General features: G+C 41.7%; 1 protein-coding gene across 1 annotated transcript; it reads right to left on the bottom strand.

Moving 5' to 3' along the window:
* Positions 1–7,469: 7,469 nt before the first annotated feature.
* On the bottom strand, positions 7,470–96,718 carry CLOCK (clock circadian regulator). Its single transcript, XM_065405772.1, has 24 exons — positions 95,730–96,718; positions 85,999–86,099; positions 76,322–76,380; positions 55,100–55,210; positions 47,210–47,300; positions 41,067–41,126; positions 39,556–39,704; positions 36,345–36,436; positions 31,719–31,808; positions 24,801–24,921; positions 21,561–21,674; positions 19,679–19,797; positions 19,050–19,132; positions 18,728–18,834; positions 18,070–18,217; positions 17,750–17,825; positions 16,640–16,781; positions 16,087–16,187; positions 13,750–13,839; positions 12,265–12,423; positions 11,464–11,670; positions 9,749–9,954; positions 9,046–9,304; positions 7,470–7,649 (listed from the first exon to the last, which is right to left on the bottom strand). Exons 5-24 carry the CDS (start codon positions 47,254–47,256, stop codon positions 7,470–7,472), a joined length of 2,550 nt encoding a protein of 849 aa, XP_065261844.1. The 5' UTR covers positions 47,257–47,300; positions 55,100–55,210; positions 76,322–76,380; positions 85,999–86,099; positions 95,730–96,718.
* Positions 96,719–102,308: the final 5,590 nt, after the last annotated feature.

The raw sequence follows: 102,308 nt of genomic DNA, 5'->3' as shown, positions 1-102,308 counted from the left end.
CTGCAGACCTTTTTCACGAGTTGCCCCACTGACTTCACATGAATAAAGGTGCAAGACTGGACCTTTGTGGCTTGGGCCGTTCACCCTACGCAGGTTAATATAGGGTCTCATCCTAACCAAAATCTCAGTTCATGTTCTGGGAGATTAAATAATGAAATTAAATCTGTTCAGTGCTGTCATTCACACTCTTGGCATCTGTGGTCCCCAAGTCTCACAAGCTAAAGACACTATTTGGCCTTGTCTACACAAAGGGCAGGTCTACACTATGGGGTTAAGTCGACCTAAATTACACAACTCCAGCTATGTAAATAACGTAGCTGGAGTCGACGTAGCTTAGGTCAACTTATTGTGGGGTCTACACCGCGCTGGGTCGACAGGAGAAACTCTCCCATCGACTTACCTTAGGCTTCTCGTTCCAGTGGAGTACCGGAGTTAACGGGAGAGCGATCTGTGGTCGATTTAGTGGGTCTTCATTAGACCCGCTAAATCAACCCCCGGTTGATCGATCGCCACAACGTCGATCCATGGTAAGTGAAGACATACCCTAATACCAGAATAGTTCCATCAGTGGTGAATTACAGCTATGAAGTTTGCTAGTGTAGGCAGCGTTTGCAACACCAGCAGCATTCTTGGGGAAGGAAAAACAGCTTTTCATTCACTCACGTGTCACCTATCTGTACTTAGCATGTACCATAATTTTTTTTAGTTTCCTCTAGTTGACTAGGATGATGATTTCCCCCCAAATTAACTAAATTGATCCAATTAATTTCAAGAGCCAAGCAGTAGTGACAGTAATGGAAAGGACAGTGCATCCCTAGCTCTGTACAGCACACTAGTAAGAGTGAAAAATTATTCATTGATGTTGTTTCAACTACTACTCCATGTCAACAATAGGAAATTTACAAAAATTAAACACTTCTATTTTCCACTAGCCCTTTGAGGCAGAAAAAAGTGCTTTGTTAACTAGACTTTCAATTTTTAATCTTTACAAATATTAAACAGTTATGGTCTTGTCTAAATAAGGTGCTGGTTCCCAAACTTGCACAACAGTGAAATGTAATTGAACAACACTGCTTCAGTTATATCAGCAGTTTGAATTATAGCTCTTCTGGTTGATAAGTATATGGAAAAATACATTGATATTTCCTAAGTTCTGTTTTAAGAAAACTGACTGTCTTTTTATAAAAAGACACCATCATCTGGTGCAGATTTGTTTTTTCAGCTAAAGAATTTGTATGGCTAATTCTACATTAACTTTGCACTCATTGCCAGCAATGGGATTGCACTAGTACAATCTCACTCCCAACATGAAAAGATCAACGTTCTGACAATGAAGTGATGTCATAGTTTGCCCAGAAATTAAAAACAAAAACAAACCTTTTAGCACATTTGCCACATTCCCATTATCTTGAGTTACAGGGCACACTTTTAGTTCCAATTCCACATTCCAGGGTAACTCCACCAAAGCCAACCAGAAGTCAATGGAGTTATTTCAGTGTGAGAGCAGGATCTGGCCCAGTCTGTTTAATTAAACCACCACATTGGGTTATATGCTGCCCCAGTGCTGCATACAGAACTCCTATTTATGTCACCATGCAAATGTAAGGAAGGCATGAAATCTTTACACTTCATTATTAAAACATTTTAGTTGCAAAGAGTACATGTTCAAACAAGACTGGCTTGATCAGTTTCAAGATAGTAATGAAGACACATAAATTAGGTCAAATTCTGCCTTCTGTTACACCTACGCATCATGAAGAATACACAGATATATCCAAGGGCATAATCTGAACAGGTAATACTACTCTTTGAGAGCATTAGATTATTTTAACTAAAACAGAGACTGCCATCTGTCTTATATCCCTTACACAAGGGCTGAAAACATCACCAGATATAAGAAACACTGACATCTCTGTAATCTTCAGGACAGGCCATCATTTTATGAAGCGATACAGAAAGTAGGCAAGAAAAAGTGCAATATACATTTTAAATATAGCCCTACCCTCATTTGCCATATCACTGTTCTTTGTCGGGGTATGGAAGAAAGGAAGTGCCTTTGGTATATTTGTTCAAATGTTAAGAGATCTTTAACTATGGAACCCTGTAGGATATAAAAGTGAAATTAGAAAAGTTACCAGAACCTTAGAAGCTACAAGAAGTAGAATTTCAAACGAGTTACATTTATTCAATTTAAAAAATTGACAGTTAGTAATGGTCACATGAACACCAGGAAACTGTATCTACATTTCCTGACGTCAGTATGAGTGGCACTAGTTTTCTACATATACAATTCTAATGCCAGTTAGAAAGTACAAAACCAAACCAAAACCCAAGACACTGTGAATTCAACACTGCTTAAAAACTCAAAATTCAATCCAATTGATATATTTTAAAATAAATAGTTTTACCTTATTTAAAAAAAACAACTGCTTTCAAAGCAGTTACTTCTTTAAGATCATTCCCCAAAGTCTTTCATAAATAGTCACCCATTTTGATTGTCTGTTAGTGCAGCACCTCTCAGTCTTGGCTGGGATCTCCATATCAGGCAATACAGTATTTTGTTCATACACAGTGTTTTGTTTTTCCTTTTTATTTATAGGTACAATTTAGCATACCATGCTGGCCAAACCCATGCAGATGACAAAGCATGAAGCAAACAGAGCCTGTAAATTACTTGTTTATTAAAGAAAAAAAACAAGGAATGTAGTGTTAAAATCAGGATATCAAAAAAAAAAAAAAAAAAGGTCTAATGGACAACCAGATTTAATTTAAAAATCTCTCAAAGTTTATCTCATTTACTATGAGCCATTCAACATTCAACTTCAAATATACTGCATACAAAATTCTTTATCCCAATTAGTTTCAAATAGTTTTTAACTTTTTCCACCGGGGATGAGTAAAAAAAGAAGATTCAGTACTATGCTGGTCTTTTTCTCCCTTTTAGCCAAAAATAATAATTTCCCCAGCCCTTCTCAATGAGTATCTTGTTTCAAGAATGATTTCAAAGGGAGACACGAATCTAACATGCATGTGCTGACATTGCATGATGCCATGGCATTTAAAATGTACTCATAACTACATCTGGTTTTATCTCTAAGAATACTAGTTATTCTAGAATTGGGGACTGCAACAGTCTACTAAAGGCCACATCTGTAAACCCTCTACACATATTTTAATGCAAATTATAATCCCAAGGGCCGTTTAGAATTACTGAACAGGCTAATAAGCCTCCTGATCATTTCTTTCTCACAGGCAATTGTGCAACTTTAAAAGAAATCTCAAAAGAAGCTAGTATTTATGTAGATTTAGCCTTTCCCATGGCCGTATTAAAACAAAATCAACCAATTTTAGATGCCTTTTTAATCTCACACTTAGAGCCTCAAAGGATCACCACATTTAGAAACATTTTCCAGAAATGCCTCTTTGACAGTTTTCTACATTTGGATTCCGTTGGGCCACTTTTGAACCGTTCCATTGCCTAAAATAATTAACTGTTTTCCGAATAGTTCTTTTCAGTAAAGTGCTTATCATTATTCCAAAACCTTTTTTTAAACTGCGCTACTCGAGTCTTGCGAGGGTTTCTCCTTTTCCCATGAAAAATTGCCAGCATGGGCACTGAGGAGAACTGAGGACCCTATTCAGCACGGTATGTCAGCATTCACTTAAATTGGACTAACTTACATGCTTCAAATTAGGCACACTGCTGAACTGGGGCCTATCTGTTGTAAGGATATTGGAACATTAACTTTGATGTTGGTTGGCAGCAGGCATAATGCCTACAAAGATGGTGATACACTGGAGCCGTAGCACCAGGAGGTAAACGTTTAGATAAAATGGAAGGCATATGGAGAGTTCTTACTATAATCTTTTCATATTTATATACAAATATAACATATATTAAATATAATATAAAAATAGCTATATTTCTTTTCCCTCTGAAATTCTGAGGCTTTTCTTTGAGTTCTCACCCAACCCAGGCAAACTTACTAATTTTCTCATCAAAACTCTATTAAGAAAATACAGCATGATATTTTACTTAACTGTATGTCACCAAGGCATTTATCCATAATACAACATTTTCTCCTTCTTAGCCAACTTCCTCACTCCTGTCAGAGTCATTCCGTAACATTAAACATCATAGCATTTGCTGCTGTGATATCTATTGGGATGTCACAAACAACAGTTTTGCCACACCAGCGAATAAGCTGGGCAGAAGCAGCAGGCTGATTAGAAGAGAGAAAGACTGGGGCCCAATTTTCTTCCCACAGAAGTCAATGGAGTTTTGCAATTGACTTTAATAGGAGCAGAAGTGAGCACCTTGTTTGAACACAAATCCTTTAATAGTCAGTGAAAGAGAAGCAGAGCATCCACGCCAATTAGAGTCAGTGAAATACTGTGCGCTTTTTCTGTTTTTTTTTTTTTTTTTTTAAACATTTGCCGGAATTGTGGCAGAAGCTTTTCAAATGTATGTAATAATTTTCCAGTCTCTTAGAATTCCCCCTCTTCTCTTTATCAGCTAGCAGGTAAAGTGTAGCTTCATTTTTGGATGACTTTCCCCTCTGGGCTTATGGAAGGCTTCTTGATCAAAGGACAGATTTTTCCCTCTTAGTCCTCTTCCAATAGCTATGTTTATATAAAAACCTCTCACACCTAAGTTAGGCTGCCTTTTTATTGTCTGACCTACAACAGCATACCACGGTATTTTTTTGGTTGATAGAAGGGGTTTGAATGAAGTTTATATATAAAACTCTCTCAGCTGTCTGCTGGTTATGCTCTGCATTTACTGTAGCTGCAACTGCTACAGCTTATCGGCTGGTTTTACCACCACACTATATTTCTAAGAGTAATATTAAAGCTCTCCCAATTTTCTTCTTTAGTGCTATTTTATTATTGTAATTAGGTTAAAACCTTTACCTAACAAGTCTATTTCCCACTAAAAGTCTTTATGGAATGGACCTCTGGTCAATGCAGCTTAAATTTTGGATACAGGTGGAATGGTATGGCAGGATTAGCAAGGCAATTTGGGGGGGGGGGGGGAGTCAATGGAGTTTTGCTTTTCTAAAACTTAAAAAAAAAAAAATGTTTCTGACAATTATATTGGTTCAGGGAATGACAAACGCCTTTAAAGAGCACAGAAATGGAAAGTTTCCTGGATATGTTTAATATTTGTATCTGTTCCTACTCCTTGTTGCAAGAGACTTCCTGGAGCAGAAACCAATCCAGTTCTCTTTGGTTCTTTACTTCTTACGCCCTCCTCCCTTTTCCACTGTGATTCTCGCAGGATCCACTGTTGACCTGTTGCTTTATGGTTTGGAGGTGAGGGGCTAAATCTGATGAGGAGATGAGAGTGGAGAGGCCAAAGCTCATTTTAGGAAGAAGCCTCAAAAGGTAACTGCATCTAGTGTTCACTAACTTAGCACTACCTTTCAGTCAGCTCTGGTCACCCAATAATACAATCAAACTGTTCCTAATATTTAATATTCCACCACAATTTGGTTACATTCATACAGCTCCTCCCTAATACTCTGACTTAATTCAGCTTCTTGACTAAAAACTTTCCCTCCTCAGTGTTAATTTTAATTAATTTTCTTTTTTAACTACCAAGTCTATCTTGGTATTAGCTCATTTTGCTCTGCAGATGTGATTTGTACGAAGTAGTACCATAGAAATCTACTGAACATTTAAAAATAGGAAATCATTTCTGTTGGAACTTTTTATTGTCTTTATAAAGTGAGGTTGCCTTTTGAAGTCTTAGTTTAGTGGTATCCCTTTTAAGTCAATACTCAGAGTGTTAAACATGCAGTCCTAATCCCCTCTTTATTTTTCCATTAAATTCCAATCAATAAAGTAAAATTGGATTTGATCTGATTAAAAAAAAGTGTCAGATTAATTCTCCCCCCCCCCCCCCCCCCCAATGACTAATCTCTGTTTTGGAGCCACTAAAGAGCGCTACTCCTTACTCTCTGAACACTTTACAGGTAAATCATTAGATACCTGTTTCCATTTTAGTGTTTGAGGGGGGAGGCACTCCTTTAAAAAATGCTCATGATCTCAACTCAGACGATTGTTAAAATACTTGTATATATGAACACAAACAAGATATAGCTCTGAAGTAGAAACACATTTTGTTGAGATTGTACTAAGACTTCAAAATTGTAAAATCGTAACAGATTCAAGACAACATAATTCAAGATGTTCAATGTTATCACCTGAATTAAAATCAAGGCACTATGGGTTTCTTGTTTTTTTGTTTTAAAATGACCCTGAATCAGTTCTGACTAAAGAAAGATCTAATTTTTAAAGGAGAATAAAAAGATTCCAACATATTTTAAAAAGTTACAATTCTCACCACAGAGAAGGTGGTTAAAAAGTGCCTAAAATGTTATTAAGTGTAAATATATTGTTGTGCAAATTACTCCTATAACTGACACATTCTTGAAAATTACTTTCATGTAGTTTTTTTAAAACCTTTTACATAAATATTTCCAACTATGGTCTATATCAAAAGATAGCTTTGGGGAGTAAAATTCCAAACCATCCACAATAAAGCAGTGCAAATTCCTATTTTTCAATCAAAAAACAATGAATAATTGTGAAATGATGGATGATATTTCTGAAATCTGAATGTCTTGAATCCTGATGCGTGACCATCAGTTCAAACAGTTTCATCAATAATTTAACCCCAAAAAATCCACTAACCAGCACACTATACCTCACTGAACAAACTGTGACATCGCAGACAAAGCACAAACAAGAGACTTGTGCCCACATTAAGGGTGAAAATTATGATGCATCAAGTTGTAAACAAAAGGGTAGAACAGAGGAAAATATTAGTCGGAGCATGGTGTGAGAATTTAGGGAAACATTCAAACCTACAAACAACAAGATTACATTTTCATGCATCATATAAAATATTTTTGCTCTCTCTCCTTTTATCCAGACATATACACATTATTTTACATCTGTACAATACAGAATCTGATTCCACACAACATTTTGAAAATATTTACTTGTCCTATAATCATCTGAAAAAAAAAATTAAATGTCTTTTGGACTGTATTTGTAGCATTATTGTGAGCAACTGTGTGTCCATGGTCACATTTGACAAACTTACAGGACTGCTAAAGATACCAACATTTTTAGTACCCTTTTCGGTTCATTGAGGGTTTGAGACTTGATCTGGACAAGTTATTACGTGGTAGCACATCCTTTAGAACACAGAAATTGGGACAACTAAAAGACTGTCAAAGTTGGCCATGTCCCTGTTATCTTTTTGCTGTTTGTATCTAAGGTACCTCCACAACATTTTGTAGTAGTTTCTTCTGCAAACAGATTCCCAGAAGTTAGAAGTAGACCTCAATACTGTACTTTATAAAGCCTTTGGACTTCTACCTCTACTATCATCAGTGCAACTGCTTATGGAGCAGCTCCTCCGTGCTGTTTGCTTCTAGAAGAAGTGAATCCCCATGCTACTGTGGCTGAACTTTGGAAGGATCAATCATGTTGTCAGTTCTATGTCGTGAGAGTTGCTGCTGCTGCTGAGATTGATGCTGCTGGTGGTGTGATTGAGTAAAAGTGCTTTGTTGTAGTGGGAAAGCAGCAGAGAGAATAAGCTGAGTTGATTGATTTCCATGAAGTAGCCTGGATGTCTAAGAAGAAATAAATAAAAGAGGATTATTGCCCACACTATGAAAATGCAGGTCTGGTTACATTTTAAAACTCTCACATGAGGTTAAACATCAATAGGACCATGACTACTTTCACTTACGATTGCACAAAGTGAAGATTCATTCAGAACAAAATAGCTAACTACAGAGTATTAATATTTTCAGCATCTGACTAACTGTAAAGCAACTTATTGGATCTCTGTTTGTGATGTCAATGGCTAGGAGAACTATGGCAATAGTTAGAGGCAGAGACACACAGCAATTGTAATTAAAGGCTTTATAAGAGCACAGACCCCTAATGATCTGAGTATAGTTAAGGTTGAGCAGCCAACTTGAACTTTGACATTTCAAGAATCTAATTTGCAATTTTAACATTCTTTTAACAGAATGCCCACACATATTTACAAAAACTAGTTAGGGATGCTGTAAGGGATTATCTTCCTTTAAAAGAAGGCAAAATTTCAGGTCCAAATAGGTTGACTGTGTCTCTACTTCAATGGTTCCCAAAGTTTTTGTTGTAGCAGATTGCCCCTCTAATGGACTGGCAACTGGCATGCCCCCTTCCCTAGGCCTTCCTGTGAGACACATTCCAGTACACTAGTTCTGCAAGGTCACTGCTGCCTCTCCTTTTACTAGTCCATTCTACCTCCTCTTTCCCCCTCTTCAGTCTTTTTTTAATTTCTCTTATTTTTAGTACGTATTTTCTGTTTTGCTCTTTTGTTATTTTCAATCTGTTCCTCCTTCTCTGCACCCTCTCTTTTCTTTCTGATCCAATCTCTCCTCTCCCCCATGGTGGCTTCTTCTCTCCTTACTCATGAGAAGGCTATTGCTGCTCAGGCATCCACTGGTATCTCCCTGAGGTCCAGGCAGCATGTGCTCCTGCAGCTACACAGAAGCAGAGAAAAGACACTTAGGCTGGCATGCTGCCTCCTTAGTCAGCTCACACCTTGTTGCATTGTGGGCCACCATGGCAACTGGAGGGAAAATGAGAGGTTTACAAAGTGATGCCTGCCCCTTTACTTAGAATCAGGCATGCATGTTTATGGTGAGATGAGGTGGACCCAGTGTGACAATTATTCCTGTCCCCATTGTTTCTCTCCATGTCCCACTCCTAGTGTACTCTAATGCCCATAGGCTGGGAAACAGATTTATTTAAGTGCAGTTCTTATTTGTGAACTTGACAATAAAGATTGCAAGAGACTTTAAATAAGGTCTATGAAAGAACCTCCTCCCATGCACATCGCTTGTCTGAGATTAACAAGGTTGCTTATTTAAATAACATTCTCAGTCATCCAACTTGCAGTATATACTGAACCTGTTTACGTCACTATCTGAAAGTTTGTACAATCTGACAGATTTCTAGACAGCGCTGCATTACCTGTAAGAACTGCTGCGGGTGCTGCGTCAGCTGAGCTTGAGCCGCTTGCTGAACTGTACTGAGCTGCTGTTGCTGCTCTTGCTGACTCTGTTGCTGCTGCTGCGTTATTGATAATGTCTGTGGCTGCTGCTGTTGTGCAGCAAAAGTGGGGTAGGCAGTCACCACCTGCCCCATAAACATAGTGCTTGGTACCATTACCGCTCCACATGCTACAGGGGCAGTGACTAATTTTGTGACAAGCTGCTGACCTTGAGAAAATCTGTTAAAGGAAAAAAAGACATCAGAGCGTCCTATCAGCTTAGTTTGGAAAAAAAATTCTGCTTCACATACACTGGATGAACTTTCCTATATCAATCTGATTAGGTAAGTGCCAGTTTATCACTGACAGGGTCATTCAAGACAAACCAATTTTTCCTTTGCTTAATACAAACTACACAAATTCAAGTGCAATGGGCTACATGTTGCCCTCAAAGGCCCACCCCTCCACCAGTGCCTCAACACCATGAGTTTTAATGGAATTACAGGAGTATCTCTTTGCAAGTTTGGTCCTCAGACTACAGCACGTGCACATGCCTACACTAAGTAAAACTGCATGAAATTTTTGGTTTAACTTTTGTCTCCTTTTCCATAAGATCTGGTGACTACTAAAGCACAGAAAGCTCTAGCAAAATCATCTGAATGAATATTGCTCCTTTATATTTACCTGATCTGTCTGTCCTGGGTGAAAGTAGTTACTGCAGCACTCTGGTTGTTGTTTTGTGGTAAACTAGATGGAATCTGGACCACATTTCCTGTCGTTGGCTGGGAAATCACCATAGTGTTATATAAGGGGGCTGAAAGTGTATTCTGTAACTGACTGGTAAGAGAAGTCTGTTGATTGTGCCCACTAAGTATATTTTGCTGAGTATGCTAAGAAAGAAAAATATGTAATAAATTAATTGAATACAGCTGTAAAAATGTAAAAATAAACACCCCTTTCAAACACAGAGAAGGCACAGCTTGCTTTGCGGGCATAAATAACAATGCTGTACACCAATAGTTAATTATTGCTAATACTAAATGTTCTTATATATGATTTATACTCTCAAAACACTGTACAAAATAATTAATCCAGTCCTACAACATCTTTGTGAGTTATGTAAATATATATTATCCCAGTTTTTACAGATGAGCAAACAAAGGTTAAATTATTTGTCCCAGACCATGCAGTGAGTAAGTGTTAGTGCCAGGATTAGGATCCAGGAGTTTCTCACTCCTAGTCCCATGCTCCTCTTCCAAAACTCTTATAACATTAGGAGAACTGCACAAGAAGGTGGAATGATGGGCCAGACAGAACTGCAGGTGTAAGCATGCTCAGTCCCTGGAAGTGTTGGGGTGAGGGGAAGACAGAGAGCACGTCACTTTGCACTAGTCCAATCAGCTTTAGTGAGCTCTATGAAGGCATTTTATTGGGACTGAAGGCAACATAGGTCACCATGACAAAAGGCTTTCGAGGGTGGTAGGAATAAAGAACTAGGGATGTTCTCCCCCCCCTTCCCCCAGGATACTTGGAAGAAACTGGAACAAAGGGCAGTGACTGCAAGGGATGTGAGTGATTGCTGGACCCAGGCAAAAGGAGATTAGTCTGTAAAAGGGAGCATTCTGGAACTGGTGAGGATCTTATCTGTATTCAGTTTGATTAGACACAGATTTGCGCATTTTATTTTATTTTGCTTGGTGACTTACTTTGTTCTGTCTGTTACTACTTGGAACCACTTCAATCCTACTTTCTGTATTTAATAAAATCACTTTTTACTTATTAATTAACTCAGTATGTATTAATACCTGGGGGAGCGAACAACTGTGTATATCTCTCTATCAGTGTTATAGAGGGCGAACAATTTATGAGATTACCCCGTATAAGCTTTATACAGGGTAAAACGGATTTATTTGGGTTTAGACTCCATTGGCAGTGGGGCAAGTAATTCAGACCCTGGGTCTGTGTTGGAATAGACGGGAGTGTCTGGCTCAGCAAGACAGGGTGCTGGGGTCCCGAGCTGGCAGGGAAAGCAGGGGTAGAAGTAGTCTTGGCACATGGGGTGGCAGCTCCCAAGGGGGTTTCTGTGATCCAACCCGTCACAGCTGGGTCCTTCCAAAAGAACTACTTGTTATTCACTGCTCATCATTTACACTTGATAATTCTTCTACCAAGAGAAGACTATAAAATCTAAGCCTTTTCCTGACAGAGAAAACAAAATCTATTTCAACCCTAAGCATTTAGGGCATGAACCTGTGTTTCTTGCACATTCAAATTTACATTGACTTCAATGGAAATTCTCTATATAGAATCACTGCAGGATCAGGCAGGCCCATAATGGGTTTCAATTTTGGTTCCGTGTGATTATACTACCTAGCATAGGTACTTATGACAAACTTTACCTGTGTTGCTGTACTCTGCAAAGGCTGTTGCTGTATCATGTGCTGAGTACTAATATGCCCAGTGTTCATTCCGCCTTGAATTTGATTAGCCTGAACAACTTGACCTTGCATGTTTATTGGTGTAAGCTGCTGAATGTTAGAAGAGTTTCCAGAAGTAAGCTGCACAGAACCAAAGTTTAATCCAGGAGTTGATTGCTGCAAAAACATCTTTAAGAAAATCCACAAATTAGTTTTTTTAAAACAAACTATTGATTGTTTAAAGTATTACTAAAAATTCTTAATACAATACCTTTGAAAAACAATTAAAGACAGAAATATTGTTTAATTGTAGGTGTCAGAGGCTTTATGGATGTACTATAAGCAATGGATAGTGCACAATTACAATCTCTTTCGTTCTGGAATAACGCCATTCAATATTTAACAGAGATACAGTAGTGTTACTCTGGTGTGAAGAGAATTAGATCCCTACATATTTAGTTTAAGGTTTGCATTTAAACAGAAGCACAAAGACAACTTGTACAAAATTTTGAAAAAGACAACATTAATTAGAAACTGCGTTTCTCTTTCCAGTATCTCCAGCAGTTTAGTGAAATGAAGTCAATGATGGGAAAATAATCTTATAACTGACAGATCCAAATACTATACATAATTTCTTCCCTGGAAATTGACTGTCTGTAGCAACAATCTATAAGGCAGGGCTTTACCAATATCATCCATTTTGACTAGATTGGTGCAGTTCAGCACACAGAAAGTCATTTAAGTCCCTACTAAGGGGTCAGTGTTAATCCAACTGTAACTCACCTGAAGCCCTTGACCATGAACCATTTGAAGCTGTTCTTGAATCTTACGCAACTCTTCTTGCTGCCGATGAATATTTGCCTCTATCATTCGTGTTCTTTGCTCCAACTGGTCCTTTAGGTGCTGCATGGCTCCCAATTGGGCTGAGAACTGGAACATAGGCTGCAGAGCCATGTATAGGTTAAAAGAGTTTGAATCAGAAACAGACAAACTTGACCTACAAAAGGTAAATCATCCCTTCATAGTAGCAATGGGAACCAAGCCCTATCTAGTAACATGCTACAGCATGTTGTCTCTCACAATCTCTAGGCCAGTGGTGCCCAAACTTTTCCTCTCGCACCCCCGTTACCAGTAATGGAACCTGTCTGTGCCCCCTCCATTACTGCACAATTGGCTCACCAGAGGAGGTTGGCCTGAAGGTGGAGCTGGGGGCATAACTGAGGATAGGGGAGGAGCTGGAGCTTGAGGGGAGCTAGCCTGGGGGGCGGAGATGGAATGAGGGCAGAGCAGAGCTGGGGGCAGAGCGGAACTGCGTCTGGGGCTAGAGCTGGGGGCAGAGTGGAGCTGTGGCTGAGGTTGAAGCTGGGCTGGGGGCAAGGCAGGAGGCGGAGTGGAGTTGCAGCTGGGGCCGGAGCTGGGCTGGGGATGAAGCAGGGGGCAGAGCGGAGCTGTGGCGGGGGCAGAGCAGGGAGCAGAGTGGAGCTGTGGCTGGGACTGAAGCTGGTCTGGGGGCAGAACAGGGCTGGGTGGTGCTCCATCCCCACCCCCCGTGCAGGGCCCTACCACACGCCCCCCCAAAACATTTCTCCGCCCCCGCCCCCCAGGAGGGGCACATCCGACAGTTTGGGGAGCACTGCTCTAGGCACAATTACTTAGTTGTGAAAAGTTCTGAGATTGACACATACATTTAATGTTTAGAGAACTCTCAACAAAATAACGCAAACAAACAAAAGACACACACAAACACACAACTGCCCTGCACCCAGGTCAACCTCTAAGCAAAAAGCCTGAGCAATTAGATGGGTTTACAATGTGGCCTGAAGACACAAAAACTCAGCTGTATATCTCTAGGGACTGTCAGCATAAGCTGACTTCAACTGTCAGGACAGGGCATGGAGGATACAGTATCTTAGATAACCAGGACAAAAGCCATATAGGCTACTACAGATCCCCATTGCCATGCCAGTACATTGTGCATCTCCCCTCCTTCCTGCCAGAGCATGAATTCAATATTAATCTGATTTTATACTTACGTCTGGATTTTTAAAACGGATTTTAACTTTTAACAGTGACAATTTATGTCATGTGGACATTTAAGAAGAAGTTTACCTTAATTAGGCACAAGAGAGAATGCAAGTAAAGATGACTTTGCATAAAATAAACTTCCATCACACAGTTCAGTTAATGAAAAAGTCCTTAACCCCATTTAGGAATAGGGCATTATTTGCTGAAAGAGCCAGTCAATAAATATACAAAACTAATCCATACCTGGGACATGCCTGGCTGGATCTGCAAAGTTGCAGGTTGAGACATCATTGGCTGTGCTAATGGTTGTCCAACAGACTGGGCGTTTAAGGACTAAGATTTAAAAGCATACCATAATTATCCAACAGAACTTGTCTCACACTAGATATAACTAAATTATTTAAGAAAAACTGTCAATTCCAAGATGGCTCAACAGTACATTTTGTTAAAACACACTTTTATATAACACAAGGCCAACAGAAATGTGTCTACATTTATTTTAATATTTCAAGGGGATAATAGTCTTTAAGCAAGTAAATGCTCCCTGCGATGTTTGAAACCAAAATATTGCAGCACTGTGAACATGCAGCTACAAGTGATTACATGGGGTGTAACTTTGTTCAAGTTATGATATATGTCAGAAATAAATAAAGAATACAAATAGTGAAAGGGAAATGGGAATTTCAGAAGTGTAATAATTTGAAAGGTGGTGTTAGTAAGTAAAGATACTTGTTTTCAAACATTTTTAAGTTGACAGCATCTTTTTATTCCTCTACTAATCATCTCAAACCAACAATAAACCCACCTCAAATCACAGTCAATGAATAGCTCATAGCAGAGGGCATATATGGGATTTTCTAATATTATCAGGGTTTCAAGAACTATATGAAACTTTTCCATAACTTTGTTATTGGATGGGTTATACCTAGTTTATGAAAAATTGTATGAGAAAGAAAGCACAGATTTATGCATCTTGTAACAGGGTGGCTTGGCCCTTTAAGGGCTAGAGGTCTGGAGACAGTCAACCCTAGTTAATAAGGAAGCACACCTGAGCAAGGACCAGCTCATTCACCTATAAAAATGGAGCAGAAAACTGCAGAGCGAGAATTCTCAGGGAGACCAGAATGCACTAGAGAGGCTGCTGGGAACAAGTAGGCTCCATCAGAGAAACCTGGAACTTGGGGATTGAGACTACAGGTCAGAAAGGTCTGGAAGTGACCTGATAATGGGGTAAACCAGTGAACTTGAGGAAGGACTTGATAATTTTATTTTGAATGTTTATTAATTTAATAAACCAGACCCTGAGGAGGTGTATGAATAGACAAAAGTGTTTGAGACTTACTCAAGAAGCCCCTTGAACGGGGACACTGAGGCAGGGGTCCAATTTCAGGCTTGCCCGAAGGCCCTGATGGGGGTTATGGGAGGCGACCACCCAATGAACACATGTAGGGGCCTATATGTAGGGCCCTAACAAATTCACAGCCATGAAAAATGCATCATGGACCATGAAATCTCATTTCCCCCAAGAAATCTGGCTACTGTAGGGAAGGCGGGCTCCTACTGTGCGCTGGGCTCCAGATGCTAGTCCTGGCTGGGCTGGGACTTCCTCTTCCCCTGCAGGGGCCACCCCCAGGGCTGGGTCAGACCCACCTCTGGGAACCTCCCCTGGCTGCAGAAAGCTCCACAGCTGCTGGCTGGGAGTCCAGCTCTGAAGGCAGTGCTGAAGTAAGGGTGGCACACTCCTGGAGGTGGGTTTGACCTGGCCTCAGGAAGAGGAAGTCCCATCCCTCCTCAGCCCCACTAGGACTAGCAGCTGGAGCCCGGTGCATGGTAGGAGACCCTGGCGGTGGTGCCCCCAGTCCTGCCCCTCCCCAGCTCCAGGCACAGTGCTCAGGGGCTAAAGGGGCCTTGAGCTGGCTGTGTGTGTGTGGGAGGAACAGCGCCCCCCTGACCATGGGGCCCTGGGCGATAGCCCACCGATAAGGCTGGTTCTGCACCCTCCAAAAGCGACAGCCCCCTCCATACCCTGCGACCCTCAATTCTGTGCTGCTGCTGACGGCAGCGCTGGCTTTAGAGCTGGGCTCCCAGTCAGCAGCTGCTGCTCTCTAGCCGCCCAGCTCTGAAGGCAGCGCCCCTGCCAGCAGCAGCAGCACAGAAGTAAGGATGACAATCCCGTGATCCCCTCCCCATGACCCCCCCTTTGGGTCAGGACCCCCACAGTTACAACACTGTGAAATTTCAGATGTAAACATCTGAATCCGTGAAACTGACTACTTTAAAAATCCTATGACCATGAAATTGACCAAAATGGACCATGAATTTGGTAGGACCCTAACTATATGCATGTGAGTAGTCACATTTAGTTTAACATGTAAAATTAAACACCTGCATAAGCGTTTGTGTAAGTAACCTTGATCATGCAATCTTAGCAATCAAGTAGCCAGACTGAAAATGTTTTCACTTCCAGTTCAAACTCTATGCTTTAAGGAAAAAAATGTAAAGTTTACTGTAGATTTAAACATTTTAATTTACAAGTGAAATAAATGGATTTTACACAGAGGCTCTCCTTTGAAGAGTTACCTGACTACTAAGTGATGACCTCCTTGGTGCAGTCTTTTCATGACCAGATAAGTTTTGTCTTGGAGGAGTGCTAGTGTCCATTGTCATCTTTGTTGGCGTTGCTAATGATGATCAATGTAAAAGTGAAAACACATTTTGTTAATAATATTAATGATAAGCCTGATCCTGTAACTCCATACACAAAGAAGTCAAAGGGAGTTTTGCCTGAGTGAAAGCTTCAGGCAAATTTTTCAAAAGTACATTTCTATCAATTGTATAGGCCTGATAGTATGAAATAAGATTTTATTTTAATATCAGATGTTTCAATGGGTTTCTACTGGGCAACATTTAAATGTAGAACTCTCTGGATAAACCTGGTGCCCTCAGGCTGCTGCACTACTGGTAGTTAAGCCATCGAGAGGGACATTTTTAAATTCAGTGTTTCATTCAGATATATTATTAATAAAATATTTTAAAAGTTTTAAAATGCATTATTTCAATAAAAACATAGCAAAAAAGGACAGATACAGTCTCCCCTTATAAGGCAATTACATTTTCAATGGTTAGCACTTACATGATGGATCTGAGACTGCAGTATGTGAAGATTTCCTCGAACTCCTGGAGGAAGCAGAAGGTGTACCGCTGTGATCAAATCTTTCCAATGCTTCTTTGAGGCTGACCGTGTTTATATGATTATCAGATCCGGAGTCCTGATTCTGAAGGGGTACAAATAAAAATCATTTTATTTGATGGTTCAGCACATAGACAATAAATATTTCAGTTGACAAACACAGCTTAGCAAATTAAACAAACATCTGAGCCAATCAACCCCCTGACAGATAAATCTGCAGAAAAAGTTTTGTCCTTTTATACTCTACAAGTTTAAGTTTATGGAGTTTCCAATTATCGGGTTCGTACCATGTAAAGAAAGGCGAGACAAAGCCATGAAAACCCAGAGTCCAAAGATATGCAGGCAAATTCTGAAACTCTGAGTTCTGCGCCAGTCCTGTGCTGCTGCACAGACTTCCTTCCCTCTCCAGCAACGTAACTCACTTCCTACTGCTGTTAACTCTATTTCTCTCGGAGGAGCGAGAAGCCATGCAGGCATAGTTAGTTGTGCCATAAGCAGCAGATTTCCACTGGGAAATTTGCCAGACTACCAAGGGAGCACATCATGAGTGCCTGCCCCTGACTTACCTTTCTGAGGCCCAATATCCTGAACACCTTCAGAGTCTCATCGGGAGGGTATTCATCCAGAAAGACTTCTGGATGCTCCTGAGAAGTGGGTGGAGGCCATGTGATGGAGCTATACTGTCCCCTTCTGCTGATTTCCCTCCCTCTCCCTACCTTATCTGTTTCTTGTTTTTTCAGCTGGAAGGGACTACATCAATCTTTGTATCTGTATTTAACACTTTGGGGCCCCAATCCTAACTGGGGCCTCTGTATGCTATGTAATACATTAATAAACCTAAAAATAATAAAGAAGAACTCCAAGGTTGTACGTTGTGAAGCAGTCACCTTTCCTACATCTTCTTAGTCATGAGATAATATTTCATAGTTAAAAAGCATCGCATTAGCTGTAGCAGCAGAGGATAAAAACTTTCCTACCTTTGATTAAAAAAATCAAATATACAGCAGTACAAAGGGACACCATATAATAAAAAAAAAAAGTTAGGAAGCTCACTTTATTTGCTGCTATCTCTGGAAGAGACTCTTCAATACCAAGTTCTCGCCTTCTTTCTGCTCGAACTTCTGCATAACTATAAAAGAACAAACCACATTTATTATATCTCGTCTAAATGTTTTTTACAATAATGTCTTAAAATGTGACCTCCTCAGACATGCTGTTTTGCTCATGGAATAAAGGGTATAAACACTCACGAGGCTTCACAATGTCTTTGCAAACTACTATTAGTTAAATCTTTCCAATGTTTTAAAAACATCAGCAATACAGTTGCCAATTAAGAGAGCTTCTCTAAAATTAATAAAAAAAACAACTGTTACCTTACTACAGTGTGTGTACAGACAATAAACTCTGGCCTGGAATTCCACTGATGATAAGTAATATAGTAATGTGTTTGTAGCCAAATCCACTGCTGCCCCTTTGTCAGGAACCTGTAATAACATGACTTCCCTTTCCCGTATTGCATTACTAGAAGATAAAAAAGAATAAGACTTCTTTGCTTTCACATGTTATGTGAATTCTGTGACACAGTAGTAATTCAATTATTTATATTATTCACTAAATCTAAACTAAGAGATCTTCACCTGAATCTGATTGACACTAGGATAATGACTAAAAACAAGATAAGAAAAAGAGGAACTTCTATTTCAAGTACCACACACAATGGAAAAGAAGGCTTTTCAATAAGTTATATTACAAATTTTTTCAGCTACAGCAGCCATGATTTTGTAATTTCTTTATATTAGAAGGCTGTGGTATGAGACCACGTCTCAGGCGCCTGTATATAAATGAACCATAAACATTTTGTAGCAGGAAACTCTGGTCTTGCCACAGAAAGTATCACTTGAGTGATGCAGGATTTCAGTAAGTATCCTGCCCTCTCCACACAATTCAGTATAATTAAGAAGACTTTCACATAACGTACAGATGTTTAATTGAGGATGGTTTTTGTAGCACCGAGTTTTGACATTTACTTACAGTGTTCGTGACATTTTGCCAGATTTTCTAGGTCATCTACATGATAGTAATCGTAGCCCGATGTCCCCAGAACTTCGAATGGTAAATAGCCTATTATTGGAGGTGCCCTAGTTAATATAGAAGTTAATGTTACTTTATTTTTACATATAAAAACAATAAAATCAGTCTCATTCTAGTTCATGTTTACAACATGTTCTCCAAAATAATAAAAAAACCCCACACAAATCCCAACTCAGTTTATGAATAGTCAGTGCTGATTAGCGTATTCTAAAGATTACAGCCAGAATGCTACTATGTACTACTTTATTATAAGGAATGGCACCTGTGATCCAAGAATAGGAACTTCCATTCTAAGCTATGTCTAGATGTGAACTCTTCATTGGGTTCTTCAACAGTGCACATTTCCTAAAAAAACAAACAAACAAACAAGTCTCTCAAATCTGCTCTATTCTAATTTAGAAGCTCTTATGAAATTCAGACTTACTCAAAGTAAGCAGATAAATCCACAAGAACGTAGCTTTAAAAGTTATTTTGTAGGCACTTTCATTGTTTTTATGTATTTAAAGCAGACTGAGCCAAAATCTGATCTCAACTGCACTAGCTCTAAACTGGCATAACTCAACTGACTACAATGAGTAATGCTGGTGTGAGATCAAAATCAAACCCAATATTAATGACACTGGAATATGCACTGAAATCAATGGCTTTTGAGGTTATTTCAAACTGTAATGAACTGCAAAAAACTTCTCTGATATTGTCAACAATGTGGAGGACACTCCTAGGTGAAAGCAGTTTAGACCAGATGTCTGCATTGTTTTGGATCAAAAGTTTGTAGCAGTACTTAAAGTGGTATAGTCACATTGAAAGTTTCATGACCTGAGCACACTTAAGTGTTTACCAAGTGTCGTAAACACTTGTTTTCACTTGTGCAGAGGAAAATCCCAAACGTACCTTGATAAACTGAGGTGTAGCTAACCTAACTGTAGCTACAAAGCAAACTCTGTCTTCATATGAAGGCCGCTGGGGCCGCTGGATAGTTCCTTCATAACCGTTGTGCGCTGAGTTGGGGACTGAAGGAAATGGGGTGGGGGGAAGATGGAGAGGGAGAAGAGTTAAGCTATGACTATACTAGAGAGCGTACAGCAGCACAGCTACACCGATGCAGCTGCGCCATTGTAAGCTCTCAAGCGTTGCTGCTCTAGGCCAATGGGAGAGAGCTCTCCCATAGACTTAATTAATCCACCCCCAATGAGCAGCAGTAACTATGTTGACAGGAGAAACTCTCCCAAAGACATAGTGCTGTCCACACCGGCACTTAGGTCACTGGTGGCTTATTCACACCCCTGAGTGACATAAGTAATACCAATGTAAGTGGTAGTGTAGACATAGCCTTAGTTACAAAATGTGCACGACGGCACAAAGTTGGCAAAACCCCCAACATTAACTTATTGTAAGATACTATAAATTTACTATGAATTATGAGCAAAGCTACATTTAAAAATACATACATGTGGCATATAATTTAATAGTACTAGTCATATCCATGTTATCAAAACCAGCAAGGGACTTCTCTAACAACTAAAATTAGAGTCCAGCTACTTAAATACAGTCATGGACAACAGATGGTTTTAGGAAACCAATAAAAGCTATAGCATTGCTTCTTAATACCTATTTTAATTAGATTATTTTAGACTAATTGTTAACAAATGGTTTTAAATTTCTGAATTTTTCATCAGGTTTTGTCATTTTTAGCCCCAATGAAGTCATGAGAGAAAAGTATTACAGTAACCTTTTTCTCTTGAATCCTTAGGTAAGGCTTTCTTTTCTAAACTTTGCTCAGCTCAAGATAACATCACCCAGTTTATTGATGGAACAACGCAGGGGCCCACTAATCCTCCTACATGATCAAGTATAGACAGCCAGTAGAGAACAAATAAGTCACTCCTATAGAACGTCATTGCTTGAAATCTTTTTCCTACATAATACCAATCCGATATAACCTGGGTTACACAATATATCCTAATGGAATATTTTATGTTAATTTTCATGTCAAAACTGGTAAGTTCTACAGCATTTAGGACTTTTCTATCTCCTGTACTGTCTTCCAAATGCAGAATATTTATAACACTCTATTTGCTTACAAAACGTATAACAATTTAGGCAGCCTCATCCACACATTTATCCTTTGAGAGCTCAATTTATCTCATACTCTGCAGGAAAAAACATGCAGTTAAGAGATAAATTCCCCTGCCCTTCTGATACCATATTAAAAAAAACAACAGCTGCTGTGGTTTTGTTCTGAGTGTTCTATGAAGGATAATTGTTGTTTAAAGCACAGGACTGAGTGTAAGGTGGAGACGTAGGTTCTAATTCTGAACCCACTGGAAGCCAATGACAGCTGCAGGTATTCAGTAACTCTAAAAAATCACGTTAATTAGTAATGTACCTAGATATGGATTTAGGCACTTAAAAACACTGGCCTAATTTTTTCTTTACCTCACGTCTCCTCTTGTGTAAAATGTTTATTAAAGTGTTTTACAAACATTAACACTCTTTAATGGAAGGAGTTATAGAGCTGCAAGGTACTATTTTTATTTTACTTTCACCTGCTCAGACATTACTGTCTACAATATAATACCAAATATAAAGAAGTATTATTTTTTCAGTAATGCTAAGTATAAACAACACAACCTGTATCATAGTCTAGTATCTTTCAAAATAAATACCAAAATATTTTAAATATTATCACTAAGTTTTCACAAACCTTTCCTAATGTATAAATCTTCGGAAAGTGCCTTTAATTTTGGCCACATTACAGTGAAGCACTTCTTACCATTATTCAAAGACTTGAAATTTCCTATAAACTTTACATATTCATATGTAGGTGGTTCTTTCGGGTCTATTGTTCCTCGCAGCATATGGCAACAGAATTCTAGTTGATTTTTTGCTGAAACAATATAATGAAAAGGCAGCTTACATGATGAAACATGCACCAATATAGATTCATATAAAAGCAATAATAATTAGCATACATATTTCATAAAAGACAAGATAGGTGAAGTAATATCTTTTATTGGACCAACCTCTGTTGTAGAAGGTACAAGCTTTTGAGATACACAGAGCGCTTCTTCAGGTCTGGGGAAGGAAATCAGAGTCTCTGAACTAAATACAAGTTGGGATAGATTGTTAAGCATAAGGGGTAAGCACGTTGAAAGAAGTCACTTGAAAAAGAATTGTGCAATTGAGGGTTAAATTATGATGCATGAGGGGTGTGATGTGGGAGTATTACAAATTGTTGTAATAAGCCATAAAACCAGTGTCCCGGCTGAGTCCAGGATTTTAATGTCTAGCAGGCTTATGAATTTTAGTTCCCAGGCTCACTTTTGAACTGTGCCGGTTTTCTTTGAGGACAAGTATTAAGAGATCAGATACTGAGTGACTGCTTTGTGAAAAGGGTCTGCCCATAGGTGACAGGGTGTTTTTATCTTTTATCATTTTTCTGTGTGAGTTCATTTGAGAGCACGATTGTCTGTTTCACTCAGATAGCTGTTATTGGGGCTTTGATGCATTGAATGAATACAACACACGTGATAGGCATGTGTAAGACCCATGCACCTCCTCAAGGAATTCTTTCACAATTAAGACACCGCCACCCACAACTACTACAATCCCACTGACAGTCATAAGAAAAAAGAATCATCTGACTGGACACCCTCCCCCCGCCTCCCCCCCCATGGATGAAACCAACACTGGATCATTACATCAATTGCTTCATGAAAAGATACAATGAAATCCTCCACAAACATTATATCACCACAGTCTTCCTACCACCAAAAGGACAGATATGCTGCCCCTAAAATCCAACTACCAGATAGTGATCAAACCAGCAAAGGGGGAGTTGCTGTAGTCCTTAAACATGATGACTACGTCAATGAGGCCAACTTCCCATTTAACAACAAACACTTTGTCCAAACCGTGGGAACAGTCATGGGTACTAGCATGGCTCCCCAATATACCAACCTTTTCATGGGCCCATTTGAGGAAGAATATCTGGAAAAATGCACCACAAAACCAACAATATACCTGAGATACAGATATATTGATATTTTCATACTCTGGACAGAAGATCCAACTCCCTCATAGATTTTCACCACAACTTCAACCAGAACCACCCATTGATCAAACTATCTCTAAAACGCTTACACACCAGCATCAACTTCCTGGACAGCATGATCAGATTCAACAATGGAATCCTACAAACAGCTATCCACAAGAAACCCAGGGATCACCATATTTATCTCCAAAGATCTAGAAACAACCCCAGACTCACCAAAAAATCTGTTATCTACTGCCAGCCACTCAGATACCACAGAACTTGCTCTGAAGAGAAAGTCCAGAATACTCACCTAAATACACATAAAACTGCCTTTACTAAACAAGAACACTCCATCAGAGAAGTAGATTGCATCATGGAAAGGGCCATCCAAATCCCCCAGAGAACCTGCTTCAATACAGCAAAAAAAACAAACAAAAACACACCCCACTGACCGCACACCCCTAGCTCTCACCTACCACCCCCCACGGGAACCCATAAGGGGTACCATCAAACAATTACACCTATAGTTGATGGGGACCATATCTATCCTGAAATAAATTTTTCCTGAACTCCTCTTCTGATCTTCAAACAATCCCTCATTCTCACCAAGCTAATCATCTGAAGCAAGCTCCCTACAAACCAGAACTCACCAACTCAAACTGGCATCAGACTGCCAGAACAACAGATGCAAAACCTGCAGACATATCATCACTTCTACAATGATCAACACCCCGCACAATATACCTTTCAAAATTCATGGGTCCTAAACATGCTTATCACAATATGTGGTGTACCTCATCCAGTGCATCAAATGCCTCAATAATAACTTTGTGGGTGAAACCAGATATCACTATGGTCTTAAATGAACTCACACAGAAAAATGATAAAAGATAAAAATACCATATCACCTGTGGGCAGAAACTTTTCACAAAGCAATCGCTCCCTATCTGATCTTTCAATACTCATCCTCAAAGGAAACCTGCATAGCACCTTCAAAACTGAGCCTGGGAACTTACATTCATAAATCTGCTAGACACTAAAAACTATAGATGCAATAGGGACACTAGTTTTAGGGCTCATTACAATAATTTGTAACACACCCCACCGCATACTATCCCTAATCACCTTCTTCAAACCCCCTATGCATAACAATATAATCCTCAGTTGCAGATTTCCTTTCAAGTGGCTTCCTACAACATGCCTTATCCCTTTTCCCTTATGCTTAGCAATCTGTCCTCAACTTGTATTTAGCTCAGACACTCGGATTTCCTTTCCTAGACCAGAAGAAGAGGTTGGTATAGCTCAAAGTTTGAACTTTCCACTGACAGAAGTTGGTCCAATAAAAGATAATACTTCACCTACTTTGTCTCTCTCATATCCTGGGACCAACATGGCAACAACACTACCGCAAACAACATATTTAATAAAGAATTTAATATACATGCTGCAATGGAGAAAAATGGCTTATGACATTTTATTTTTTCCCCAACATGGAATTACCCAACATAGTGGAGAGGAAACTATGGGATTTGTGTTTGGAAAGGCTCAGCAGCACTCGCTCTCCATACTTCAGCTTTACAGAGAAGCCACAGAAGAGCGGAACTCCTACTAGGGAAGTTTCTATGGACAGCTGCCTAATGGGAAGTGCCTGGAAGTATGATTCCAATGGTATATGACATAATAGGTCTTTATTCTCTCCAGCTGCTATGATCATGTGACAATAAATTATAAACAGAAACACTTTCCCTGTGTTTTGGAAATGTTTATGACATGCAATGTTATTCTGGTCACTGGAAATTTTAAAATAAAATATTGATTTACTTCAGAGAATAAAATGAATCATCTTTTTCCTTTAAGACCTATAAGTTTCACCCTGAAATCCCATATACATTTACTTCCACTGAAACTGAGTTGCCCATATAAAGACTCTATGATAAGATTCCCACATCTACCAGATTTTTTAGCAATACAACTTACATTTTAAATATTCTTGGGTCAATGAATCACTTTCCAGCAGATGAGTAGACAGTATTTTATAAACCTCTGAATGTTCCCCCTCTGGGATAAAATTAAATATACTCTGATCCACAAGATCAGACTGAAAAAGAAAAAAAGATTTCAGAAACATTTTAATAATGCAAGACATGACATCTTTGCAAAGCCCATTGTTTTAATGTAAAGCAATTAAAGAGGTCAGGGATGAGAAAACAAACATACAAAAACATTATAGATTCAGCAAAACCATCTGCTGAGGAACAAAATACCATTTTGCAAAAAGTGATCATCTCTTGATTGCACAGATTTTTGACACTGTTTGAGAGGTTACTTACCTTGTGCAGTAACTGGAGAACTTTGAAATGTGTCCCCCTGTGGGTGCTCCACATCAGGTGTGCCTGCACCCTGAACCTTTGATCAAGGTTTTTTTGGTAGCATTGCCCATTCAGCCCACGCATGTGCCCCACAGATCCTCATGTCCGTACCAAGGCTATATGGGGCTGTGCGGGTGAACCACCCTCAATTCCTTCAACACTACCAAGTCCCACGGAAGCAGAGGGGAAGGAGGGTGGGCAGTGGCGCACGCATAGAGACACACACCTTGAAGAACTGCAGTCACTGAACAAAGTGAGTAACCTCCCCTCCTTCAAGCAGTGTTCCTATGCTTCAGGAGATTCCCAAGCAATATCCCCCCTAAGGAGGCAGGAGATTTGGAGCAGAGTCCAATACAGAAGAGAACTGCATTGCCTACAGCAGCATCTGATCTAGCTGCAGACACCAAGGCATGATGATTACAAACCATGAACAGAGTACCAAGTTGCCACTGCAACCAGTACATCCTTAAGTAAGGCTACAGAAGTACTTGGTGCTCCTGTGGAACGTGCTATCGCTCTCAAAGGGGTTGAACATGAGTTCAGTTGTAACAGATTTTAATATATACAGAGATCTACTTTGATAACCTCTATTTTGAAATGACCAAACCCTTGTTTCTGTCTGCAGTGGATACAAACAGTCTAGGAGATCTTCTAAATGGTTTGGTCCTCTCTCTAGATAAAAGAGTAATGCCCTCCTGACATCTAGTGTATGGAATATAGCTTCTTGACTAGTCCAATGTTGTTTTGGAGAAAAAAATGGGAGATGAATGATTTGATTAATATGAAATTTTGAGGACACCTTAGGTAAAAATATTGGATGGGCCCATAGCGACACTTTGTCTCTCGTGAGACCATAAATGGGGGTCTGCCATTAAAGCCCCCAATTCTCAAACCCTTCAGGCAGAAGTGATGGTTACCAGGAAGGCTGTCTTCATAGATAAATCTAATAAACAACACAGAGCTCATGGCAGAAAAGGATGTTTCATAAGGCAATTAAGGACTAGGTTAAGGTCTCAGCTAGGAGTAGGATCTCTGATTTGTGGAGAAAGAGTCAACAAATCTCTTAGGTATTTTGCTATGGTTGGGTCAGTGAAGAACGAAAAAACCCTATGGGTGTGCGAAAAGCTAAGTGTACTCTAATGGAATTCATAGAAAGACCTGATGTTTTCAATTCCAACAGGTAATCCAATACCCTGGGAAGAGATCAAGTTGACAAAATCTGACAACTGCTGTTACACCAAAGAGAATATCTTTTCCATTTCTGAAGGTAAGTATTTCTTGTGGAGTCTCTTCTACTACTTAACATTATGTGTTGTATCGCTGATGAACAGGATACCACTATTCTCGAGAACCACCAAGGAGCCATGTTTGGAGCCTCAGAATCTGCAGGGTGGGGTGAAGTGTTTGACTGGCATCCTCAGTCAGTAGACAAGGAATGAATGGAAGTCACCACAGAGAGCATAAGACGAGTCTGATTAGATAGGAATACCAAATTTTATCTTGGCCACTTTGGTGCAATCAGTACAACTCTGGCCCGATCCTGTTTGATCTTGTTGAGAACTTTAACTATAATGGCGTCAGTGAATGTGCACAAAGAAGCCCTTTCATTCATGAGATGAGAAAAGCATCTCCTAGCAATTGGGGATTGAGACCCCCTCTGAAGCAATACCTGATGTATTTTGTGTTGGCTGCAGTGGCAAACAGATCAGCCTCGGGGAATTCCGAAGCTAAGACTATTGTGTGGAGATCTCAAGAGTCCAGTTCCCATTTGTAATTTAGAAAGAAATGTCTGTTGAGGTCATCTGCCATGATGTTCTGTATACCTGGGAGGCAAGAAGCTGAGAAAAACTATCTGATTGGCTATACACCAATTCCAGAGTTTTATCACCTTGGCACAGAGAAATGGGAACATGCTCCCTGATGGTTGATATAATACATGCATGTCACATTGTCTGTCATTATCTTTACTGACTTGGATCTGATTAGAGGCAAAAAGTGTAGACAAACATTTCTGACTGCTCTCAATTCCAAATTATTGATGTGAAGAAGCTGCTCTTGTAGTGACCATTTGCCTTGCACCTTATTAGTCCCAGATGTGCCCCCCAACCTAAAAGTGAAGCGTCAATGTTATCACTATGGTAGGGGGATTCTGAAAGAATGGGACACCTGCACTGATGAGTGACTGCAGAACCCATTACTGTCAGTCCCCCAATCTTCCTAGGCTGTGCTTGCTTGATTTGTAAACTTCTTCAAACTGTTCAAAGCCACTCCTGTAGACCTCAGAGATATTATCTGACATGTTGCACTACAAAAACGCAATCTGACATATGTCCCTGCATCTGAAGACAATATTTTCCTGTTAATTGAGGTCTGTCCTGATCCCTGAGATGAGAGTCATTAGTGCGAGAAATCTGCTGGAAAGGAGGTAGGCGCTGCCAGTCGCTGCATACAGGGACGCTCCTATGAAGTCTAGGCACTGTATTGGAGTCAAAAATGGGCTTTTCAAGGTTGATTTGAAGTCTCAGGCTGTGAAAAAGAGAACACATCTTTACTACTGCCAAGACTTCCTAAAATGATCTGCACCGATCATTCAGATATGGGAAAATGATTATAACCAGATGACGTAGATGGGCAGCAACTACCACCAGAATCTTTGAGAATACCCTCGAGGCAGAAATAGGCTGAAAGGGAGCACCCTGTATTGATTGTGCTCGCTGTTGATTAGAAAACAAAAAACTTTCTTGTGTGAAGGGTGAATAGCAACATGAAAATATGCACCTTGTAGGTCGAGAGTTGCAAGCCAATCCCCTATATATAACAAGGGAATTATTGCTGTGAAGGTCATCATCCTGAATATCTGCTGTTTTACATATCTGTTGAGAGACATGAGATGTAAAACTGGCCTCCAGGCACCATTCTTTTTGGAGATCAGGAAGTACTTTGATTAGAATCCCCTTCCCCTGTGCTAGTACAGGACCTGGTTCTATCGCTCCTAAACACAAAAGAGGTAACACCTTGCACCAGCAACTGATTGCAAGAAGGGTTCCTGAAGAAGGATGGGGAGGAGGAATGGGTACAAGGGATGGATTTGAAATGGATAGTTTAACCAGATGTTATGGCTTCCAAAACCCATACAGTCCCCAAAAGGGGAGAGATGACATCTGAGAGAAGGGAAGGGTAGGAGGTTGCAGGTATAAACCTCTGACACTCCCGACCGCACCATCAAAACTGTTGCTTGGAGGACGTACATGGCTGAGAAGACGTGGCTGTAGCTGAAAGGTTTCTTCTTAGAATATCTTGGTCTCTCAGCCGGGGGCTCAGATGGCCTACGATAAGTTGAACACAGGACTGGGTATGCTCTTTGTGCCATCTGAGACCAATTACATCTCCTTTTATTACAGAAATATAAATCCCAAAGGATAACAGCATGGCTCTTGAGTCCTTTAAAGTGTGGAGAGATGTATCCATCAAGTTCACAAAGAGCTTGCCACCATCAAAAGGAAGGTTACCAATGGTACTTTGGACTTCTCTTGGGGGAACCAACTGCTGAAGCCAAGATGCTTTTCTCAGGACCACTCCAGTGGATATAGACCATGATGACATATCTGCAGCAGCTAACGCGATGTCTTTGCCAGGAGCTGACCCTTTTACATTTGCCTTAAATTGTTCATGATGTTCCTCTGGCAAGTGCTCAATAAACAAATTAAATTTGTTGTAACTTAAATAGTTGTATTTGGCCATGAGCACGTGATGGTTTGCTACTCGGAAGCATGGCTGAAGAGTAAGACTTGTGACCAAAAAGATCGTCTCTTGTGGCCCTTACTTGTGGGGTGGACTTCGAGCCATGATGTCTGCCTTGTTCATTAACAGCCTCCACTACTAGAGAATCTGGAGCTGGGTGAAAAAATAGAAACCCTGATTCCCTGGCAGGGAAACCACAGCTACCACAGTGCTAAACAGTCTTAATGGGCTCCGACTGGACTGGTGATCCTCAAAGATGTCAAAGTGTGCAACATATCAGATTGTTGCAATAAGCCATAAATTCGGTGTCTATTCAGACCATGATTTTTAGTGTTTAGAAAAGTTATGAATAGGAGCTTAAATTCATAACTTTGCTACTCACTAAAAATCATGGACTGAATAGAGATACTGATTATGGCTTATTGCAACATCTGTAACCCACTAACAACCTCCCCACCTTTCCTGCCTATGACTGGAGGTGTGTTAACAGTCACCTTGACTGATCCCTTAAAATAAGTGTTAACTACTTATGCTAAACAATCTGTTCAAATCTTGAGTTTAGCAGTGACACTTTAAGTTAGTTTCCCAGACCTGAAGAAAAGCTCTGTGTAAGCTCGAAACCTTGTCTCTCTCACCAACAGAAGTCGGTCCAATAAAAGATATTACCTTACCCATCTTGTCTCTAAGATCCTGGGACCAATATGGCTACAACAACACTGCATTAGACATCAGACTCCTCTTTGTTTTTGCAGTATTAGCATCACCTGGAGTTTGCATGTAACTCCCCTTGGGACCTGAAGTCTCCGTAGTCTTCTTATGGGTCAGTGACCGAGATTTTCTTGGAGATTTACTCCTTACATCCTTCTGCTTAGAGGCAGATATCAAGGCTACCTCTACTGAGGATTTTGGTACCTTAGATATACTTAGTGCTATGGTACTGCCTACATCTCTAGCAGTCTCCAATGACCAAGGTCTTGATGTGGACAGGGCACTAGCGGTACTACGCTAATCTACGTACAGGGAAGGTCTACGTACAGGGTGGTCCTCCGCCCTAGAATCCAAAGATGGGCACAAAGCTTGCTTCATCATCAGGAGTTTAAACTTGATCTTGCACTTACTGGGGATGTGTGTTATTTCCCAAACAGTGGAGGCACGGGGAATGTCAGTCACTGAATGGTAATCACCTCACTGCAGGAGAGGCACCATTTGAACTCAGGAGAGCGTGGCATTCCTGAGTAATATAATAAAAAAATGACCTCTAGAAGGGGAAAGCTATTAACTGGTATCTAACTACATAGTAATAAAATGTTTTTTTAAAAATATTTAGTTAGTTAAAGGAAATGAAAATAAAAAGAACAGCTGTTCCAACTGTACAGACTATAAGATAACTAACTAATTATAGAGCAAACAGGCACACAGTAGACTCTGTCTCTGGCCGAAGGCAGTTGAGAAGGGCCCACACAGCCCCATGTAGCCTTGGCATGGCAGTAGGCACTAGTACAAAAAATCTCCAATCAAGGGTGCAGGTGCCCCTGACGTGAATCACCGACAGGGACACTACTTGAAAAAGAAATAAATGTTACTGTAAACACAACACAGACACACATGTAAAAGCATACTGGAACCTACTGTCTTTCCTTTGCTCTGATAATTTCAAATAGTGAAGCATTGGAATCAAATTGTGTACTGTTGATTTAAAATATCAGTACACATTTTTGCCTCTTGGTGGCACCAAAGATTTAAAATCTTCATCTTGAAAAACAAAAATAGAGGTGAGACAAGGTAGGTGAGGTATTATCTTTTCTTGGACCAACTTCTGTTGGTGGAAGGTACAAGCTTTCAAGCTGCACAGAGCTCTTCTTAGATAACAACAAAGTATTATTGATACTGTTTATATGCACAAATACATGAACAAAATCTCCAAAGAAAACAATCACAGAAGATATGTTTTAAAAAGAAAAAATTGAACTTAAAAGTTGTCCCTCTGGAACCAACATTTTGGAGTTGAGGAAATGTTAATTTTGTTTAGCTGGAAAATTGAGCCATTTACATTTTCTCATTTTAAGACAAGTTCTCATTCTAACACCGTTCAAAGATTAAATTTTTCCTTTGAAGAACCATTGGTAAGAAATTTCTAGTCAATGTGGATACATTTTATAGACATTTATAAATCAGATTCAGATTGACACAACATTTTTTCCGCCTCAGGTTTATAATTGATAAAGAATTTTATATAAGCACTGTTCTCACTTTAAAATACTATTAGCTTTGGTTTCAGAAGAGTAACACTCCCAGGTGACACCTATACTAGCATGGACTAGAGAGTAAATATATCAATGAGATTAGCAGTACAAATAAAGATGAATGAGATGCAGTACAAATATGACCTATAAGAGTCAGCCAAGACAAGCAGTAACAGCATATTTGTTCCTGGTGAGTCCCGAGTTTGGGAAGTGACCAGGGTAACTAAAGATCAGTGGACAGTAGTTTCAAGAGTACCAAGCATGCTTCTCTTTAGCAGTCTCAGCTGATGAGTAATGGAATAATAGTAACAGTGGCATCTGAGGAGAGTGTTTATTCCACTTTTCCAATTGAGGAGATTAAGATTGGGGACACATCAATAACCAGGGAGGGAGGTGTTTTAGAGGAAAAACAGAGGTTTCAAGACAGAACATACATTGTCTGTGCTCCAAGTGCTTTGAGAGGTGGAAGGTTAATAGTGCTTGCAGCAAAACCTAGTCCATAGACTAACGCTGATATCTTACTGGAAGCAGTTCATACTTACTGGCAAACGTTCAAGTAAGGGAGTTACACTTTCAGACACATATATTATACTTCCATCTGTCATGATTGCTAAAAAAAAACCATCAAGAGCCTGAAATTAAACATAATGGGCAGTTAAATGAAAAGGAACACAGTACAATGCACATGACAAATCAAAAAATCTATATTTAACTTAAGAATGAACACTAGATTGACTTCATTTTACTTACTCTAAAAACAATGGGAGCATGTGTTATCACTAACACCTTTGAATATCATTTGTACTATATCAGCTTTACCATTATAATTTTTCATACTGTTGTGTTCTCAAAAAGCCATCAATAATTTACAAAACTTCGGCTAGGAGATAGATCTAACTATTGGCAGGTTTGTTTCCCTCTTCTCCCACCCTACCCTACTAGAATTCTAGTCTTTAAAAAAGAACATGGAATGACAAGGAAGCAAGGTAGTGCTAAACGGGAAAATGGAGATTGAAGAAAGGAGAAAATAATAATAGGCACAGAAAATTGGAGAGAGGGAAGAGGAAAAAGGATGAAGGGTAGAAAGAGAAGGAGGAAATGATAGATTTCAATTATTAAAATCTTTGAAGTTCCAATTCTTTTCTAAAGAAACTCAGTAGAAAATAAATATTCACCACCTCAGTTTAAAATTAAGAAATGGGAAGGCCATGGGTTTTAATAAAACTTACCTGTGGCTGCTTTAATTACTGGTAGTGGTTTAAAATTTGTGTAAGCTTTAACATTCCTAATTAAGAGCACAATTCTGGCATCCTCGTTATTTGGAGTAGTACCTGACCACCCAAAATAATAGTAGTAGTCCCACTGATTTCAGTGGAAATCCTTATCCTTGCATGGTAACATACCACTTAAGGAAAACAGAAATGGAGGTGGTGAGGAAGTAAGTTTAGCAACACCCCCTCCACCAGTTGACATATGAGAAGCCTTTTGCCCTTCCCTGGGTCAAGAGGGAGGTCCTGGGCCCATGACTTGCATTTGCTGAGCTTACTGCCCTGTTACTAGCACCCAGACTTCATTGGTGTTGTTACTGAGCAGGGGTAGGCTCAATACGCAAGGGTAATAGAACGGCAATTGGAGCAAGTGGGGACAGGACAACAGGGGAAGGGATGATCTCCCCCTGAGATGGGCCCTCTTCCTGGCTCCCTCACATCGCCTCAACCCCCGCACCCAAGCCCACCCAGTGGGTTTCAGAGGCGGGATCCACCCACTCAGCTGGGCACAACAGGGGAGCCACTCTCTGCACTGAACAGGATTGCTGGATGTTGAAGAGGGAAGAGGATGGGGAACAGGATGAGTAGGGTCACCGGTGGTGGTGGGGCTGGTGCCCTCCTGGGATTCAGAGGCACCTAACACTCCTCTTTGCTGGGCCAAGGGACAGTCCCTTCAGATGTACCCCGCAGTCCAGCAAATGAATCACTGAGCCTGCCCCGATGAGTAATGTATGCAATAAAGGGAGTCCTGACAGGGCACCACAAAGGACCCCTCCAATCTCCCAGCGGCAACTGGATGGTGACTTCAATGCCTAAGGAATAAGAGCATGTGACCGAGGAAGAGATACTTGCAGCCCAGAGGAAGAAGACTAAGAGGGGAGAACAGTTTCCCCAAGGATGAGAGGGCAAGCAGGAGGGTAGCATTGGGGAGGAAGGACGGGATGGAAGTAAGCATCACTGTATTCTCAGGTCTTCCAAGAGCTTGAGGGGAACAAAGAGACCCCCACCAAAATGCCATTCTGCACCGCCTTCTGGGCAGCAACCTCTGCTGCCAGAAGAAGATGACCTTCCTGTACATCTTAGAAGCCATCACAATGTCCAAGGGCCCCACCATCTGAGCCTACGCCCGCACACAGGTTTCGTTGTGGGATGAGGCGGCCACTAGGAGACAGCAAACACAGTGCCTCCTATTCAGGGAAGGGAAAGGGGGCCCTGAGTGCCACAGATGGAGAAGGAGGAGACAGCAGCAGTGGCAACGGTGGATGGAGGGGCCACTGCAGATGGCGATGGGGCAGTGGGTACGGCTGTGGCTACCTGGGCATATGCCTGTGGAGCTGAAGGGCAGGCAACCCCGGGGGAGGGATAGCTCAGTAGTTTGAGCATCAGCCTGCTAAACCCAGGGTTGTGAGTTCAGTCCTTGAGGGGGCCATTTAGGGATCTGGGGCAAAAATCTGTCTGGGGATTGGTCCTGCTTTGAGCAGGGGGTTGGACTAGATGACCTCTTGAGGTCCCTTCCAACCCTGATATTCTATGATTCTATGAAGGGACAGCACAGGGAGGGTGAACCATTGCCAGTAGCTGGGCTGTCGCAGTAGCAGCTGCTGCAATGGAAGAAGCGAACTGGGCAGAGCTCTTTCCCTTTTTTCTTGCCCTGGCCCTTCTTGCTGACTGAGCGGGCCTCGTTGTTGTTGATGGGTTTAGCAGCCAAGTCCTTGCCTGTGCCTTTTGCTACCACCCAATGGTGCTGGCAGAAGTGTAGGTGGTAGCCACAGGAGTGGAAGGGGGAAGAAAGCTGAGGTGAGAGGACCATGCAAGATGAAGAGGAGGCAGCAAATATCCAGGGCAGATACATGGAAAGGATACAGTTATCAGATAAAATGGACTGGGAAAGGATTGGAAAGAAAGCATCCATTATGGGGTTCAAGGCTCCTACATCTGGTATAGTGGGGAGCCAACCCCTCTCCTTTTATAGCCCTCTTAACCTTCATACAAAAGGAGGGTGGTGCGGGTCAGGGAGCAGGTTGGAAAGACAGAGAGGTGACAACAGCCCCTCAAAGAGATGGTAATGTTTAAGGAAATGATGATGAACTATATCGTACAATTTATTGCCAAGTAGTTCCAGATATTTAAGCGAATAAAACTGTGGCTTTATTCCACATCCACTACCTACTGTCTTGCTTCCAATGGGGCTGAACAAAGGATGGTCTCATGGTTAAGGCAGTCAAATAATGCCTTTGAGAACTTGATTCTATCCCTGCCTCTTCCACAAAGTTCCTAAGTGATACTGGGCAAGTTGCTTAAACCAGATTTTTCACAGGTAGTGGCTGTTTCTTGGCACTCAACTTGAGATCCTGGGGTCTGATTTGCATAAGTGTTGAGCACTCTCAGTCTCAACAGAAGTCAATGGAAGCTGTGCTTTGAACATATGAAGTCAGATCCTATGTGTAACAAATTGTAAACCCAGAATTAGTTTATAACTTTTGTTGCCAGTATTGCCCCTCTTGGCCCGAGTGGTTAGCCCATATTCAGGGCCTCACATATTTGTTTCCCCTACGAGGAGAAATGGATGATGAGTCAGAAATTTCTTTGTATAAACACAAAATTGCAGGGAAGTTCTGTTTCCCTTGAACACTATTAAAAACGGCAGGCAGTTTCCTTGCTTACAATTTCCTAGTCTACCTTTGCAACCAGCTTTCTGCTCCAAGGAGCTCTGTCTCTCTGCTCCCTCTCAGGGCCATGCTCACGAGTGCTTCTCTTGCTTTCTGCTGGCTTTCTCCCAGCTCTTTGAATTTCTGTACAAGATAATTTTTTAGTTCTTTAAGTGCTTGCTGTATCTCATCTGTTAGCAAGTTCCAAGGTGGACAAAACTTTCCTGAAGGGGAGGAAGTGTTGCCTAGTGGATAGAGCACTGGACTGGGACTCAGGAGAACTGAGTTCTATTCACAGCTTTGCCACTCGCCTGCTTGGTGACCTTGGGCCAGTCACTTTATTTTGACCGTCATCTCTCTGTGCCTCAGTTACCCATCTGTAAAATGGGATTATACCACTCCCTCACTTTGCAGGAGTGTCGTCAAAATTGATGCTTATGAAGCACTCTGATACTATAGTGGTAAGCACCACAGAAAAGCCCATGAGGAAATTAATAATTCAATCTTCAGAGCAGAATTTGAATAGTGTGCAGTAAATAAGGTCGAGGGCTACATGTTGAACAACACGGGGGAAAAAACAGAATATTGAATATCTGCTCATTAAGCGAGCCCTGCCCATTCTATGCACTAATTGAGAAAAAGTAATATGTGATGATGTAATTAAAGACTGTATCATAATGCATATGCACAAGGGGTTGAATTAAAGTTGCACAGGCAACCTTAATGCATTTCCTAATGGCTGAGCACTTGAGTTTGCAACCTCAATAATCTGCTTTTTAAAATAGTTTTTTTTGTGGATAATATGCAGATACACAAAGTACATTTTTTATTATGCATACTCTTTTCACAAGCTATAGCCATACTTCCAATCAAGAAGAGAGTATGTTGAATAGTTTTGGTAACTAGCATTTAGTTTAAGCATAAAAAACTAAGCTAACTCTGCCATAAAGGTACCAGTCATCTTTGTGTAGATGCACAGTTATCCTTTTAAAAAAATGATTTCTAATTATAGTTTTAAAGAACAGTTTTCATAAACTTAATAGTACACTTTTGTATTTACAATATATTATAGCCCATTTAGTTAAAATTACATTTGTAAAGATACTTATGTGCAGATTTCTAGGTAGATAGTGTTGCAATTAAAATATGGATTTGAAAAGGAATACCATTAAGCTAAAAGATTCTATCATCACATAGTGGTGGTTTGCTAAGGAGAATCCTCTCTTTTCAAAAAGATAAAATAGTAATATACCTCCAACATTAACTGTGTGAACTCTTCATTACTAAGGAATGTAGGTTTCCAGTCCTGTCGAATTTCACTGGCATCTGACTGTGCAGTGATTTCTGTAATCAGAAACATATACATGAATATTAATTTATGATTCACACTCCTGGAAGCAATTAATTCACACCACTGAATTATATGAATTGAGGGAAAGCTCTTTAGTCTGCTGTAATATGAAGAAGGAAAAAAAAAAGTCAGTTTTTTCCATTCCCTTCTGCAGTCCACTCATCACACCAAAATGTTAGTTCCTGGAAGGGTGATTAAAAAATGGAAAGTTATCCAACAGCATGACAACATTCTGTCTTAGAGAGTAGGAAGACAATGCTAGCAGCAACTTGTATTCACACAGCTGCGGTCAAATCACCTTGTGCTGTGATTCTGTCAGATCTCAAATTAATGTAGTGTTAAGCTGGACAAGAGCTCTCCAGATAAATGAGACAAAGAGTTTAAAATTCACCTGGAAACCCTCAGGAAGCCAGTGCAGGTCATCAAGCATGGCCTGAATATGCTTGTGGCAAGACATTCTGTTTAATAAGAAGGCTGAGGCATTCTGCACTAGCTTCAGTTTCTAGTCAATTTTAAGGCCATGCAGAGTAAGTTGAAGTAGTCTAATCTTAAAGTGATAAAGACACAAATGACCGCCATAGCAGAGAAGAACAGTGACAACCTCCTGGTTGTACTTAAATGATAAAAAGCTGTCCTGGCTGTTGATGTACTTGATCTTCTAATTGCAGCTCAGAGTTTGACCAGATCCCTAGATTGTAAATTTGAGCAAATGGTGGGCCCACCCCTCATTTAGTGGGGCAGGTATTATTCTCACTGTATTTGTTAGTGATCACATTTTCGAAATTGCATTTTAACACAAACTTCAATTTCCAATGTGTTTCTTCATTTGTGAAACGGTTAATTTTTAAAATAATTCTGATAAAGGAGGCAGTGTATTATTTACAGCCTGGTACTGATTCAGATGCACCAATCTGGTATCAACTGTACTAATCCATTACTCTGGAAGCTGACTTGTTTATTTCAATTTTAACAAAACAAGAAAGAATGCCTACCCCAGACTAAGTGCCTGAGATATCTAAGTTATGGTTTTCTACTGTCATCCATTACCATAGTATCTGAGAGCCTTCCATGTAAAATCAATAGCAATAATCTCTAGTGAACTTCAGAGAAACCCTGGCACTTCTTTTTGGGGGCAAAGTCTCTAATCCATGCATTGTTTTTTGCTGGTTGACTGATGAAATTTGTTACAGAGGTGATTTTTACCTTTTTTTTTTTTTTTTTTTTTTTTTAATGTTTTGGGATGCCAATGTTGCAAACAACCATTAAAAATACAGGCAATAAAACTATTATGAAACAAAACAGTAGCATATTTCACCTACTTGTAATAACTAGTCAATAGAAAACATTACAAAAACTCCGGAGTGTCCTACATGGACTAACTCTCCTTGGAGAAAAGGGGTTTGATACTAGATTGATTTGTTTCTGTGTTTTCAGAAGTATCAATGTTAAACATATGTCTTACTAATATAACACAGCATGGTTAAACATTTAATGTTATTAAATCTATTAATACATGCATGCATGTTTTCTCTTTTTTGTTCCATTTTAATTGTTGTATTTACTGTTTTAATGGTATTGTTCTAATAAGCATCTGGTGCTATTAGGACAGTAACCATAATACTCAAATAGAGGACATACAACGGGCATGCAAGCATAACCATGTGATGAAAGTTGTATTGACAATCACCATATGAACATGTGGATAGGTATATGTATGAATCGCCTTCCCAGCTTTGCTTGTTATATTATCCATCTGTTTCATATGGGTTATATTACCCTTATATGTTTCCTATTTCTCCACCTCCTCCTGGGAAAGACAGTATATTCTGCTCAAAAGTTGCAGAGGGCAACTTCTCTTCATCATATCCCCTGGATGTTACCTAGCAGACAGTGTTTTGTTTCAGTTTGCTTGTTTTTGGCTAGCATGCAATAGCTCTCAGCTATTGAGTCTGGAAGGATAACTTTACAGTATATTAGTATAATGAGCATGTATAATTAGTAGTACATTTGTAGTAAACAAATTTTTTTTTTATCTCACATCTACCAGCATGAACTGCAAGGTGCTATATTAATGTATACAGAACAAGAGAAAAAACTAGGTGTGGGGGAAGCCATGGCTGTCTTAACTGAGAGAAAGACTGAGAGAAAATAAGATACTTTTGAATCAAACTCAACCACCATGGAGAGGAAGAACCATCCATTCTGTTAATACATTAAGAAACTTCCTTAGTTTAGACACTGGAACAAATAAGGGCAATTTTCTCAAAACAGAAAATTCTCATCATACTGAAGTTTCTTTGAAACTGAGGATTTCAATGGAATTTGTAAAGTACACAGGAAATAACTCAGTGGACTGACAAGAAAATGCTAATTCTTCAGTTTATTCCCAGAGATCAGACACTAGAAGTACTATAAAGCAGCTACTAAAAATCATGTGACATGAAAATAAAATAAAAAAATCATAATTTTCTTCAGAATTCTGCCCAAGAAGTAGCTTTAGAATTATTATGTATGAAAGGGATCAAAAACATAATACTTATGAATAAACTAACAAGACACAAAGAGACACAGGGCAAGTCTACACAGCAAAACAAAAAAAGCACACCAGGGCAGCAAGTCTCAGAGCCCAGGTCAACTGATTCCAGCTCATGCTGCGAGGCTAAAAATAGCTGTGTAGACATTCGGGCCCAAACTCTGAGACTCACTGCCATGAGCTGTGGGTTTGCGTTGTTGTTTTTTTTTTGGGAGGGGGTGAGGGGGGTTCCTGTGTAGATGTATTCATAGAATTAAATGGAGACGCTTCAGAAATGTTTAGGTTTTGGGAAAATTAACAATACAAAAACTAAAACTATAATTAAGATTTTGGTGCACTTTGTACAGTGCTAATCTATTCATACTACATTTTCTTGGCTTGGTTACTTATTGAGTGACTAAACAACATGCTCCATTTATGATGTCTGTATGTGGAAATCCTTCATCTGTAAAGATATCCCTTGTACAGCTTTGGTTTGGGGAGCTGTTTTGCAGGTTATTGGGGAGAATTAAAGGTCTGAACCAAAACCCAATCGAAAGATTTCAGTTTTCTAGCTGTCTTGTTACACCACAGAATTACCTTTGTGCTTCCGTAAAAAGTCAATGCTTTTCTGCAGTACAGTGGATTTATCCATCTTCCGAACATTACCCGGAAGCATGGAACCAAGCTCTTTGATGAGAACATTAAACTGATCTCTACGTTTCTTTTCAGACTTGTTTCTAGACACTCTGAAAAACACAAAAAAGGAAACCATGTTATAAAAACAGAAGCAAACTGTGTCAAGAATATTTCACAGATGACAGGTTTTAATCAAATTTTCAATTTGGAATGAGAGAGGAGTCAACTCTTACAAAGGTGTGTATTACTGATAGTATAAATTCTGTGAATATAACAATGAACATCTACTTACAGATTAACACCAAAATGAGATAAAATTTGACAATGGTAGCAAATATAACCATCAATTCAATATTCATCTAATAGCCAAACATCTAACCATTCATTTGTGGTCATGATACAAGTGTTAAGTATATGGAGGACTTAGGGACGTGAACAAAAATTCCTCAGCTGTTTATTTTAAAATTAGGCTACTATGCTGTCCTCTTACCTGGGTGATCACTAGTCACTGTAGCGAACAAGGATGTTAAATAGAGATTTCAGAAACTAAGTCATTTCCAGCAATATACACTCCTTCCTTTTGTCTAGCAGTGGGTCAGCAGGACAAAAAGGGGAGAACCGATCTAATCTAGGCACTTGACTCTGATGACTGAGAACTTCTCCAACTGTTCACAGCAGCAAGTGCCTATTTCAGTGATGGCCTGAACCACTAGAATGGGATGCTTGCCACGTATGCCTTTGTGCCTACTGGTGAAGATTAGAGGGCCACCCATATCCTTCTGGGGAGCATCTGCAAGAGCAGAAATCCAGTGGGCACAACAACCTGTTACTGGCTAGCCATTCTCTAAATCAGCTATAGGCAGGAAGGCGTGGAGATTATCCATGTTCCAGCTGAAGTCAATTTGAGCCTTGAAACCCTTTTAACCACCACAAAAGAAATCTGGGAGTCCAAACCTAATTACTGACTTGAGTTAGTAACCTGGGAAGAGGTTCTATTCTATATAGTACTGCTATTCAGAGATCACGTAACTTGGATTGGAGCTCAGGCTTTCAAGCCTGGAGTGGGAGTGGTGGTCTATGGACCCGGATTGGGAGGCTCACTCCCAGATGCAGTACAGACATACCCTTGGAGTCATGACAGTGAAGGCTGTGTTTGGGAGGGATCCTCCATGCAAGACATCCATTGTCACAGGGAAGGAACAAGCTGCCCATTACTTGAAATAAGAATCTTCATATACAGGGACAGTCATATTTGAACTTGAGGCACAAAGACTCCTTTAACCAACACCTCAAAGTAAATAACCCATATGTAGAAAAATATGACATAACCTGACATATAAACACTACGGGGAAGTTCTGTTTTATTGTATGGTCACAAACAGTCACATTTTTATTCTGTTAATATATTTGGATTTACCAAAGCAGTCAAATAAAGGACATTTTAGCATAAGCTAACTTAAAAAAAAGACTACCTTTTTGCTTTATCCTTGTCATCTTCTTCCACCAGACCATCAAAAATACTACCATCATCTCTACAAGAGAGAAAACAGACAAACATTAGAACACAATAGTCTCTCACAGACTGCTAACACCATGAGAAGGAATACACAGAATGGCAAGCAAAGGAAGCTCATCATTCAATAGTTCAACTAACCCAAGATATAGGAGCACTGTTTTATTGTGATCTAAGTTTTACAAAGCCAAACAGTTTCAATGAATCCACGTACTTTATAAGTTGTTGCCTATAGATAGTTTACTAAAACCCTGTATTTTAAAAGGCTGACATTTCTAAGATATATCTCAAGTTATTTTCAGAATATTTAAGTTTTTAACGAGATATCTCACAAACAATCCTCTCTGCATATTTGGCTTACACCACCCTGTGTTAGTTTTAAATCTTTTTGAACAGTACCTTTGCTACTGTCCTTCCAAACAAAGGAGAGGACAGATCACTTTGCTATAAGATCTTTGTTGTTTGTTTGCAAGCCCTTAATTTTAATTATAGGGTTATTCATAATTATATATATTAAAAAAAAAAACCATCCTTTGTATTCTTTTCGACTATTGCAATTCCTTTTATGGTGTTCCTAAATCAGTCTCTAAACATCAGAAGTCAGAATATACTCTTTCACTTAAATAGGACCATCTTGCACTTTATTTCCTACATCACTTCTTTTGTATTTATTTTAAAGTGCGAATCAATCCACGTCTGGTTTTCAAAACTACCACATATTAGACTTTCTCCATCATACTGCTCTAAGCTATTCTATTAATTTCCACGTCTACTTAGTACAGTCCTCCAATTTTTGCCTCCCCATAACTTTTCAGAGTTGGGAAAGTTAATCTCTGACTCTTCTTCCTTCCTTCGAGATATGAAAACACTTTCCCTCTAAATCTTACCTTGCACTCATCTCTCTCTCTAATTTGTGACTCACATATTGTAAAGTGATTTGTGATACTGTGAATGGTAGATGCTAGTAAACCAACGGTTATTCACCTTCTCAAACTGTTGTTCTTCGAGATGTGTTGCAGATGTCCATTACACTACAAGGTGTGCGCATATCCTGTGCGCCCAATACTGGAGAATTTTCCTTAGCAGTACCCGTAGAGGCGGTCCTGCCCATACCTCAGCTCCTCATGTTCGGAGGAGAGGGTATAAAGAGCAGAACTGCCCTGAACTCTTTCAGTTCTTTCGCACTGGAAACTAATCGTAGACTACGATCCACTAGGAGAGGCGGGTGGGTTGCGTAATGGACATATGCAACACATCTCAAAGAAGAACAGTTATGAGATGGTGAGTATTTTTCTTTTTCTTTTTTTGAGTTCTTGCATATATCCATCTCGCAATAGGTGACTCCCAAGCTGTAAATCCAAGGTGGCAGGGTTCAGAGTCTCTTTGGAAGAGGGACTGTAGGATTACTCTTCCTACATTGGCATCTTCCCTTAATGTCTCAGCCAGCGTGGAATGTCTGGTGAATGTATGTATGGAAGACCACATCACTGATCTTCAGATAGTCATAACAGGGACATATGCCACAAAAGCTGCAAAGGCTGAACGTGCTCTGGTTGAGCGTGCTGTCACCTCCTCAGAGGCTTTACACATTTGGCAGCAAAACAGAGTGATGCTGCTAGTGATCCACTTTGAAAGTCGTTATAATTGGTTAACTTCTCATATGCTCCACAGAACAAACAGCTGGGAAAAAACCCAAGAGAGCTTTATCATATTCAGGTAAAAAGCCAAAGCTTGATGCACATCCAGAGCAAGCAGTCTTTGTTCATCCTTGTGAGCACGTGGCTTTGGAAAGAAAACTGCTAAGTATAGTCTGATTCAGGTGAAATCTGATACTACCTTTGAGAGGAATTTAGGGTGCAGTCTAAGGTGAACCTTGTCTTCATAGAAAATGGAGTCACTGATCTATCTTACAAGTGCATTTACCTCTTGCACGATCTCAGTCGAGGTGATGGTCATAAGAAGGCTACCTTAGCTGAGATGTAGAAGCAGGCAGGGAGCTAAAGATTCAAAAGGAGGATCCATAAAAGAGTAGATAACACTAAATTCAAATCCCAAATTGGCGCTGGTCCCAGATAGGTGGGAACACTCAATCTAGACCTTTCAGGAACCTGGTCATGATAGGATTAATAAAAGCAGCTCTACCATTAATTTGAGAGTGAAACACTGAGACAGTGACGAGATGCACCCTAATGGAGCTGACAGCTAGACCCGACTGCTTAAGATGCAAGAAGTAGTACAGAATTGTTTGAATGTTAGACTGAGTCAGGAACACATTATAGGAGGTTGCTCAGATGGAGAAGCACTTCCACTGACCCAGGTAAGGTGTTATTGTACAAGGTTTTCTGCTATTAAGGAGGACATTCTGGACTGCCACTGAGCAGTGTACTCCTCTGCATTTGACCACTGATGAACCATGTTGTGAGGTGCAACACACAAGAATTTGGGTGCAACACCTGCCCATAGTTCTGGTTAGTGGCAACAACAAGGGTCCTCGAGTACACAGCTTGCATAACTCACAATACCATGGCTGCCTTGGCCAGGCTGGAGCTATAATGATCATTCTGCCTTGACTTGTTTCAGCTTGAAAATGAACCTGGGAATCAGGGGCTCTGGTATATACACACATCAGGTCCTTATCCTATGGAAACCAGGAAAACATTTGAGATTGACCCAGCTCTGTGACCTGCTCTGGGACAAAACTGGGGACACTTCCTGTTTTGCCGAGTCGCAAACAGATCTACCATCAGAAAACCTCCTATGCCAAACACCAAAGCTAGAACGGCTGTGTTGCGAGACCATTTGTGGTCTAAATTGAAAGATTTGCTCAGGTGATCCACCCAGCCATTCTGAATACCTGGCAAGTGAGAAATCCTGAGAGCGACTCAGCTCCATATGTATAAATTCCACAGCTCAACCACCTCCTGGCAGAAGCGGTCTGACTTGGCACCCCCTTGTTTGTCCACATAAAACACTGCTATCGTGCTCTCAGTGACCACTTGGACTGTTTTGTGGCCTGTGGATGTCTGGATGAGGAGACCGAGGAAGTAAGAGGCAGAGGTCTCCCTCTCTGAAACCTTTGCTTTCTTTTGGAATGGTCAGCATGACGGAAGGAATATTGCTGTCTAGGCTGGAATTGAGGATGATATTTTGTCCTCTTCATAGCTGGAGTGTAGAGGCCCAAAGGCATTAAAACTGCTCTACAGTTCTTAGAGTGTGTAAAGCCTCATCTGTTGTGGATGAGAACAAAAGGACAGCCCTGAAAGAGAAGGGCCTCATTTGTCTGTTGTATGTCTGCAGGAACCCCCGAGGTCTGCAGCCAGGTACAAAGGCGCATAGTCATTGCTATAGCCCTGCCAGCAGAACCCACCACATCCAAGGAACCCTGCAGAGCTGATTGAGAGACCAGACAACCCACCACAAAATTGCTCAAATCTTTGGGATGAAACCTGGTATTTACATTCCATTAATTTGGCCACAGGTGAAATGGAGGAAGGGGTTTTCCACAGTATCTTAAATAGCCTGCATAATGGCATCATTTGTAGGCAGGGCTACCTTTCCTGTCATAGCCAGATGCACAGGGTCAATCAGTTGGTGGGTATTCTTCCCCACGAGATCCACTTGTAAAGAGTTGGCATTCTCCTTTAAGGTACACCTTAAAGGTAATCTGGGACCAGGGAGGACACTCCAGTATCAGGGCTTCATCAGGTGATGAAGATGATGCATGAAGGGGAGGCAAGGGAATATGCTCCCGAGGATGGTCTTACAGTACTGGATTAGGCTACTGGTCTGAAGCAGGCTGAGGTAAATCCTGAGGTAAAGGTTGATGGGTACCAACCGTCACAGGCCTCTTAGTACCATCAGAAAAAGATTATTCCCTAAGGGATCTGCTTCTGCGAGGTAGTTGCAATGTTGATCTAGATACTGGGGAGCATCCAATAAGGTCAACTAGGAGGCTGGTACAGTAATGGGTCCCAGCTGTGCCTGGTCCAGCCATCTCGATTCCTGGCTCTACTCTTCTCAAAACAGTTAACGAGTAAGAGAAAAGGACCAGGACACCACTCTGGACTTTCAGTAGTATGAGACTCAAAAGCCCACCTCAAAGTCTGATGAAGAATCAGAGTATTCCAAGAGCCATGGTTGTGCTGTACTGGGTCTGATCCTCTGGATCTATGCCAGGAATGTGACACTGGAGGAAACAGAGGGCTTCCTAGTTGATGGTACCATGTCACAGGGTAGAGCTGGTACCAGAATGGATGAGGCCAAAGACAGTGGTACTGGGCCCTTAAGTGATGGACCCACAACAGAGTGCCCCAGAGCTGACAGCCTCAGAACCTGCACTGGTACTGACCAAGGATCTCTGCCCTGAACCAATGGCGACAGTGGTACTGATAGGCATAGCACATCTCTCGCCACCACACAGGCCTCTGGCGTTGTCTGCACTAATATGGGCTGTCGCCCCACCATGATCAGAGATGTCACTCTACCTTTGGTACTGGAGTGACCTTCTGTGGAGCAATCCTGTATCGTGGATTCCAAGGAGTCCAGTGTCTATTTCTTATGCTTCTTTCACCACAATTGCTCCAATGTCTTTGGCCTCAAAGACAAGAGTCCCAGTGACAGAAATCTCCTGTGGCTCCTATTCCCAGGTAAAGCTAAAGGAGCACTCCAAGAAGGAGTCATCAAAAAGCTTCCCTTGGACAACCAAAGGGGTTCAGACACTGGCCTAAGGACAGCCTCCATTAGGATATAACGAAGGTGTTCTTCTCTCAGCTTCTTTGCTCGGGCCTTTAAACTACTGCAAATGGAGCACCTGTCTCTCTTTTGTGGCACTCACCCAAGCACTTGAAGCAGCACGAATAAGGTTCCCTGACAGACATGGGATTTTGGCAACCCAAACAGGACTTGAAACCAAGGGATCTTGGCACAAGCTTGCCCCAGTTAAGGGCAAGACCTTGAGGCCCGCCTGACTGGGGAAAAAAAAAAAATATATATATATATATATATATATTTCCAACTAAAACCAGAAATTTTAAAATTAGAAAAGAAAAGAAAAAAATGGAGTGATGAAAAAGTACCACTAGGTAAGAAAAAAAGCAGCAAGAAATTTGTTCATGAGGAACACAGAACTCTCTGACCACCAATGGTAAGAAGGAACTGAAGGAGGAGTGGGGCAGCTCCACCCTTTATATACTCTCCATTCAAAGCACGAGGAGCTGGGATGCCCCTAAAGGTACCACTAAGGAAAACTATCTAGCACTGGTGCATAGGATGCACACACACCTACAGTGTAATGGATATATGCAAGCACTAGACCTGTATTGTCTGTTACTACTATAAATATAGTACCCATAGTTGACAAAAAGAGGAGGAAGGGTGTAATGTTATGAAAAGTGTTTGATTATTCTTTCCTTTTCCTTAATAAGCCAGTGCAGGAGAATCCTGTGGTAGAATTTTCAAAAGTGCCTAAGTCCCATTTTCAAAAGTGACATTTAAAAGCCCAAGTTTCACTGAAAGTCAATGAAACCTAGTTTCCTAAGTGCCCAAGTCACTTTTGAGACTTGGGAAGCTGTCATTTTGGCACTTTGAAAATTCTACCCCTAGTTTCTGGAGAGAGGAACTGATTATAAAAAAGCCAATTGTGTTCTATACAATAGGCAAACTTTTTTCATTTTCTAAAAACTTCAAAACTTTAATGTAAAGCATTTTATAACAAAAAGGGGACCACAGATTGCTAGGAAAGCACTTTGAGCCCAGCTCCTGGATTCAAGTAATTCTGAAACAAGTCCCCAGATCAGTTGTTTCAAGAGGAAAAACCCTAAGAACACAACAAATTTCAAAACACAATTCCAATTAGGCAGCTGCTGTTCCAAATATAAAACATATTTAAATAATATAATTTTAAACAAAAACATGTACTACAACATGTGATGGCTATGTTTTCATAACTAAAGTGTAGTTAACAGACATTAACTTTGCCAGAAATCATAACCTCATTACACTTAAGTCTGACTTGGAGTCCTTCTACTCTTAATCTTAAATAAGAATACATCATCAAAATGTTTACCTATAAATCATTTAAAACAAAATCATCTAACAACATACCTGTCTGTAATGGAGCTCATTTTATGGGTCCTTATGGTAAAGAACATAACATGTCACACTTTAGTCTTGTGGTAGACATTTGTACGTCTGCCTGGGTGAGAACAGAAACAAATGGAAATATAACTTTTGTTGAACATGTTGGTTTTCCCCTCATAGAATGTATGAAGCTCCCGCTTGCCCCAAAAGGAGTAGTGCTTCTAACATTTATTTTCCCTCCACCTTTTCTCTTTATGTCAGTTATGTATCCCATATAGCTGAACCTAACCATCTTATTTCACCAGATACAGAGGTTAAGAGGCCATCACTTTTCTATATGCCATGATGAATCAACTTGGGTTAAGCCAGTTTAAAAACTTTCATTTACCTCTGTATTCAGCAACAGCTTTTTATTCTTTATATTGGCCCATATTTCAAAGAACCTGAATAAATTTGAGGGCATATGACAAAGGGAACTGTCATAAGGGGAGAAGAAAAAAATAACCCCAAGCAACTGACTCCAGTCCTTTCAGAAGCTGCTGGGAATGGGAGTGGTCTGGAGGCCATATAAGCCAAATCCTGTTCATTCCAGAAAAAGGAGGAGGGGAGAACACACCCAAGAGGAAAGGGATGCTGAAGGACTGCCAAGGAGAAAACAGTTCCCGAAAGGGGCAGGAGAGAAACTGAAACTGTTTTAGTGGCACTGATGAATGATCTCATCCTATCAAAAGGCATTCATTCTCATCCTCCCGGACCTTTCTACTGTGTTTGACAGTGTTGACTATGAGATACTGCTCTCTTGCCTGAGAAGTGTAGTAGGAGTCCAAGGTAACGTGCTAAAATGGTCTGAGTCCTTCCTGGAAGGATGCACCCAAAGAGTAGTGATTGGAAGCCACCTCCACCACTGGACCCTTCACTTGTGGGGTTCCACAAGGATCAATTCTCTATACAGTCCTTTTCAATATTTACATGCAACCATTAGGAGAACTGGTCAGACAACATGGACTCAGATACCATCAATACACAACTGACACATATCTCTACCTATCCTTCACCACATGCGACCACACCAAGGTGGCCCAATGCTTGGATGAGATCAGCTCATGGATGAAAAACAGCTGGCTGAGCAAAACAGAGATGATGCTGGTGGGTAAAGCAAAGTACTTTGAAGAGTTTGCCGCTACGGTGCAGTCTCCCCTTTGGCTGAAGGTTCCCATCTACAATTGGTCAATTCAGTCCGTATTCTAGGATTACTCTCGGATTTCTCGCTGACACTGAGCTCTCACATCGCGACAGACATGCATAATACTTTCTGCCATCTCTGGTTTGCTAGGAGACTCCGTCCCATCCTGGTGGATGAAGACCTGGCCTTAGTTATTTATGCCTTCATCACTATCAGCTGGACTACAGCAATGCAATATAACTGGGCATGAAATCTTCAACACTTAGGAAACTCCAAAGGTACAAAAGGCTGCAGTGTCTCCTCTCAGCAAGACAGGTTACATGAGCACATCACACCTGTCCTTCACCCTCTACACTGGTGTCCTAATTTCAGATCAAGTTCAAGGTCTCAGTCCTTAACTTCAAAGCACTCCATGCTTGAGCCCAGGATATCTAAAAGACAGTCTCTAAAGCTCCAGGGCGAAGACCATGGTTGATAACTTCACTTCTCTGGGACAAGGCAACTCTCCACAATAAGAGTACACTTCATCTGTGCATGAGAAAGAACCTTCTCTGGGGGTGGTTCAAGACTGTGGAATGAACTCCTCCAGGAACTAACCATGACAAACCGCACCACTTTCCTCTCCACATGCAATGCCAATTTCTTTGACCTTGCTTTCTCTAATATAAACACACAGCAATAGATATATTTATTTAACAAATTAAAAAAACCCTACCAAAATAATATACTCCATTACACACGCTTCTCCCTCTGAGATAAGAATGAGAGAAAAAACAAATGTGAGAGATGCATAGTTACATTGCTTAATGCACTACTGGAAGGTGCTCAGATACTACAGTGATCAGCATAGCATAAAAACCTCAAAAGAACAGAACAGAGACACAATCACCTTGGGAAAAATGGTGCTGAATTTGGGGAGAGTTGGGCACCAACTGGTGCCTGCCCCCACTGGAAACCTTGGACTTGCCTGAGAAGTAAGAGAACTTATGGGGAAATGGGACTAAAGACTTTGGGTGTAGATGATTAAGGCTACAATTTTGTCACATACATTTTTAGTCCATTTTATGCCAGAGGTGTGTGTGGGGAAAAACATAGCCACAGAAAGCTCATGGCCCACAGAAGGGGGTGGAGAGCAAGCCTGCCTCAATGAGGAAGCGAGATGCCGGGGGGCTGGAAAGTGAGTCTGCCCCGGCAAGGAGGGGCGGCATGGGTGTTGGGGAAACTGGAAAGTGAGCCCACCCTTCATTGGCGGCTCCTGTCCTGCAAGGCTGGGCGTGGCTCCCCACACCGAGCATTGTGATCCCATGCGCTAAGTAACAGGGCCACTCAGGTTTGATGCATCCTCCCCTCTGTCTCAATCTACAGAGAGACAGACGTGCCAAAACTGAGTGGCATTGCGACCTTGTATACTAGGTTGCAACACCAAACAAATTTGGCTCATCTGCCCTTCCATCATGCACAGAGGGGCCGATGCACCAAAACTAAGTGGTACTGCAATCACATGGGCCAGGTTCCAAAGCCAATCAAATCTGGCCTCTCTACCCCTCCATCATGCCACAGAGGGGTAGATGCACCAAAACTTAAGTGGCGTTGCAACCCCGTGCTCTTAGCTGGCCACACCAGTCAAATTTGGCCTGTCTGCTCCTCTGTCATGCTAAGGAGAGGTGGACACACCAAACCTGAGTGGCGCTGCAACCATATGGGCCAGGTCGGAATGCCAATCAAATTTGACCTGTCTGCCCTTCTATAAGGCAGTAGATGAGTGGACATGCCAAACCTGAGTGGCACTCTGACCACATGGGCCAGCTCACTATGCCAATCGAATTTGGCCCATTTGCCCCTTCATCTCCATCTATAGAGGAGCAGGTGCACTAAACCTGAGTGGTGGTGCAAACATGTGGCCAGAGCAGGGATCCTGACCCACAAGAACCAGCACTGATAGGTGTCACAGACTTAAATAAAATTAACAATTTATCATGAACACTGTGGCCTCCATGCTAAAATCATAGCCTTAATGATTCATAGATTCTCAGATCAGAAAGGACCGTTGTAATCATCTAGTTTGACCTCCTGTATAACACAAGCCATAGAACTTCACCAAAATAATTCCTAGAGCAGATCTTTTAGAAAAACATCCAATCTTTATTTAAAAATAGTCAGTGATGGACCCTTGGTAAACTGCCCCAATGGTTAATTACTCTCATTGTTATAAATGACTGCCTTATGAATTTGTCTAGCTTCAACGTCCAGCCATCGCATCGTGTTATACCTTTCTCTTGCTCCCCATATATGTACTTATAGACTAATCAAGTCATCCCTTAACATTCTCTTTGTTAAACTAAATAGATTGAACTCCTTGAGTTTATCACTATAAGGCAGGGGTGGTCAAACTTACTGACCCTCCGAGCCGCATATGACAATCTTCAGATGTTTGAGAGCCACGCACCGGCAGCTGTGCCCCACAGGGCTGAAGCTCCAAGGCCCCTCCCCCCCGGGGCAGAAACCAGAGGCAATGCATGGGGTGCACGTGAGGTCACATCCTCCCCTGATTTTTGCCACATAGTGTCGCCGGGCCCCCTCCCTGCATAGCAACTGCTGGAGCCAGCAAGCTGGGAGCTGCAGCTGTGGGGAGAAGCAGTGGCAAACAGCTGGGAGCTGCAGGGACAGCTGCTGCCTCTCCATGTGGAGCTAACACCTGGGAGCTGCAGGGAGGGGCTGCTGAGGATAAGAGGAGGGGCATGCCTGAAGCTGTTGGGAGGGCTGAACCTTTAAATTGTGCACCCCCTCCCCCCCCAGTCTCAGCAGGCACCAGTCGTCTCTGGCAGAAGGCCTGAGCCCCACCACTCTGCCGCAGGGCAGAAGCCCCAAGTTCCCCTCCCCCCTGCAGTCTTGTAGGTGGAGAATGGGGCACATGGGGGGCTCCACGAGCTGCACTTTAACTGTAAAACAGCCGCAGGCAGCTCATGAGCCGCGGTTTGGCCACCCCTGCTATAAAGTATGTTTTCTAATCTTTTAATCAGGCCATGTCTACACTATCACTTATGAGGGCAAAACTTATGTTGCTCAGGGATGTGAAAAAACCACACCCCTGAGCACCATACGTTACACCGGCATAAGCAGTAGTGTGCGCCATGCTATGTCAGCGGGAGAGCTTCTCCCACCGACATAGCTACCGCCACTCGTTGGGGATGATTTAATTATATCGACAGGTGAGCTCTCTCCCATTGGCATAAAGTGGCTACATGAGAGATCTTACAGCGGCTCAGCTGCATCATTATAGCTGAGCTGCTGTAAGATTTCTAGTGTAGACGGCCTCATTCTCATGGCTCTTCTCTCAACCCTCTCCAATTTATCCACATCCTACTTGAATTGTGGGCACCAGAACTGGATGCCGTATTCCAGAGCAGTTGCACCAGTGCCAAATACAGAGGTAAAATAACCTCTCTACTCTTACTCGAGATTGCCTTGTTTATGCATCCCAGGATCACTAACTCTTTTGGCCACAGCATCACACTGGAAGTTCATGTTCAGCTGATTATCCACCACGACTACCAAACCTTTTTCAGAGTCGCTGCTTTCGCAGGAGAATCACCCATCCTGTAAGTATGACTTACATTCTTTGGTCCAAGATATATACATTTACATTTAGCCATATTAAATTGCATATTGTTTACTTGCACCCAGTTTACTAAACGATCTAGATTGCTTTGAATCAGTGACCTATCTTATTCATTATTTACCATTCCCCCTATTTTTGTGTAAGCTGCATAGTTTATCAGTGATGATTTTATGTTTTTTCCAGGCCATTGATAAAAATGTTTAATAGCTTAGGGCCAAGAACCAATCCCTGTGGGGCCCCTCTGGAAACAGACTCGCTCAATGATAATCCCCCTTTACAGTTACATTTTGTGACAGATCACTTAGTCAGTTTTTAATCCATATAGTGTGTGCCATGTTAAAAAAAAAAAAAAAAAAACTAGGATGGTATAAAATTTAATCAAAATGTCATACGGTCCCATGTCACATGCCCTACAGAAGTCTAAGTATCTTATGTTAACATTATCACCTTTGTCAACCAAATTTATAATCTCATAAAAAAAGATATCAAGTTAGTTTGGCACGATCTATTTTCCATAAATCTATGCTGATTTGCATTAGTTACATTATTCTACTTTAGTTCTTTACTTATCAAGTCCCATATCAGCCGCTCCATTATCTTGCCTGGGATCAATGTCAGGTTCATAGGCCTATAATTACCCAGGTCATCCCATTACACTTTTTAAAAATGGGCACAATATTAGCATTCTGCCAGTCTTCTGGAACTTACAAGACTTACGGAAAAACAACATTAATGGTCCAGTGAACTCCTCATCAGCTGTCAGAAGGGGGTGCTAGACAGGGGATTTGGACACTGAGAATGTGCCTACAGTAGCCAAGACAGAGACAGTGCCTGGACTGACTTTGTTCAGACTCAAGAAGCTTAGAGGACACAGGATTCAGATGTTGATACCTTCACAGAAGTCTGGTGAGTGCCTAAACAAGGGGCACTTGACTAGATCTGTGAAAAGGAAAAACAGGGGCTGGGGGTGGGGGGGGGGGGGGGAGCAGTGTTTGTTTGAAAAAGTAGTTTTAATTTCTCAGAACTGAACTGGCAGAAAATGTTTTCACAGCGTACCTGTTCCCTGTGAGTAGAGCCAGTCCTAGCTCCTCTGGGTCAGAGTACAGGAGCCCAATCCAGCCAATTAAAGGGGGCTAGGCTATGCCTGGGCCTAGAAAGGGCAGGAAATGAGAGGTGGAGGAGAGACAGGTTGTGCCTGGGGAAGAAAAGCCACAGTAGCAAAGATTCAGGTCCTCAGGGAAACAGCCCTGGGGCTGCTCCTCTAGGAAGGGATTAAAACTGGAAAGCAACCAGAAGCAGGAGTGCCAGAGATCCCTGGGAGGGGTGGCCCTGAAGTCTTAAGACAAAGGAGTGAGTTATAAGACTTTTCTGTTTGTTCAGTTGCCTGTTCTAAGAAAATAACCAGCCTTAAAGAAGACTGGGCATGGTAGTATGTGCTTGGAAGCTGAGGAGAAGCCCTGCCCTGTGACAGTATTCTTCAAATTCTCCCTCCACTTCCACATGAAAGAAAAATCTTTATATTTAGAACCTATTACCATGTAACAACTGTTAATTTCCTTTGACAACGACATAATAAAACTAACTTTGTAGTAGCAGTGATAGTAAAACTGATAATTTGCCCTGATCCAGGGTATCAATTGTAATATAGGCAAAGTAGTAACTGCTTCAAGGCAAACTGCCTCCAGAGAGTCTAACGGAAGTGTGTATAACTTTAGAAGCCCCTCTGCTAACACAGCAGACTTACATTAGTGCCCCAACACATATGCGTGTCACAATGGTGCTGAACCAGAGGTGGCAATTTTTTCATTCGCTGAAACTGACAATATGTTCACACAGATGAAAACTCGCCTTTGATGTTACAGAACAATCAGATGCTCATTAGCACTGAGGTGCCTCCATCTATAGTGTACTAAGGACATTATGAAATTCACAGATTCTCCAAAGCATTTTCAGTGCATAAGACCGGAAGCTGGCATGGTCTTTTATTCAACTGTTCAGAAATGCACTAAAAAGACATTAATCTGTGGAGAATGTGGGAGATCTGAATTTTTTATGGTTATGTGTACCTCAGTTTATATTATAAACTGGTTGATATTATTCTGTCTCACTACATGTCATTCACTGCTGATGCAAGCTACTTCCAGTGCTTAATAACATGAGATAAATGTAGTGTTCAAAGAGACAGAACTAATATCCTTAGGCTTTCAATTGACAATAGCTTGAAAATTGTAAATATATTTTCCTTTAGAATCATAGAATGTCAGGGTTGGAAGGGACTTCAAGAGGTCATCTAGTCCAACCCCCTGCTCAAAGCAGGACCAATCCCCAGACAGATTTTTACCCCAGATCCCTAAGTGGCCCCCTCAAGGATTGAACTCACAACCCTGGGTTTAGCAGGCCAACGCTCAAGCCACTGAGCTATCCCTCCCCCCATCTACTGCATGTGCTAGTAACATAATTGCATAATCTGTCTTCAAAACAAATCTGGTATTCAACATTTACTATATGCATCAAAGATTCTATGAATTCTTAGAATATCAAATCACAACATTCCATTAATTTTCAAAAGAAATAAATGTGTGAATAGCAAAGCACAAAAGGACTTCACATGGAACAAGACTGACCTTTTCAATATGCAGAATCAGAAGTCAGAATCACTATTTCCATAACAACAAAGTACATTCAATGTTGTTAGAATACCAATTTCACCTTACTGAGTGTACCCAGATTTTATGTCAAAATTAGCAGCATAAGTATGGTACCTAAATTCCAAATACCCAAAAGCCAAAGAAAAAACAATAGACATTTGCTTCTCTCTTTCAGGCCTGCTCCTGCTCCCTTTGAGTCCAATTTTGCAAGGTGCTGAGCATCCTCAACTCTCATTGAATTGTATGGGCCTGAACCAAAGCCCATTGAAATCAATGAAGAGACTCCCATTGACTTTAATGGGCCTTAGATCAAGCCTTATGGGGACTGAGGGCTCTATACCTTTTTGGAACCAAGTCCATTAACTTCCTTGACAACAGGAACAGATCCCTAGTGTAGTTAATAAGAAACCACAGGAATCAAATTACAACACTGTAGCTCATAATTACAGCAAGACTTTCTTTACCTCTTATACTTTTTGGGATGTTAAACCGTGATATTTAGGATAAACACTGATCCTTCAGACGAACGTGGGTTTAAATATATCCTCTTCTACAGAAGAGCATCAAACTCTGCACTGTAAAGGATCAAAAAAGAAAAGTTAGAGAACTGGAAATGACTGGAATTCTGTATGTCACTACTATTCAAATGAAATATTTATAGCCATCATTTATTCTGATTACTAGTAAAGTACTATTGTGATATATAATTTATAAATGTAATGTTCTGCCTGATGAATTACAAAAATATCTCAATACAGTTAACTCAATGTGTCAAAAACAGAAGTGCTTCTCTTCAGCAAGAGGAATACTCTGAAACTTCGTCTGGCTTGACTAAGACCTCCTATTTACCTCTATCTGTAATCATAGTGTCATCCTTGACTCAAACTCTCCATCTCCCACATCGCCTAAGTCTCTAAATCTCCCTATTGTTAATCCTGAAACAGCATTTGTCTATGCCACTCCCTCAACTCCTTCTCTACTGTTTTTTATTCACATCTACACCCCTTTTCCTACTGATTACCTCAGTTCCTCTCTGGTTTCATCAAATCACTGCTCTCTGTACTCCAGAATGTTCAGAATGCTGCTCACTCACTCACAGAGAAACCCAGCTACATCACTCCTGCTACCTCAAACACAGCCACTGGATCCTCCTTTTCTTTTGAAAATAAAGTCCAATATCATTTTCTTTTTAAGTACTTATTCCAAACCTACCTCCTAGATCTAAGTCTCTACTCCCTTTCATGCTCCCCTTCACTAACCTAGCAATCGCCACCTTTCAGTCTCTTCATACAATCATTTTTGGTTTTAATGAATTCTCTTCTACAGTTCCCGTTGTCTAAAACAGCTCTTCATGCCACTTTGCATCTCTTTTCAAAGTTATCTAAACTCACGTCTCTCCTCCCTTGCCATACCTCATTTCTCCCTGCATCAACTATTGGCCACACTGACAGAATGTTTTGATTTCTTCACTATACGATGAATGGTATACCACTGTTTTCTATAATTTTCACTCCAGTGCCTTATATTTAATGTTATAATGTATTTTGGGTTATAAGAAAAAAATTCGTTTTCACTAAAGCGAGAAGTACTGAATTTGTATTTTTTGCTAAAGGTTGAAGAGCTATTATTCTCACGGACGTAAAAAGTACAAGTAGTATGTTTTAGTTTAATTAAAAAGGTAATGATTGCTCCTCTCCCTGTTTCTACTGGAAGTGTTTAACTGGCTAAAAAAACACTGGTAAAAAAACCATGAAATTAAAGCAGAGCAGAGCGTTCTGCCAAAAGAAGAAAAACAACTACACAGCATGACTCAGTGAACCCGTTCATTCTTCTCTAGCCTAATAACCTGCTGGCCCATTGACCTACTTTTTTTGTAAGGTAGTTAAACCCTCATCTCATATTTAGAAACTTTTGTTCCGTTTGACAAGTATAAACATTAACAGTTACAAAGAGACCTGTTGAAATCTAGATGACAGAGACTGTAATATGAAGCCTATGTTTTTAAACTGTTCAGAGCAGGCGGGCTTGCCAACCCTTCCACAAGTTCTGACAGCTCTAATGAGGAAAATTGTACAGCTCTACAAGCTGCACATGCAGGATACCTCCTACTGCAGAGAATACACTGAGGTTAAACAGAACAGAGCCACATTTCACAATGTCTAAAAAGAGTATAATAAAAAGGAAGTTGAAGGAACATTGAAGAGGGAATTTAGAGAAAGGAGGAAAAAAAACTTTTGACTATTTCATAACTGGTAACTGAACATATGCAAATTTAAACAAAAGTAAGAAAAAAGCTAAACACAGTGGAAAAGGTTTTTGAAAATAAAACCACATAGCTCTGGTAAGTAGAAAATAGCATGCATGTGAAAGCTTGCAGAAAGTTCTGGATGCCTACACATAAATATTGCCAGGCCAAAAGGTTCACAGGTCATGAGGGTCTCCAAAAACCATGAGATTTTAAATATATATTAGGTTTTTTTTATTTGCCTTCTAGATGCTAAGCCTTTAGAGTATATTCCAGCAACATTTTCAAACTTTTCTCTGCAATCATAAGGGCTAGAAACTTATATTTTTAATTAAAGCGGAGATTCTCATGCAATCTCCTGATTCCAGCAGCTGGGGCTTTAAGAAAAACAACACTGAGACTTGCAGCAAAATCATGAGAGTTGGCAATACTATAACATTTCCACCTCATGCTGACCTGCAGAGCAGAGGTAGACAGTGAGTGACAAGGGGTACATCTAGACGGCTGTTGAAAGTGTCTCCCCCAGCCTGGGCAGACAGACACGTCAACTCTGCTTGAGCTAACACGTTAAAAATAGCAGTGTCAACGTAGTAGCATGGATGGTAGCACAGGCTAGCCACCAGAGTATGGACCCAGAGTGTTGGATGGATTTGTACTTTGGCAACTAGCCTGAGCTGCCACCTGTGTCACAATGTTGATGCTGCTATTTTTAGTGAGCTAGTATGTGTCTGTTTATCTGGGCTCAGAGGCATGCTCCCAACTGCAGCGCAGACATACCTGGGTGGCCAAAGGAAATGAGATACTGAGTCTTTAAAGCACTTAGAGTCACCAGCTGGAATCCTGCCCAAGATAATAATGAAAGTTTATACCACATGAGGTTGGGGGCAGATATCTTATATGGAAAGTATTAGTAATCACAGTCGAGTTCTACCTCCACAACTGGTACTAACATTGGTACCACTGATTCTCAGAAGTGAGTTCAAAGATGGAACAAGGCCTGCAGGTTGAGCAATCGTCTCACTCCTAGCACCAGTCCCTTCAGGACAGAATTGAGAAGCTGCAGAAGCAGCGTAGGGAAGCTTGCATTGCCTCTACCTACCCTATATATCTGTTGTGTGGACAAAGAACTTAAGTCGCTAGGGCAGTCAATCCAGTATTTTTCCTATATCACTAAATTCACTAAATATTTTAAAGAGACAGTGAATTTGTAATCTTATTTTGTAAACACTTATATACATAGATTGATTTTACAAACAACTTCTTCATAAAATCCATAGATTTTAAGACCAGAAGGGAAAACAACTATCATCATCTAGTCTTACATAACATTAGGCCAAAGAATTTGCTTCCACCCCACCATCAACCTCAGCCTGGACCAATCTACACGGGAGGTCAACTTCCTAGACACCACAGTACAAATAAGTGATGGTCACGTTAACACCACCCTATACTGAAAACCCACCGATCGCTATGCCTACCTTCATGCCTCCAGCTTCCACCCCAGACACACCACACGATCCATCGTCTACAGCCAAGCGCTGAGGTACAACCGCATCTGCTCCAACCCCTCAGACAGAGACCAACACCTACATCTTCATCAAGCATTCTCAAAACTATGATATCTGCACAAGGAAATAAGGAACCAAATCAACAGAGCCAGATGTGTACCCAGAAGCCTCCTGCTACAAGACAAGCCCAAGAAAGAAACCAACAGAACTCCACTGGCCATCACCTACAGTCCTCAGCTTAAACCTCTCCAACGCATCATCAGTGATCTACAACCCATCCTGGACAATGATCCCTCACTTTCACAGACCTTGGGAGGCAGGCCGGTCCTCGCCCACAGACAATCCGCCAACCTTAAGCATATTCTCACCAGCAACCACACACTGCACCATAACAACTCTAACTCAGGAACCAATCCATGCAACAAACCTCGATGACAACTCTGCCCACATATCTACACCAGCAACACCATCACAGGACCTAACCAGATCAGCTACAACATCACCGGTTCATTCACCTGCACGTCCACCAATGTTATATATGCCATCATGTGCTAGCAATGCCCCTCTGCTATGTACATTGGCCAAACTGGACAGTCACTACGTAAAAGGATAAATGGACACAAGACAGATATCAGGAATGGCAATATACAAAAACCTGTAGGAGAACACTTCAACCTCCCTGGCCACACAATAGCAGATGTAAAGGTAGCCATCTTACAGCAAAAAAACTTCAGGACCAGACTCCAAAGAGAAACTGCTGAGCTCCAGTTCATTTGCAAATTTGACACCATCAGATCAGGATTAAACAAAGACTGTGAATGGCTATCCAACTACAAAAGCAGTTTTTCCTCCCTTGGTGTTCACACCTTAACTGCTAGCAGAGGACCTCACCCTCCCTGATTGAACTAACTTCGTTATCTCCAGACTGATTCTTGCCTGCATATTTATACCTGCCTCTGGAAATTTCCATTACATGCGTCTGACGAAGTGGGTATTCACCCACGAAAGCTTATGCTCCAACTAACATCTGTTAGTCTTAAAGGTGCCACAGGACTCTCTGTTGCTTTTTACAGATCCAGACTAACACGGCTACCCCTCTGATACTTAACAAATTGTAAGTAAATCTAAGGGAGTCATAAGATTCAAGAGGGACATCAACATGCACAATGAAGTCCTCAATGAAGATGAAGTTGGAAGACAGACCAATCAGAGAGAAAGTCAGATCTGGTAGAGGAAGATGTGGGTTTTGTAAGGGGTGGGGGGAGAACTGGTAAATCACACAGGTTTTGAGATTAGAGGGAGAGAAGTTTAAATGAAAAAAAAAGGGGACAGAGGAAGGTGGAAGATTTAATTAAAAGACAAACTACAAGAAAGGTCAATGAAACCCACAAAATACCAACTCAAAATTATGTTGGCACCACATCTCTTAATATGCCTATCATTCACAGTATTTAGTCACAACAAAAACCCTTCCTCCAATGGCAGCAGCCAGTAAGAGCCTAGAAACCACCATGTGTGGGAAAGAAGAGTGTGATGGAACAGGAATTGTGCAATTCTTATTCCAACTGGCATTCTACCTAATCTCCTGCATGGCACATTGAAAATACGACTAGTATTCTATAGGGGTTTACATTTTTCATGCCTTTTTCTAATATTTCACTGGCCTAGATCTATACTAACTTCTTGCCTGTATATACAGTGTGGTTGTATAACCTTTTCAGTATGTGTATGACATTTTATAGGTAAATGTTATGGGACTTACAGAAGTCTTGCTTTTACATCTTATTACATATTTTTATAGGAAAGATTTTTTCATGGTTTTGAATAGCTTAAAAAATACTATCAAGAGGTCAGGTCACTGTAGTTATTTTAATATCAAACTGAGCCACAGAGATTAGAAATGAAAAACAGAAGGAACAAACCATTTAAAAGTAATAATAGTTCTTCAGTAGAACAAGCTTTGTAAATCCTCAGGATAGGGTTTTCACACTAGGCTGACATGCTCAACTGAAAGTCAGAATGTAGAATATTCTCACAGAAGTCAGGAAGTTAGGGATGAAAGAGACCTAATAAGTTATCTCCCTCCATGCTCCTGCACATGCAGAACCGTTCCACCACTGGGAGAGGATTTCACAGAGCATGTCTACATTGCATCACTGCTGTGCATCTCATGAAGATGCTCTATGCTGACAGGGCAGAGGTCTCCCGTAAGCATAATAAAACTACCTCTGTGAGCGGCAGTATCTATATTGACAGGAGAAGCGCTCCCTCTGACATAGTACTGTCCACACTGGCGCTTATGTCGGTGTAACTTATCTCGCTCAGGGGGGTGGTTTATTCATGCCCTGAGCAACGTAAGTTATGCTGACATAAGCTGTAGTATAGACATAGCCACAGTCTTCTAGTCCCGAATCCCCTTATTCACCCCTCCCTCACAAATATTCAACCTGAGTTTTCCTTAGCTCAATTTCACCCTGTTATTCCTTGCCGCACCTTAAACATTTCCTCTCCTCCTTTGGTGCTTACACATTTAGAATACCTGAAAATGTTTACAACATTTTGTTAATTGCTTTTGCTAAGCTAAACACAAATTTCTTGTAAGTCCTTTATCTCAAGTCAGTCTCTGCAACCCCCATTTATCACTATGTTTCATCATCCCTGTATTGCCTCCAATTTGTCACTCTCTCTCTGGTTTTGAGGTGCCCAGAAATAAAACCAATATAGACACTATCTCTCTCTCTCATCTGTAACATGATTTCATGGTGTCTAGCTCAAATTTGCATTAGCTTTTTTTCTGTCATCATATTATTATCGCAAGCACGTCGAGTCTGTTATACACTCAAGCCTAGGATTCTTTTGGTATTATTTCTCTTTAGGTATTTCCTTCTCAACTAATATCTGTATTTTTGGATTATTCAATAGATGCATGTATGCCTCACTCTTTTTGGGTAATTTATTTTTGTTATTCCCTGTTCATGGGCTTTTCTGTGGGATTTATCACCATGATGTCTGAGTACCTCACACACACTGAGTTTATCTTCACAACACCCTTGCGAGGGAGGTTGGTAGATATTATTTTCCTTATTTCAGATGGGGAGTTGAGGTACAAAGAGTTTAAGTTCCCAATCCTGCACTAGGCTTCACATGGGAAAAGGCATCTGCTATAGATAACATGCCCAAGGTCAGAGAAGAAATCAGTAGCACAGCTAGCAATAGAACCCAAAATGTCCTAAGTTTCAGTCCAGTGCTTTAATCACAAACCCATCTTTTCTTCCCTTCTTAGGCCTCTGTGTATTATCTCTGTCCTCACTTTTGTTTTTAACATCTCCCAATTAACTGTATTTTCAGATGATATTTAGTGTGCTTCCAGATCATTAAGATATTAAATGAAACTGGCTTTAAACATTGATCCTCACAGCATACCAATGAACACTTCCCCTCCTCCCAGCTCAATACAATGAAGAACCATAAATAAAAGACAATCAATAATGAGTATAAGCCTAATGATGTTGAAACAGTTTGATGATACATTTCAAAAGTTAGGGTTTAACAGCCTGATTTGGGGAATCAATTGCCTTTCTTTTCTAGTCTCAACTAAATTACTTCCTCAATCCTGGCTTGTATATTCACTCTTCCTTACCTTTGATCTTCCCTTCTTCCCCATATTCAATAAATAACCAAAAAACCAAACAAAGCCTAATATGCCAGACATACTGCTTGCAAATTCTCAAACTTTATTCTCTACTTCAAAGAGTGCTGTAATTTTGGAGAGTATGCACTACATTCTTAATGTGTAAAAAAGCTGGTTGAATCCTTACTTTAGCAGCAAACCTAAACTCAGAGTCAACTAGTCTCAACTTCCTGCTATTAATTTTTTCTTATGTGAGCCATATCAAGCTAGATACATTCTCATGTAACAAGGCAAAACCATTCCACTTTATTTTTTCCCATTTCCTTCAAATAAACTGAAGATGCATGCAAATGACAGTAACTATTTGCAGCAGTTCAAAATGGGAGAAACACCATATGTAGATACCCAAAGTTACCCATGTTCAAACAATTGATCAGTAATAGTCCCAGGGAAAAAAGTATGTGCAAAGCAACAAATGTCTTCTGCAAGATGGATACAAGTTAACAGGCGTTGGTGTTTATTTGACATCGGAAGTGCTAAACACAAAAGAAACACGCCCCTTTATAAAATCCTAATTACTTTCTCTTGAAAACGTCTCAGAGTTAACAAGATTATAAAGGATGGAATTTTCAAATATTAATGCACTTAGGTTTTTCATTTATATGACGCTAATAGCATTGAGACCGCTCATCAGCTTGCAGGCACCCATACTCAAGACATAGTGCTTTAGCAATTTCAGATATTTAAACACTTTAAAATGCTGGTCACATTTTCCCCTGAAGATTAACATTTTAATGTATCTGACCAAAGAGAAAAGAGATTTTAAATGTTTTATTCTTGTATTAATATTTAAAAACATAGAAGAATTTTCACTAAAAAATTAGCTCAAATTATTGAACAATTTCTTCCTAAAAGTAGTAAACTGTCAAAGAACTGTAGAGATAGAGAATAAAACTTTTTTTAAAATGTAAATTATTTCTGCGCTCAATCCTCCTCAGTCTGATTAGCAGAAGCATTCAAAACATATCTTTGAGTCTAGGTCAGTATTGCTTTTATCTTTGCAAGTTGTCTCATCTTTCCAGGAACAATCCAAAAGGGTCTAGCAATTTTACACCAATCTGAACCTTCAAGGTCTACACACACAACAAAAACCCACTAAAACTTACAGTGTTTCTTGAACAAGTGAGATAATGACAGCCTTGGCAGGACTAGGTTCTTTTACAAATAATTTAACATTTATACTGTCATCAACATAACTGCACTAGGGTAGATCCCTGTGACGTTATTGACATGAATTGTGACCGTATAGATCATTGTTGCAACCAGGGTCCTATGGTTGCACCAGGTCTTGTACAGAGGAGGTCAAGTGGGATGTCTATGGAAAGGTTGTAGTTTGCTCGTTATGATTGTGCTGTCTGTATGTGTGTATCATGTTTGTATTTGAAGTTATGAATATTGGCTATGTACTTGTATCTCAATGTGTTTGATTCTAAGTAGCCTCAGTGAAGCATTTGGTCAGCTTCTTGAAAAAGGACTATTCTCAGTAAGTGCCCAATCAAGAAACACTTAACTGACATTGGATTTTGGGAGACGCCAATCCCCATCTGAGCTTTCCTGGGAACGTTCAAACTAACATGTAAACAATGGCGTCGGCCTGCAACAAGCTGAATCATTCATGGACATGTGACTTGTCTGGTGGCTACAAACTCCATCTTGTTGCTGTGATTTTGCACAGGAGAACAAAGGGGTTTCCGCCCACAAGAGAAAGAATATAAAAGGCCCTGGAAATCCCTCCATTTTGTCTTCAGCTGGCTCAAGAGATGGCCTCTCCATCCCAAAGAGATACCTGAAAGAAACTGGGACAAAGGACTATAACTAAGGGGGTGTGAGTGATTGCTGGACCCAGACTAGGAAGGGGTCCAGTCTGTGAAAGAAGCTATTAGAACATCTCTGGGGGTGAGATTTCATCTATAATCAGTTTCTTAATGTATTAGGCTTAGACTTACGTGTTTTGTTTTATTTTGCTTGGTAACTTACTTTGTTCTGTCTGTTATTACTTGGAACCACTTAAATCCTACTTTTTATATTTAATAAAATCACTTTTGCTTATTAATTAGTGCAGAGTAAGTAATTAATACCTGGGGGTAGGGTGACCAGATGTCCCGATTTTATAGAGACAGTCCCGATTTTTGGGTCTTTTTCTTATATAGGCTCCTATTACCCCCCACCTCCTGTCCTGATTTTTCACTCTTGCTGTCTGGTCACACTACCTGGGGGGAGCAAACAGCTGTACATATCTCTCTATCAGTGTTATAGAGGGTGGACAATTTATGAGTTTACCCTGTATAAGCTTTACTTTTACAGAGTAAAACAGATTTATTTGGGGTTTGGATCCCATTGGGAACTGGGTACCTGGGTGCTGAAGACAGGAGTACCTGCTAAGCCGTTTTCAGTTAAATCTGCAGCTTTGGGGGCGTAGGTCAGACCCTGGGTCTGTGTTGCAGCAGATTAGTGTATCTGGCTCAACAAGACAGGGTTCTGAAATCTTGTACTTAGATCTCTAGAAAGCCTGTGACAAGGTCCGTCACCAAAGGCTCTTATGTAAATTAAGTTGTCATGGGATAAGAGGGAAGATCCTTTCATGGATTGAGAACCGGTTAAAAGACAGGGAACAAAGGGTAGGAATAAATGATAAATTTTCAGAATGGAGAGGGGTAACTAGCGGTGTGCCCCAAGGGTCAGTCCAAGGACCAATCCTATTCAACTTATTCATAAATCATCTGGTGAATGGGGTAAAAAGTGAGGTGGCAAAATTTGCAGATGATACTAAACTGCTCAAGATAGTTAAGACCAAAGCAGACTGTGAAGAACTTCAAAAAGATCTCACAAAACTAAGTGATTGGGCAACAAAATGGCAAATGAAATTTAATGTGGATAAATGTAAAGTAATGCACATTGGGAAAAATAACCCCAACTATACATACAATATGATGGGGGCTGATCTAGCTACAACGAATCAGGAAAAAGATCTTGGAGTCATCATGGTTAGTTCTCTGAAGACGTCCATGCAGTGTGCAGCAACAGTCAAAAAAGCAAACAGGATGTTAGGAATCATTAAAAAGGGGATAGAGAATAAGACGGAGAATATCTTATTGCCCTTATATAAATCCATGGTACGCCCAATTTTGAATACTGCATATAGATGTGGTCTCCTCATCTCAAAAAAGATATACTGGGCTTTAGAAAAGGTTCAGAGAAGGACAACTAAAATGATTAGGGGTTTGGAACGGGTCCCATATGAGGAGAGATTAAAGAGGCTAGGACTTTTCAGCTTGGAAAAGAGGAGACTAAGGGGGGAATATGATAGAGGTATATAAAATCATGAGTGATGTGGAGAAAGTGAATAAGGAAAAGTTATTTACTTGGTCCCATAATATAAGAACTAGGAGCCACCAAATGAAATTAATTGGCAGCAGGTTTAAAACAAATAAAAGGAAGTTCTTCTTCACACAGCGCACAGTCAACTTGTGGAACTCCTTGCCTGAGGAGGTTGTGAAGGCTAGAACTATAACAGGGTTTAAAAGAGAACTGGATAAATTCATGGAGGTTAAGTCCATTAATGGCTATTAACCAGGATGGGTAAGGAATGGTGTCTCTAGCCTCTGTTTGTCAGAGGGTGGTGATGGACGGCAGGAGAGAGATCACTTGATCATTACCTGTTAGGTTCACTCCCTCTGGGGCACCTGGCATTGGCCACTGTCGGTAGACAGGAAACTGGGCTGGATGGACCTTTGGTCTGACCCAGGAAAGCCAGTCTTATGTTCTTAAGTCCCAAGTCAGCAGAGAAAACGGGCTCAGAGGTAGTCTCAGCACATCAGGTGACAGTCCCAAGGGGGTTTCTGTGACCGAACCCATCACACCCCACTCCAGGTGTTAAAAAGGTGTTAAAAAGCTCCTCTGGGCACAATCAGCCCCAACCCATTGTAACTGTGAAGCCTGTCAAGTCTGGAGAGGGTGGGTCCTTAAAAAGGTGGATCCCTGCTCAGTTTGGGGCAGCACTCTGAGGGTATGTCTACACTGCAATTAGACACCTACAGCTGACCCATGCTAGCTGACTCACACTTGCAGGGCTTGGGCTGCGGGCTGTTTAATTGCAGTGTAGACATTCCAGCTCAGGCTGCAGCCCAAACTCTGGGACCTTCCAACCTCACAGGGTCCTAGAACCTTGGCTCCAGTGCCAGCCCAGACATCTACACCACAGTTAAACAGCCCTGAAGCCCGAGCCCCATGAACCCGAGTCAGTTGGCATGGGCCAGTCGTGGGTTTTTAATTGCCGTGTAGACATACCCTGAAGGAATAGGGCTGTAACTCAGAGCTCCCTAGCCCTCAGAAGAAGGGGTTTCTGACTGGGGAAACACTTGAGAGCCTTGACCACCCAGGCTGACTCAGAAAGGAAAGGAGCCAGTTCTTCTTTCTTTGGCTTTCTGAAGGCCCTAGATTCTGCCTGTTGTGGGCTGCAGATGCCTCCTGACTTCTTCATTTGGACTTCTTTACTCCCACCTCCCAGCCACCAAATGACCTGCACCACACAGCCAGAGGCTTGTGCTCCAGACTCCAAGACAAGAGTGGTGCTGCCCACACTCTCCTTCCCAGGAGTGCTAGAGATCTATAACTTACTATGGTAACTAATGCTGCTTAGTTATCAAATGAAAAATAAAAACAAAACATACATTGTTTTGCCCATTTTAACAAATTGTTTATGAACTTGGGGAGAAAAAAAAAAAAGACGCTCTAGTGCCTCCATGTTTTGGAGCAGGGACTTGAAATTTGGTAAGGGGAAGGTTGCTCAGGTATCAGGAATATAAGTTCTGCTGTTCTCGTGGGGAAAAAAAAAAACCAAATTTGGCCAAGTCATAAGCTTCTGAAAAATCTCAGTTAACACAAGCTCAGTAGAAACTTGTTCAAGTTTGGCAGCTAAGTTTTCCAAAGATTCTGTCTCCACTGAGCATGCTCCAGCCTCTCAGCTGACCAGACTCTGTATGTGCCATCCCCACAAAGTACCTGAGCATATTCCATCTCAGAGAAGCAGGGGTGGAGCAAGACCTTCCCTTCAGTTGCTGCTCTGGGCCCACTGTGATGCCAGGCACCAAAATTAAGAGCAGGGAGACTCTCTCTCCTGTGGCCTTAATACGCCCTTTTCTGGAACCCAGACAGTGAGGAGGAGGAACCAGCCTGACTTAGGGTACATCTACACTGCAGCTTGGAGTGTGCATCCCAGCGCAGTACATAGACAAGCACTAGCTCTGCTTGAGCTAGTATGCTAAAAATAGCAGCTTGGAGGGGGGGGGGGTAGCACAGGCAATGGCTCAGACTAGCTTCCCGAGTATACTCCCAGGGAGTCAGGGCAGGTTTGTACTCAAGTGGCTAGCCTGAGCTGCTGCCTGTGCTACCACTGGCTACACTGTTTCTACCATGCTAGTTTGAGCAGAGCTAGTGCATGTCTGGTTGCCCATGCTGGGAAGCACATTTCCAGCTGCAGTGTAGACATACCCTTGGACTGTACAGGGGAACATGGGAAAGGGGGTGTTGCAGGAACCAGAAGGTGGAGATGTGGGGAAATAGAGCAGGGGTGCCTTCTTTTTAATAGCCAGAGCTGTGAATCTGAAGGCCCCAAAATAAACCCTCCAACAGAGATCTGTTATGCTAACTACCCTTACACAAAGCAGTACAGGCCAGGGCCCAGGCCAGGGCCTGAACTAGACTAGACTGCACAATTCTCTGCCAAACTCGGTCAAGAGTCATGACCAGAGGAGGGGGGGGGGCAAGGAGGGAAAGAATAAAAGAATAAAAAAAAGCCCCAGCAGCAGCACTAATGAAATATGTTCATGACTAATGAAATATAATAACCACTTGTGTGAAGCAATAGGTAACTTTAGCTAAATGCAATTTCTTAACTCATGCAGCTTCTCCTTTGGGTGATCTGTGACCCACTCCGTGATTCCAGCTATCTGCAAAAATAGCCAATCATAGATCCTCTTTAGGCGTCCCATGGAAACCCCCCCCCCCAATCTTTAACCAAAAGACCCCAGAAAATAACGTGTCTTGAGAAATGTACCCAAACTGGTGCCAAGTACCACCCCTGGGGAAAACCACCAAGCGCCCCTCTACCCAAATAAACACCCAATTCTCGGAAAATAATGAGGAAGGTACCAGGGGAGAAGGGGGAGGGGGGACTGACCCCGACCCTAGTTTCTTAACTCGCGGTTTAGGGGAGGGACTGACCCCGACCCTAGTTTCTTAACTCGCGGTTTAGGGGAGGGACTGACCCCAACCCTAATTTCTTAACTCATGACGTATTGTTTGTACTTTGCTTGCAGTTTAATGAAATAAAAGCCGCCTGCAAGCGGTCCTCGGGGTGTTAGTCTTCGGACTGTACCCCAGTGCACTGGTATGTATGTCAATAAACTGGCCTCAGGCTTGAGTCTTTGAACTAAAATCACTGCGTGGGTGTCTTTGACCACAACAATTTGGGGGCTCGTCCGGGTTCACTCAACGTCCCAACGGTCCGGAGGACCGTGGACCGCTTCCACACCGATCCCAGGCGCCAGGTAAGAAACCCTTGTCTCTATTTGGGCTTCGGTGAGGAGCTGCCCATAGGCTCTGGGTTCAGGTAAGGACGCGCTGTGATCCGAACCTTTTAAGGCTAGACTCATTTGCCTGACGCCTGTTCGTTTTGTGTGTGTCCGTTCTGTAACTTGTCTGTTTAAATTCTTACATCATGCTGCGCTATCTCTATCATTGTTTACTTAGCTTGGGGTGGGGGCGTAGGGAACTGTCTGTTTTGTGGTGTGTATACGAGGGTCTTAGACCCGACGGTTTCTTTGGGACAGCCTCGGTGAAATTACTGGGACATCCGTCTGGCAGTTAAACACTTTTAGAGTGCCAGCCCAGTATAAAAACAAGTTTCGGATGACAGGAGATTATTCAGGCAGGAACAGAGGCTAAGTAGACTGTGTGGTCTCTCCGGAACATAAAGGAAACCGTTACTAACCACGAGAACAAGGAGTACGCCAAGCTCCTATGCTTTGCTTTTTAAGCTTTCTACTTTGTCTTAGTCAGCTTTGTGGCTATCGCCCTTTGGGGAGTGGCTCCCCCAGAGGGTGAACGACAGGCTGCTGAGGAACCCCGGGAAGGTGGACCCCATAGTGAGTAGGGGCGTAATCCCCTGGACCTACAGGACGCAGGTGGACCCCTTAGTAAGGAGGGGCGTAATCCCCTGGACCCTACAGGAGGTAGGGCGGAATCCAGGTGGACCCCATAGTGGAGGGGGGGCGGAATCCACTCCCTGGACTCTACAGGAAGTAGGGCGTAATCCAGGAAGTCCCGGAGCAGCCGAAGGGGCCGGAGTGGCTCCCACCAGCAATAGGCTGTGTGGACTGGTGAGATCTGCGGCCCACGGGGGGATTGGCAGTAGGACTGTTATAGCAAAGATCCCGAAGTGTGGTTGTGATTGTGGGTCGTAAGGTGGTCCAGGGACTTGCTGCAAGCGGGGTAAGGTACAGAAATAGCAGAGACCCCCGCTTTGGGTGAGTAAGTCCCTATCCTTTCTATCCGTTAAGACGATTGTGTCCCTCCTTGCTCGGAGAGCGGGGAGGCCCCGGGAAACCGTCCACGTACTCCTAGGCAGTAGAGCAACCCATCCCGTTCTCTTGAAGGCGGGCCGGTGCTCTCTGCTGGGGGAGGGGTGTACGGGGACCACCTCCTTGCTCGGAGAGCGGGGAGGCCCCAGGGAATCCGCCCGCGTACTCCTAGGTAGTAGAGTATCCCATCCTGTTCTCTTGAAGGCAGGCCAGTGCTCTCTACTGGGGGAGGGGTGTACGGGGACCAAGCCTTTCCTAATCTTCTGTGTGGTTGGCCTACGACCGAAACCCTTCCCCAAATCTTCCTTTGGGAGCATGGACTCGTGTATGGAGTGAGCTCCCTCCCCTTGCTGTGTTTGAAGGGGAGCCCCTGGAAATCGTTTGCCAAAACCTGGGGCAACAGAGCATCCTACCCCGCTCCTCTCAGAGGCGGACTGGTAACTCATTGCCGGACAGGGTGCATGCAAGGACCTCCCTTATAAATCCTCCCCAGTGGCGTGAATGTTGGGGGGATTGGCCTCACCCCGAGCAATAGAGGCTAGGAAAATTGCTCTCGCCTGGAAACGAGACCCCAAGGCTTACTGCAGTGTTCTAGTGTTGATGTGTTGTTTAACCACTCTAAGTATAATAGCAATTGCTTTGTTAAATAATTAATCCTCTCCTACAAGGGGGGTTAGCAAAAGCCCACCCTCCTTGCTGAATTGATAGTAAAACAATGCCTGTGCCCATGAAAAGAAGGATTGGGCCCAAACGGGCAGGCAACCGCAGTTTAAGGAAGTTGGGGGGGTGGGGGTGGGGTGGGGGGGGTTAACTCTGTAATTGCTGGTGGAAATTAAGTAATTGCAGAGTTGGCTTCTTACTTTCTTTCTTTTAGAATAGTAATTGCTTGAATAATGGCATAAGCGGTAAAACTATGAATAAATGTTAAAAAAAGAAATTCTTGGTTTCTTTGCAGCCATTCCTTTGGGAGTGTCTGTAAATAATCCAGGCAAAAGGTTATTAAGGTAAAATCATTTGACTATAAAAAAGTTAGTTGAATTTGTTAAGAAACACTCCTGGTGTGTATAATTTTTTGTTTATAAGTTTAAGATAAGTTAATGTTGTTTTCTAGTGTTGTTTAATTTTGGTATTTAGCATTTAATCCTTAAAGTAACTTAATGCTTTACAAAATTTAAATTGTTTTAAATAAAGACCAAAGTTGTGGCTGCAGCAGGGTAGTCAAAGCCAGGAGAATGGAAAATTTTAAATCTGTTTTGGTAACAAATAGCAAGTAAAAGCTAATATCAACTAAAAAGCCACAAATAGAAATCTTGAAGTGTTGCTGGGTACACCTTATACCCTGATCACCTTTGGCGCTCCCTGGACGGTTGCGCCTCAGGTGCTCTGGCCCAATTTGCTCGTGTGCATCACCGGATGACTGTGCACCGTTGATTGCTGCAGTTAGATGGGACTTTTCCTCTGTGGCTCAGCATTACTGCCAGCAACGTAGTGATTGGGCGGGCAGCACTTTTTCCTCTTTAAAAACTTTTTTTAAATATTTGAATTAATTTATTCAGGTGTTTGAATGTTACAGGCATTTGCCTTTTTTACAGGAAAATACATTACTATGTGTTAGTTTTGGTGGTGTGTTTTCTTGTGGAAGGGGGCAGGTGCAGAGGCTTGGGCGGAGGTTTTACAACAGTTTTTGCATTGGTAAAATAAGTCATGCGGGGGCTGTTGTGGGGCTTTTGTTTAAAGATTTTGTATCACAATCTGGCATATCTGAACTGATTATAAAAAAGCTATGTGCAGCTTCACAAATCCAGTATGGCCAAATGACCTTTAAAGGCCACTCCCAATCAAAAGACCAGATTCAGCCCTCAATTTTTTTTTTTTTTTTTTTTTAACCAGGGCACCAAATGCAACTACCAGCAGTGCCCTGCTGGCCCTGGCTCAAATAAACAGTTGTTTAATAAATTATACAATAGTCAGGCACTAACGAAATGTGTTAGTTTTTTTTTTAATATACAGTAGTCCTGCCACTCACTGAAACCAGAAAACTGGGTCTACATAAAGGTCCATCCGCAAAGAACTGCCCTGGCCCCATGCTAAGGGACCCTTGTCCGCTGACAAATCCACTAAGCCTTTGGATCTTGCTAAGAAAACAACTTCTCCACCTGAGGCCATAATAAAGCCTCCAAATCCCGGCTCGACATGGTTGCCCATCGTTATAATCCCCACTCCCCAGCTACTCCCCCTCATATCTTCTCCAATTCCCATACAAATCTGTCTGGCTGTAGCGTCAGAGAAATTCAAGTTTTAAACCAGCAAATGTGGTATAGCACACCCTACCGACGAAATTATCGTTTCCAATGGTGGATTGTGCTAAATGCTACTGTAGGAACTATTATTTTCTCCTTTCCCCTCTCTGCTTTCCAAATGACTACCCAGTACCCTAATTGTTCTCAGGGAGCGGCCATTCGACTGGCCCGGCTTGTGCAGTAGGAAAGTTTTTATCGGGGAGGGGGAGGCTTGGTGGAGGGGGCCTTGCATGGCCTAACTGGAGCGGCTGCTATTTGGAACATAGACAAAGCCCAGGTCCATGAAGAACGCCTGGGAAATTTAGAAAGGGCATCGGGCCTTATTACTGAGGCAGGACTCACTAACACCCAATCAGATATAAAAACTCTCCATACCTTATCAGGGTTGGAAACAACAACCCAAACCCTCTTAACAAGGTTAATAAACACCCTCGTTTTAACAGGAAAAGACACTGGGTGGGATTTAGCGTGCAGCCAAATGCAAGACTTCTTTAACAACCTTTTGGCAAAAATGCGAACCGATGTTTTAAATCAGCGGTTGCCTGAAACCCTTACCACCGCGGTAGGAGTGCCATCCAAGCTATGGAAGTGGAGGCATACCTGGACCCTATCTGATTGGGCCTGCAACTCCTCGACATGCTCCTTCCATGCTTCGGGACCGGTAAATGGCACCTGGGCTCCAGTGCACTTACTTGTGCCAGAACCCTGGGCGAATTGTCTATGGGACTGGGTTATCCACCGGCAGGTATGGGAAGTTAAACAACCCCATGAACCTAACCGTTTCATCACCACTCCCTATGATTTCGCTGCTCAACATATCTGGGTGGGTATCGGAACCTTGTGGTCATTATGGCCCTTGGAATCCCCACAGCTATTTTGCCTCCGCAAATTGTATCCTGGAGAAGTGGTTAACGTTTTTAATTTGTCATGTTGGGAAGGAGAAGCGATAGGTAAAGATCCAGAGGGAAAATTACTATTTAGTAGGAACCATGGATGTGCCCGGCCATCGAACCCCCACATCCCTATCCCCTTTCACCTTAACTTAACCACTGCACAAGGAAGCCGCTTTATTGTATGGCCTGCTAATCCTCAGGTTTATGTAATCCTCCATCCAAGTGTTCCTTTTACATTTGATTGGACTTCCCCTATCCCTAACCGCTTCCTAAACCTCACTTCTCTACTCCCTCTGCTAACTTATCTCACCTGCAAGACCAAATGCATGTAATAGAAATAGAATATAACAAAGAGGCCAAAGCCTTCCAAACTGCTTATCGAGTACATACCTTATGCTCCTCCCACGACATTGCGTGCTTTGCCTCTAAGGAAATCGCCCAAGTTGCACCCAGTTGGCTAACCTCTTCTGCCCTTCACATTCTATTTTGGATTGTTCTAGCAATTTGTTGCGGATTAATGTTGGCTGTTGCTTGTTGTCTATGTAAATTTTGCCGTTTGCCCCGGCTCCCGGTTCAGCCCCGACCACCACCGGAAGCCCTTTTTATTTTCACAGATGTTCCCCACCCCACACTATATTGTCCCTCAGATCCGGAAATCGACCACCTTAGTGTCATTTCTAAATCCGAATACTGTCCTATGGCCCCTTTGTTTAATGATAGTAGTGATGCCTATAGGGCATCAGAGGAGGGAAATTGTGGGGAAATAGAGCAGGGGGGCCTTCTTTTTAATAGCCAGAGCTGTGAATCTGAAGGCCCCAAAATAAACCCTCCAACAGAGATCTGTTATGCTAACTACCCTTACACAAAGCAGTACAGGCCAGGGCCCAGGCCAAGGCCTGAACTAGACTAGACTGCACAATTCTCTGCCAAACTCGGTCAAGGGTCATGACCAGAGGAGGGGGGGGGCAAGGAGGGAAAGAAAAGAATAAAAAAAAGCCCCAGCAGCAGCACTAATAAAATATGTTCATGACTAATGAAATATAATAACCACTTGTGTGAAGCAATAGATAACTTTAGCTAAATGCAATTTCTTAACTCATGCAGCTTCTCCTTTGGGTGATCTGTGACCCACTCTGTGATTCCAGCTATCTGCAAAAATAGCCAATCATAGATCCTCTTTAGGCGTCCCATGGAAACCCCCCCCCCCCCAATCTTTAACCAAAAGACCCCGGAAAATAACGTGTCTTGAGAAATGTACCCAAACTGGTGCCAAGTACCACCCCTGGGGAAAACCACCAAGCGCCCCTCTACCCAAATAAACACCCAATTCTCGGAAAATAATGAGGAAGGTACCAGGGGAGAAGGGGGAGGGGGGACTGACCCTGACCCTAGTTTCTTAACTCGCGGTTTAGGGGAGGGACTGACCCCAACCCTAATTTCTTAACTCATGACGTATTGTTTGTACTTTGCTTGCGGTTTAATGAAATAAAAGCCGCCTGCGAGCGGTCCTTGGGGTGTCAGTCTTCGGACTGCACCCCAGTGCACTGGTATGTATGTCAATAAACTGGCCTCAGGCTTGAGTCTTTGAACTAAAATCACTGCGTGGGTGTCTTTGACCACTACAGAGAGAAGCAGAAGAAGAGAGGTATGGATAGAAGCAAAGGGAGGGGAGGTTTGGGAGGGGGTAATGGGGCAGAGGGGTCAGGAGCTGGGGACATGTGGGAAGAAGGTAGCAATGGAGAAAGAAGGAAGAGGGCACCAAGCACACTCTTCTCCAATGCCTGGGATTGAACCTGGAAATCTGGAGTCCACGTTATCTTTGCTGTGAAACCCACTGGCAAAGTATGTGTGTCATCCCCATTTAGTGCCACATAGAGGATAGTATCCTATTGTTACTACTTACTGTTAGCAGTCTGTGCTGGTAATCTAAAGGCTCAAACCTTCCTGATGGCCCAACGTGGGGAGGGAGGGGTCAATACAGTTCCATATGACAATTAGGTGTGTGGGGGAGGGGTTGCTTTTTTTTTTTTTTTTTTTTTTTTTAAAGACTTAGGAAGTTTCATAATAACCTCTACGTTAAAAGAATGTAAAGGATGCAAAGTCAAGCACACGATTTTCTTAACCCTCTATCCGTGCTCGGTTTCAGAGCCACTCAAGAGTTCCTATGTGATGCTAAGCACCCAATTTTTTACAAACACATTAACTCATTTAATACCACAACTCAGATAGTGCTAGTAGCCTCATATTACCATCTTTGCTTACCAGAAGCACAGTATAAGAGAGCCTTCCAAGTATTCTAAATTAGAGATCTGTAGCTCCCATTTTCTTCCTTCCCGCATGTAGAAAATTAGCTTGGTGTCTTTTTAGGGGTGTGTGTGTGTGTGTGTGTGAGAGAGAGAAGAACTTACTGAGGGAAAGCTAAATAGATTTAAATGAGTTCTGTATTTAGTTCTGAAAGTAATCAGTTTCACATTCATTCTTCCCTGTTTAATAATTTCATCATTTCAGTGGAACATATCAATCAGGGAACTCAGATAGCTAGGGCCAGTCTCAGAAGGCTTTGAGTATCAGGACACAAACCTGGAACTGAACTCTATATTCAATGGGGAGCCTATGCAGAAAGCAGAACATTTATGCAATGTGTACACACTGACATGAGCTGCTATCTCTACTTAGTAACAGGTCAGCCTGAGCTTTGCATATTTTAATAATATGTTCAGTATATATTTTTATATGGTATTCATCTACATAAAGGACACCACTATGGGGCTATGTACATGCAATGAAAGGATGCATTAATCCTAAGGCTAGTGGAGAACTCTGGCAATGTAATTTGTAAGGTTCTTGAAATGTAGTTAGATTCTACAAGAACAGAATAGTAGATGCATTCTGCATCACTCAAGTACAGTATTAGACTGTGCTATTGAAGGAACCTAAGACTTAATCTGAAACTTGATTATTCCATTTGTGGAAATGCAAACATATGTAAATAAAGGCCTGTTAATGGGATTCTTTTACAGTGGCTGAGGTTTTTAAATCTCTAGGATTGTACATTGTTAACATTGCTTCTGATGCTTAACTCTTTGTATGCAGGTGAATCTCACACAACTGAATGGCTACCTAAGTGCTTGTGGAGAGTGGACAGTTTGCACTGCCTCCTCAGCTCTTCAGTCAGTGACAGCCTGAGAGAGTTTGGGCAGGGAATTGAATTGAGACTCCACTTTTATACCAACCTGCCCATCCAAATCATCACTGTGGAACCTCAGTTTTTTAGAATCAGCTCTCCTCTAATCACAAGGCTGGGAGGGGTGGGGAAGAAACAGTGAATAAACTCTGGGAAACCTACATTTAAAATATACTCAAGGAATAGAAAACACTGTGGCTCTATTATACACTTCTGTATTTGACCAGTTATAACTTATTATTGTTTCTTATGAAACTAACAAAATATGACAACATAAAAACTTACTTTTCTAAAACTCTGGTGGCTGTCACTGGATTCTTCCACTTCCCTCCCACTACAGCTACCTGTTATAAAAACAGGAAGTCATAGTTAAACAAAAACTTCAATAGCTGAAAATTTGACTCCCTAGCACCTGCAACTGGATAAAGCAAGGGAGAACTCCCCTTCTTGCTGTCACAAAACAAAAATGAAAATTGTTGCATTCAGGATAGCAAAGCTTAAGGTTATATTCTGTATTCCATCATAACCCCCTCATAACTTGCTCTGATGCAGGTTTCCACGTCAGGAATTTGCTCCCATGGGAACTGTATTTAAAGCAAAATGTTGGCCAGTTGCTTTCACCAGGCATTACACAGATGGTAAGCTATGAAATCCAGGGCACTTAGCTGACTGGTCAGTTCTTTACATTTTCTGGTTTTAAGTTAAACTGTGGAAGTTTGGGTGTATTACTCCCAGAGGCGTAGCGAGCGCCCTCCGTACCCTCCGACCGGAGGGGGCCCCGCAAGGAAGGGGGCCCCTAAAAGTGGCAAAATAAATACCTCATTCCAGTTTCTGCATTGTAAGGGGCCCCGCCCGGACATATGTTCGGAGGGGGCCACCGTTCGGAGGGGGCCACGTTCTTTGTTGTTACGGCCCTGATTACTCCAGTACTTTTTATTGGGAAATCTTAATAACTTGACTTTAAAGACACTGATTCCACAGTAATGGGTGCCTTTAAAATGCATGTAATCAATAAAGTAGTAATTTCTCAAATTTTTCTTGAAGATTGAAACTTTCCATGCTTGATTTTAGACCAGAAGAACAATATATCAAAATTAAAAGTAAAATTCCTAATGAGCTCTCATAGTTAGTCACATAGGGACTATCAGCCCTTATTCCTTCATACTGAAGCCTCAAGTATGTAATGCCTAATCATATTGACCACTGAGGGGCTGCAATAGCTACATTTAGTTTGCTGTTCAGTCCCTCTTAAGTCTTTCAGCAGTACTGATTTCCAGGTTTCTCATAAAATGACTTATTTCTACCACCATCACCCCAAAACTCACATACTGCTTGCATATTTCCAGTCTAAATATCCAGCTTAAAGCTTCTTCCCCAAATTTCTAACTTCCCAAGGCTGCTCTCTGTTACCTCTGTCCTCTCAAGTTCTCAACGTCTCCCAATTTAGCATCAGCAACTTTCAGTAGCATGCTGCTATCCTCTCTTTCCAGATCATTATTGAAGATATTAAAATTAGCAAAGCCAAACACTAAGATAACTACCAACTCTAACATGTTTGGGTTTAAAACAAAGTTGTATTAGACTATTTTACAGTTAATACGTTTTATTTTGGTAAACAGATTTGAATCCATTCCCTACTCTGCTTCCCAGTTTGCCAATTGAATCAAATAATCCAGCACTATAGAAGGTCCTGAAAATGCCTGAATCTCACATACTGTGTCAGTGGTCATTGCTATTTAAAAAATTAGAGGACGTAAGCATCCCACAAACAGGCATCCATACAGACAATATTTGGAGTTCGGCTCTCTAACAAGGGTCATCTGTATAGAAGGAAAAGTAGAAAAGTTTTCTTTTTAAAGAAATATGTATTTCTGCTCAGTAGAGTACATCTTCTCTTAAAACACTGTGAATGAGGTTTCAGTGATGCCACCAATAAAGTGCAGAGCCTGCTGTTACTCTACTTAACACTGGCAACAAAATAAAAAAAAAATCGGGACTCCAACCACTAGAGGATTTATTAGAAAATCATGAAAAAATTGTGTAAATTAGCTGTTGAGTCTATGTGCTAATTGATGAATAGCTTACTTAGGCCTTGTCTACACTACACAATTTTGTCAACAAATGTCAAGTTTAATCAACAAAAACATGGAGATGTACACACACTGCAATGCTCCTTCTGCCTACAAAACACTTTTGTTTTGCTGACAAAATAAAATCACCTCGACAAGAAGTGTTGAGCTTTTTGCTGCAAAGTTATATCGACAAAGTGTCAGTGTAGACACCACACTTGGTTATGTCACTATAAGTGGCCTACAGGAGATGTCCCACCATGCATATCCTGACCGCTCTGATCAGCAGTTCGAACTCAGAACACAGGCATCCACCCTCCCACTTTAAAGGCCCAGGGGAAATTCCAATTCCTGTTTGCTCGGTGTGGATGGCTCACATTGCATCTTCCCAATTGACAATGGTGGCTTCACACAGCAAACACTCTCCCACTTGGAGCACACCTGAGTTGTTGGATCTCCTGACACTGCGAGGAGAGGTAGCAGCACAGTCCCAGCTCTGCTCCAGCTGTAGGAACTCTGATACCTACAGGCAGATTTTTTGTGGCTTGTTGGATAAAGGCTATGAATGGGACACGTATCTGGATGACTGGAAAAAGGCAAATATAGTGCCCATCTTTAAAAAATGGAAGAAGGAGAATCCAGGGAACTATAGACCAGTCAGCCTCACCTCTGTCTCTGGAAAAATAATGGAGCAGGTGCTCAAGGAATCAATTCTGAAGCACTCGGAGGATAGAAAGGTGATCAGGAACAGTTAGCATGGATTCACCAAGGGCAAGTCATGCCTGACCAACCTGATTTTCTTCTATGATGAGATAACTGGCTCTGTGAATATGGGGAAAGCAGTGGACGTGATATACCTTGACTTTAGCAAAGCTTTTGATACAGTCTCCCACAGTATTCTTGCCAGCAAGTTAAAGAAATATGGATTGGATGAACGGACTATAAGGTGGATAAAAAGCTGGCTAGATTGTCGGGCTCAACGGGTAGTGATCAACGGCTCGATGTCTAGTTGGCAGCCGATATCAAGCAGAGTGCCCCAGGGGTCAGTCCTGGGGCCGGTTTTGGTCAACATCTTCATTAATGATCTGGATGATAGGATGGATTGCACCCTCAGCAAGTTCATAGATGACACTAAACTGGGGGGAAAGGTAGATAGGCTGGAGGGTAGGGATAGGATCCAGAGTGACCTAGAAAAATTGGAGGATTGGGCCAAAAGAAATCTGATGAGGTTCAACAAGGACAAGTGCAGAGTCTTGCACTTAGGATGGAAGAATCCCATGCACTTCTACAGGCTGGGGACCGACTGGCTAAGTGGCAGTTCTACAGAAAAGGACCTAGGGATTACAGTGGACAAGAAGCTGGATATGAGTCAACATTGTGCCCTTGTTGCCAAGAAGGCTAACAGCATATTGGGCTGCATTAGTAGGAGCATTGCCAGCAGATCGAGGGAAGTGATTATTCCCCTCTATTCGGCATTGGTGAGGCTACATCTGCAGTACTGTGTCCAGTTTTGGGGCCCCCCACTACAGAAAGGATGTGGACAAATTGGAGAGAGTCCAGTGGAGGGCAACGAAAATGATTAGGGGGCTGGGGCACATGACTTATGAGGAGAGGCTGAGGGAACTGGGCTTATTTAGTCTGCAGAAGAGAAGAGTGAGGGGGGATTTGATAGCAGCCTTCAACTACCTGAAGGGAGGTTCCAAAAAGGATGGAGCTAGGCTGTTCTCAGTGGTTGCAGATGACATAACAAGGAGAAATGGTCTCAAGTTGCAGTGGGGGAGGTCTAGGTTGAATATTAGGAAAAACTATTTCACTAGGAGGGTGGTGAAGCACTGGAATGGGTTACATAGGGAAGTGGTGGAATCTCTATCCTTTGAGGTTTTAAAGGCCCAGCTTGACAAAGCCCTGGCTGGGATGATTTAGTTGGGGTTGGACTAGATGACCTCCTGAGGTCTCTTCCAACCCTAATCTTCTATGATTCTATGATCAATGCTGTGCAAAGATATAGGAGCTAAGGCAGGCATATCAGAATGTAAGGGAGGCAAAACATCGCTCTGGTGCTGTGCTGAAGACCTGTTGCTCCTATAAGGAGCTGGATGCCATCTTTGGTGATGACCCCACTCCACCACCAAGAGCCTTGTGGATACTTCAGTGGGGCTGGAGGCAGTGGACAGTGGACTCAACCCAGAGGATGAAGTCGTGGAGGAGGAGGTCAAGTTGGAGGACAATGTGGAGCACACAGCAGGGCCATCTGGTAGCACAGCAAGTCAAGACCTCTTTTCTACTCCAGAGGGGTGTAGCCAGTCCCAGCAGTCAATTTCTTGGCACGCATGATGCAGGAGAGGAGAGCCTTGGTAAGTGATCTTTTTGAGTAGATGCTGCTCAGTTATATGAGGTAGAACTGTCCTTTGCTCTGTATATTCTAGAAGTGGATGAAGGGATAGAAATTTACAAGACTTCACATTCCCTTGTGCAGCTAAGCAGTGTGGCAGAACAGCGTGTTAATGTTCACTGAGATTTCACGGGAATACTCCAGAGAGATCTCTAGGAAACTTTCCTGCAGGTACTCCCAATCCTGTGCTGAAGGTTCCTTGGCAGAACCGCTTTGTTCCTTCCTTCATTGTAGGAAACTTTCCCACGCCAATCAGCAGTCACTTGTGCAGGGATTAAAGCAGCGCACAGGTGAGCAGCACATGGTCTGAAGCCGCACAAGTGCAGGAGATGCACACTTGCTTACCGTCACGAGTGAGATATTGGCTTCAATGACCCCTGCCTGTGGAAAATGGTGGTAGATTTTTACAATACTGTCCCTAATGGCCTGCAGTGATCCCCTTACCCTTTGCCTCATCTTGAGCCCTCAAACCTCCACCCTACCTCCCTGGGCCAAACTCACCATGTTTAGGAGGTTTGCTGAGATGTGTGCTCGTCAAGCGACAGAGAGAAAGTGATTCATATGTAAAAAGAGGTGTATTTTACTATAATGATTCAATGCTGTGTGTGAACTAACAATCATGCTTCTGTGTAGTTTCTTGTGCTTCTGCAGATGCGGCCTTCAGGGGAACCCCCTACACACCGGTGGAGTGTCTTTGCCAAATAAGGAAGCAATCAAGGTGGAGCAAGGAGGACATGTTCTGAGAGATGCTCCAATCCTCAGAGGCTGAAAAAAAGAGAATGCAGGGAGCGGAGAGAGACCTTGAAAGACAAATTTAAAATAGAATGGCAGGACAGAAAGGAGAGTGAGGAGCACACTGTAAAAGGGCCAGGAGCAGATGATAAGTGATGGAGGAGCAAACAGAGATGCTGAAGTCCCTAATCACACTCCAGGCAGAACACATGCGAGCTCACTCCCCCCTTCCCCCAGCAGTCAGACAATCCACCTCCATGCTCCACCCCAGGGGAAACTTTTCACCCTTAGCCTCAAAAATATTATGGAGTGTGCAGCAGGCTGCTATGACCACAGGAATATTTCCCTCATTTAGGTCTAACCTGCCATAAAGGCAGCACCAACACACTTTTAAACTGCAAAAGACACATTCTACGGTCATTCTGCACCTGCTTAGCCTATTGTTGAAGCACTCCTTGCTGCTGTCCCGGTTTCCCATGTAAGGCTTCATGAGCCATGGGATTAAGAGGTATGCTGGGTCTCCCAGGATCACTGTGGGCATTTCAACATCCCCCACTGGAATCTTCTGGTCTGGAAAGAAAGTCCCTGTTTGGAGCTTTCTATACAGGCCGGTGTTCCTGAAAATGCATACGTCATGCACCTTCCTGGACCACCCCACACTGATGTCAGTGAAACGCCTGCAGTGATCCACAAGTGCCTGCAATACCATAGAGAAGTACCCCTTTCTATTGATGTACTCCATCCCAAGATGGTCTGGGGCCAAAATTGTAATATGCACGCCACCTATTGCCCCGCGGCAGTCAGAGAATCCCATTGCTGCAAAGCCATCCAATATTTCACGCACATGGCCAAGAGTCACTGTCCTTTGTAGCAGGATGCAATTAATGGCCCTGCGCACTTGAATTACTGCAGTCCCAATGGTTGACTTCCTGACTCCAAACTGATTTGCGACCGAGTGGTAGCAGTCTAGTCTTCAGCTTCCACAAAGCGATCACCACCCGCTTCTCCACCGAGGGCAGCTCTCATTTTGGTGTCCTTGGGTCACAATGCTGGCGCAAGCTCTGCACAGTTCCTAGAAGGTGACTTTCTGCATCCTAAAGTTCTGCAGCCACTGCTTGTCATCCCAGACCTGCATAACAATGCAATCCCACCACTCAGTGCTTGTTTCCTGAGCCCAAAAGCGACAGTCCATCATGTTCAGCTACTCCGTGAAGGCCAAAAGTAATCTGGTCTTGTTTCTTTCCATGGCACACAGCAGGTCAGGAAACTCTGATTCCTGTTCAGATTTGGAGCTCATGATATACTGCATGACTTTATGTTCATAACACTGAACACAATATTAGAGAGCAATGTATGATCCATCCTTTCAGACAGAGATGGCAGGCGCACAGTAAACAGGGGATGTTGAAAAATGCTGTGAAACAGTCGGAAGCCCGTGGAATGCTGGGGCAGAAAGAACTGCATAATGGGACATTGAGCATGCACCCATGATGCACTGTGATTCTCTCCGCCTTCCCACAACTCCTAGCTGCAGAAGGTGGTGAGAAGCACAGTGGGATAGCTACCCAGTCCATTGCTCTCTCTGTCGATACTAGAGCACCAGCTGTGGACGCGCTCTGCCAACAGAAGGAGTGTTGTGTAAACATGCACAGGCGATGTAATTATACCGGTTTTTGATTGTTGGCTTAACTTGTGTCGACAAAACTCTGTAGTGTAGACAAGACCTTAAAATAAGCTATTAAGGAATGTTAGAATTTTATTTACACTTTCCAACAACATTACTCTTCATTTTCAATGGAGGCTTTTTCCTCTTCCAAGAAACTTTCTAATGTTAAAGCTTACTACAGTGTTTGCACACAACTATACTAATAATTGCTTTGTTACGGGTGGTTAGCCAAGTTGCTGCTCTCTATTTTAATGGCTATAAACAAAGTGTGATACAACTCTTTGCTTAACTTTTTGGCAAAATATAGTTATATTTTTACTTTATTCATGCATTGTTTTTGTTAGCTATGGTGCTGCAAATACATTATATTTTTCAGTTATACGTATTTTTGAAAAAATTAAATGTCTGATGCAAAGATGTTGTGATCCAAAAGAATCAAATATATTCATTACTCTACCACAGCTCTGCTGTTTACAGCAGAGTGATTTAAAACACGGCAATCTAAATTATTTAAACAACTTGACTTTTTTTAAAACCACTGGTTTAAAATCAGGTTGAGGATTTATAAAATTAATTTAAAGATCTCTGCCATTGCAACTTCGGACTAAAATTTTTAATAAACTAAATTATAAATGCTATTATTTTGAAAAAAAAAAATTCTCTACTAGTAGGGTCTCTTATTTGAATTTTATAAAACTGCTATGGGCAAAAAACAAAATACTGAAAATTAAAGCTCAGATCCTGCAAACATCTAAGCAGATACATAACTTTACTCATGCAAATTGACTTAAAATTAAACACGTGCATGAGTAGTCTTATTTAAGCACAAGCATTTGCAGCATCACAGGCTAAAGGTTTATTGAAAATTACTTTGTGGCATAAAATGTTATCACTTCAAAATAAAATTACTTCAGTGCAAACAATGAAAGGCTTGGACTTTCAGAATACTAACAAAATTACTATGAACTTATATATATACACGTACACACACACACCAGAGTTTAAAAACAATGCGCTTAACATGATGCTCCTATGCTCATATTTAGGCATTTGAGGCTGAGAGTTTCAAAGGCACCTAAATGACCTTCGGAGTACAAGTTCCATTGACTTCAACCCTGGTGGAGGACTAAAGTCCAGTTGAAGCATTTCAACTTTATTGACAAAGTTTGATGTGTTGGTTGCAAATATAGCAGGGGCTGTTTGTGTTGTTCGCACAGTAAAGATGGCAGTGAGGCCCTAGACTTGTTTTTTTCAGCACAGACAAGCATTTTAGATGTGAAATTTAGAAAAAAAATATATAAAATCTAAAGTCTGCCTAAAAATTAGGAAACTAAATAAACAAATATAAAATGTCTATTTTAGCAACTTAAAGACTATAAAATGGAAAGAAGCAAACCAATATTATGTAAATTACAATTACTTCAATTTTAAAAATTTAAATTAAAATCCATTATGTACACTTCAAAAACTGTTTTAATTTTTAAATCGTTTTTATTCACCCTACTTTATACATTCATAAATTCAAAGGCCAGAAGGGAACATGATCATCTTGTTTTACTTCCTGCATAACAAAGGGCCAAAGAACTTCCCAGAAATAATTATTGTCAGTGATGGAGAATCCTCCACAACCACTGGAAAGTTGTTCCAATGGTTAGCTACTCTCACTGTTAATTTATGCCTTACAATATTCTTCCACCTCCCTGAAGCTGGCAACAGTAAAGGATTGTAGGGAACATGCATATTTTTAGTGAAGCATGTTAATGCTGAGATTTAAAGCAGGTCAAAAGTATTCAAATAAGAAAAGATTTCTAAAAAGCAAAGACTTCATAGCACCAATGATGAACCTAGCAATGGTGAAATACGCAAATAGATTCTGAATTTTCACCTCAGTACCTTCATTCATGACAGAAACTTTGAAAAGTAAACAACCTTACAGTAATGTCTTTTCAAAGGAGATTAATTAAAACAGGTGCCTGATATATTGGAAATACTATGAGGGCATAAAGGATTCTATGTGGCTTTTTTAAACATATATTTCAAAGAAAATTAGGTGTTGTAGATGGCAGCGGTAACATTTCATTAATATATGGTACTCTAGTGGCTATCACAAAATAGATATGCCTCCCATTCTGAGCTAGCCTTCTTTCAGAACTCAGTGGCAGGAAAATAATGATGAGGCAAGAACATTAGGATACCCACTCATACTTCTGCAGCTGTTTCTTTATCTTTACCCTCACCCCCTCCAATGTCTTCCTTGCTCAGTCTTTTCACATTTTTCTATCCTTGTTTCTTCACTAAATATTATGACCCTTTTTACTTCCCCAGCAGCCCATTTTCCATACTTCTTGTTTATTCCCCCCCCCCCGCCCAATTTCTTTCCCCTTCTTACAGCTCTGCTACACATGCCAGCAGCAAAGTGAAACTGTCAAGCTTTCAGACCCCTTCAACTAAGGTACCAGAGATCTTGTCAATTTTACTTTGTAATTCATAGATTGGAGCAGCAAAGAATGAAAAAAATGACTGGTATCCTTATCAGTCCATACCAGTGCACACTGAGTCAAATCTTTAGTCCTGGTGAATTTAGTCCCTTAAGCTGGTCTCAAAATCTAGTACTAAACATATTCAAACTAGATAAAAAAATGAGATCAAGGATGCAGGGGTTTCAGTTTAGCATAGGACTGAGGGTACCCCATGTTTTACGAGGCTCCTAGAGCACTTCCCCAGTGGTACTACCATGAACAGCAGAACTAGTGTGAAACCAATATGGAAATTTTATTCTATGCTCCTGCTAAACTATGGACGAAGTACTCTATTCAAACCTAGTAGAGAAGGTATTGAATTAAATCCCTATAGGGCATACAAAACTATTTAACCCAAGAGTATGGAAGGAATTAATTTATAAAATTGCTTAAAATAAACAAACATCTACGGGACAAATAATGTTTATATAAAAACCTATCGATCAATTAGATCACAAGATTTTTGGGCTAAATGGTAGAGTCTTGTCTCAATGTTGTAAATTACAAGACTAAATCCCAATGCATGAGTAACTCTTTATACTCCTTATATGGTCAGGATAATGAAAATATCCATAGACACTCACCGAACTTAACTGAGGTTCTGATTTACAGCATTGCAGTAATTTTCCAAACGCTCCACGCAAAATTAAAGTACTGGTTCCTCTACTCCTTTCAGTTTCAGCAACTGCAAAAAAGAAACCCAGCATTTCATGAAGCAGTTCCCAAAACAAAGACTAGACATACACTTAACATGAAAGACAAATATAACAGATTCTTATTCTTTCAGAACTTTCCTTCTGTACTTGATGGATTTAAATGCAAAAATCAGCCACACAGCTTGGTGGCAATTCTGTCTTAATGCTGGAAAGAAATTAAGTTTTTATTTGCATTAATTAAAATATGTTGCCTTTAAATTTTATGCCACTGTGAAATAACTAGCCACAAAGTTTTAGCATGACTTCTTTATTCATTTTTAATCTGTACATTTGCCAAGGAGAAGTGATACAATTTCAAACACTTCTTTCTGCCCTTTAACTTCTGCACAACACACACTACTGGGGTAACTGACACAGTCAGAATCTGAGCATTCAGAGAGAAAGTGTACAGGAGCCCTTGGTTAAGAAAATAACCAAGAATAAATAACCCATCACATACAGGGATCTTGTTCAACCAGAAGAACACAAGTCTCTGGCCACATTCTTTTCATGCATTTTAGGCCATGTCCACACAACGGTGCTGCAGTGGCATAGCTGCAGCAGTATACTGTAGATCAGGGGTCAGCAACCTGTGGCACGTGTGCCAAAGGCAGCACGCGAGCCGATTTTTACTGGCACGCTGCTGCCAGCCGGGGTCCCGGCCACCGGCCCCAGTCAGCCTGCTGCCGGCCTGGGTGAACGGAACCCCCAGCCGGCAGCAGGCTGAGGGGGGCTGGCGACCAGGACCCCGGCTGGCAGGAGCTGGCGGATGGAACCCCAGACCAGCAGCGGGCTGAGCCGCTCAGCCCGCCACCAGTCTGGTGTTCTGTCTGCTGGCCCCACTCAGCCCGCTGACGATCTGGAGTTCCGTCTGCCGGCCCCTTGCCAGCCGGGGTCTCGGCCGCTGGCCCCGCTCAGCCTGCTGCCAGCCTGAGTGAATGGAACCCCCGGCCAGCAGAAGCTGAGCGGGGCTGGCGGACGGAACCCCAGACGGGCAGCGGGATGAGTCGCTCAGCCCGCCACCGGTCTGGGGTTCCAGCTGCCCTGCCCTGCCCCCTGCCAGCTGGGGTCCGGGCCTCCGGCCCTGCTCAGCCCTCCTGCCGGCCTGGGGTACCGGCAGCCAGTCCAGGGCTCTGCTCCTGGCCTGGTCCCAGCGCTCTGCAGCCCTTATAAAAAATTACACTACAATTAGCTTAAAAACTTTAAAACTTAAAAACTTTGTTTGTATATTACAGTAATCGTTAAAACATGTATAATGTTAATACATAGGTTTTATGAAACAAAGTAATTGTACTTATGTGCCTGTGCTTAATTTATGTTTTCGATGATTTACCTTCTAAAAAAAACTTGCGTATCTTGCACCCCCAGAAAGGGTATCGTGCACCCCAGGTTAAGAACCACTGCACTAAACTGATAAGATCTGCATTTTAATTTAATTTTAAATGAAGCTTCTTAAACATTTTAAAAACCTTGTTTACTTTACATACAACAATAGTTCAGTTATATAATAAAGACTTATAGAGAGAGACCTTCTAAAAACGTTAAAACTGGCACGCGAAAACTTAAATTAGAGTGAATAAATGAAGACGTGGCACGCCACTTCTGAAAGGTTGCTGACTCCTGCTGTAGATGCTTCCTACAGTTATGGAAGAAGTTTTTCCATCACTGCAAGTAATCCACTCCCCGAGTGGAGAATCTATGAATCTTCTGTCAATCTAGCTAGGTCTACACCAGGGCTTAGGTTGGCACTGATATGGCATTAACATTTTTAAGTGTAGACAACCAGAGACAGGGCAAACCTTTGCTTCCAATGCTGCCTATCTTGGTTTCCGGTCAGCAAATCTCTAACAGCAGTATGTCAAAGAACACTATGGAACTTTTAGTGCAGGGTCCACACAGACAGCACACACAGCAGGCTAGTATATTGTGCATTCACAACCCAGCTTGCTGTGCATTAAGTCTTTGTGGAGACAAGACCTCTGTTTCTCCCTCTCATGAGCATAGTTCATCTATGTTTCTCTCACCTCCTTTAATAATCCATTAGGGCAACTATCAACACTGGGATGGATTATTTGGAACCAGTTTCTTCTTTTGTTCCTTAAATCCTGATTAGGAATTAGTAGACTATTTTCTCATGTCGTTAGTTCTCTACACCCTAGTACACAAATTTTGAACTAATTGTATTTCCTCCTGACTGAGAGAGGTACAGCAGCCCCAGTAATTATGACTAAGGCATTTAACTGCAGGGAAATACAACATTTCACCATGCCTGTGGGAAGATAGTGATTGTACTGCTGTATATCCTGTTCATTGTGCTTCCACAGCAGAAACATCAAAATGCATCTAAAGAAGATCTCAGTTTCACTTTGCTGCTCCTACTGGGAAAATGGTTTTGTGTACAAGCAACAGCACAGGTGCATTCCTAGAGTAGCAAGACACACACAATCATACACACAAAGCAATGAGGAAAAGGCAAGAACATTTGAAACAGCTTTCCTTTGCTTATACCTCTCTTATACCTCTCCAAATCTCTTCTGAAATCATCCCTTGTGCTACTATGACATACCAGGGCACAACTCAGACTAGTGGGGAGCTGTGTCATCACTGCCCTGCAACCTTGAGTGCCTTGCAATGCTTTGCTGTAGCAAATCCGACCTGGACCGCTTACAAACAACCTTGCAGCATGCAGGCCACACCCTGAGTGTCTGTGTGTAACTGCAATCTGCCAGCTACACACTGGATCTCACTAGCCATGGTTATACTGCAGAGTGATCCCAACACATTCCTACTCCTGGATCTTCCCCCAGAAATGTATGTCCTGTACTGCCCACCCCTCTCCTGGAGAGTACCAGTATATTAAGTCCATTATTCTTTTAAGGGAATCTACATGGCCATCCAACGTCTTGACAGATGAAAGGAAACACAATAAAAACAGCCAGTCAATGGTGCTTGACAGTAGTGTGGGAGAAGAGCCCAAAGTGCGAGGAGCAGACCTTCCCCTACTTGGACATCTGAGCTTCTGTCAAACGTCTGGGTCCTTCCCCACCAAGAGGAGTGACCATCGAGCACAGACCCTCAATGTGTAAGCCTAAGCAAAACAAAGAAGGAAGGGATTGCCATAGACCCTATATCTTCTCTTTTGGCAGGGACTATAGAACTTCAATGGCAAGACGAAGGTCAAGACAATTTGAAAGCTCCAAGTTGAAAGAAGCACCCGCATTATTGCATCCACAACTGCGCCTTTTCTAAATGGATCTGGTCCCAGTAGTGTTGGTACCATTGGCCAACAGGATTCTGGCTCATCCACTTTTCTGGGGACATTTCCTTCACCCAGGGTGTCCCATTACCCCATCCTTGGGCGTCATTAGGAATTCCCAAGAGGAGACAGGTTTATTGACCAGCATCAGTCACTTGCCATTGCATCACTGGCTGCACCATCTACACATCAAGTGGCGAATCCTGGAGGGATGAGCCAGACATTAAGGGAATCATATGCTAGTTTATTAACCTAAATAGTTGCCCAGACACTTCCAATTTAAACATGCTGGATTAGATAAAAACAGTAACACAAGCTTACGAAAGAGATTTTACGTGAGTATAAGTAATGAGGCATAAAAATCAGAAATGGTTACAAGAAAAATAAAGATAAAATGCTTACTAATATTTACTTTAAAAACTCTATCACATGCTCCAGCAGATTACTGACTAAACTTTTCAGATCAGGACCCCTCCCCCAAAGTCCAACAGCTGTTTCCTTTTGCCTTCTCAGGTGCAGAGAATGTGATGGGCAGGGAGAGAAAGAAAGGGGTGTTTGTTCCTCCTTTTTATAGTTCCAGTCTCCCTTGTGATATTTCCAGCTGAGATCCAGGAGACAAAGAGTCTACGTAAAAGGATAGGTTTTTTCCCCACCTGTTTGAATTTCCTTTGTTTTCCCTCCCTGCCTGATGACTCTGTCTACTGCTTAAATGCAAATTAAGGCAAGCACCTTCCTTGTTCAGGACAGGCCTAGCTTCTGCCTGGGCATGGCTGTGGGGTTTGGAACATGTGTTATCATCATCATACAGGAGAATCTTACAACTTCACATACAATATTGCCATACATATTTTACCAGGACAATCCTGAGTAGCAAATTATAATTTTTTAACTGATACCTTACAAGGCATACTTTGTACCAAGATTATTACAATAGTGTGGTCAGGGACTATCATCTAAACATTCAAATCTACACTTCTTAAAGCAGTCATCAAATAAATAGAGCAAAATTGTTCTTTTACATCCATGCAGCCACCCTAGAGTCAATGGGGTAATACAGAAACAAATGAACAGAATCTGGCCTATAGTAAGCTTTCAAGCAACTTAAAACTAAAATTCAGCACCCTAAATAATTTGTGAAACAAAAAATAATAATCAAACATGTGGGACTTTGGAAAATCTGTACAACAGTAAACACACACATTTAATGTAATATTGATTGATCTAATGCAAACTTTAATAAACCCTCTAAACTTGTAAAAACATTGCTTTAAGGAAGCATGAACACTAAATGAACTAATTTGAAGAACAGCTTACTGTAGTGAAACAACATAAGATATGTGTAGCAACACCAAACCTATTTTCTGTGTAAGAATAAAAATCTCAAGTTTACTGTAGCAAGGAAATTTAATGACCAATAAATACAAAACACAATTTTACTATGGTAGTTTGTCATCTATTTTTCAGAAAGTAGTACAGAAATCTTTGGCGACTTTGTTTTGCTTCTTGTTAATCATTCAGTAACTAAAATTATCTTGACAATAATCCACAAGAGTCCCAATACAAAACTTTGCTGTACAATAGAACATCAGAGTTACGAACACCAGAGTTATGAACTGACCAGTGTATCACACACTATAAATTCCAGTTCATTTGGAACTGGAATTACACAATCAGGCAGCAGCTGAGACCAAAAAAAAAAAGCACAAATACAGTACAGTACTGTGTTAAATATAAACTACTAAAAAAATAAAGGGAAAGCAGCATTTTTCTTCTGCATAGTAAAGTTTCAAAGCTGCATTAAGCTACTGTTCACTTGTAAACTTTTGATTGTTTTGTTCAGAGTTACGAACAACCTCCATTCCTGAGGCATTCGTAACTCTGAGGTTCTATTGTACCTGAACACGAACAGTTGTTTTGACTATTCTTCAAAGCAGCTCACAAGTAGACAATAGTACAGAGAAGCAAACAACAGATCATGCAAATAGACAGTCCAGACACTCATGAGCTGAAGAACAAACAAACGAACAAATGTGTTAGTAGCAAAAAAACTAGAGGGAAACTTGTTTAACCATTCAAAGGATTAAGAAAAATCAGCTTCTTAATAGAAGTGGTCTTCTAATAAAATTGGAGTAGAAATATACACATCTGGGATGAACTACATAACCCATTTGTTGGTTCCTCTCATTTATAATAAGGTCACTCTGAATTAATGCTGATAAAACCTTCATAACATTCATTATCAACTATTCTCTTTCTGCCACATGCACTCTATACATACATATACACTACATATAACATGCCCAAATCCTCTACCAAAGCAATTGAGGTGAGTGCTAAGGGACTCCCCAAAAGGGAAGAAACTGTGAGATTAGCAGCCACCACCATACTCAACTAGATCAGGATATTTATAGCACTTCCTCCAAGTCTGCCTGAGGGCTTGCCACCACTTACTGGTGGATGGACGCTGCAGCTACTCTACTTGATTTACTCTAAATCAACCGCAGATCGCTCTCCCATCGACTTCAGTACTTCACCGGAATGAGGAGAGTAAGGAGAGTCGATGGGAGAGTGTCTCCTGTTGACATCGCATAGTATGGACCCCGCAGTATGTAGATCTAAGCTACATTGACTTGAGTTACGCTACTAACGTAACTCAAATTGCATCGTTTAGATTGACCTTCCCCGGTAGTGTAGACTTGCCCAAGCCCTCAGGCAGGTACTGGCGAGAGGGACAGTGTAACCAGTGTAACCTAAATTGCCCTTGCTGCAATTTAAGCCCTTTGCTTCTTGTCCTATCCTCAGAGGTTAACAAGAACAATTTTTCCTCCCTCCTCCTTGTAACAATCTTTTCTGTACTTGAAAACTGTTATGTCCCCTCTCATTCTTCTCTTCTCCAGACTAAACAAACCCAATTTTTTCAATCTTCCCTCATAGGTCATGTTTTCTAGACCTTTAATCATTTTTGTTGCTCTTCTGTGGACTTTCTCCAATGTGCCCACATCTTTCCTGAAATGTGGCACCCAGAACTGGACATAATACTCCAGTTGAGGCCTAATCAGCACGGAGTAGACTGGAAGAATTACTTTTCGTATCTTGCTTACAACAGTCCTGCTAATACATCCCAGAATGATGTTCACTTTTTTTGCAACAGTATTACACTGTTGACTCATTTAACTTGTGGTCCACTATGAGCCCCTGATCCCTTTCCGCAGTATTCCTTCCTAGGCAGTTATTTCCCATTTTGTATGCGTGCAACTGATTGTTCCTTCCTAAGTGGAGTACTTTGTGTTTGTCCTTATTAAATTTCCTCCTATTTACTTCAGACCATTTCTCCAGTTTGTCCAGATCATTTTGAATTTTAATCCTATCCTCCAAAGCCCCCTATAAGTGTATTCTCTATGCCATTATCTAAATCATTGATGAAGATATTGAACACAACTGAACCCAAAACAGATCCCTGTGGGACCCCATTCAATATCTCCTTCCAGCTTAATGGGAACCACTGATAGCTACATAACCAACCAGTTATGCACCCACCTTATAGTAGCTTCATCTAGGTTTCCCTAGTTAGTTTATGAGAAGGTCATGCGAGATGGTATCAAAAGCCTTACTAAAGTCAAGATATACCACATCTACTGCCTCCCCCTCATCCACAAGGCTTATTACCCTGTCAAAGAAAGCAATTAGGCTGGTTTGACATGATTTGTTCTTGAAAAATCCATGCTGACAGTTACTAATCACCTTATTATCTTCTTGGTGTTTGCAAATTGATTGCTTAATTAGTTGCTCCATTATCTTTCCAGGTATTGAAGTTTTACATAAAACTTGCAAAACTGCCTCAGTACAACTCACACACCTGTCTTTACCACGATAATGAAAATCCGCTAATATTTTACTCTCTTATGATGAAATATAGTTACCCACATGTTTTTTTCCCCAATGTGCTGTTACAGCTATCACAGGAAACTGTTGCTCTTAAGTAGAGCTGGTGAACATTTTTTTTAATTTGAATGATTTTTGACAAAAGACATTTTTGTGAAACTGAAGTTTTCTGCAAAAAAAATTTCAGTTTTCATTTTAAAAAATGACAGCTGCCTGATAGCTTGTCTGCAAAGCTCTTTTATCAGTTTCACTGGCAAAAATTGAAATTGAAAAGCTTTCCTGAAGGACTAGCTCCAAGGGGTGGGAGAGTGGTCTCTGCCTCTCCAGCAGCTGGGTTGGAAAGGCACCGAGGAAGCCAAAAAAATTCTGTCTTGGTTCTCTTTAAAACCCTTTCTGTGAAAATTTCAGCATTTTTGGCTTTGTGTACCAATGCAATACTTTTTGCTGAAAGGGATTCCCTTTTTTCAGCCAGCTCTACCCCAAGCATATTATGTTAGATATCATGATTATGATATTTAACAGCTAAAAAACTATGTTAAAAGAATGTTAAGATTGCAGAGTAAAGCACTTACAAATTAGAAAATGCCAGAATTAAGGTTGTCTGTACAACCCTAACTTGCCCCCTGGGGCATATGTATTATGATGCAATCTAATTATGTGATCACTGATTCATTCACCACACAACTTCCAACTTCTGCAACAAATGAGACAGGGATCCTGCAGACACCAGCCTCCCTAACTACACAACCCTGATTAATTCCCAGGGCACCATCCATTCAGTGCACCAACTGAGGCAGAGGAACTATGGGAAAAATAGTATCTAATCATGTAATTCAAGACTTTTTGGACATAATTTCTTGCATTTTAAAAAAGACTTAAAATTGAATAAATTAAATTGCTTTGTTTGTATTTTAAATTTAGATGATAAAGCTGTCACTAACAAGACATTTACTTTGATCAACACACTAAGTACATATGCCATTCAAGGTTCTCCTGGTCCTGGATGGTATGTTTGCTTTACTCAAAGAAGAGGATGTTAACATTTCTGACCTAGTCAGACACAAATACTGCAAACACCATATAAAATGCCTTAAATTATGGTCACCATAAATCTTTAACGTGCCAAGACACTACATAACAAGCTCTCAGGTCACTTAAAAGAAAACTGGAACTAAAGCTAGGAATTACAATTATTTCCCTCTTCAGATAACAGAGAGAACAAAGTATGCTTTGAAGTAAAATACTCTTTATCAATGCGAATAATACTCCAGGTGGAATTCTGCACCAAAAACTAAAAATTCTGCAACAAAAAATTAAAAATTCTGCACTTTTATTTGTCAATATAACATAATATAATCACACCAGTTTCAATTATTTTTGGTCATTTATTTCAAAATACCTGTCAGCAAATATGTCTGTAACAATACAGACAACAAAAAAGATTCAGGAAATGTCCCGCGGTGTCAGTGTCCCCACTCAGCCACCCACTGCCCCTATGTAGCTCTGCAGCCCCTCCCCCATCACCATGTGGCCCTGCACCTCCCTCACTCTGTGGCCCTGTGCCTCCACTCCCATTCAGCCCATCCCAGTCTGTCCTCCCCCACTAGCCCTTATGAGCTCCAGCTGATCCCCCAGCACCCCACGCTGTCTGTCTCCTGACCTGGCCTGACAGGCACTGCAAAGGCAGGTAGGCTCTTTCTCTTCCCTAGTTGGCCAGGAGCTGCTGCTGTGTTCTATCACCACAGCACCCTCTGGTGGGCGAAAGGTGTAACTGCAAAAACATTTCGGTAGACCCTTTTTTCTGCGCAAAAATTAAAAATATGCACAGCTCATTAATTATGCATGTGCAGTAGTGCAGAATTCCCCCAGGAGTAAAATAAGAGTAAACACCATCAGTCCAAAAACTCTAGCATTTAGCCTAGTATAATATGGCATTTTACATAGCTAAGACGTAAAATAAACGATCAGCCTTTGCCATGGCTGCTCATAGACTTTTTCCGAAGATTCCACAGCTGCAGATGTTTCAGAAAGCTTTAATTAACTTCAAATAAATTTAAAAGCACAGTAAAATTATAAATCTGATAGATTTAAGATATTAAATTCAGTAATCTGTATTCTGAGACTGGGTCTTGTCATAGTCTTATTACCAAAAATGCAACAACTTAGGGTATAAACTCTTCAGGGAAGGAACTGTCTCCTATTATGTGTGTGTACAGTGTCTGGCACAGTGGGGCTCTGATCCTGACTGGAGCGTCTAGGCACTACTGTAATACAAACAACAGGAAAAAAAGAAAAGCATGCCCCTGCTTACAATCTAATTTAAAAAAAAAAAAACAACGAGGAGTCCGGTGGCACCTTAAAGACTAACAGATTTATTTGGGCATAAGCTTTCGTGGGTAAAAAACCCACTTCTTCAGATGCATGGAGTGAAAATTACAGATGCAGGCATTATTATACTGACACATGAAGAGAAGGGAGTTACCTAACAAGTGGAGAACTAGTGTTGACAGGGCCAGTTCAATCAGGATGGATGTAGTCAACTCCCAATAATTGAAGAGGAGGTGTTAATGCCAGGAAAGGAAAAGTTGCTTTTGTAGTGAGCCAGTCACCCCCAGTCCCTATTCAAGCCCTAATTAATGGTGTTAAATTTGCAAATGAATTTTAGTTCTGCAGTTTCTCTTTGAAGTCTGTTTTTGAAGTTTTTTTGTTCAAGTATGGCTACTTTTAAAATCGGTTATAGAATGTCCAGGGAGATTGAAGTGTTCTCCTACTGGCTTTTGTATGTTACTATTCCTGATGTCCGATTTGTGTCCATTTATTCTTTTACATAGAGACTGTCCAGTTTGGCCAATGTACATGGCAGAGGGGCATTGCTGGCACATGATGGCATATATCACATTAGTAGATGTGCAGGTGAATGAGTCCCTGATGGTGTGGCTGATGTGGTTGGGTCCTCTGATGGTGGCGCTAGAGTAGATATGGGGACAGAGTAGGCAACAAGGCTTGTTACGGGGATTGGTTCCTGGCTTAGTGTTTCTGTGGTGTGTAGTTGCTGATGAGTATCTGCTTCAGGTTGGGGGGCTGTCTGTAAGCGAGGACTGGTCTGCCTCCCAAGGTCTGTGAGAGTGAGATTGTTTTCCAGGATAGGTTGTAGATCTTTGATGATGTGTTGGAGAGGTTTTAGCTGGGGGCTGTATGTGATGGCCAGTGGTGTTCTGTTATTTTCTTTGTTGGGCCTGTCCTGTAGTAGGTGACTTCTAATTTAAAACATACAGAAGCAAAGGGAGAGGAAAAACACAGATCACATCGGTACATGTGTACAATACCTAGCACAATGAGGCAACCACTATACAAATAAACAAGTAATGGTTATAGAAGTTAGCTTTTGAAACAATGATTCCAAATAACAACTCTTTTAAAAAAAAAAATAGGAAGTGGCCTTCCACCTAGACACAATACATTAAATATGGAGTATATATGAAGTATTACACACCAAAAGCTACATGAAATGAACATTGTTAAGGTTGCGAAGTCATGCACTATGCAACCTTAATTCAGTCCCCACGCACAAATGCTTTGTAATAATCTTTAATTACATGACGACATTTTCTTCCACAGGACCTTTGCCTCATTCAGTGCATAGAAGGGATGGTGCACAACTAACAAGCAACTATTCAATATTTTGTTTTCTCCTCATTATTCAATGTGTAGCCCTAGGCTTTCCTTACTGCACACTATTCAAACCCTGCTCTAAAGACAGAATGATGCATTTCCTCATATGCTGTTCTGTGGTGCTTATCACAATAGTATCTGAGTACTTTATCAACATTAATCAATCTTCACAACTTCCCTGTGAGGTGAGAGGTATTTTCCCCATTTACACATGAAGAGCTGAGGCACAGAGATTAAGGTAAAAAGAATCCACTAATTTTGGGCTTCCCAAACCCAGCCACCTAGGACCTAATTTTTCAGAGAACTTAGCATTATATAGCACTGTCCATATCAAAGCACAGCTCCCACTGATTTCAGCTGCAGTTGTGAGTGCTCAGCACTTCTCCAAATCAGGCCCCGGGTCACCCAGATCACAAGGAACATACAATTAGTGAACAACTCTGAAAAGGTTTGGTTTAAGTGACTTCCTTAGTATCACACACGAACTCTGTGGCAGAGGCAGAGACAGGCTATGTCTATACTGGGATAAAGAACCCACAGCTGGCCAGGGTCAGGCTCACGGGGCTCAGGCTGCACAACTGTCCTGTATTTGCACACCTTCAGGCTCACAGTGAGGAACATGAGGCTAGCTTTGAAGAGAGTTTGTTGACTGACACAGCGAAAAAAAGTTCCAGGTTGCTGGTGGCTACATGGAGCAGCTGCAGGCAGTGGAGCAAAACTTCTGGGCCAAGAAACAAGCCCTGACTGGTGGGATCACATCACAATGAAGATTTGGGACCAGAAGCAGTGGCTGCAGAACTTTCAGATGCAAAAGGTCATGTTTCTGGATCTGTGTGCTGAGCTCGCCCCAGCCCTCCAGTGAAGAGACACCAACTGAGACCTGCTTTGACAGTGGAGAAGCACATGGTGATCACACTTTGGATTGCTATCAGTCAGTGGGAAATCATTTTGGAGTTGAAAAACCTATGAGAGCCATTGTCATACAAGTGTGTAGGACCATTAATAGTCTCCCGTTATGCAGGACTGTTACTCTCAGCAATGAGCAAGAAATATTGGATAGATTTGCAGCAGTGGGGTGACAGACTGAATGCATATCCCTATTGTGGATCCAGCCCACCTGGCTTCTTAGTAACATCAACATAAAGGGATACTTTTCCAGAGTTATGTAAGCACTAGTGCAGTGGTTCCCAAACTTTAACAACCTGTGAACCCCTTTCACTAAAATGTCAAGTCTCGCGAACCCCCTCCTAAAAATGAATATTTCCAGGGATTTTCTCCTTTACCTGAGTATAAATTATAAAAGCAGTGATCTTGGAAATATAAAATTTGTTTTTATGACATGCTTATTACACACAATTATTATTTATGATTACACTATTTTTATTACATTATGAAAATGGCAACACTCTTCCAAGATCTCACTTCCGTAGCTTGTATCACTTTGAATAAGCCTGTTATAAGACAAACCTCCTATGTTTCATCAAGGAGTATCAGATTTGAAACAGCATGAAGGTATTTAAGAAGCCAACTCAAAGAGTTCCTCCTACATAAGCATTCAGGTCTTGAGTAGTCCAGGCAAACAACGCACGTTACAACAAAGCTTAAATTTGTTCTTCATAATAATTTTAAAAGCAATACTACCTGCCTATTTAATTTTAAAAACAGCAAAAAATATCCACCTCCCTTTTCCATTTCTTATAAGGAGTCTTGAAGTTTAAATCTCCTCAGTATGATAGATATGCTTGCTTTAATCTGCTTAGCTCTTGGAAGTCCAGGGGCTTCAGGCTGCTGGCCCCATGCTGTCTGGGGTCCCTAGGGACAGCTCTGTCCGCCATTAGGGAATTTTTTCCCCCGAGAACCCCCTGTAACATTTCGTGAACCCCAGTTTGGGAACCACTGCACTAGTGGATCACTGAGCATGCTTCATGGACATCACTATAGATAGGTCAGGAAAGGTACATGATGCTTGCATCTTTAAGAACATGAGACTGTTCAGAAAGCTGCATGCAGGGACATTCTTTCCTGAGCAGCTGGAGGTGATGGGGAAATGCCAATAGTGATTCTGGAGGACCCAGCCTATTCCTTGCTCCCCTGGCTCATGAAGCCATATGCTGGTCATCTGGATAGTGCCTAGGAAAGATTCAGCTACTAGCTCAGTAGGTGGAGAAAGACTGTGGAATGTGCTTTTAGTAGATTGAAGGGTCACTGACATTGTTTACTCACTAGATTAGATCTCAGCAAGAAAAACATCACAATGATTATAGCTGTATGTTGTGCGCTGCATAATTTATGTGAAACAAAGTGGGAGAATCTGCCCACCAGGGAGGAGGGGGTGAGGGGGAGCGGCTGCTCGCTGAATTTGAACAGCCAGATGCCAGGGCTATTTAGAAGAGTACAACGTGGAGATATTCATTTGAGCAGCGGTTCTCAAACCGTGGGTCAGGACCCCAAAATTGGTCGCAACACCAGGGCCGACAAGGGGGGGGGAACCGGTACAAAGGGGGCCCAGGGCCCAGCTCCCCCCCCCCTCGTTGGCCCTGTTTAGCCAGTCCGCCCTTGCTGGGGGGCCCGAAAAAATTCTGGGCCCGGCTTCCCCCACCCTCTCGTCAGCCCTGTTTAGCCGGTCCGCCCTTGCTGGGGGGCCCGAAAAAATGTTTTCACTGGGGCCCAAACCCGCTCTCGGCGGCCCTGTGCAACACCATTTTAATGGGGTCACCAGGGCTGGCATTAGACTTGTTGGGGCCAAAGCCTGAGCCCCACCGCCCAGGCTCAAAACACGAGCCCCATCATCCCAGGCTAAAGCCAAAGCCTGAGGGCTTCAGCGCTGGGTGATGGGGCTCAGGTTACAGGCCCCCCACCTGGGGCTGATGCCTTTGGGCTTTGGTCCCCCCGCCCAGGATGGTGGGGCTTGGGCTTTTGCAGGGCTTGGGTGGGCTCAGGCTTCGGTCCCCCCTCCCCCCTCGGTCGTGTAGTAATTTTTTTTGTCAGAAGGGAGTCACGGTGCAATGAAGTTTGAGAACCTCTGCATTTGAGGGATACTTAAAAGTTCATTTTCACAATCAGCCAAAGTAGTGTGCTCTCTTGCTGGCTTGAGGTAGAGCCTGTCTTATGTAATTTAAATAATGTATTTTTTGGTTTTTGCCTGCTGGTATCTATTCTGTTGGACCTGCTGCAAATTATAAATACTTCAGGGCTTTGCCTGCTGATATGAATTGTATGGTACTTGAAGATTTATAAATACTGTTCGATTTCTTGACTGCCACTATGTATTTTGTAATACCTGTTGTGAACTAATAAAGATATTTTGATTCTCCAAAAATACAACTTTGACTACAAAAATTGAGTGTGCAAAATCAAACACATACAATGTTATAAACACTTAACATAATGGGATAAAATTTTTAAAATTCCTACTGAAAAGGAAGTAAACATTTACTTCCATTTGTTTAAACAAAAAGATAGTCCAAGGTAATCCACTCTGGCTACACATACACCAATCTGTGGTTTTCATAGGTCAGCATATGTGAAGCTCTGGTTTCCCTTGTTGTCCCTTGGCATGAAGTGGTAGCGGTAAGGATGCTATGTCATGAGATATGTTGGGGGATGTAGGGAGCAACAACCACAGAGTTCTCCAAGGAGTGCAAAAGCTGATGAGACTGACACTTTTGGATCTATAGGTCAACTAGGATCTGCAGCATTTGTGTTTGGTCCCTGAGAAGACCCAGGCCTTTTGCTTTCTTGTCCTCTCTGTCCTTTCTCCATCCTCTCAGTCACACTGGCCCTCCAAGCTCTTTGTTCACAGTCTGATGCAACACTGGCTTGTAGGATCTCATGGAACATGTTCTCTCCTAGCCCTTTCCCTCTTCATCAGGGTCAGGTGTACTGCGGGCGTGAAGGGGCACCCCTCAAAGCCACCATGTCAAAAGTTGCTGATAAAAAACAGATAAGATGCACCATTAGATGCACACAACAGAAAGAGAAAAATAAAAGTTTTTATGGAAATAAGGGAAGGGTGTTTTGAAACTTAACGAGACATGCTTGTTGATACTTCAGCTTTGGAGCACCTCAGAATAGCACCACTCTCAAGCTCCAAGTATGGTGAATATGGCTTGGCATGGAGGACAGTGGGGCAAATTTTCTGTTGCATTATTTTATAAAATTTGAGCCCCTATTCCATAGGTATGAGTATATGACAATCACTGATTACTGGCACTTTCCCCCCACAGGCAATGAATTTTGATTTTCTCACTCCTGAGGGTCACAAAAGCACAGAGAACACAGCTGCTACTGGCATCCTGAAGCCACGTGGGCCCATATGCTGCTAGCCTGTTTCCTGCAATGGTGCCAGCTGAATACATCACAGAGTGGCATGGGAAAGTGTCCTACTGTGGAGGAAGAAACAAGACTGCCATCCTTTGCAATCTTCTCCCAAAGGTTTCTGAGTATCTCCATGAAAGTGCCATCGAGAACTCTCAGGAAGATAAAATGGACATCCCTATTCACATAAACAAGGTGTGCCACATGGCCCCTCATCTAGCCCAACAGAAGCAGATGCCGACTCTACCTCTACCCAAACACAGGACACTGAATCGATGTGGATCGTGAAATTGGCCTGCCATAGTACTGTTCAGATATTTATTTCAAATTTGCTTCCTAACTTTTTAATTTCTCACAGTATACTAGTAAAACAATGAAAATTGTCAATACTTTTGTCTCATACACTTTGGGATGGGACAGGGGCCATCTGTAAAGGGCAGAGGGGGAAGAGGAGAGGAAGGAAAAGCAAATAAAACATTGTAAGGAAAAATGCAGCACACACTTACCCAATCTCTCATCCCCTTCATCAGTGGGCTCATCCACACTTGCCTGGCAAGACATGCTAGACTCCTATGGAGGTCCTGGCTCACAGTATGGTTGGAGTCCCCCACCTCATCTCCTCTCTCCCCTCGCTGTTCAGAGCAGGGGTCTCCATCTCAGGCTCTTCTGAGGTATCCACAGGGTGCTGGTGGGGTCACTCCAAGTATGGCATGCAGTTCATTGTAAAAGCAGCAGGTCTGTGGTTCAGCACTAGATTTGTAGTTGCCCTTCCTTGCCACATGATGTCCCTGGCAAAGTATCTTCACTTTCATGCAGCACTGCTACTGATCCCTGTCCTTCCCTTCTGCCTGTGTCCTCCATGCAATCTGCTCGTAGCTGTCCACATTTCTACAGCTGTTCCATATCTATCCTTGCACAGCCTCTTCTCCTCACAGGCCCAAGGGATCTAATCCTTCCTGTCTGCTCCTAGCAGAAGTGCATCTAGTACCTCTCTGCGTGCATGGACCCATGTTTGGTTGGATGCAAACAAAGGTCAGCTGCTAGATGTGTTCACCACAGAGAGCAACCAGGA

Source organism: Emys orbicularis, chromosome 5 (assembly GCF_028017835.1).
Source record: "Emys orbicularis isolate rEmyOrb1 chromosome 5, rEmyOrb1.hap1, whole genome shotgun sequence".
NCBI lineage: Eukaryota > Metazoa > Chordata > Testudines > Emydidae > Emys > Emys orbicularis.
This window is presented reverse-complemented; position numbering and strand designations above follow the sequence as displayed.

Bases quoted from the DNA above. Each gene is read 5' to 3' on its own strand.
- CLOCK (XM_065405772.1), bottom strand. From the start codon at position 47,256: ATGTTCTTTACCATAAGGACCCATAAAATGAGCTCCATTACAGACAG. The intron at 18,218-18,727 runs GTAAGTAAATGT...TTTATCTTCTAG, and splicing joins GGCAAAATGTCACGAACACT to TAATGCAATACGGGAAAGGG. The intron at 12,424-13,749 runs GTATGGATTAGT...ATGGCTCTGCAG, and splicing joins TCCAGCCAGGCATGTCCCAG to CCTATGTTCCAGTTCTCAGC.